This window comes from Cibotium barometz, chromosome 26 (genome assembly GCF_041138505.1).
Source record: "Cibotium barometz isolate CiBa-2024 chromosome 26, ASM4113850v1, whole genome shotgun sequence".
In the NCBI taxonomy this organism is placed as follows: Eukaryota; Viridiplantae; Streptophyta; class Polypodiopsida; order Cyatheales; family Cibotiaceae; genus Cibotium; species Cibotium barometz.
This window is the reverse complement of record NC_141071.1, coordinates 51,670,611-51,799,838: the sequence shown is the minus strand read 5'-3', so window position 1 is coordinate 51,799,838 and position 129,228 is coordinate 51,670,611. Positions and strand designations below refer to the sequence as shown.

At 42.4% G+C, this 129,228-nt stretch overlaps 1 protein-coding gene across 3 annotated transcripts; it reads left to right on the top strand.

Moving 5' to 3' along the window:
* Positions 1 to 7,570: 7,570 nt before the first annotated feature.
* LOC147624070 (U1 small nuclear ribonucleoprotein A-like) lies at positions 7,571 to 69,341 on the top strand. Of its 3 annotated transcripts, XR_015269252.1 has the most exons (12): positions 7,571 to 7,896; positions 60,793 to 60,855; positions 62,327 to 62,411; positions 62,494 to 62,568; positions 62,845 to 62,896; positions 63,149 to 63,200; positions 67,531 to 67,646; positions 67,840 to 67,909; positions 68,454 to 68,536; positions 68,733 to 68,781; positions 68,861 to 68,977; positions 69,101 to 69,341. XR_015269252.1 is itself a non-coding variant. In XM_086820730.1 (11 exons), the coding sequence occupies exons 1-11, from the start codon at positions 7,708 to 7,710 to the stop codon at positions 68,870 to 68,872; spliced, it is 846 nt and encodes a 281-aa protein (XP_086676856.1). In that variant the 5' UTR covers positions 7,571 to 7,707; the 3' UTR covers positions 68,873 to 69,341. The 3 variants fall into 3 exon arrangements, 2 of the variants coding, with proteins under 2 accessions (XP_086676856.1, XP_086676857.1); XM_086820730.1 differs by having other exon boundaries at positions 68,861 to 69,341; XM_086820731.1 differs by lacking the exon at positions 60,793 to 60,855 and having other exon boundaries at positions 68,861 to 69,341.
* Positions 69,342 to 129,228: the final 59,887 nt, after the last annotated feature.

The window sequence follows — 129,228 nt, the reverse complement described above, 5'->3', positions numbered from 1 at the left end:
AGTCAAGGGATAGTGAACCTCATTGTTGTGATGCAAGGATGCATAATGTTAGCTGTAATACCGGTGATGTATTGATGCAAGAGACTCATAGGATTCTTGCAGAAAACGATACCTTTTGTGCACAAAGACAAGTAGCAAAAGAAACTTTGATGTGTTTACCTCAATCTAGCACTAAGAGGTCTCAAATTGCCCTGGGTGGAGATAAAAGGATATCTAACAAGAGTGCTAGAAGTGTTCGCCGTGAAATTGCTAGGAATAGGACTCTTTTGAAAGAAATAACAAGGGAAATGGCAAGTGGAGTTTATTCAAGGATATCACTGGTTGAAAGTTTGAGACTTACAAGAAGGTACCGTCGCTTCATCGCTAGAAATAGGACCTCTTATAATGCAGCTAGAAGAGTAAATGAGGGTAATGCAATTACAATGTGTTCCTTTTTTGCCCATGAAGAGAGAGAAGTACCATTTGCTAATACAATAAGAAGGGAGAGTATCGAAGAAATTCCCTCTTATGTATTTGAAAAAAGAAAGGGAGGGATTTTGTCTATCCTCCATGAACTCCCGCCCGTACAAGGTACACATGCAGCTACTTGGCCTTTGGTATATTCGTGCACTTTAAGTCACTCATTAGGAGGGATGACACATGAGTGTCGGTTTTGTGGAGCACAATTATGGGCAAGTGAAAAGAAGATGAGTTGTGGACAGGTTCTTGGCAAATATTGTTGTAAACATGGGCGTGTGTCTGTTCCTTCACTTGCTGAACCACCTGAGCCATTAAGATCTCTTTTGATTGGTAGTGACACTACAAGTAAAAAATTTCGAGAAAACATCAGGGCTTATAATAGTGTGTTGGCTTTTTCATCATTGGGTGCACAAATAGATGAATCTCTCTTTCACAATAGTAGTGTCTATACTTTTAAGGTGCATGGGACTGTTTATCATCGGATTGGGTCCTTTGTCCCCAATAATATGTACAATCCTAAGCCACAGTTTGCATAGTTGTATGTGTTTGATACTGAGCACGAATTACAAAATCGACTAGGTGTCATGAATGGATTGGAATCCACAACCCTAGAAGCACTTCAATCGGTGATGCACACTTCTAATCCATTTGCACAAGCTTTTAAGTATGTGGGAAGAATGTTGAGTGACAATCCAAGTTTGGATTTGAAAATGACTATATGTGAGACGAAATCCACATCTAGGCAGTACTCAATGCCAACAGCTTTCAAGATTGCTGGTATCATGATTGGTCAAGGTGATGATCATAATGTTGGTCGTCGTGATATTTTATTGCATACTCGAGAAGGCACATGCAAACACATCTCTAATTTGCATAGGTGCTATATGCCTCTTTTGTACGTCATGTTATTTCCAAGAGGGGAGGATGGATGGCACTTGAGAATCCCTTATGCTGATGCACAAGTGAGTGCATTGAGAAATGGTCATTGTGTGACTCAACGACAATACTATGCTTATCGATTGCAAATTCGCCCAGATACAAATGCATGCTTGCTACGTGGTGGAAGGTTGTTGCAACAGTTTATGGTTGATGCCTATTGCAGTGTTGAAGAGTCACGATTATCTTGGCTACGCCATAATCAAAAAAGTTTGCGTTCAGAGGTTTATAGTGGTTTAGCAGACATGCTTCATGTGGAAGGAAGTGGAAGTGGTATTGCAGGAAGGACAGTGGGAAGTAGAATAGTGTTACCTTCCAGTTTTACTGGTGGGCCACGACAAATGTATCAACTTTATCAGGATGCCATGGCAATTGTTCGTTCAAAGGGCAAGCCCGATTTATTCATTACTTTCACCTGTAACCCAAAGTGGCCAGAGGTATTAGATGCTTTACTCCCGGGGCAAAGTGCATGTGACCGGCCTGATTTGACTACTAGAGTATTTCACCAAAAACATTCAGATATGATGAAAAATATCGTGAAGAAGGGCCTCTTTGGTAAGGTGATTGGATATGTGAGTGTCATTGAGTTCCAAAAAAGAGGATTGCCTCATTCACACACGTTATTGATCTTGGATAGTGCCCATAAACCTAAGACTCTCCAAGACTATGACAGATTAGTATGTGTCGAATTGCCTGACAAGCAAATGTTTCCTGCTCTGCATAATGTCGTGTTGCATTGCAATATCCATGAGCCCTGTGGGCCATTCAATCCAAGTGCAATTTGTATGGATAAAGGGAAATGCACAAGGAACTATCCACGAGCTTTTGCACAAGAGACTACTGTGGATGAGAGTGGTCACCTCGTGTATATGCGTCGAAATGATGGAAGAACTGTGGCATTGAAAAAGTGTAATGTTGATAATAGATGGGTTGTGCCATATAACCCTTATCTTTCAATCACATATAATGCTCATGTAAATGTGGAAATATACTCAACAATATCAGCAGTGAAATATCTTTACAAGTACATATACAAGGGGCATGATAGAGCAACAATAAGATTTAGCACTGTACAAGGTGGGGATGTTAATGCTGCTTACGTAGTTGATGAGATTCAGAGGTATTTGGATGCACGTTACGTCTCTGCATCAGAGGCATGTTGGAGACTCTTTGAGTATGATTTACACAATGAGAAGCCTGATGTGCAACAATTGCAGGTACACTTAGATGGGGTCATAATGTTATCTTCAAGGTGGGGATGTTAATGCTGCTTACGTAGTTGATGAGATTCAGAGGTATTTGGATGCACGTTACGTCTCTGCATCAGAGGCATGTTGGAGACTCTTTGAGTATGATTTACACAATGAGAAGCCTGATGTGCAACAATTGCAGGTACACTTAGATGGGGTCATAATGTTATCTTCAGAGATGATGATAATATTGCAGATGTTTTTCAGAGGGAAAATGTAGGCAAGACTACTATGACTGAATGGTTTACCTATAATCAACAACATCCTAAAGCAAACAATACATTGTATAGTGATTTCCCTCAACAATGGGTTTGGAACTCCAGGTTGAAGAAATGGACCAAAAGAAAGATTGGAAACACTATAGGGCGCATGTACTTTGTAGCTCCTTTGGCAGGTGAGGCATACTATGTTCGCCTACTTCTTACAATATGTAAAGGATCTAAGTCATTTAAAGATTTGCGTTTGCTCAATGGTCACATCTATCCTTCTTTCAAGGCAACTTGCATTGCCAGAGGAATACTGGAAGATGATTCTGAATGGGTTGCATGTATGGAGGAAGCATCATCTATGCAAAATGCCTTGCAATTGAGATGTCTTTTTGGTACTATATTGCTATTTTGTGAGCCTTCCTGTCCAGGAATATTGTGGAAGAGATTTCGAGAAGAAATGATAGAAGATTTTCTATACTAGTTATCGAGAAGCAGGGGTCAGTTTATTGGTATTGAACAATTAGCTGAAACTCATGCACTACTACATTTGGAAGAATTCTTCGTGCTCAGAGACGGGGGAACCTTAGAAACGTACCTGCACCGTGTGGAGGTCGAGGCGAACAGCAGGCGTGGAACAGCAGGCGATCGGAATTGATTGGACCCAGCTATTTTCAAATTTTCAAATGCAAGCGTGACGTGACTGGGTATTTTCAAATGCAAGCGTGAACGTCACGCTTGCAAGGAGGAGGCAGTATTTTGAAATAGGCCCCCCTCCTTTGCCCACGTGGAGGGAGGGCCACTCTCCCTTAATCCTGTATAGATGCTTGCTCTGTGCGTTTAAGCTTCCACGTGCATAAGCTTTGTGAAGCTTAACAACGATAAAGCTTTTCAAAAAATGTAAATCTTTCAAAGCTGTGAATTTTTCACGCTGCTGGTTGTGCATAGTAAAGAAAGAAAAGAAAAGAGAGAGAGAAAAGCGACAGTAGCCCACAAAGAGATAGAAGAAGCCGTAGCAAAGAGAGAGAGAGAGAGAGAGAGAGAGAGAGAGAGAGAGAGAGAGAGAGAGAGAGAGAGAAAAGCTAAGAAGAAAAGAAAAACCAGCCGCCGGTGAAAAATTTCCAGCAAAAAAAAGGGGGGAGAAAAAATATGGGCAGCGCGCGCGCAGAGAGAGAGAGAGAGAGAGAGAGAGAGAGAGAGAGAGAGAGAGAGAGAGAGAGAGAGAGAGAGAGAGCATTTTTTTTTTGAAAAGATTTGATGAATAAAAAGGAGCTCTCCTCTACACCGTTCAAATATAAACTTCCTGAATTGTGTAGGTTCTGAAATTATGAGATTAGGAGAATGATCTTCAAGCCTTGCTCATTCCATCCATACGCTTAGATCTTGGAGAGCATGGGAGAATCAAAAAGTGGTTTTGGAAGCTTTAAGATGGGCTTTCAATTACTTGCAATCACTCTTCGATGTAATACCATCTTTATGAGAGGTTGACATCAACCCAAATTAGTGATTGCAACAATATAAACTATCAGAACTAATAGAACAAAGAAATACTCAAGACACAATATTGGGTCCAATTTGTCCCCACACAAGAGTGAGCCCACGCTTCTGCTTGGTGTACTTAATATATATTTCTTGGGATAGCTTTGGGGACTCAAAATAGTGTGCTTTACAAATATGTCGACTTCTTTAAGAATAGCTTGCTTCAAAAGTAGCTTGCTTAAAAAATAGTTTTTTTAAATATAAATTACGCAAGATATTTTTTATTTATTTATAGTGAGAGAATGGACATACGACATGCCATTTAGGCATGCGGGAGGAGGGGGCTGATATTGAACCCAAGCACTCACGGTGTAGGGCAAGAGCAATTACCGCTGGGCTATCCCTCCCACCTCAAAATAGCTTTCTTCAGCATGCAAGCTAAACTTCTTTAAAAGTAGATGTGAGCCTTGAACCATATAAAAGTGTACATATCTTGAAAAATCAAATATGCACATGGGAGCTCTCACATGTCCCAAATAATATATACATTAATAATAAATATGAATGGTGTCCAAGATAAATTAATGGCGCTTATTGTCACAAAATCGAATATTATTCGTCGACATTCAAAATCTATCATCTCAAAATATTCTGACCAACACTAGCTCACCTCCATTATCTAGTCCAATGATCTGCACTTGTATCAACCAAGCCAATCAATTAATAAATTAATTAATTAAAAAAACAACCATACAAAAGCTCATATCATTAAGATGATGCAACCAATACTCCCACGCATGTACGGATTCACCCCACGTACACGTAAAGTAAGCTATGATCACATGGATTTAGAAAGACATCCTAATCTATACCTGTCTTGGAGAATTCATAAAAGTGGAAAACGTGGGAATATATATTCCAGGGATTAGCTCCAATCCATAAATAATAGACAACATGGGAATATATATTCTATGAATTTACTCATCGTAACAGAGAGATGCCGCATATTGGAATTCCACGAGATGACGAGTCTTTTGGGATTGGACCTACATGCAAAAAAATTAGAGAAAGATGCCCAAATTGGAATTGCACAAGACGATGAGTCTTTTTAGCATCATAGCTAGCTAGTTGACCAATACAAAGTGTGACCAAATGGACTTAAACTCGTGATCTCTCACTTAGGAGCCTATCATGGATGTCACTTGACTGAATTGGTCAAAGGTGATTGTCATATGTCGCTTCCAAACTTTACATTTGTTAACTTGTCCACGTGAGCTCCCATACCAAAAAGTAGGTTTTCTTCTAACGTTCTTGAGTGGCCATCTATAACAGTCGTGAATGGTCCAAGGTCAGCCATTTATAAAACAAGATTCCGTGACACCTATGTCCATGGAGACAGGTGTCTTGCTTTTGTTCTTTGTGCATCTCATTGTAAAAATTATAAATCGTTCCACATGAATTCATTAATTTAATTTATAAATTTCATAAAAAATATGTGCTTCTTTCACAATTTTTATGAAAATAACTCCACATGAATCCTAATTAGTTTGTAAATTTGTAAATAACTCCACATGAATCCTAAATTTAAAATTTGGAGGACATAATTATTTGAGGCAATAGTCTAAAAAAATAGGTTTTGGGTGATCAAAGACTTGGGAGTCATAAATCATGTCTTATAAAAATATCCCATTACACACCTTCATGCAGGGAAGGTCAATCCTCCCCCCTTCTTTCCTTTTCTATTTACATAAGGATCTTTTACTTGCATCTTTAGAGATATACTTAAATTCCAATGGGTCAAGATATATACACAATGATAGCCTTCTCCTATATAACACCCATAAATGCAATATCCAAGTCTTCTTCTCATCGTGTGTGTGCCTCTCTTTCTCCTCTATATTGCACCCACAAGTGCTATATCTCAGCCTTCTTCTCATCATGTGTGTGCCTCTCTCTTTCTCTTAGTCTCTCAGATGGCTTCTCGAATATCCTTTTGGAGATGCCCATGAGAAACACATTAAAATGGATGCTGTATATGGTAAACCTTAGGTATTCTTTAAAAAAAAAGGAACAACAATATATATTTATAATAATATCTACAAACTTATACCTTTATACAAAGCACTTCCAACCACATACATATTCCTTCTAGTCCCACTCCCTATTAAGCAGATCACAAATCACATCCCATTTCTCATCTTCTAAGATAAAAGAGGACCTCCCCCAAGAAATATGAAACACCAATTGCATACAGGCAATCAATAGCACTTTAGAAGTAAACCCTTTGGGGGTCTACTCTTCAAAATACTCTCCCTTTGACCAAATCTTCAATCACCTAATCCCTGCCTGCAATGCCTGAACTGCCTCAGCATATATAGAGTTATTCATTTTATTAAGATAGCAAACAGACCAGCAACAATGCACACATTTGAACATCAACTTTGCCATTTAAACCTTAGGTATTACTGGTGAATTCTTGCTATTGGACATAGCGAAAGTATTTTGATGGCCGAAGTATTCACCAGCTAATTAGAATACCTAAGGTTTAAATGATAGAGTTGATGTGAACCTTGATTTATTGAAGTTGGTGAATTATATTATTGGAAGCTTTCAACTTCACTCAAACCTTTGTAAATAATAACAAAATTTTTTGAGGGAAGTGCAAGTGTTCAAAGCCTGATATATATTCAGTCTATTGGACATATCAATTAAAGTGTCCCTTAAGGGGCACTAATTAATTAAACCTTAATAGTACTAAGGGTGCCCCGTTTCTCTCTATGCTACCTTGCACCCTCCCTCCCTCTCTCTGCGTTTCTATCTGCTTTGCCCCACACCCTCCCTCGCTCTCTGCTTAACCCCACACCCTCCCTCGCTCTCTGCTTAGCCCCACACCCTCCCTCGCTCTCTGATTTGCCCCACACCCTCCCTCGCTCTTTGGACACAGCCCCACACCTTGCTTTGCTGCCCCCCTCTATTCTCTCTCTCCCCGTTCGCGCAAGCTGTCTAGTAAACTGAGAAGAACAAAAGAAAAAGAAAATAAAATCATTCGCGCGAATCCTCTAGAAGTGTCCTTTTATCTAAGGTCCCATCAAAATTTTTTAAATCTTTTATCTAAGGTCCCATCACTTTCCTCCTTTGTAACTAATTAATTAATAACAAACCAGCATATTCACTGAGCTAAGCGGCCACTCAACAAAGAATCAAATTTCATTTAAAGGCTCAATCAAAATAGCAATTTCAGACCTTAAAAAATTTCAGCTCTTTCTTGGAAGTTGGTCCCTCCTAGGGCCGTTCCATACACCATCCTGGACCAAATGTAATTCATTACATGTTGCAGGTTCTGTTTTTGAAACCGATTTTAGGCTGCCTTAGTTGAGATGGCAGAGGAGGCCGCTGTTGCTGGGGGCTCGGCCCTGACTTCTCCTTCTGCTGGCGATGAAGAGGTGAGGACCCTTTTCATCTCCGGCCTCCCTAACGACATCAAGGAGCGCGAAATATACAACCTCTTCCGAACGCACCCCGGTTACGAGTCCTGCCAGCTCAAGTACACAGGGCGAGGTTACCAGGTACCTCTCCATTCATCTGCGTGAAGAAGATTATCTATGAAACGCTGCTCCATCAGTGAACTGTTTCATCCAAAAAAATGCTCTCTACATGTGATTTTCTTTTTCTGATTAGGGTTGATCGGCAATAGTAGCTGGCGTCTTTTATTTGTCATTGGGATTCTAGCGTGTATGTCCTACATAAGTAGTGAGATCTCATTAGTATACATAGCGTGGGAGAGAGCGGGCAACCCTGTTTGACCCCAATAGTGCTGCAAATATTGCTGAAGAGCCCCCTTGGTGCCTATACTTTGCCTCATATAAAGCCACCAAGTCCCATATCATGTCTGGTGGTCCCATATATTGTCTGGTGGAAACTGGAGCTCCTTACGTTGCCTCAACAAGCGAGACCGAGGTACAGTGTCAAAGGCCGCAAAGCAAAAATATACATGTTTCTGTGCCCTTGTCTCCTCTATGATGGTCCATAGGGTAAAAATGTGATCAAATGTGGAGCAGATTCTCAAGAAGCTTGTGTGCAGCCTCCCTGTCAAAAAGTAGATCTCAGACTCTAGTACTGCCATATAAATTTTGGCCATTGTATGGCCAATCATGATAGTCTAATTATTCGGATCCATGGAGTACCCCACTTTTTTTATAAAAAACGGGAAAAAGATCCTTCAATTAGTTAAAGAGAAAACAGCCACAAAGGGCTAAGTACAACCACGAAGGGCTAAATACAAACTCGCTTCATAGAAGGGTGGGAAACAAGTGATCATAAGGGGGAGAGATGCTTCTCCTCCGGCTGGCCGCTCTATGAGGAGAAGGCTATCTCATAAAGGGGAAAGGGGGGGGGGGGGAAACAACCACACAGGTGGTCTGTAGTGCCAAATGGGTTCACCGCCTTTATCAGTGAGGAAAGGGCCAGGCCTCCAAAGTGTCAAGAAGGCTTCCCGCTGCTTCCGCATGCCGTCAGAACCTCCCTGCAACTTCCTCCACTGACCGCGGAGGGTGTGAATGATGTCGAGCCATATGCTCCTGATGGTCTCAGCCGGCGGAATGTGGGTACCCTCGATGGCCTTGCTACATCTAGCATGCCAGATGTGCCAGGTTGCTATGCTAACTGCAAATCTTCTAGCGCTGGCATGAGCTTGGATGCCAAACACCTGCAGGTGGAGCTGTGACTGGTACTACGGCAATACGATGGTGGGAGATCTGAAGGGCATGGCCTCCCCCATCCTCCTCGTAAGTCGTGACCACTCTACCCTCAGTGGCCCAAGCGACAGTACCCCAAGTGATAATCCGAGTTGACGCCTTGTCCATAGCAAGGATGCGGAGAATCCGCTGCCAAATCTGCTGAGCCTTCGGGCAATCCCAAAGGCAATGTCGTTGAGACTCTTGGGGGTGGCCACACCTCGGGCAAGTTGCTTGCCGGGCCCCCCTCCCCCTCCCCCTTCCCCTCCCCCTTCTCGCTAGCCAAGTACCCACTGCCAGACTCCTGTGTGCCGTTAACCAGAGGAACAGAGTGATCTTCCTTGGCCGAAAGCTATCCCAAAGCCTCTTCCAGAAATCTGAAAGGAAGTGCTGTGATAGGCCCTGAGACTACCAGTGTGCTGCAGTTGCTGGTGTGCCATCTATCTGTGACATATGGATCCTGCGGTCGAGCCTCGCTGTATATGTAAAGAAAGGGGCATCTAGAGTCTCCACCTGATCTTGGGGATCATGCCACTTCCACTCTCCAAGGTCCCACTGCAACTGCGTGAGAGGTCGGCACTCCCAAATTTATAACCGCAAAAATCTCTCCCTGGCCACCTTGGCCGGTCCTGGATCTATGTGCCATACACGTGCCCGAAAACCAATCACCCTCACCCTCTGCAAGGTGCAGCCTATGAAATCCTCCAAGGGGGGGGGTGTCAGGGAACAATGGTGTTTATGGTCCAGGTGGGGGGAAGCCTTCACAAAGGGCTCTATTAAAGAATTTTGTAAGAATTGGAGTCAATATATGATTTCCATGTGCAAAATGCTCCATACGTAGATCCTCATGATCTTTCGCCTTGCCATGGTGCATCTTTAATAGAGCCCTATTGATTTTGACAATATTGAAGAGGATAGGTGATGTGGAGTGTTATGTACCTGAAACTAAGCACAAGGTTAGCCGACTAGGGGGCTTGGGGATAAGGAAAGCAGATTGATTATAATGGTCAAGGTTTACAATAACTCATAAGTGAGTTATAAGTGAATAATCCCATAAGTAAGCTTTTATTGGCAAAAGCTAGATAAGTAAGGGTTATGAGTGGAGTGGCTTAGCGCTCTCACGGCCGAAGTACTAACCACCATCTTGTTTGGCCACGAAAGTACAAAGAATTTCATGAATGCCTAATTGGTGGTGAAGTTGGTGGTACCCACGCAGCCAAGTGGTCATGTTGATTGGGTGAATTTGGCAGTGGAACATGGACAAGTGTGGGATAAACGAGTGTTCGAGTTACCTATTACGATATAGGGTTATTCCGAGTGTCTAGATTTTTTGCTTATGACTTGAAATTAGGTAAAGAGTGGTTTTATGCCAAGAACCAAGATGTCCATGTGGATAGGAAGGGTCATACCATCTCCTTTTCATATGATGGTGTCCGTTTTTGTCTCAAGGGTGATTTTGCAGATAGACCCTTGAATCTTGTAAATTTAGCATAACTTATTAATATGATTTTATCTTTGGATTATGAAGCGTGCGAGTGTGTTCTTGATTCCCTTTCATTTCATGTGGATTTTTCTTTACATTCTGTAGAGCTAGATCCATGGGAGACACAGGTAATTCTGAAGAAGATAGTATGTCTTTTGTCTCAGATCCCAGTCAGGCCTCTCTCTTGAGCCTTTAGGGGAAGCTATCAGAATGCAAGCCAATCTCCAAGGGACCTAGTAGGTCCCATGCTCAATGCTCCCTAGGATACATGAGGCCGCCCCCTAGCATGTGGCCACTAGGTAAACCGATTAGGGGGTTTCAAATCAAGGGCTGTTGAAGACGCTCCTCGGAGACTTGTAACTTTTTGGTCCTCCGAGCTCTTTTCACATGATGGAACTCATGCTTGGACACTTGGACAGGTTGATGGACACATGGCAACAGGGATCCTTAGGTTGGCATAGGAAAAAGCACTAGTCTTGGTCAAAAAGCAAAAAGTCAAACTATATTGACCAAAAGTTGAGGGCACCATTGGAAAGAGGACATTGAACTGGATCAAAAAGCTAAAAGAAAAAGCAGCACCAGGGCCAAAAAGCAAGGCCTTGAAGATTATAAAAGCACAAATCAAGAACTTTGACTACTATTATTATTTAATAAAACAAAAGCAAAGAGGCAAAGCAAAAGCAAGAAAATAAAACAAAAGCAAGAGGCAAAGCAAAAGCATGGAACCCCATCAAGTATATAAGGAGCTTGTACCCAATTTAAGAGTGCATTTATCCTTGCAGATTTGCATTCATGTAAGACTGTAGTGAATTACAAGTAGAGGAGTCAAAGCATTGGCTTATTGAGTTAGGTATACTTAATGAGAATACCAATCTAATCCATAACGAGTTTCTTGGAAAGAAGATATGTTTATTGCTAGTTGGACCAACCACCGCGAGGGAGCGAGCGCGATAGGTACACCATTGACTAGTAGGAATGAGGTAGTAATTGATGTGAATAAATCCATCTACTATTAGGAATGAGGTAGTAATTAATGTGAATAAAGCCAATTGGAAAGAGAGTCATAATTCTAATTATCTCCATTCAAGAATGGGTTATTTATACCATCCAATCCTTGGTGAGACTTTCATTGTACCATGTATTTGAGGGGGAATAAAAACCTTTCATTGTACAATGAAAGGTGGAGATTTAGGAGGGCTTGAGGAAATTCATCACCAACTTTATCTCCATCCTGATAGAATGTGCAGTGGAAGAAGGGAAAGTGGAAACACAGGAGAGAGAGAGAGAGAGAGAGATGGAGAGGAAACACAGGTGAAGACCTTCTCTCAATATCATCACCAAAAGGAATACATGTCCTGAGCAAGAGGGGAGAACCTCGTAAGTGAGGGACTGCAGATAGAAAGCTAGGCAAGCAATGAATGCAGTGAAATATGAGGGAGGCATGCCGGCTATATACTACTACATGTAGGCAGCCGACCTGGAGCAAAAGACCTCCACGACTGGGAAAAATACCTAGGACTCCATAAAATGGGAAAAAATATGGGAAAATATATGTGAGGGGTGACCTGCCCCTCAGACTAACATGGTCTGTCCTAGAGGCTAAAATAGGACACCAAATAGGAAGCCAGCAGGAAGGGGATGATGTCTAACACCCCCTCTCAGCACCTCAGACTAACATGGTTAGTCTGTTAGAAGTCATCTCCTGTCTATATTTATACACCAGGGCCTCTGTTGTGGGTGTGCCCGCCCTGTATAAGGTGTTTTATCATTTTTCCACACTCCCCGTATTTTTCCCTATTTTTTTCCATTTTTTCTAGTGGTGGGGAGAGTTGCCAGAGGATGCCAGGAGCACTCCAGTGCTGGCCGACTGCATACACATGAGTCGTGGGCTACTGGACTGCTGGCCGACTGCAGTTTCTCAGTCGTGGGTATTTCTCTGCTGGCAGACTGCATTTATGCAGTCGTGGGTACATTTTCAGCAGTCGTGGGCACTTTTTATGCTGGCCGACCCCTCTCCTAGGGGTGTATATATAGGCCCCTTGCCCCCACCACTCATTCATTTAGTTTTCTCGGGATCTTGTGTATAGAGAAGAGTTTACACACCTATCTCTCTGTGTTTCTTGTGCTGTTTATTTTCTGCAGTCTACTTGCTCTTGTCTACCCAAGTTTGGTTATCATTTCCGCTGCATATTCTGACATGGTATCAGAGCCCTAGGCTCGAGATAGATCTTGGGAGTTTTTCTGAGCAAGAGGGGGAGTGTTAGGCTGCTGATTGGTGGACTGTTTTGGGCTGAACGGGAAGAGAAGGTGCAAGAGGAAGGCGGGCTAAGGTGCTGGACAGCCACTTGCAGGTTTTCAGATTTTTTTCCCACCCACCCACCCTCTCAGGTTACTCTCCGCGATGGCAGATTTACTAGAGATGGCTGAGAAGCACGTGAAGATTCCGACTCTCCCCACGTTCCCAGTGGATCGTCAGCTGGATGGGTCCAATTACGGCATCTGGAAGGTCATGATGGAGTCGGTGCTTCATTGCTTGAGTCATATGACCTTGCTGATTTTATCATCATCGGGGTTCCACGGCTGGAAGTTGAGGAAGGGGAGTTATTATCAACGAGGAAGGACCGAGAGGCACGGGCACACATGTGGGATCGTGTCAATGCCAGGGTCCGGTCGTTTATTTTTCTCAATTGCACACCACAAGTGATCAATCATGTGAAGCACATGACGCTGGCGAGAGGCATATGGGAGCACTTGGCTTTTTTGTATAACAGGGTATCCCCCATGAAACGGATCTCCTTGGAAGTGCAGATGCGGGTTATGAACCCTCAAAGTCTTCGACGATGCGGGAACACATCAACAAGCTGCAGGCCCTTCAGCAGGAAGTCCTACAAGCTGGGAAAGAGATATCATCTGAAGATATGGCCATCACTTTGCTTTCCCACTTGCCTGGTCAGTATTCTGCTTTCTATTCCTCGTTGATCACGAGTGGTAGGCTCAGCACCATTACTTGGGAGGAGCTTATGCCAATGGTCTTGGACCAGGAGGAACGTTTCACGAACCCTCCTCACGGCGGAGGTTCGGAGGCCTTAACTGGCCAACGGTCGAAAGGCCGGAATAACAACAAGGGCAAAGGGAAGGCTTCACCTGAGAAGTCTTCTGAAAGGCCGAAAGATCTTGTAATGATTGTGGCGAGAAAGGCCACTATTGGAGGAAGTGCCCTAAGCGGCCAGGGAAGAGTGCTGATTCCTCAGCCTCAGCTGCAAAGACTCCGGCATTTGTGCACTTAGAGATGGTGGACTCCGATGCTTCATCATCTTCGAGCGAGGAGGCAGTTGGCTTCACCGCGAAGGATACTCGGGAATGGATTCTCGACAGTGGTGCTTCCAGGCACATGACTTCATCCCGTGACTTCTTTCTGGATCTGAAACGGCAGTCAGGTCGTATCTTTATTGGCGATAACTCCACTATTCCGATACATAGTGAGGGCCGGATGGAGATTATTCCCGACGGCAAGGGGGGCAAGCATGCTTCCCGTGTTCTTTATGTCCCTGCTCTGGGTTTTCATCTTCTGTCAGTGCATGAGGTATGCAAGACTGGCTTTCGGGTGGAATTTGAGGAGCATTCAGTTGCTCTAAGGGACCGTGAGACTGGCAAAGTTGTTTGGGAAGGCGGTGTGGAGAATGGCATCTACAAGCTCTTTGCACTCTCCTCATTGACAGGTTCTCAGGTCGGAGATTTGTGGCACTTTCGTTTTGGCCACTTAAATGTGGATGCTTTGAGGCGCGCCTTCCAGGACCAAATGGTGGTTGGCTTGCCAGATGTTGGTAGTAGGCAAGGACGTTGCAGTTCTTGCATACGTGGTAAGCAACACATGGAATCCTTTCCGAAGCAGGCTTCCAGGCAGGTTTTAAAACCATTGGAGTTGATTCACACTGACTTGTGTGGACCTCAGCAGATACCATCTTTGGGAGGATCTCTCTATTTCATGCTGCTTGTTGATGATTGTACCAGATTCACGTGGGTCTACTTTCTTTCCCAGAAGGACCAGGCTTTTGCTCGGTTCAAGGATTGGCACGTGATGGTGGAGAAAAAGTCTGGATTTCAGGTCAAGACTCTCAAGGCTGACAAAGGAGGTGAATTCTCCTCGACTGTATTTTTCAGATTTTGTGCAGATCATGGCATCAAAAGGGAATTGGCCAATACTGGATCGCCTTCGGAGAATGGAGTTGTTGAACGCAAGAACAGGACTGTGGTGGAGATGGCGAGGACCATGCTGGAGCATCGTGATCTTCCTCGTCCATTTTGGGGTGAGGCTGTGGCAACGGTTGTCCATACCATTAACCGATCTCCGACAACTTCAGTACCCCATATGACTCCATTTGAGGCATACTTTGGCAGGAAACCCGATGTCTCGCACTTCCGTGTCTTTGGGAGTGATGGGTATGTACATATTCCGAAGAAGCAGAGGGGGAAGCTTGACTCCAAGTCCCGCAAGCTGGTATTTGTGGGGTATAACTCTCTTTCCAAGGGATACAGGTTGTATGATCCAGATAGGAACGAGATTGTTGTCAGCCGGGATGTGGTCTTTGACGAGCATGTTCCAGCATCCACTGTTGAGGAGCCGCCACTTCTTGGAGATCCAGAGGAGTCTGATGATGATTCCCAGTCTATCATTCCATTGATCCACCTCAGTCATCACAGGAGGTTGAGCCCGCAGCTGGAGTAGAGCCCCCGTGACCACAGGAGGCTCCACGATCTGTTCGAGTACCTAGGTGGTTGTTAGACACCCTTCGGGAGTTAGGTGTCACGGAGCTACCCTCCGAGTGGACCACAGAGGACGGTCCTCGAAGATCACATCGAGTCCGAGATAAAAGCAACACAGCGGAGCTTCTTCAGGTGAACTATGCTTTGATGTCTCGTATCATGCGGGATAAAGAGCCCACTTCCGTAAAGGAAGCCCTTTCACAGGATACTTGGAGGAAAGCCATGTAGGTGGAACTTGATGCCATCGAGAAGAACAACACTTGGGAGTTGGTACTGAGGCCGTCGAAGCGGTGAGTCATTGGTGTCAAATGGGTCTTTAAGACCAAATACGCGTCTGATGGGTCGGTGGACAAACACAAAGCCAGGCTTGTGGCTAAAGGTTATGCTCAGCGGCCAGGCATCGACTACGAGGATACCTTTGCACCGACAGCGCGGATGTCCACGATTCGGACCGTTCTTGCCCTTGCTTCTTCTCAGAGGTGGCCCGTGTATCAAATGGATGTAAAATCTGCATTCCTTAATGGTGACCTGCAAGAGGAGGTGTACGTTGATCAGCCTCCAGGCTTTATTGTTCCAGGATCGGAAGGGATGGTTTACAGGTTACGTAAGGCCTTGTATGGTCTTAAGTAGGCTTCCAGGGCTTGGAATCAGAAGATTGATTCTTTCTTTATTCGGATTGGATTTCAGAGATCGGTTGCAGATCCGAACCTGTATCTCTTTCGGGAACGCGGCATGGTCACACTTATCATCCTTTATGTGGATGATCTCATTCTTACCGGCGGTCATGTGGAGCACATTGGAGTGACGAAGGCTGCCTTGTCAAAGGAGTTTGAGATGACCGATTTAGGCTTACTCTACTTCTTTTTGGGATTGGAGATCTGGCAGACCTAGAGGGGGTTTTTCGTCTCTCAGCAGCGGTATGTTCATGAGTTGCTTGAGGCCTTTGGGATGGAGAACTGCAAGCCTATTACTTCGCCGATGGACCCGAACACAAAGTTAACCGTTACAGATCCTTGTGAGCCAGTTGATGCCTCGCAGTACCGGAAGTTGGTTGGTTCATTGATCTGGTTGTTGAACACCAGATTGGACTTGAGCTTCTCCGTGGGGCTGTTGAGCTCTTTTATGCAGACGCCATTGAAGTCTCATTGGGACGCAGGATTGCGGATCTTGCGGTATCTGCAGAGTACGAAGGATCTGGGACTCTTTTACACAGGAGGGAATGGAGTCAAGCTCCAAGGTTGGAGTGACTGAGATTGGGGAGGAGATCCAGACACGAGGAGATCTACTTTAGGATACAGTTTTACCCTCGGCTCAGGAGCAGTTTCTTGGAGCAGCAAGAGGCAACCAACTATTGCCCTTTCTTCGACAGAGGCAGAGTATCGGGCTGCTTGTAGTGCTGCTTGTGAGGTTGTATGGCTGCGGAGGCTGCTAGGCGAGATTGGGTTTCCACAGAGGGAGCCCACAGTCATCCAGTGCGATAACCAGAGTTGTATAGCTATTGCTCGGAACCCGGTTTTCCATGCCCGGACCAAGCATATAGAGATACAGTATCACTTTGTACGTGAGAAGATCTTGGCTGGTGACATCTTGCTACTTTATTGTTCGACGGAGGACAATGCGGCGGACCTCTTCACGAAGTCTCTACCTCAGGCTACGCTCAGGCGGCACTCCAACTCCCTTGGGTTGGTTTCACAGCCAGGAGCTGAGAGGGGGTGTTAGAAATCATCTCCTGTCTATATTTATACACCAGGGCCTCTGTTGTGGGTGTGCCCGCCCTGTATAAGGTGTTTTATCATTTTTCCACACTCCCCGTATTTTTCCCTATTTTTTCCCATTTTTTCTAGTGGTGGGGAGGGTTGCCAGAGGATGCTAGGAGCACTCTAGTGCTGGCTGACTGCATACACATGAGTCGTGGGCTACTGGACTGCTGGCCGACTGCAGTTTCTCAATCGTGCATTTCTCCGCTGGCCGACTGCATTTATGCAGTCGTGGGTACATTTTCAGCAGTCGTGGGCACTTTTTATGCTGGCCGACCCCTCTCCCAGGGGTGTATATATAGGCCCCTTGCCCCCACCACTTCTTGTGTATAGAGAAGAGTTTACACACCTCTCTCTCTGTGTTTCTTGTGCTGTTTATTTTCTGCAGTCTACTTGCTCTTGTCTACCCAAGTTTGGTTATCATTTCCGTTGCATATTCTGACACAGTCCTAGAGACTAAAATAGGACACCAAATAGGAAGCCAGCAGGAAGGGGATGATGTCTAACACCCCCTCAACACCGGATGCTGAGCAAACTCCAAGAAGCCAGAGACGCCGTCCTTGATCAAAGATCAAAGACTGCAGAAATAGGTACCAAGAAAGCTCCGCAAGCAATCTCCTCAGCAACTCAGCTACAAAAGCAACAGAACAAGCTGCTAGGTACACCGCTCCCTTGGAAGAAAACAACCATATAGGCTGCGACGTACTGCGCCAAATAATAGTTCCAAACCCAAGTGTAAGAACACTCCCTGAAGTCGAATGTCGTGTATCCAGCCTGGAGAAGGTATGAAAAACCTCAAAACCAACCAAGATCAGATCTTGTATATAATCAATCCTGGGAGAAGCAAGTTGCTCCTCACTGGAACCCTCAAAAGAAAGAGTCAATCTGCTCCAACTCTGTAACAAGAGTGGCCAAATGTTGTATAAAAGCATCCTCTGAAAAGGTCGGCATCGCAAGATGTAAAGAATCTGTAGAAAATATGGGGTCTATCTACTCAAACTCCATAACATGAGTTGCCCAATGCTGAACATAAGTACACACCACTGAGGTGGGCATCGCAAGATGAAAGGACTCCACATCCCCCTCTGAAAAAAGATATCGTCGGATTGATATAAGCTCAACCTGATTTTGATCCAAATCCAAAAAACTCTGGAAGTACCACTGTGCCCCAGGCACAGTTAGCAACCACAAATCCAAAGCATCCCACCGGGTCCAAAAAAACATCCTCCGGAACAACAAGCTTGCAGAACTGGCAGGGGGAAGGGGCATCCTCAGAAGCATCACAAAGAGATGCAGAGAGAGACTCCTCACAATGAGGAAGGGAAGCAGGAATATAAACTGCAGTAGTAACAAAGTCCTCAAAAGCATCACAGATAGCAGAAGACTGTTCCAAAAGTAGAACCAGATCCCAAGAATCAGCAACAAATAAAGAATCCATGTGAAAGGATCACACCGCAAGGGAAAAAACACCCTCCTTGTTCTGCAAATACTGCAAAGAACACAAGCTCGGACAAAATAAACTCTGCTCAGGATCTCTGAAAAGATCACTGCTCTCCTCCAAAATCTGTAAACTCCTGTCACAGAAGAAAGTCTACACAGATACAAAACAGCTCCCGAAACTGATCCTCAAGTGAAGTAGCTAGAGAAAGGCCCCCTCTGAGTGTAGAAAACTCCTGTGGGAAGCAAAACGCAGCCAAAACACTGCTATCCAGCAAAAAAGCACTCCACCACCAACAAAAGGCAAGGGACATGTAGAAACCGGGAAACCGTGTAGGCCAGGAACAAAACACAGGTATAGATGCTCCAAAATCAGCAAAACGCTGACTGAATTCTGAAATTCAGAATCCTCCTCAAGTACCAATCTGCCTCCAAAGCCACAATCCAATCAAGAAACCCCCTCTGCAAGTGATCTGTGCCACCGAAGAACAAAACGCAGCCAAACAAGGGCTACAAACCTGCACACCTCCTATGAGGAAAAATGCTGAAGAGAAGGTACCTTCGGGTCCAACAGAAGAAGCCCAAGTGTAGGTAGAGCTACCAGGAAGATCGGTTCAGAAAAACCAGCAACCATGGCTGCAAGTCTGAAAACGCAAAGTTATAAGGGGCTGTAGAACGGGCTGAATATGGAAACATTGAAGCCTCGGATCAAGAACTGTTGCAGAGAACAATCGGGGGGGGGGAGGGGGAGGGGGAGGGGGGGAGGGATGGCACAAGATAACCAGAAGGGATAGGCAAAAGGGAGCCCAGAGAGCTCCAAGATTAGGGCTAGGGAAAGCAAGCCCAAACAGGCCAAAAACGCAACCTGTTTGGGACAGCTATGTTGCTGCCTAGACCTGAAAAAAAACGCCTGAGAATCCCTTGAGGGTGCCGCCAAGATGGGCAGGGGAGAACCTCGTAAGTGAGGGAGGCATGCCGGCTATATATACTACTACATGTAGACAGCCGACTGGAGCAAAAGACCTCCACGACTGGGAAAAATACCCAGGACTCCATAAAATGGGGAAAAATATGGGAAAATATATGTGAGGGGTGACCAGCCCCTCAGACTAACATGGTCAGTCCTAGAGGCTAAAATAGGACACCAAATAGGAAGCCAGTAGGAAGGGGATGATGTCTAACACATCCTCGCCAACTTTAGCGCCAGCCTTCACCGGTGCTCCGCCGCTGAGCGCCAATGCTTTGCCGCTCAGTGTCAGTCTCCGCTAGTTTTCTGCCGTCCCTAGAGCGCCGCCAGTTGCGCCGCCTTGCTGTTCCGTCTTGTGCGCCGCCACTGCATGTGCACCACTTCTGCCTGAGCGTTGCCTCTGCCCTGTGTGCTGCCTTTGTGTACTGCTGCCTGCTGTCTCTAGATGCCACTGGTGCTAGCGCTAGACACCAGCGCCAACACCACCTAAGAGCACTGCCGCCGCCAGCTTCTCTAAACCCCCGAAGGAGGGGATTGGAGACACATACTCACCACCTTGGTGTGAGCCTCTTGAGATTGCCTTTGTCCGGATTGAGTGCAGAGAGCCTTGTGGATATTTGGGAACATTAGTTTGATTCAGACATTGGATTTCTATACTAGCCCGGTGTAAGACTCTTGTGAGTCATTCTCGTGGTGAGGTCGACATCAGTTATCTTGTGCCTCGACATCAACTTCAGCCCGACCTTGACATCGGCACTCTTGTTTGATAGTGTATTCATTTGTTGTATTGGTCCTGGCTTGGATAAGCCCGTGGTTGAAATAAAGGGAGTGGGGCCTGTTCCTTGTTCCCCGCTCTATATATATCTCTTGTACACGTGGTTGAATCTGTCACTGTACACTCCGTTGGGCTTACAGGCTACTGGAATTGACTGTTGGAGGGGTGGCCTGAGGTGATCTCAAGCTCGTAGTAGATTGGCTCAAATCTGTCCTCAAAAGCTGGTCTAAAGCCGCGGGCTTGCACCTCCGTTGAAGGCTTTCAGCTGTTAGGGTTAGGGTTTGGAGGTGCTGCTGTCACGATTGTGACGTGTTTATGTATCAGATTCTCTCTTCATTGCTGATTACTGTTGCAGATGCAAAGAGTTACCAGCCAAAGGGAACCCCTACCCTCGACTAGTTGCGACTCTTCGTCAAAGGATGTACCTCTTCATCGAATAGCCACATCTCTTCGACGAATGGTTGTATCCCTTAATGAATGGTTGTGCCTCTACATCGACTAGACACATCCCTTAGCCTAAAAGTTGTACCCTTTCGTCTAAGGTCATGTCCTTTCATCAATGGACATGCCTCTTCAAATGTGTCTCTTCATCTCCTATATAAGAGACCTATTGTACTCAGTTTAATAACAAGAAGTCAATTCAATCTTCTCTCAAGTGTTCTCCTGAAGGTTCTTGTTCTAAGTTAATTACTTAAGTAGTAATTAGTACACAATATGCAGGATTAATAACATAATCCTCACAGTGGTATCAGAGCAAAATTTTTTCCTACCCGTGGGTTGTGAAGCCCTCACCCTCTCCGTGGCACTCCCTCATCCACCTCTCCTCTTGGTGTTGTATGGAAGAAGCAGAGCGATGGTGGACTTGGCGTGAATCCTTGCTCGTAGTAATGTAAACAAGTACACAAGGTCTCACACCCATATACACGTATTGTGTGTATAGCAGAGAGGGATCCCCTGCTGTATTTCCGGAATACCCTCCCTTCCTGCTGACCGGTGGCGTTCGCAACATGGCAGGAACTGCCCCCTTCGCTGCTGAATATGGAGCCCCCCCCTCTCTTCGCCTTGGTTGCTGCCAACGTGCGCTCTTGTTTGCTGAGCGTGGCGGCCAGTTGTGAGCCGCCTTAATATATTCAGCGACCGCTGGTGGCACACTGTTCGAGGCGACTCACAGTCGGCGATTCAGCCCTGTTCGAAGCGATTCAGTTGGCGATTCAGCCCTTCGAAGCGTCACCTTCGCACCTCCAATCGGCGACGGCCTTCGAAGCGTCAACCTTCAAAAAAAAAAAAACAATACACAACATTAATACGTGTACTGCCACGTGGAATTCAAAAAAAAAAAAAGCACTTAACAGGCGTGCGTAACCCGCTGGGCGTGTGCTGGGATTTGCTGGTGTGAACAGCCACCGTGGGCGACTCGGAAACCACCACCCGGCTGTCAGGATGTCGCCTATTTCTTACTCGCCTCCTCCTCTCCAGCGAATAGGCGCCCTTCTTCCTGGCTGTTCGTGGGTTTTCCTGGCTTTGCCCACACCACATACCTTGTGTGCTCTCGCCCTCTACGTGCATGCTTCATGGACAACTTCCCGGAGGAACCCGACATGCACATCTCTTACCTGAGTTACATCGACGAGATCCCCGAGGCTGTTCTTCCCGAACACAGCCCTCCTCGTGCCCTCACTCCGGAATCAGTGCCACTACCCGCCGATGTTGGGTGGATTCCAAGTATTTCGGCCTCTCCTATCCCAGCATCCCCGGCCTCTCAGGTGTACCGCATTCATGTCAGCAGCCCGCATGTGACCGAACCCGACACTTGGGCGATTTGGACTATTTTCCTCACCTGCGAGCCACTGCATCTTACTCATTTCGAGTATTTTCTATCACGGTACCCGCAGTTGGCACACTTTTTTCCAGAGTGCAGTGTGGATGGCTTACGCAATATCTCCTCCACGCGCCCTTCTGTGACATTTTACCGCGAGATCTTCGTCCTCGACTATACTCCATTATCTCCAGTGCCCAGTTCTTTGGAGGAAGCCGATGCAGTAACTTCGGAGGACGATCCCGACGAAGTGGAAGACCCCGACTTCGCGTACGAGGATCCTATTACTGCCTCTCCAGCAGCTGTTCCTTCCATTCTACATTTCGGGTGGACCTTTCCTGCTTCACCACAGTACTCTCTCTGAGTGCTCCAGATGTCGACTTCGCACGACAACGTGCCACCCGCCGATCCTCAGATGGAAGCCTTGCTGATGACTACTCTCCAACAATAGATGGAGGACTTGCAAAAGGCATTTTTCGACGGAATGGCATCAATGAGATCCCAGATGGAAGACATGCAGCAGCGGCACCAACATCAACGCGAGGGATCTAGGAAGTCACAGCGAGCGCATCGTTCGCATTCTCCACATTCATCATCATCATCCTCGGTGGGCCAACAGGACGATCCCTTAACTCCTCCCGATCCGACTGCCGAGGTAGACAATGTTGAACTTAAACTTTTATATAAATTAATGACCACAGCACAAACACGAAAGATGGACATCAAGTTACCTGAGCCCTACAATGGCCGCCGTGATAAGCGGTTAATCGATCATTGGCTCTACAAAATGGAGGTTTATTTCTCGAATACTGAATTGCCCGAGAACAAAAAGGTGGCATTGGCTAGTACCCTCTTGAAGGATACCGCCTTCCTCTGGTGGCGACGCAGGATTGCAGATGGCAAGTCTACTCCAACGTGGGATAAATTCCGGCGTGCTCTTCGCAAGGCTTTTGAGCCTGCAAATGTGAATTTTCATGCCAGGTCTTCTCTCCGCCGCCTGAGTCAAACTGGCTCCGTGGCCGCGTACATGTCAGAGTTTCAAAAATTGGCTCTGGAGATAGAGACACTCAGCCCCTCTGACCAGCTTCACAGCTTCATTGACGGGCTTGAACCCACAATCCAAGACGAAGTCCATAAGTATAATCCTGCCACCCTAGATGAAGCAATCTCGTATGTCGAGCGCATCAGTGATTACCGGCGTCCTCCCAGGAACTTTTCCTCCGGCGCCCGTTCCTTCCCGCGGAATTGATCCAATGGGACTAGCCAACCCCAGCGTCCTAATTCTGGACAACCCAACTCTCGGCGACCATCTTCTGGACAACAGTCCTTCCGGCCGCGCTTTTCCGGGCAAACTTTCGCGTCAAATGCAGGATCCTCTCAGATCGAATCCTCTGGCAGCAGCAGAAACCGAGATCGGTCTCGACAGGACCGTCGCAACAATGATCGGCGCAATTTCAAGCGAGAACCCTCTTCAGGACAACAAACCTCTTCATCAACTGCCCCTTCATCCCAACCTAGTCGCCCAGGCCTCTGCACAATTTGTTCTGGCGATCACCGGTGGTATGAATGCCCTCAGCGTCCTAAACCCTCCAACACTCGGCGCAATTCTCAGGTGGAAAGTTGTCACCATGTTGATCATGACCCGCCTCCTGTGAAAGACAAGAACAAACAGATGGCTTGTTCTGTTCGCGTTTCGGAGTTTGTCAGTACCCTGATGCTTAATGGCCAAAGTACCAACCCTGTTCCTGTGAATCTTTCCAAACAGGTCCTTAGTCTTCTTGGCTTCATTGGCGACCATCCCATCAATGTGCTGGTGGACAGTGGCTGTTCCACTAATTTTGTGGGCACTTCTTTGGTTCATAAGCTTCGCTTATAGACCCGACATTTTGTGGATGCTTTTCAAGTGGAGCTTGCTGATGGTTCCTTCCTTAATTGTAACCAAAAGGTGCAACAGCTCCAGTTCCAGATTCAAGATTACCAGGATCACCTTAATTTTTCAGTGATGCCGTTGTCACATTATGACATGATATTGGGACAATCTTGGCTGTATCGATATGATCCGGTGATCAGCTTTCGTTCCCATTCAATCCAATTATATCATAATGGTCGAGAGCTGGAACTTCATGGCCTTTTCAGTGCCAAACCCATCACCATTGTTTCTGCCCTGCAAGTCAAACGTCTCGTTCGCAAACGTGACAGTGCAACATCCTTGGTCATGTTACGGGAGATTGAAGCAGAAACCAGTGAGCAATCTCAAGCCTCGTCATCAACTACTGCGTACTTGGAGCAACCCTTCTTCAAGCCTTTTCAGGATTTGTTTCCGAATGATCTTCCGACGACATTGCCTCCTCGTCGTCCTGTGGATCACCCGATAGATCTTATCCCAGGTCAACCTTGATGAATGAAATTTTTGGGCCATACTTGGATAAGTTCGTGATCGTTTACCTTGATGATATTCTGGTTTTTAGCCGATCTATGGTCGATCACAAAGAGCATTTACAGATAGTCTTTGAAGTACTACGCAACAATGTGCTGTACATCAACAAAAAGAAGAGCGAATTTTTCAAAAACCATGTGGAATATCTTGGTCACATCATTTCTGCTAATGGGATTGCAGTAGATCCTAAGAAGATTCAGGCGATTGTGGATTGGCCTTTGCCTCTCACCATTTCAGATGTTCGATCTTTCTTGGGACTTGCTAACTTTTATCACAACAAGGTGCATAGATTTTCGGAGATTGCTGCCCCTTTGACAGAACTGACAAAGCTGGACAAACTTCAGTGGTCTTCGGAAGCTGAGCAATCCTTCAATGATCTCAAGCATGCCTTGACGACAACCCCGGTCTTGGCCATTGCAGATCCCACTCAGCCCTTTGATGTAATGACAGATGCCTCAGATCGTGCTTCTGGTGGAGTTTTGATGCAGAATGATCGTGTCATTGCTTTTGACAGCAGAAAGTTTTCAGCCATTCAAAGCAGGTATCCTGTGTATGATAAGGAGTTTTTGGCAATCGTGCATGCTTATCGAACATGGAGACATTATCTTCTTGGAGCAGATTCAGTTGTACGTACAGATCATCAATCTCTGACGTATATTTTCACTCAGTCTGTTATGAACTCTCGACAAGGCAGATGGGTTGAATTCTTGGCTAATTTCCACATGATTATTCAGTATGTTCCTGGTCTTCAGAATGTGGTTGCAGATGCCTTAAGTCGCATGCCTCGAGCCATCAATTTTGCCATCACAGATGTGCAAATGGAAATCCCTGCTTGTTTCAAAAATGAATATTTGACGGATAGAGATTTTGGAGATGCGTTCCGTGCTCTCAAATCTTCTAATCCCAGTCCTGCAGAAATGAACATGTTTGCAGCCTATATTATCATGGATGAGTTGCTGTTCTTCTCTGACCGCATTTGTGTGCCTCACAATACTTCATTGCGGAAGATTCTTATTCAAGAACATCATGAAGTCCCTTATGCTGCTCACCCTGGTATCAACAAGACATATCGACTTTTGTCTGCTACATACTTCTGGCCTCAGATGCAGCAAGATGTTATCAAATTTGTCAAAGCTTGTCATTCATGTCAAACAATGAAAGCCTCTCGACAACTTCCTCAAGGGTTACTTCAACCATTGCCAGTTCCCAATGAGAGGTGGGAAAGTATCAGTATGGATTTTATCACCACCTTGCCTCGTTCATCCAAAGGCAATGCTCAGATTCTTGTGGTGGTTGATCGATTTTCCAAAATGGCACATTTCATTCCTTGCAAGAAAGCTGCTTCAGCCCCAGATGTGGCGTCATTATTTGTGCAACATGTCTTCAAATTGCATGGTTTGCCAAAGACCATCATCTCTGACAGAGATCCAAAGTTCACTGGACATGTTTGGACGTCTTTGTTCAAATCTCTTGGCACGAATTTGTTATTCAGTTCAGCCTATCATTTTCAAACAGATGGACAGACTGAAAGAGTCAATCAGATTTTGGAGGAAATGATTCGACATTACATTCAATTCCGTCTGGCATCATGGGAAGATTATTTACCACTCGTGGAATTTGCTTATAATAATTCCCATCATTCAGCAATTGGATTAACTCCATTTCAAGCAGCATATGGACATACTCCTCTTGTGCCTACAAACTTTGTTTTACAACACAAAGTGGCGTTGGCAGATCAATTGGTTCAGGAGATGCAAGATGTGCTTGTACAAGTTCGAGATAAATTGGTCCATGTGCAACAAAAATATCAAAAACAGGCCAACAAGCATCGTCGACATGCAGAATTTCAAGAAGGAGATTTGGTCTTATTATATGTGGCACCTCACCGCTACAAAACAGTGAAATCAGTTTTTCCAAAGTTACCTCGCTTCTATGGGCCTTTCAAGATTCTTAAGAAAAATTCAGCTGTCAGTTACAAGTTGGAACTTCCACCGTCATGGGGAAAGATTCATCCGACTTTTCACATTTCTTGGCTCAAACAGTATATTCAAGGAGATTCGCCTATTCCAGACTTATCTTCATATGTACCAGAAATTGAAGATGACCATATTATCCTTGTTCCAGAAGTAATACTTGACATAAGACAGAAGGAAACAAGAAGAAAGTTGACTACAGAATTTCTTGTGAAGTGGATGGACTTGGATGAGTCTGATTCCACTTGGCAAACAGATGAAGAAATGCAGCAGTACCCTAACCTTCTTCAGGAGTTCTTCGACAAACGGATGTCTATCATTTGACACATGGGTTTTATTTTAAATGGGAGGGAATGTCACGATTGTGACGTGTTTATGTATCAGATTCTCTCTTCATTGCTGATTACTGTTGCAGATGCAAAGAGTTACCAGCCAAAGGGAACCCCTACCCTCGACTGGTTGCGACTCTTCGTCAAAGGATGTACCTCTTCATCGAATAGCCACATCTCTTCGACGAATGGTTGTATCCCATAATGAATGGTTGTGCCTCTACATCGACTAGACACATCCCTTAGCCTAAAAGTTGTACCCTTTCGTCTAAGGTCATGTCCTTTCATCAAAGGACATGCCTCTTCAAATGTGTCTCTTCATCTCCTATATAAGAGACCTATTGTACTCAGTTTAATAACAAGTCAATTCAATCTTCTCTCAAGTGTTCTCCTGAAGGTTCTTGGTCTAAGTTAATTACTTAAGTAGTAATTAGTACACAATATGCAAGATTAATAACATAATCCTCACAGCTGCAAACACAAGCGTGGAGAAGCAGAGAGAGAACACGACTCTTGTTGTGTATTCAGTTGATAATGTGAAGTACAATAGCCACATAATAAAGTGACCTAAAAAGATGTGTTCACATGTCCAGCCATAAAATGTGCTGGTTGGACCAAAACACTTATAAACTGCTTATAAGTGAAACTAAGCTAAACTGGGGGAAAAAACCTCCACTAACTGAAGTAAAAAGTGCCCCAGTAATCTACTGATGATCACTAGTACTCCTCTGGGTGCATACACAACATAAAACCCAACAAACCCCCCTGGAGTGATATGTGATCACTGTACATCATCCACCAAAAGGAAACAAATTCAAAGCAGTGCGGAATGCTTCGAATTTCGGACGTGGTAATGCCTTGGTGAAGATGTGTGCCACATTCTGATCTGTAGGACAGTAGATCAGACTGATATCACCTGCCTGGAGTCTCTCCCGAACAAAATGATAGTGAATCTCAATGTGTTTCGTGCGAGCATGAAACACAGGATTCCTGGCCACAGCAATGGCACTCTGATTATCAGTATAGATAGGTGTAGGCTCCTCCACTGAAATATCCATATCAGTCATGAGACGACGCAGCCAAACACAGTCAACAGTAGTAGTGTAGGCTGCTCTGTACTCTGCCTCACAAGACGAAGTGGCCACTGTGGTCTGTTTCTTGCTTAGCCAAGAAATGCATGAAGAGCCAAGAAAGAAACAATTTCCACTAGTGGAATGTCTGGTATCAAAATCACCAGCCCAATCTGAATCACTGTAAGCGTATAACTGCATGTCACCCCCCTTAGGATAAAGCAATCCAAGAGACAAGGTACCCTGCAAATACCGGAATACACGCTTCACAGCTTGCCAATGTGACAACCGTGGGCTGTGCATGAATCTGCTCAACTGAGATACGGCATACTGAATATCTGGCCGTGTAGTACACAAGTAAAAAAGGCACCCAACAGCCTGAGCATATGTAGTGGCATCAAAGGAAATACTGTCATCTTGTAGTGACAGTTTCATCCCAGGCTCCATAGGAGTGCTAATAGGTTTGCAATCCTGAAATTTAAACTTCTCCAGAAGTTTAGCAACATACCGAGATTGCAACAACCCAATGCCTCTGTTATCCTGCACAAACTGTATGCCCAAATAGTAGTGTACAAGCCCGAAATCAGACATGTCAAATGTCTGTTGCAGTATCTCTTTAAAAGCTGCAATTTTGTCATCATTAGATCCCCATGAGCAAGAGATCATCTACATAAAGACTGATGACCAGCAGATTTGTCTCTTCTTTCTTTACATACAAGGTGGCTTCTGATGGACTGTTCACAAATCCTTGAGTGAGTAGGAAAGCATCTATCTTTGCATACCAAGCTCGTGGAGCTTGTTTCAAACCATACAATCAGCCTGCATACTTTCCCTTCATGACCATGTTCTGCAAAACCTATGGGCTGATATACATAAACTTCCTCCTCGAGGTCCCCATGTAGGAAAGCAGTCTTTATGTCCGACTGGTGAACAACCCAACCACGATGTGCAGCCAATGCAATAACACACCTAAGTGTCGACATACGGGATGTAGGAGCAAATGTCTCCTCATAATCAATGCCCTTCTTTTGTGCATAGCCCTTTGCAACTAGATGGGCTTTGTACCTGTCAATGGATCCATCTGCATGTCTTTTCAACTTATAGACCCACTTAGTACCAATTGCTTTCTTGCCTTTGGGCAGATCAACCAAATCCCATGTTTGATTCCTTTTAATAGAATCAAGCTCATCCTGCATGGCTTTGTTCCAATGCACATTATCTCGTGCATCCACAAATGAATCAGGCTCATCATCATCCTGTAAACTCGCTGCCATAACGAGATTCAAATCCATGATGTGTGCATGCTCATTGGTCCGTGTCTCCCTACGAGTACGACCAGCAAGAGGACCCTCTAAATGGCTGTCCTGTAATGTCCTCAAAATACCATCTAGGTATGTGTCTAACCTGTGGTGCCTGCTGCCCCATATTTGGTTCAGCTTCTGGCTCAATTTGCTGCTGAATTTCTGCACCACCTTCATCATTTGCTGGCTGTCCTATACCCTCATGAGTTGGATCACCAACTGTGGAATGAAACTCCATAGGTAGTAGACCTTCAAACACATCATTTTCAGCCTGATTTGCATCATAACCAGCCATGGATATTTCTGATTTTTCATCAAAAATCACATCCCGACTAGTGAATATCTTCTTGGATAGTGGGTCATATAACCGGTAGCCCTTGCTCTCATGGCTATACCCAACAAAAATGCATTTTGTGGCTTTATCATCCAACTTCCTCCTCAACTCTTTGGGTATGTGTGCATATGCAAGACACCCAAAGATACGAAAATGTGATACAGAAGGCTTGCGGCCATGCCAAGCCTCAAAAGGAGTAATGGAAACCAATGCCTTTGTGGGACATGGATTCAAAATATGACAAGCACACATGACAGCTTCCACCCAAAAGATATGTGGTAGCCTCTTTGCCTTTAGCATACATCTGGCCATCTCCATGAGTGACCGATTCTTCCTTTATGCATCCCCATTCTGCTGTGGAGTATAAGGAGTAGTATACTGATGTTTTATACCTCTACTCTCAAGAAAGGAATTCAACATGTGTGACATATATCCCCCCCCCCCCCCCCCCCCCCCCCGGTCAGAACGGAGAGTCTTAACCTTGCATCCTGACTCTGTTTCAGCAAGTGCTACAAAGGCCAAAAATGCATCATATACCTGTGATTTCTGTGTCAAAGGATAGACCCAGCATATACGAGAGAAGTCATCAATAAATGTAGCAAAATAGAAGCAACCACCTAATGACTTCGTCTGCATGGGACCACAAAGATCACTGTGTATAAGCTGCAACTTTGCAGTTGCTCGTAGAGCCTGATCACGTGGGAAGGAAAACCTATGCATTTTTCCCAAAATACATCCTTCACAAATGTGATCTGGAGGCTTCTCCATGAGAGGTAGGTCTGTAAACATGTTATGTCGCTGCATAAGCATAAGACTACCAAAATTTACATGCCCCATGCGAGCATGCCATAACTCCGCATCAACCGTAGCTGGAGTAAGAGTGAATGCATTATAAGCAGACTGATCCACTGGCTGAAATGCATCCAACTGATAAAGTCCATGACATAATGTACCAGTAAGCATCAAGGTCAAAGCATTAGCTTTGTCTCTGACCATGCATTTATCATCATCAAAGTGGACTTGCATACCACAATGTGCTAAAGAAGAAATGGACAACAAATTCTTCTTTATCCCTGGTACATATAAGGCATCTGTAAGGCGAAGAATGGAGCCATCAATGGCTGTGAGCTGAATCTCCCCAATGCCATGAACTGGATATGAAGCATTGTTGGCACACTGAACAGTTTTGCCAACAGGGGCAGGGCCTATATGACAAAACAAATCCATGCGAGATGTGATATGCTTTGAGGCACCACTATCAAAATACTAAGTACATGCATGCTCTGTCATACTGAGTGCCTGTGAAGACCAAGAGGCATCATAGCTGCATGTATAGAAACAGTAATCCCTGTCCTCAACAAAAGAAGCAGTCTGTGGAGGAGCTTTAGAGGCATCATTTACAGACATCCCAGATTCCTTTGCCTTTTCTTTGGCAATCCTCTTTCTACACTCTGTGATGTAGTGACCTGGCTTCTTACAGTAATGACATTTGCCCTTCTTCTTGGGCTGTCCATCACCTTTCTTGGTATCCTGAGATGAACCACCATCACCTGAATTCTGATTTGAACTCTTTGGCTGAGATTTGCCTTTCCCCTTTTGACCTGTAGTAAATGCTTGTTCAGCACTCGTGTTCAAATTCATATTCTTCCTCATTTGCTCTTCTTGTAGCAAGAGAGCAACAAGTTCCTGATACTTGAGGGGTTCAGCAGCATTCCTCATGCTGAGGTTCAAAGAGTTATGAAAAGCCAAGTAAGATCTTGGCAAAGAGTGCAAGATGGTGGACACAAGCTGTGTCTCAGGAATAATCTCGTCCACATTGATGAGTTGCTCTCTCAAATCCTGCAGCTTGTTTAAGTGGCTAGACATATCATCTCCTTCATGCATTTTTTGATTTTCCAGCTCTCTTTTCAAAAACGAGATCCGAGCCTCATTACGAGCAGCATACATCTGCTCCAAAGTCACCCATGCATTTTGTGAAGAGCCAGCTGAACGAATATGAGGTATAATAGACCTCTGTACTGACAATGCAATGAGTGACAAGGCTTGTGCATCTCTGGCATCCCATGTCTTCTGAGCATTTGTTCTTTGAACAGGCAATGGCTGACCTGGAGCCTGTACCTGTTGTCCTCGTCCACGAGCACCCCCTTGGGGAGGAGTCTCTGGAGTCAATGGACCTGGACGTGGTTCATCACCACTAACAAAATCCCAAAGACCTTTTGCCACAAGCACATTTTTCAGCATAAAACTCCACAAGGAGTAGTTCGTGGCGTCCAATTTGTCTTCCTTAGACAAATACGTGAATACATCACTCTGCTGTTGATTTGCCATTATGCCAATGCACAATGTTGTACCTGTGTATCAAAAAACCCAATAGCAAGAACCCTGAAAGCAACTGTACTCCACTGAATACAGTTCACCCAAATATGCCTGCACTCTCAATCCTCTGAATGTGCAACTCAATGCACCACTGACTGAGTAGAGCAGCAAAAATGGCTTACACAGTGCCAAAATACCCAAAAATTGCCCAAAGTTACTGCACCCAAAACCTTGCAAGAAACCTGTAGAGTTTTCTTTGCAAGAAAGTCTGCCTGTATCTGCTTGTAGATTTTCACAGAGAAAATAAAAATGCCCAAAATTCAAAACTTGTAATGCTTACCACAGTTGTACTGAGTAGGTTGTGGTAGTTGTAATGAACAAGTACAGTTGAATGTACTGTGCAGGTACAGTCGATTGGTGCTGTACGGAAACAGGTACGGAAGCAGTACGGAAGCTGGGCGAGCAGGTACAGTACGGAAGCAGAAGGCGAAACTGCAGTCGACCTTCCTGGCTCTGAAGATGCGCTCAGCTCTACCTGTCTCCACTCTAAGGCGGTGGGAAGAAACCCGCAGCTGGCCAATCGCAATCCACATGGCATGGGACATGTGAACACTCAAGTAGCCTGGCTGTTGGATGAATCCATCCTCAGTGAGTGTGAGGAAGTGGTCTCTGTAAAAGTGCATCTTCGTGGGGAGCTCCGAGGGTGTGATCCATGTGCAATGTGTGTAGAGGCTAAGAAGATATGACCGGATAACCCGGTTGGTATCCTCGTGAGACAGCTGAAAAAAAGGGGAGTCCAAACTGTACTGAAGGGGGGTAGGCGGTCCACGCAGAGCTTGTATACTGAGAACCAAGTGGAAACCAGTGCATACCATACTCCAGAGTGCCCCTCAAGTGCTAGCTGTCTGGAGGACTCCAAGGCAAGCCTTGGGTACCTGTGGGGATCCATGTGACTGATGCGATGAAGGTACTTGACTGTCTGGAAGAGTGCCTCCACTACCATCGGGGCTGCAGCAAACTCTGCCTAGATAATCTAGTGTGGGACTTATGGTTTGCTGCGGATCATACTGGAGAACATAATGACCTAGGGCCTCTCAACTCGCTGCCAATCCTCATCGGATAAATCTGGCCCCCAGAAAGCTGCTCCATACATCAAGGCTGGTGTGACGAGGGTGTCAAAAAGCCAGCCCTTCGTCCTGGGCTCCTGGAAATGTGCCTAGAAGCACTACCACTCAAGTGAGCTCAAGGCTGCATATCCCCGCGTCACTCTAGCATGTGCTGCGGGAAGCATGGTAAAGCGTGGGCCACTGAAAGTGACCAAGGTAGACATAGGATGAGACAATCTCCACAGGATCCCCTCTATATGTGAAGCTCAATCTGGATGTGACGGGGTGGGAGGTATTGAAGACCATTGCCTTGGTCTTACCAAGGTTAACAGAGAGGTCCCGTTGTGTGCAAAAGTCATGTAAGGCATCCAACTGTCTTTGAAGCCCTTCGGCTGAGTCTGAGAGGAGGACGATGTCATTTGCATAAAGTAGTATGGGGATCAATATGCCTGCCAGTGTGGGGCCAGCCCCGCCTAATCCATCAATGAAGCTCGAGATCTCGTCAATGTAGAGGCCGAAAAGAGTGGGTGATAGAGGGCAGCCCTGTTTCACCCCAATGGTGCTGGAAATCTCCTTTGATGTACCTCCTGGGGCTCTCACTCGTTTGGTGACGGACTCATAGAGGGTGATGATGCTCCAAACCATTGTCAGATGGGACTCTGATCTCCTGTAGACGGTGTAAGAGGCGGGCTCGGGATACAATATCAAAAGCACTTTGCGGAGATCCACAAAGCAGCAGTAAATCCTTTGGTGGCATGCTCTACCCTCCTCGATGATGGCACGGAGGGTGGAGATGTGGTCAAGGGTAGAGTAGCTTATCCGAAAGCCAGCCTGTCGTGAGGCTCTGCATCCGTGGCTCGTTGCAAATGAACTGAGCTTCGCCTCTAGCACTGATCCATAGAGCTTGGCCAATGTGTGGCCAATCATGATCATCGTGTAGTTATTAGGATCAAGTGGATCTCCGGCTTTATGGCATCCTCCTTTGGGGAAGCCCTTGCCTGTATCCCCCGTACTTGCACATGGAGGGCCCTATCCTTCGTGCGTTTCTCCTCCTCGAGAGTCTCATGTATGATGCTCTGCGGGGGTTTGTGCTTCTTCACCACCTTCACCCAATCTTTTTTTGTGGTCTGCAGTTCTTCCCGCAGCTTATCACTCGCAGCTTTCAACTGCTCCAAGTCAGTCCTTAAACCCTCCTGAATATTCAGTTCCCCTTCCTCCACTGTGTGGTCCTTGACCGTAGCCTTTAGGGCTTTCATTTCTGCCCAGAGTTCCCCTATCATTGGGGCAGCTTCTGGCATTCCTGTTTGTTTCAGCTGGGTCTCTTTCAACATCTGAATCACCTCTTCATGGTGGTTCACTTGGGCTGTCAGTTCTTCAATCCTGTTGTTCTTTCCTTGTATCTCCTTGCGGAGGCCTTCCAACTATTTTTCATGTTGGTTCAGGGCCCTGTCTAGCACCTTCTTTTGTCCGCCCTGTAATTTCTTGGTGTTGTCCTCCACTGTATTGATGTATGCCTCCAGCTCCTGTAGGTTCACTGTGTTATTTCCCCTAGTTGCTGCCTTGGGGGCCTGAGCAAGGGCGGGTGGGAGCACGTAGTAAGCGAACAGCGAGAGCAGGTCAGCACAGTAGCGCTGCCAGCACGGGTGCGCAGTGTAAGCAGGGTAGCGGCGAACAGCGCGAGCAGCGAAGGCGGAGCACGCAGTGAGTTGACAGCGCGAGCAGCTCAGCACAGCAGCGCTGCTAGCATGGGTGCACAGTGTAAGCAGGGCAACGGCGAACAGCGCGAGCAGCGAAGGCGGAGCACGCAGTGAGTGGACAGCGCGAGCAGGTCAGCACAGCTGCCGCAGTGTAAGCAGGGCAGCGGCGAACAGTGCACGAGAGCGAGGAGACCACCAGCGCGCAGCGCGAGCAGCAAAGGAGCAAAGGCGTCACGCCATGGACACCAGCACGAGAGAGAGAGAGAGAGAGAGAGAGAGAGAGAGAGAGAGAAAGAAAGAAAGATTTTATTAACGTCTTCCAAAAGACCGAACTCGGCCTATGAGACAAATCGGTGTACGTGTATGGGGTATCCTCTGTCATCCCAACAAAATGGAAAAGTACTGAACTAAAAAGCTGAATCTAGGTGTGCAATAAGTACAATGAGTGGGGGAGGGGATGGAGCTCTACTACTAGGAGAATGCAAAGCTATATGCATGGAGTATACAATCATGATATGCAACCTAGGTAGCTCCATCCTGTACCATACTGGGGGTATAAAATGGTATACATCAATGAAGGGGGTGTCCACAGCTCCCTGAAGAACATGCCTGAGTGTGCTTTGAAGCGAGCCAGTCGCTCCGCACCCTCCCTGTGAAACTGAGCTCTGATCTCTGTCATCTCTCTCTGGTATAGGCGTGGTGTCCGAAAGCCAGGTGTCCTCTGTCTCTTGCGGGCTCTGATTGTCTCTGCTCTCTGGAGAGTAATTCCGTGTAGGGGTTGGGAGTGGGATGGATCTCTGAAAAAATGTAGTAATCTGTGTTTGTTGTCCCCCCTCTGGAGCTGTCTGAGCCTGTAATGATGTCTCTCTGTGGCGCTGTATGTCTAGGATGAATCTCCCCAGTATGCGCTGGTCTGCTGCCTCAAAGATTTGGTGTAGGGAATGTGGCTGTTAGAGATAAAGAATCTTGTAGAGCAGGCAAAAGGATCAAGATGTTTAAAAGAAGGCATGAGAGTGATCCTTTTGATTCACAGGGGACTCAAGATGAGAGGCTTGATAGTGATAGCATGGATATGGTTGAAGAGGAAGAGGATGATCTTCCTGGCAATGTAGAAGATGAAGATGACATCCAGATATATGTGGATCTTGATGATGATTTGGCACATACCAGAGGATGTGCAGGTTTAGAGGGGGCGGATGTCGTGCCACGGCACGTCTATGGTGTGAAACCATGCATGTGAGGCCCTTAAATATAAATCTAGATGTATGGGATTAAGTGCCACGACTTGAGTCATTTTATGATGCCTATGTACATATGTTCATATTGTAAATGAGGTTCAATAAGACGAGCTGAGGCTGAGCCAGGTCTCGAAGCCTCTGTACATAAGTGTGGTGTGAATCATGGAGTTTTTTTTATGCTTATGGTGAACCTTGAGGTAGCACGAATTATCAATGAACCAAAAGCAGCATCACTTTCTTATGGGGCTAACAAGAAAGAGGGATTAGTTGCAGTTTTTGATCTTGATGGAGGCATAAGAAAGACTGAAGGACCAGCAATTGATCACTTCTAGAGAGGGAGTAGATAATATGGTTGAAGATGCATCCATGCAAAATGGCATTATGAACGTTTCTTCTGGGCTACGCTTCACCAATCTCCAATCGGTGTGATGAAACTCTAAGCTGACCAATAGCCACTCGGGAGCCGTGTGGTAAAAAGCCCTCCATGTATCTAGGCCTCTCATAAATCCATCATCAGTGATACTCATGCAGTGATCTCTGTAGTATAGCATCTTCGGTGGAAGAGGCTGTGTAGGCGATATCCATGTCTCTCGTGTATAGAGCTGCCATAGGTCCTGTCTCAATACTCTGTTCCTCTCACTATGAGAGAGATGGATATGTGGTGCATCCCTGTCATACTGGAATGGTGGTAGATGATCCATGTCTAGGCCATGCTGTGAGAACCAATGTGTGACCTGTGCATACCATGATCCTCTGTCTCCTGCCTCAGCTAGCTGTCTCGATGCCTCAAAAGCTCTGTATGACAATCTGTCCTGTGGCATCTCTCTGAATCTGTCTAGCAAGCATATAGTCTGAAATATGGCCTCTACCAGCATAGGAGGCGCAGCAAACTCTGCTCGGATAATGTCATGAGGTACTGACGGTTTGCTGCGTATCATGCGTGCCATCATGAGGGCGTGTGGTCTCTCTATCTGTGTCCACCAATGGGTAGCAAGGCCTGGCGTCCATACCGCTGCTCAATACATCAATGCCGGTGTGACTAATGTGTCAAATAGCCACCCCTTCGTCCGGGGCTCCTGAAAATGCGCTTGGTGGCACTGTCTCTCTAGCATAGCCAATGTTGCATATCCCCGTGTCAATCTAGCTCTGGCTGTTGAACCCATGGTGAAGTGTGTGGCTGCTGCAGAGAAGGTAACCCCTAGGTACACGTATGATGTCACCACCTCCACGTGGCTTCCTGCGAGAGTGAATTTGCTGACTCCTGCCCTGTCTCGATGTATGAAAGACCATAACCTTGGTTTTCCTAAGGTTCACAGTAAGACCCCTCTGTGTGCAGAAATCATCGAGTGCATGTAGATGCTGCTGTAGACCACCTGGAGACTCAGACACTAATACAATATCATCAGCATAAAGCATAATATGTACTGAGGTACCTGCTAGATCAACTCCATCTCCGCCTCCCCATGTAATGAAGTCAACCACCTCATCAATGTACAACCCAAATAGCGTGGGGGAAAGTGGGCATCCTTGCTTCACACCAATGGTGCTAGCAATAGTCTCGGACATACCTCCTGGACATTTGACTCGCCCAAAAACCTGCTCATATAATGCATAGATGCCCCATGTCATATCTGCTGGTATGCCGAGAGACTGCAGGCGCTGAAAGAGCCTCTCTCGTGGTACTGTGTCAAATGCCTTGCAGAAATCCACAAAGCAGCAATAGCGCTTTCTCTTCCTCACTCTGGCCTGATCAATCATGTAACTCAAAGTGAATACATGGTCAGTGGTAGAGAAAGCTCTCATGAAGCCTGCGTGCCTATGATGAGCGTAAACCTGCTTGCTCAGCATAGAAGCTAAGCTCTTGCTCCAACATTGCACCATAGAGTTTGGCCAACATGTGGCCAACCATAACCGTCCTGTAGTTGCTCGGATCGAGCATATCCCCTGTTTTGTGAGTCGGCACAATAGTGTGCATCGTCCACTCCGCAGGCAAACCCTTTGCTAGTGCCCTGTTAAACAGGTGTGCAAGAAAAGGAGCCAAAGAATCTACTGCATATATGAGATGCTCACCCTGCAGGCCCATATCGTCGGCGGCCCGTCCATGCTGTAGGCGGCGGATAGCTTCCTGTACCATCGAGTGGGTAAAGAAGCTAGCTGTGGTAGGTCGAGGCTCCTGTGGCTGAGGTATAGGTGGCTGCTGTGGGGCGTGGTATAGGCCCTCTGCATATGTGTGCCATGTCTGTGGGTCTGCAATAGGTGTCGGTGTCCGGGGCTCTCTGAAGTGCCCCCATGAGACAGGGCTATCTCTACTCATGAACAAATGAAAGATCTCTAGCTCTTGTATCTCTGCGAAGGCCCGCCTTTTGCGGCGAGTAAGTCTCCTCATCTCTCTCCTCGACTCCTGCTCTGTGATGGCTCGCAAGGCGGCTCTCCTGAGTGGACACGTTGTGGGAAGCTCTGTAATGCAGCCGTGTGTAGGAGTGATGCCAGCTGGGCTGTAATGGTATCCATAGGTGCCAGGGGATCCATGAGTAGGAGCCCATCCTCTACTCTGCCAGTGTATATGTCTGCCATGTCATGTGTGAAGTAGATGGTAGTGTGTGGCGTCGGTATGTGGGGGGTTGGTGATACTGGTGATCCGGCTAGTGAAAATGCCAAGTATGTATGATTTGCCCCAATAGGACGAGGTGGAATGGAGAATGAGGTGAGAAGCTGTGATGCCTCCAAAGGCCCCATAATGTAGTCTACCACCGTGCCTCCGGTCCGTGTATGACCCCCATGTGGGAAGCATGTCAGCCCTCTTGATCCCGGCCACTGTAGCATCCCGTTATAAATAACGAGACGATGCCTGGCTCCCAACTCTAGTAAGTGGTCCCCGTAATGTCCTCTGTCTGGTCCAGTGTCCTCTGATGCCTGACTAGCCGCTATCTCCTCTGGATCCACTGGGTGGAGGATCTCCATGTCATCATAGTCACACCTGGCACTGTCTGCTCTGTGTGTGGGCATTGAAGTCGCCCGTAAGAAATACTTCCCCTAGTGTAGAATAATGCATAATCTCCTCTGACAGACAAGTGTATGGCGAGGCTCTTGTCTCCTCCTCCTGTGGCATGTCCTCTGTAATCTGGAGGAATGGCCCCGAGTCTCCAAGAGAAGCTCGAGGCCCTCGAGACGGCAATGAAGGCACTAATCAAGGAGAACAAGAAGACATCCGATTCCAACCTCAATGAGGTGGAGAACAAACTACACCGGCACATCATGGCTCTCGAAGCACGGGTCACGAACCTCGAACAAGAGAACACGGCACTCAGGGAGGAGGTGAGTGCATTGAAAGTAGAAATGGTAGCCATCAAGAATACTGAGAAGGAAGAAGGGGAGATCAATGACCACACTCTCACGGCCATCAAAGAAGAGATCTCCAAGGAGATCACAAAGGACATGGAGGGAAAACTCGAAGCCAAGCAGTCAGGATGGGTTGAGGTGGTGGTGAAGAACATCCGTAAAGAAGTGAGGGAGGAGACTCAAAGGGAAGAAAACCAAATCATTCACACCACCATTGAGGAGAAGATGAGGCATGTCCGCCGCCTCAACATTCGAGTCAAAGGTATAGCCGAGACACCCGATTCCACTCCCGAGAAAGATGGATAGCTTCTATGCATGAAGCTCGGCTACAGGGAAGAGCACCCTCTGCCCTTCACCAAAGCATGGAGAGCTGGGAAAGACTCAACACGCAAGCGAGCCCTCATCCTACAATTTGCAAGAGAGATGGAGAGGGTCACCTTCATGAGGAAGAGGGTAATACTACGAGGTTTAGAGGGAGCTCCTATTTTCTTGGATGATGATCTCACGAGGATGCAGCTTGAGCATAGGAGAGCTTGCATGCCACGAGTCTTACACGCGAGGAGAGAAGGCAAGAAGGCCTTCTATCGAGATGGTCGGGTCATCCTTGATGGCCGGCCCATGGATTAGCGGTTTGGGGCCTATGGGACATAGACCAGGCCACTGACAGAGATACACATGGCAGTATGGAACTGTAATGGTTCACTATGGGTGCAGCCTGGACGAATGGAGCATGTTATGGTGGGGAGAGACATCATACTTTTGACAGAGACACATCAAAGCCCAGAGAGGGCTACCTCGAGTAGAGGGAATCCAGTGGGAGTCGGCATACAGGAGGACCACACGCCAGGGTACCTTGAGAGGGTCGGGGGGAGTAGCAGTTCTATTCAGACGGGAGCTACAGGGGAGACTGAGAGTGGTAGCACAGGATCAAAAGGCCAGATACATGTGGATCAACTTACAGCTCTCACAAGACAGGGTTATATACATAGCTCTATGCTACTTTTCTCCATCAGGACCTCCTATGCCATTACAGAGGACATGCCACAGGAGGAGGAGACAAGAGTCTCGCCATACACTTGTCTGTCAGAGGAGATTATGCATTATTCTACACTAGGGGAAGTATTTCTTATGGGCGACTTCAATGCCCACACACAGAGCAGACAGTGCGAGGTGTATGACTATGATGACATGGAGATCCTCCACCCTGTGGATCCAGAGGAGATAGGGGCTAGTCGGGCATCAGAGGACACTGGACCAGACAGAGGACATTATGGGGACCACTTACTAGAATTGGGAGGCAGGCATCGTCTCGTTATTTATAACGGGATGCTACAGTGGCCGGGATCAGGAGGGCTGACATGCTTCCCACATGGGGGTCATACACGGACCGGAGGCACGGTGGTAGACTACATTATGGGGCCTTTGGAGGCATCACAGCTTGTCACCTCATTCTCCATTCCACCTCATCCTATTGGGGCAGAGCATACTCACTTGGCATTTTCACTAGCCGGATCACCAGTATCACCAGCCTCCCACATTTTCACTAGCGGTATGGGCGCGAGGCCTTGCTACCCATTGGTGGACACAGATAGAGAGACCACACGCCCTCATGATGGCACGCATGATACGCAGCAAACCGTCAGTACCTCATGACATTATCCGAGCAGAGTTTGCTGCGCCTCCTATGCTGGTAGAGGCCATATTTCAGACTATATGCTTGCTAGACAGATTCAGAGAGATGCCACAGGACAGATTGTCATACAGAGCTTTTGAGGCATCGAGACAGCTGGCTGAGGCAGGAGACAGAGGATCATGGTATGCACAGGTCACACATTGGTTTTCATAGCATGGCCTAGACATGGACCATCTACCACCATTCGAGTATGACAGGGATGCACCACATATCCGTCTCTCTCATAGTGAGAGGAACAGAGTATTGAGACAGGACCTATGGCAGCTCTATACACGAGAGACATGGATATCGCCTACACAGCCTCTTCCACCGAAGATGCTATACTACAGAGATCACTTCATGAGTATCACTGATGATGGATTTTAGAGAGGCCTAGATACATGGAGGGCTTTTTACCACACGGCTCCCGAGTGGCTATTGGTCAGCTTAGAGTTTCATCACACCGATTGGAGATCAAGACTGGCAGAGCAACACGGATCCCCCGAGAGGAGAGGGTATGCAGATTGTGCAAAGAGGAGGTGGAGAGTGAGGAGCATTATGTATGCAGATGCAGAGCATATACAGCCATCAGAGAGAGAGATCCCACTTTATTCAGAGAGCCACATTCCCTACGCCAGATCTTTGAGGCAGGAGACCAGCGCATACTGGGGAGATTCATTCTAGACATACAGCGCCACAGAGAGACATCATTACAGGCTGAGACAGCTCCAGAGGGGGGACGACAGACAGATTACTACATTTTTTCAGAGATCCATCTCACTCCCAGTCCCTACATGGCACGGAATTACTCTGCAGAGAGCAGAGACACTCAGAGCCCGCAGGAGACACAGGACACCTGGCTTTCGGACACCACACCTATACCAGAGAGAGATGACAGAGACAGGGAGAGTGCGGAGCGACTGGCTCGCTTCAGAGCACACCCAGGCATGTTCTTCAGGGAGCTGTGGACACCCCCTTCATTGATGTATACCATTTTATACCCCTAGTATGGTACAGGATGGAGCTAGCTAGGTTGCATATCATGATTGTATACTCCATGCATATAGCTTTGCATTCTCCTAGTAGTAGAGCTCCATCCCCTCCCCCACTCATTGTACTTATTGCACACCCAGATTCAGCTTTTTAGTTCAGTACTTTTTCATTTTGTGGGGATGACAGAGGATACCCCATACACGTACACCGATTTGTCTCATAGGCCGAGTTCGATCTTTTGGAAGACGTTAATAAAATCTTTCTTTCTTTCTTTCTTTCTCTCTCTCGTGCTGGTGTCCATGGCGTGATGTCTTTGCTCCTTTGCTGCTTGCGCTGCGCGCTGGTGGTCTCCTCGCTCTCGTGCACTGTTCGCCGCTGCCCTGCTTACACTGCGCACCTGTGTTGGCAGCGCTGCTGTGCTGACCTGCTCGCACTGTCCACTCACTGCGTGCTCCGCCTTCGCTGCTCACGCTGTTCGTTGCTGCCCTGCTTACACTGCGCACCCGTGCTGGCAGCGCTGCTGTGCTGAGCTGCTCGCGCTGTCCACTCATTGCGTGCTCCGCCTTCACTACTCGCGCTGTTCGCCGTTGCCCTGTTGGCACTGCGCACCCGTGCTGGCAGCGCTACTGTGCTGACCTGCTTGCGCTGTCCACTCACTGCGTGCTCCCACCCGGCGCCCTTGCTTAGGCCCCCAAGGTAGCAAATAGGGGATCAGAGTATTGAGACAGGACCTATGGCAGCTCTATACACGAGAGACATGGATATCGCCTACACAGCCTCTTCCACCGAAGATGCTATACTACAGAGATCACTTCATGAGTATCACTGATGATGGATTTATGAGAGGCCTAGATACATGGAGGGCTTTTTACCACACGGCTCCCGAGTGGCTATTGGTCAGCTTAGAGTTTCATCACACCGATTGGAGATCGAGACTGGCAGAGCAGCACGGATCCCCCGAGAGGAGAGGGTATGCACATGTGCAGAGAGGAGGTGGAGAGTGAGGAGCATTATGTATGCAGATGCAGAGCATATACAACCATCAGAGAGAGATATCCCATTTTATTCAGAGAGCCACATTCCCTACGCCAGATCTTTGAGGCAGCAGACCATCGCATACTGGGGAGATTCATTCTAGACATATAGCGCCACAGAGACCACAGAGAGACATCATTACAGGCTGAGACAGCTCCAGAGGGGGGACGACAGACACAGATTACTACATTTTTTTCAGAGATCCATCCCACTCCCACACGGCAGGGAATTATTCTCCAGAGAGCAGAGACACTCAGAGCCCGCAAGAGACAGAGGACACCTGGCTTTCAGACACCACGCCTATACCAGAGAGAGATGACAGAGATCAGAGCTCAGTTTCACGGAGAGGGTGCGGAGCGACTGGCTCGCTTCAGAGCACACCCAGGCATGTTCTTCAGGGAGCTGTGGACACCCCCTTCATTGATGTATACCATTTTATAGCTTGGCATTCTCCTAGTAGTAGAGCTCCATCCCCTCCCCCACTCATTGTACTTATTGCACACCCAGATTCAGCTTGTTAGTTCAGTACTTTTTCATTTTGTTGGGATGACAGAGGATACTCCATACAGGTACACCGATTTGTCTCATAGGCCGAGTTCGGTCTTTTGGAAGACGTTAATAAAATCTTTCTTTCTTTCTTTCTTTCTCTCCTGTGTTTCCACTTTCCATCTTCCGTTGTGCATTCTATCATGGTATTAGAGCGCCGGTGACTAGCAGTGTTGGATGCTCCCTCCTCTCCCTCTTGCATTTTTTTCTTCTCAGATCTGCTGCTGGTCGGCTAGCTTCTTTGGGCGCTTCTCCACTGCAGTTTCAGGTCATCCATCACCGGTTTTGACCATTGAGCCCCCTGTTCACCTGTCGGCTGCTCTGTTTCAGGGCAGCAGCACTTTGTGTGCTGCGTTTTTTCTTTTGAAACTGTTTTGCAGTAGTTTGTTTGCTGATCTGAGGCTTGGTGGCACCTTTTCTCTTCTGCGTTTTCAGAATCTGCCCTATCTACTGCCCCTTTTACCTCTGCGTTATCAGATTTCCAGCCCTGTTGTGCTGCGTTTTCTGGACTGATCTTGCTGGTAGCTCTACCTTCACTTGGGCTTGTTTAACTGGACCGAAGGTACCTTCTCTTTTGCATTTTTCCTCATATGAGGTGTGGAAACTGGTTGGCCTAAATTTTCACGGCATATTATCAACCATATGATGCTTTTGCAAAAGCATGAAACTTCAAAAATTTACATGCCCAAAACGAGCATGCCATAGCTATGCATCATGCAAAGCAGGAGTGTGGGCAGCCACTATATTTGCATCATAAGTACGCTTGTTATAGCTGTCCAGCTTATACAAACCTTTGTATCGTGTTCCGGAAGTGACTATTTCATAACCGTTTGATGGGTCTTTTACCAAACACTTCCCATCTTCAAATTCAACCTTTAAAACCTTGGTCGTTAATGGTTGAGACGGAGAGCAGATTTTTCTTTATCCTTGGAACATACAACACATTTGTCTTACATATATTGGCACCATTGGTTGCATCAACTATGACATTGCCAATTCCCTTTACTTGATAGGTGGTATGATCTGCACATGTTACAGTACGGCCATTTGAAGCATAAACCAAGTGGTGAAATACATCTTTGCATGAAGTGATGTGGCTCGAAGCACCACTATCAAATTACCATGATACATCCTGTTTGTCAAATGCAATGCAAGACATATCATTGTCTGAAGCACTTGGTGTGTCACTAGTGCATGTGACCAAAAAAGTGTACTCTTCTTGAATTACATTAGCCGATTGCTGTGCTTTGTCATTAGAAGAGTATGCTACTGCATTGCTTGCATCTTTCTTTTTCTCTTTTGCAATCCGCTTTCTACATTCATTGATGTAGTGGCCAGGCTTATGGCAGTAGTGACATTTGCCCTTCTTTTTAGGCTTATTTGCATCCCCTTTGTTAGACTTTTCATCACCAGAAGAGGGTTGTCCATGACCAGCCTTACTAGACTCTTGTCCCCCATGCTTAAAGATCTTTGCTTTACCCTTATCCTTGGCTGTAAATGCCTTGTCTTTACCACGGTTGCTAGATAGGTTTGCTCTTGTTTGCTCTTCAAAAGTGACGGGATCACCACCTCCTCTCATAGAAAGGTTGAGAGAGGTGTGAAAGCCCAAGTAGGAAGATGGTAAAGAATGAAGAGTGTTGGTGACCAGCTGTTTGTCTGGGATAACCTCATCAATGTTGAACAATTGTTCCTGCAAATCTTTCACTTTGGTGAGATGATTTGACATGGAGTCGCCCTCATCCATAGAAAGAAGATCCAATTGCCTCTTCAAGTAGGCAACTCTTGCCTCGTTGCATACTTGATACATTGCTTCCAATGTTGGTGTTGGACTCACACACTCACACACACACATAAACCTTTACGTTAGGGTTAGGTGCAAGAAGAAGAAGCTCACACAGAAATGAGAGAGAGAGAGAGAGAGAGAGAGAGAGAGAGAGAGAGAGAGAGAGCCAAAAGTGTGGTAGCCACAAAATGCAAGTCCCTTGCATGTGTGTCACATTTATATAATATAGAAATACAAAATATTATATGGATAGAGTGTCCTTTAACACTTGATATCCAAGGGGAAAAACCACATGGAAAAAAGTGCCCTTGGTTAAGCCCTGTTCACATATAGCACTACCATAAGTGAGCATATGCCTACAAAAACCCCCTGTAGTGAAAGTGTGAACCTGTACAAGGCAGTAGATCTTTCTCTGTATGAGAGTAAGCCCAAAGCTTTGCGGAAAGCTTCAAACTTTTCTCGAGGTAAAGCCTTTGTGAGTAGATTTGCAACATTATCCTGTGTAGGGCAATAAGATAAATTGATCTCCGTTGCATGTAACCTGTCTCTGACATAGTGATAATGAATCTCAATGTGCTTGGTACGTGCATGAAATACGGGATTTCGTACCACGGCCATAGCACTTTGGCTATCAGTGAGAATGGTGGTGTGTGTCTGCTGACACTCACGAAGATCAGCCAATAATCTCCTCAACCATACACAATCTACTGTAGCTGTGAAGATTGCCCTGTACTCAGCCTCGCAAGTAGATGTGGCAACAGTAGGTTGCTTTTTGCTCAACCAAGATATGCATGAACTGCTAAGAAAAAAACAATTCCCACTGGTGGATTGCCTGGTATCATAATCACCAGCCCAATCTGAATCACTGTATGCATAAAGCTGCAAGCTGCCCCCCCTGGGATAGAACAAACCAAGATCCAGGGTACCCTGAAGATAACGAAAAATGCGTTTGACTGCTTGCCAATGCTTTGTGCTTGGGATGTGCATGAATTTGCTCAACAAGGAGACCCCAAAAGATATGTCAGGCCTCGTGTTACACAAGTAATCGAGGCATCCCACTGCTTGACTGTAAATTGGAACCCTGTTGGGTACATAGCTTCTGCTGATGGGGTGGGTGTAGAGCAAGCGATGGGTGGACTTCTTTGATCTGGGCACCCAGGCTGTGGACTGGGCGACGCCTTGGTCATGCACTGCTGAGGGGTAGATGCAGACTGGGCTGGTGATTGTGGACGATGAGATGTTCTATACGACTGAAGTGGTTGTCGCGAGCTACTGCTGGAGGAGACGTCGTTGTGAGTTGCTGCTATGGAAGCCGGTGTGACTGGGATGGAGCGAAGGCGGGGGACGAACGGATTTGGCAGCGTCGACGAGGAGTGGGCGGATCTGCACTCTGGCCGCCTCGCGTGTCGGGAGCGCCGCCGTCGGGTTGGGTGGCGGTGGACTCTCCCCACTAGCTCCGTCCCTTTGGGAGGTTGAATCGGGCAGTAGGAGCGCTGACAGGTGGCGAAACATCGACGGAGATGCTGCCAGATGGATTGCGTCGACCTGAAGGCATTGTGCCAGATGGACTGCTCCGATGAATTGCATTGATGGGAAGACTGTTGGACGGACTATAGCGCCGGAAATCCACAGTGGCGACAGAAAAACGCAGGATTTTTGAAGGAACCCGGCACCTGAAACTGCATGGGCAGAGGGTTGTAGCCCAGCTCTGATACCACTTTCTTGGAGGACTTACACGCTCACACAACAATGCTTCCTAGAGATTAGGGTTGAGAGAGAGAGAGAGAGAGAGAGAGAGAGAGAGAGAGAGAGAGAGAGAGAGAGATTTTATTAACGTCTTCCAAAAGACCGAACTCGGCCTATGAGACAAATCGGAGTACCTATATGGGGTATCCTCTGTCATCCCAACAAAATGAAAAAGTACTGAACAAAAAAGCTGAATCTGGGTGTGCGGGGATGGAGCTCTACTACTAGGAGAATGCAAAGCTATATGCATGGAGTATACAATCATGATATGCAACCTAGGTAGCTCCATCCTGTACCATACTGGGGGTATAAAATGGTATACATCAATGAAGGGGGTGTCCACAGCTCCCTGAAGAACATGCCTGAGTGTGCTTTGAAGCGAGCCAGTCGCTCCGCACCCTCCCTGTGAAACTGAGCTCTGATCTCTGTCATCTCTCTCTGGTATAGGCGTGGTGTCCGAAAGCCAGGTGTCCTCTGTCTCTTGCGGGCTCTGATTGTCTCTGCTCTCTGGAGAGTAATTCCGTGTAGGGGTTGGGAGTGGGATGGATCTCTAAAAAAATGTAGTAATCTGTGTTTGTCGTCTCCCCTCTGGAGCTGTCTGAGCCTGTAATGATGTCTCTCTGTGGCGCTGTATGTCTAGGATGAATCTCCCCAGTATGCGCTGGTCTGCTGCCTCAAAGATCTGGTGTAGGGAATGTGGCTGTTAGAGATAAAGAATCTTGTAGAGCAGGCAAAAGGATCAAGATGTTTAAAAGAAGGCATGAGAGTGATCCTTTTGATTCACAGGGGACTCAAGATGAGAGGCTTGATAGTGATAGCATGGATATGGTTGAAGAGGAAGAGGATGGAGCTCTACTACTAGGAGAATGCAAAGCTATATGCATGGAGTATACAATCATGATATGCAACCTAGCTAGCTCCATCCTGTACCATACTGGGGGTATAAAATGGTATACATCAGTGAAGGGGGTGTCCACAACTCCCTGAAGAACATGCCTAGGTGTGCTCTGAAGCGAGCTAGTCGCTCCGCACCTTCTCTGTGAAACTGAGCTCTGATCTCTGGCATCTCTCTCTGGTATAGCGTGGTGTCCGAAAGGCAGGTGTCCTCTGTCTCCTGCGGGCTCTAAGTGTCTCTGCTCTCTGGAGAGTAATTCCGTGCCGTGTAGGGGCTGGGAGGGGGATGGATCTCTGAAAAAATGTAGTAATCTGTGTCTGTCGCCCCCCCCCTCTGGAGCCGTCTGAGCCTGTAATAATGTCTCTCTGTGGTGCTGTATGTCTAGAATGAATCTCCCCAGTATGCGCTGGTCTGCTGCCTCAAAGATCTGGCGTAGGGAATGTGGCTCTCTGAATAAAATGGGATATCTCTCTCTGATGGCTGTATATGCTCTGCATCTGCATACATAATGCTCCTCACTCTCCACCTCCTCTCTGCACAATCTGCATACCCTCTCCTCTCGGGGGATCCGTGCTGCTCTGCCAATCTCAATCTGCAATCGGTGTGATGAAACTCTAAGCTGACCAATAGCCACTCGGGAGCCGTGTGGTAAAAAGCCCTCCATGTATCTAGGCCTCTCTATAAATCCATCATCAGTGATACTCATGAAGTGATCTCTGTAGTATAGCATCTTCGGTGGAAGAGGTTGTGTAGGCGATATCCATGTCTCTCGTGTATAGAGCTGCCATAGATCCTGTCTCAATACTCTGTTCCTCTCACTATGAGAGAGACGGATATGTGGTGCATTCTTGTCATACTGGAATGGTGGTAGATGATCCATGTCTAGGCCATGCTGTGAGAACCAATGTGTGACCTGTGCATACCATGATCCTCTGTCTCCTGCCTCAGCCAGCTGTCTAGATGCCTCAAAAGCTCTGTATGACAATCTGTCCTGTGGCATCTCTCTGAATCTGTCTAGCAGGCATATAGTCTGAAATATGGCCTCTACCAGCATAGGAGGCGCAGCAAACTCTGCTCGGATAATGTCATGAGGTAGTGACGGTTTGCTGCGTATCATGCGTGCCATCATGAGGGCGTGTGGTCTCTCTATCTGTGTCCACCAATGGGTAGCAAGGCCTGGCGCCCATACCGCTGCTCCATACATCAATGCCGGTGTGACTAATGTGTCAAATAGCCACCCCTTCGTCCGGGGCTCTTGAAAATGTGCTTGGTGGCACTGTCTCTCTAGCATAGCCAATGCTGCATATCCCCGTGTCAATCTAGCTCTGGCTGTTGAACCCATGGTGAAGCGTGTGGCTGCTGTAGAGAAGGTAACCCCTAGGTACATGTATGACGTCACCACCTCCACCTGGCATCCTGCGAGAGTGAATGTCAGTTGACTCCTGCCCTGCCTCGATGTATGAAAGACCATAACCTTGGTTTTCCCAAGGTTCACAGTAAGACCCCTCTGTGTGCAGAAATCATCGAGTGCATGTAGATGCTGCTGTAGACCACCTGGAGACTCAGACACTAATACAATATCATCAGCATAGAGCATAATATGTACTGAGGTACCTGCTAAATCAACTCCATCTCCGCCTCCCCATGTAATGAAGTCAGCCACCTCATCAATGTATAACCCAAATAGCGTGGGGGAAATTGGGCATCCTTGCTTCACACCAATGGTGCTAGCAATAGTCTCGGACATACCTCCTGGACATCTGACTCGCCCAAAAACCTGCTCATATAATGCATAGATGCCCCATGTCATATCTGCTGGTATGCCAAGAGACTGCAGGCGCTGAAAGAGCCTCTCTCGTGGTACTGTGTCAAATGCCTTGCGGAAATCCACAAAGCAGCAATAGAGCTTTCTCTTCCTCACTTTGGCCTGATCAATCATACATCTCAAAGTGAATACATGGTCAGTGGTAGAGAAAGCTCTCCTGAAGCCTGCCTACCCTGATGAGCGTAAACCTGTTCGCTCCGCATATAAGCTAAGCTCTTACTCCAGCATTGCACCATAGAGTTTGGCCAGCACGTGGCCAACCATAACCGTCCTGTAGTTGCTCGGATCGAGCATATCCCCTGTTTTGTGAATCGGCACAATGGTGTGCATCGTCCACTCCGCAGACACAAAATGTGCGGTGATCACAAAATGCAAGTCAACCCTTGCATGTGAGTCACATCCATATAATATAGAAGTACAAAAGTTATATGGATAGAGTGTCCTTTCACACTTGATATCCAAGGGGAAAAACCACATGGGAGAAAGTGCCCTTGGTTAAGCCATGTTCACACGTAGCACTACCATAAGTTAGCATATGCCTACATAGATGATGAAATGACGGGTCTCTTAACATAAAAATGCCACATGTTAATGTTGACAGGCACAAGGAAAGATCACACCTAATGACCGCTTACAGAGATTGAATGTTGCCAAGATGGAATTGCAGGTGGCCTCATAGAGAAGAGACCATTATGATGATCGATGATGATTGGCAGGTATCTTCTTCTTGTGTGTGAGGATGAAAATGGCATACAGGGGCTGCGTGTGCTTTGTATTTTTCTTGCTTTGCTGACAGGCTGCGGGCTGGTCGGTATGTAGACGCCACTACGTTGGGGTTTTTTTTTTTTTTGACATATGCTGGTTTGCCTACCTAAGTGGCTATTAGCCGGGAGGTAGGCCACGTGCGTGAAAGGCTTAAATGTAAGCCTTAAATTATAAGGCTAATAACTTAGTTGTTTTTTTGGTTTTTCTTTTTCTTTTGTGAAACGCCACGTTAAAAAAAATGTGAGCAGTCTTGCTTGTGAACCCGAAAGGTGGCGCCCCCCTTTGATGATGACGATTCAGCCTAGAAGGATGTGATCTGGATCTCCAGGGAAATATGGAGCAGTCCGCTAGCACATGGATGCAACCTTGGTGTGAGTCTTTGCTCCCATCGTTTGTTTTTTTTTTTTTTGGTTGTAGAAAAATTGGGGGAAATGACTAAGCAGGTAGAATTGGGCAAAGGGGCCAAAATTGGATGGGGCATTCTCTCTTGCTCTTCCATACAACTCTTGCTATACCTAATTCTAAGGTAATTTGCTGATTTAGGGTTTCTGATTTTAGGGTTAGGGGTTGGAGCTTGTTTTCTTTGATACGAGTGTGAGGACTTCCTAATCTATTAATACTCTAAGAGCCATGACTAAGATTGAATACAAGAGCTAAAGACAATTAGGGAGCGAAAAGCTGTGTTGTTTACATTGAGACACAAGGCCTTGTTAAATAGGGCCTGAAGAGGTACAAATGAAGAGACACATCCTGACGAAAGGGTGTGACTCTTGAATGAATAGTTATGTCCTTTGGACGTAGAGCTGTGTCCTTTAATCAATAGATGTGTCCCTTTGAAGAGACGTGTCCTTTGATGATGACCCATGTGATAGGGTGTGACCCTTCACTGGTGTCTTTTCAATGATTAAGAGTAATAAGGGATAATTAAGGGTAATTAAGAGAGATTAAGTCACAATCGTGACAGAAGAGGAATAGGTTGTCTACTATTCAGTTGGAGCGGTTGGTATATTGCCATTGCAATCTCCACTTAAAAGAGCAGTCGAGTAATCCGATAGAGCCTTGCCAGGTCAATGTCGATAAAATCGACATTGAGAAGGCGAAAGATGTCCTTGAGATTCCTTAGGAGGAGCGTGACATATATGCCATGTTGTATGAGGAATTGATGGCACCTCCTTGTGCCATATGAGCAACAAGCATTATCAACACGGGCTAGTACCAGTGTAGCAACTGAGACGAGTGCGGCAGCTGAGGCAGCATCATTCTTTTTCTGAGAGTGACACTAAGTCAATTGAGGAGGCTATTGATGAAGACATCAGGGATGTTGAGGATTGAGTGCCCAGACTCCTGATTGAGGCCTCTAATCTTTGGGGCTATGGGGCTCCTCTAGTTTGTCATGCATCTATCAGAATGCTTTACCTTTGATACAGGTGGCCTAACAAATGCTGTGGAGTCAATTGCCACAAGACGTCCCGCCCTCCTTGCTGTAAAGAGAGACGCTTGTGCTGCAGTCCGCTCTAAGAGCTCTGCCTCTTCTCTTGGCTTACATTTGGGCAAAACTGCACCTCATGCCCAGTCTCATGGAGAAGGTGAGCTCTCACCTTGTTTGCCCCACTTGTTCGTGTTTATGGGCATAACTTGTAGCGCCATTGACGTGAACCTCCCTCGCTTCTTGGTCTTTGGGCATTCACCTCTTCCCACCAAGACCAATTTGAACCCTTGCCCCCAACACGGGCTGTTGGTGCTCGTGAGGAAGAGGCCATTGTGATTGAACTTTGAGCTTTGAGGGCTGGAATTGATGGCACTGGGGCCTTAGGTGCTTTTTTATCTGCCCGTAGGTGATGATGCCGAGGAAGCACCTTGTGGGGTTTTGTACCACCTCACCCTAGACAAACACCTTTACTGTCATGACCCTATGAAAGTGGCACAGCATGAGTGTGAGCATGGTGGTTGGTGAGCAAGATAAATTTTTAAAGATGCATACTTGGGTGTCCGGACAAAAGTAATATGTGTGGACAACCCCAAGTGTGAAGGGGGGACCAAGGTATTAAATTTTATAAGGTTTATAAACCTTGGGTGGCCCTTAGTTTTTAAAAACTTTAAGGGAGGGCCACTAGGATAATATTGGAGGGGGCTACTCTACTTTTAGAGTACACGACTCCCTCTCCATTTTCTCTCTCTTGCTTTTTGGAGAAAAGAGACTAGTCGGCTAGTTGTGTGGGGAGAACACGTATAGTCTGGCTGCGTGGAGAGGAAGCTGGAGCAAGACGCCGGAAGGAGAACTGTACGGTACAGGTGCTGCAGGCGGGTACTGTACGGACAGATCAGTCTAGTTGTTGCAGGCTTTCTGACGCAGGTGGGTGCAGGTCATCTGACGTAGAGAGGTATAGGTTGGTACGGCTGCTGCAGGCTTTCTGACGCAGGTGGCTGCAGGTCATCTGACGTAGACAGGTACAGGCTCGTACGGCTGCTGCAAGCTTTCTGACGCAGGCGGCTGCAGGTCCGCTGACGCAGACAGGTACAGGTGGGTACTGTACGGACACTCCTGTCCAGCAGATACAGGCGGGTACAGTTCAGTCCTGTACAGCTGGTACAGGCGGCGCATCACAAGGACAGCTGCAAGTGCATATGGGTATAGACAGGTTCAGTCCGGTTGCTTCTGACTGGCTGACGTAGGCAGCTGCAGGTACAGTTTTGAGGCAGCTACAGGGATAATAGTACAGACAGGTACACACGTGTCCTGCAAGTACAAACCTGTACGGACAGGTGCACACGTGTGTTGCAGAGTCGCTGACACAGGCGGTTGCAAGTACAGACTGGTACGGTCAATCCCTCCGGTGCAGTACTGCGCATAACAGTTGGTAAACTCTGAACATATCTTTCTCTCTTTCTTTCCACTAGCTTATGTCTGCTACAGAGTTGTTTCTTCTGGCCCTTTGTGAGAGGAGGGGTATGGCAGTTTGAGGGGTGGAAACAAAGTTGGACAATGGATTTGTACTTGGGCTGAGTTTGAAGCCATGAACATGGAACAGCCAGATGCGTGCTCAAGGCTGCCCTGTTGTATTGTCTTGGTTGATTAGAGGAGACTACAGTGTGTTGCTTTTGTGGGACACAGATCTGTATGTGAATCCTCTATGCTAAGAGGTCTTGAGGGCTGCCTGATTGGACATGCAGGTTTACTTTCCTTGACTGGCTTTGTTGTACTCAGTTAAACTTTCCATTGAATTTGAATAAAGAAATACTAAAAGGGGCGCCAGGCTTGGGGCCAACAGGTGTCGTTTTCCTTTTTGTTCTAGAGCATTCTAGCTCCTGTTCATTTGTTATTTGTCTGGACTACAATTGGATAGCTGACTGCTAGTCTACCGCACTTTGGTTTCTACCAGAGGCCGGTTCCAAGGTTCCGTTGCCGGGACCCATCATCAACTTTCTTAAGGGGGTGAGCTCGTGGTTGTCCCGAGGAAAGTCATTGCTGAAAAATTCAGCAACATGTCAGACACAGAAGATGAATATTTTTATGATGAAGAGGAAGAGCAAGAGGCCTCTCTTGAGAGAAATGAATCTGAGGATATTCTTGCAGGAGAACAGGTTGCAGAAGATGCACAATATGAGGATGTAACACAACCAGAAGATATGCCTAGTAAAGAGGAAGATGATGCTCAATTTAAAAATCATTTGGTAGGGGTAATGGATGTGTTTATGCAGCTCACTCAAAGTGAGAAGTTTGCTGAATTTATGAGATCCCGTTCTGAGCCTGAAAAGAAGAAGAAGAAAGTGCGTTCTAAGAACCCACCTCAGGGCAATAGTGGTGCCTTTCCGTAGGATCCTTCTTTTGGACAGTTTCCGAACATGCAACACACTTTTGGTGCAAACTTAGAGAGTTCCTTTTTTGGACAGCCATCTATTCCGCAGCAGTCTATGCATCCAAGCTATTTTGGTGGTGGCTCTGTGTTCCAATCCATGACTGGGGGTTATCCTCAGGGAGGCATGGGTATGCCAGGGAATTTTGGAGCTAGTTTTCAGCCTGGTATGCAAGGGAATATGTATGGTGGTATGCAGTCCGGAATGCAAGGAAACATGTTTGGGGGCATGCAGCCCGGAATGCAAGGACACATGTATGGGGGCATGCAGCCCGGTATGCATAGTGGTATGTTTGGAAACATGGCTGGAATGTATGGAATGCCAGGTGTGGGAACTGGCAATGTTGACCCTATGATGGGCATGAATGCCGGGGGTAGCAATCTTGTGAAGCCACTTCCTTACGATAATGTAACGCCTATGGGGAAGGTGAAGGATTATAAGGAAGGGGGAGCTGCAGTGAAATTTGACACGTTCAGTGGAGCCAAAGATAAGCTAAAGGCACTTACCTTTTTACAGCTGTTTGATGGTGCTTTTTCTGGTGGAAATTACACGGAATCCTCTTAAGGTGAGAAAAGCTGTGACTTTTCTCAAGGGCAATGCATTGCAGTGGTGGTCCACTCTTCTTTTACAGGGAATAGCACCATCTACTTGGATACAGTTTAAACAGGTGTTCTCTTCCGTATGGCTCACATCTACTTTTGAGGTGGATGTAATGACAACATGGCACAAGTTGGATGCATCAAAGTGTGAAAATCTTGAGGATTATAATAAGAAGTTTTGGGAAGCTTTACTCCTAGTTACTTCCTATCGTGCAGTGCCTTTGTCTGAGCAGGTGGAGAAGTATTGTTGTGGGCTGCCCAAGGAAGTGCGTGACTATTGCATAAAGATGCGAGTATCAAACATGTCGCAGATGATAGAGAATGCTATGACGGCAAATGCGTTACTCACTGGAGTCTCATCTGGATTTAAAGAAAGTAAAAGCTCAAGCAAGAAATCTGAAAAGTCAGGGCATGCTTCGCGTGATGCAAAAATGTCTACAGAGAAGCGGTATAAGAAGTTACCAATGCCCAAGAGAACTCCTGAGGAGAGACAGGCTTTGATGGATGCTCGGAAATGTTTTTACTGTACAGAGGAGGGACATATGTCTTTTAACTGTCCCAAGCGTAAGTCCCAAAAGGACTCTGACACTAAAGGGGAGCCCAAGTCTAAGAAATCAAAACCTTCTGCAGGGTTAGTTCTTGATCTTGTTGGGGAACAGCCAGGTGGTGAAGAGACTGAGTTGTGCAGGGCATGGGGCAAAGTGAGAGATCAAAATGCCTTGGTTTCATAGGTGCTAGAGCCAACTTTATTTCACCGGATTTGGCTGGCCGATTGGGGATCCGCGCAGAGGAGATGGGACCTTTGTATGAGGCTAATATGGCTTGTCCTGGGTATGCAGAACCCATTACTCCTATTATTGGGAAGCTCAGGTTTCATGTGCAGGGTTATGTGGACGGTGAGGAGTTCTTCATCATGCCACTTGATGGATGTGATGTTTTGTTGGGTATGCTATGGTGCCATAGAGTACATGCGGTGGTGGATACACACAACAGGAAGATTACTTTGACTCATAGAAGTATATTTTGGATGTAAAGCTTAAAGGGAAATCAATTCCTATTGTATCAGCTTCGGCAATTTCATCAGTAATGAAAAAGCATCTTTCTGCGTACTTGATTTTTGTAAAGGATGCAAAAGATGATGAGTCTAAATCTAATTTGTCTATGTTAGATAAAGACAGGACACGTGAGTTCCAAGATTGTTTTTCCGAGTCATTGCCTGGAGAACTTCCTTCAGAAAGGCCACAAGATCATGCTATTGATCTAATTCCGGGGAGGAGTACACCAAATAGACCGCCGTACCGCATTAGTGCAGCCCAACAAGAAGAGATTATGAGTCAGGTACATGAGTTGTTGAATAAAGGGTTGATCTAGCCTAGCTCGTCACCCTCTTGCTCACCTATACTCTTTAGTGCAAAAGAAAGATGGTTCTTGGCGCATGTGTATTGATTACAGGGCGTTAAATAAGAATACCATCAAGAATCGATTCCCTATTCCGAGGATGGGTGACATATTGGACCACTTACAGGGCTCAACAGTCTTTAGTCGGATAGACTTGAAAAGCGGGTATCATCAGATACGCATTAGACCCGAGGATGTGCACAGGACAGCATTTCGGACCACTTTTGGGCTATATGAGTTCTTAGTTATGTCCTTTGGTTTGACAAATGCTCTTGCCACATTTAACAGGATGATGGACAAGATTTTCCGGCCTCATAGAGCGTTTGTGGACACATTCTTTGATGATATGATTGTGCATTCACACACAGAGGAGGAGCTTAGGAAGCAGTTGGCCATTGTGTTTGAAGAACTCTGGAAGCATAGGCTGGTCATTAATGGCAAGAAGAGTGAGTTCTTGTTGGAAGAGATACAATTCTTGGGGCATACTGTGTCTAAGCATGGAGTCCGTATGGATCCTTCGAAAGTGGAAGCGATTCTCAATTGGCCAGATTTGAGGACCGTGCATGATGTACGCAGCTTTTTGGGATTGTGTTCCTATTACAGGCGGTACATACGGTATTTTGCTGAGATTGCTTCGCCCCTTCATGCCTTAACAAAGAAGGCAACTCCGTTTAGATGGGCTGATCAGGAAATTACAGCCTTTAAAAAGCTTAAAGAAAAGCTTACTTCGGATCCCGTATTGGTATTACCGGATCTCCGAAAGGCTTTTGTTGTCTAGTGTGATGCATGTGGAAACAGCATTGGGGCAGTTCTCATGCAGGAAGGACATGTGATAGTCTATGAGAGTCGTATATTGCAGAATGCCGAGAAGCATTTGCAGGTTTATGAGAAAGAGATGTTGGCTGTAATTCATGATCTTTCTACATGGAAACACTATTTGCTTAGGGCTGATTTCACTGTGCAGACATATCATCAGACCTTGCGTTATTTCCTCACGCAAACTAAACTTTCTGAGAAGCATATGCGATGGGCAAACTTTTTGTCTATGTTCCACTTCCAGATTGTGCATGTGGAAGGCAAAAAGAATGTTGTGGCAAATGCTTTGTCACGCAAGCCATGGGTCTCAGCAGTTTCACTTGCTTATCATCTTGAGCTTGATGAGATGAAAGAGCAGTATGCCCATGATGAGGATTTTGGAAGGCTCTATGATCAGATGTCGGAGGGTCAGCGGCATGATCGTTATACTCTTAGGGATGGTTTTTTGTTGATGCATGGTAGATTGTGTGTTACCAAGCAATTACGACTCAAGGTTATGATTGAAAGTCATGCTCCACCGTATGCAGGTCATAGAGGTATTGACGCCATGGTAAAAGCAGTTGAGACTTTTTTTTCCCCTTTTTTGGCCGACCTTGAGAAGAGATGTTGATGCTTTTGTTAGGCAATGCATCGTATGTCAGAAGGTGAAGTTTGACCGTCAAAAGACACGAGTGTTACTTCAGCCTTTACCTATTCCAGATAGACCATGGGAGAGCATTGCCATGGATTTTATATTTGATCTTCCACGGACACAAATGGGGAATGATGGCATTTGGACTATCATATGGAGGTTCAGTAAGCAGGCTCATTTCATTCCCGTGCGTAAGATGATCAAAGTTGATCATATGGTGAAGTTGTTCATGGCGAACATCTTCAAGTATCATGGCTTGCCTTCGTCCAGTGACCGTGATCCACGGATGACGAGTTTATTCTGGAGAGGGTTGTTTGACAACATGGGTACAACTCTCAAGTTTTCATCTTCGTTTCATCCACAAACAGATGGTCAATCGGAAGAGGCTAATTCTACAGTGTTAAATCTTCTTAAGTGTTATGTGTCAGAGCACGAGCAACAATGGGAAAAGTATCTTCCTTTGGTGGAGTTTGCTTATAACAACACCGTCCATACCTCGACGGGCAAGGTGCCTTTTGAGATTGTGGAAGGAGGGAAGAAGGTACCAACTATTTTTCACACAAAGGATAAGATCTTTGAGGCTGATCGGTATGTGGAGAACATGGATGAAGCTTATCGGAGAGTTAAGTTGGCACTCTAGAAAACTCAGCAAAAGCAAAAGAAAGCAGTAGACCGTCACAGACGTGCATTAGAGTTTGCATTGGGTGATTGGGTTCTATTGCGATTCGAAAAAGCTAGGCTCAAGAAAATGAAGCGTAAGGAGCGCTTATTCCCTAAGTTGAGCATGCGCTATTATGGACCTTTTCAGGTATTGGAAAAGATTGGTGAGGTGGTCTATCGCTTGAAGCTACCAGATCACTGGAGGATTCACAATGCATTTCATGTGAATCTACTTAGACCTTTCCATGGGGATGTGCCTGAGGATGTATCAGATGAGGCTCAGCCGGAAGTTGAGGAACTTGATGAGGTTCTTATTCGAGAGCAAATACTGGCACATAAGGGAAGAAAGGTACGAGGTAAAGTTTCCCGACGCTATCTTGTGAAGTTCAAGAACTATTCACCGATGGATGCGAAGTGGATGGAGGAAGGTGACTTAGCATATTCACCTTAGGTTTTGCAGCTTTATCTCGATGCCTTTGAGTTGGAGCCGACTCCACGAGTCTGGAGCACTGCCTGATGCTCAAGAGGGGGTAGCACCTCCACTGCCTTGATACGGACAGGCTCAGATGACATCTAGAGGTCGCTTGGTGTTGTTTTTGTCTCACCCGAAGGTACTGATGGCTGATAGTACATCTGTTTATGGGACTTCTCTGATATATGTGTACTAGTCACATTGGATGTTGTGGTTGTGTATGGTTCACAGTGGTATACAACTTGGACTACTACTACACCATTGGTTTGCAGTGAATGTTGTTACATATGCATGGCTTAGAGAGATTGGGACGCTGATCTTGCCATATTGTACTTTTCACTTTGGGTATTTTGCTATATCACCAGATTGCAATTGAGGACGCTTGCCATTTTTCAAGAGGGGGGTAGGTATGTCATGACCCTGTGAAAGTGGAACAGCATAAGTGTGAGCATGGTGGTTGGTGAGCAAGATAAATTTTTAAAGATGCATACTTGGGTGTTCGGACAAAAGTAAAATGTTTGGACAACCCCAAGTGTGAAGGGGGGACCAAGGTATTAAATTTCATAAGGTTTCTCAACCTTGGGTGGCCCTTAGTTTTTAAAAACTTTAAGGGAGGGCCACTAGGATAATATTGGAGGGGGCTACTCTACTTTTAGAGTACACGCCTCCCTCTCCATTTTCTCTCTCTTGCTTTTTGGAGAAAAGAGACTAGTCGGCTGACTGTGTGGGGAGAACACGTATGGTCTGGTTGCGTGGAGAGGAAGCTGGAGCGGGATGCCGGAAGGAGAACTGTGCGGTACAGGTGCTGCAGGCGGGTACTGTACGGACAGATCAGTCCAGTTGCTGCAGGCTTTCTGACGCAGGTGGCTGCAGGTCATTTGACGCAGACAGGTACAGGCTGGTACGCTTGCTGCAGGCTTTCTGATGCAGGCGGTTGCAGGTCTGCTGACGCAGACAGGTATAGGCGGGTACAGTTCAGTCCTGTATAGTTGGTACAGGCGGCGCATCACAAGGACTGCTGCAAGTGCATACGGGTATAGACACGTTCAGTCCGGTTGCTGCTGACTGGTTGACGTAGGCAGCTGTAGCTACAGTTCTGAGGCGGTTGCAGGGAGAATAGTACAGACAAGTACACACGTGTGCTGCAAGTACAAACCTGTACGGACAGGTGCACACGTGTGCTGCAGTCGCTGACACGGGGGGTTGCAAGTACAGACTAGTACGGTCAATCCATCTGGTGCAGAACTGTGCATAACAGTTGGTAAACTCTGAACATATCTTTCTCTCTTTCTTTCCACTAGCTTATGTCTGCTACAGAGTTGTTTTTTCTAGCCCTTTGTGAGAGGAGGGGTATGGCAGTTTGAGGGGTGGAAACAAAGTTGGACAATGGATTTGTACTTGGGCTAAGTTTGAAGCCATGAACATGGAACAGCCAGATGCGTGCTCAAGGCTGCCCTGTTGTATTGTCTTGGTTGAGTAGAGGAGACTACAGTGTGTTGCTTTTGTGGGACACAGATCTGTATGTGAATCCTCTATGCTAAGAGGTCTTGAGGGCTGCCAGATTGGACATGCGGGTTTACTTTCCTTGACTGGCTTTGTTGTACTCAGTTAAACTTTCCATTGAATTTGAATAAAGAAATACCGAAAGGCGCGCTAGGCTTTGGGGCCAACAGGTGTCGTTTTCCTTTTTGTTCTGGAGCATTCTAGCTCCTGTTCATTTGTTATTTGTCTGGACTACAATTGGATAGGTGACTGCTAGTCTACCGCACTTTGGTTTCTACCAGAGGCCGGTTTCATTTACCGCTTGAGCTATTACCTCATTGGCTTCTTCTCTGTTTCGTAGGCCACCTTAGATGATATCAGTAATTTAACTTGGGTGTGTTCATATTTGTCTTGCAGATAGTGGCCTTCGCTGTATTCACTGATCAAGCAGCAGCTTTGGCAGCAAAGGAAGCTCTTAATGTAAGCTTGCGAGACCTCCATCCCAGCAGCATGTTTTGATATGCCTCTAAAGTATGAATAATGCTTGGATATAGATTAGAAACAAGTATTGTTTTGAATGTATATGGCTCTTTCTGTGATGAGGCTCGTTTTTGCAATGATTGCTTTTTGTACATTCAAATGGGTGCTTGTATGAGCATTTTAGTGAATGAATGCTGCATGTGGATATTTTTTGTTGCCCAATACACAATGCTTACATGATGCCAGATGCATTGATGCTAATCAAGTGATTGAGCATGTCCCATTGTAGTGCAGCTTATTTGGCCATTTTCTATTCTGAGGACATCTTAGAGTTGAACCTAGCAAACATGAGTGCCTAGAACCTTTGTTGGATCATCATAGGAAGGATAAGTCATTGGAACAAGAAATCATGCTATTTTTTGGATTAAAAATCTCATCTTGATACATTAACAGACTGCAGGGGTTTACTTTGGAATGAGCCAAGCTTAAGGAGATTGTTGATTGGCATGTTCCTTTGAACGCATGGGAGCTCCAACATTGCATATTGGCATTTCGTCAGGATGCTTTCATAGGGTTGATTGAGGATAACACATGTGGACAAGTTTTTAGATATTGCAGCCCCTCTTTTTAAGTTGGGAAGAAGTGTCTGAAGATTTTCTTCAAGATTTTTGTTCCTTTACATAGGTGAACGTGAGGGTGGAGTTACCAAATAGTTGGACCATGCATAATTGTTTGCATGTGTTTTTCATCTGGAAGCACCTTAGACCTCCACCAAACAGCCCGGTCTGGCGGACAATGAAGGAGTCGTGTGTGTAAGCAGATTGTTTTGCATAGGTTCAAGCATGGGTAAAGGAAATGGGCTAACAATATCTGTCTTGGCATGCTGACCATAGTTGCATTCCGAACCCGCACTCATCCGATGTGTACCTTCAGTACTTTCCGTAACACTCCATACATACCGTACCTGGTACGGATAAGGTCTTTACCAAATATGAGTTTCAATGTACAACACTTATTTGGCCCGTTTTTTAATTATTTTAGTCAGTGGTCATTGCTCCGTTGTTAATAGATTAGTTTTCATTTTAGTATTACACGCACTCACTCATCACTCACTCATCACTCACTCACTCACTCATCACTCACTCACTCACTCTCATTCACTTAGAGAGAGAGAGAGAGAGAGAGAGAGAGAGAGAGAGAGAGACGTGAACGTACTTAAAGTACTTATCTTGATGCGCACTTTACGTACTCGTACTGCACCGTACCTAAAGTACTCAACCACTATGATGCTGACTGCAAATGCGGAAGGGGTAGTGCTAAATTGACATGTGTTGCAAACCGAAGAGTCCACATTGTTTAATGATTCAATGCAGTGTTCGAAGGTGTCAACTCCTTTGCATTTGGAAACCAGCCAATGCATCCAAATGCTTCAGCTATGTCTGTAAATAATCTTTTTTTTTTTTGAAAACAGGGCCACAAGCTTGACCCCGAGCTTGGTTCAACTCTGCACATTGAGCTTGCAAGAGCAAACTCTAGAGGGAAGAGACCCCATTCAGGTACTACAAGATAGTGTGTTGTTATCCAGATTATCCATAGTCCAATGAATTGTATTGACAGTTGAAGTTGTGATATTTGCAGATGAGAGGGGCCCAAGTGTTATGGAGAAGAAATTCAGAGGCCCTATGGGAGTCCCTAGTGTATATCCTGATGCAGGTGTGAACTTATGTATTTGTTTCTGAAGCTTACAGTAATGGTGTTGGATGAATGGCTGCCTTCTATGACGCAGTAAAAGTTCTTACAATTTGCTTCCATGTTACATGGTATCTGCTTTCAATCTTGTACTAACAGATCACTCTTTTTATGGAACTCTTGTATGGAAGAGTTTGCTTGACCATTCATCTTTGCACTTTGTGTGAACTGCTTAATGTTGAATGCACATGCTTCACGCAAGCACACTCACAGAAGTTAACCACACTGTTCACATGCCAGGAATGGTGCACTCCGTTTACAACGACCTGCATGGGTATCCACCTTCACAAAGGTCAAAACACACACTTCTTCGCCATCACGTTTTAATACTTAGATACTCAAAGCAAAGGCTCTCATACATACATGGATAACGTGGTATAATTGTGAAATTTAAAAGATGGCATGCTTTGCATTTTGGTGGGTTTTTTTAAAGATGGTAAGCAGGACATAGAGCTTTTGCTTCATGCAATAGATCTTTTTTAGAAGGAATGGTTTTGTACTCTGTATTTTCACAAAATTGGGGTGTGGATGTTTCAAAAACCAGTGCTCTGGTAGGAGGGTACGTGATGCAGGACGGAGTATCAGGCCTTATGATGGTAAGTTGAATATTATGTAATTGGTGCTAAGCCTACTACTTGCTTTTGCAAGGCAATGTGCTAGTAATTTTTGTAGTCACCTCCCCCTTCTAAGTTAACATTTATTGCATCCTGTCTAGTTGGATAGTTGAATTTTAAATTACATGTTGGTATGGTGGATATCTATAGATTTCGCATTAGGCTGTTATGATGTGCTCGTGATGCAGCAAAGACTAGTGTAAGGTGTCTCGATTGCACAGTAATCTTGTTAGATTTGATAACTAAGCTATGAAGATTGATCAAAACATCCTCAAGGTGGATCAAAGATTGTACAAGACATCATGAATATGAGGGACAAAAATTGGTATATGCAGAAAATTGATATGAGATTAACACAAGAAGATACTAATTGTAATTAGACATGAACCAAACTTACATAATCACTTGATCACGACTTGTACCTTATTTAGAGACTCCTCTACCCTATTTTTAGTTGCCTGAGTTGCATGAACAACATGCACCAACCATTTGTAGGCTTTACACACCAACCACTGACCATAGTCTATCAACCACATATTAATTTGGACTAAGGAGTTGGGATTACATTTATCCAACAATCCCTCCTTAAGACCAACTTCTTACAAAACATGAATCAAGTCTAACAAACTTCCTTGACACAATGAGTAAGAGTCCCCCCTGAACAACAACATAGGGTAGTGTACTCTCCTCTACAACTCGTCAAGTTAGAATAACATAAGTCTTGACTCAACCACATACATGACATAATCTAAAAAGCATACTCCTCATCTACATCTTTTATACTGAGACTAGAACAAATATTTGTTTCTTCTTGTTGGTTGACTTCTTCAATCACATGTGCCTTTGCTTGCTTTTGATCTTTTTGGTAGCACTTTGAGGATGGATGATTCGTCTTTCCACAATACTCACAAGGATGTTTAGAGAAACAATCCTTCGTAAGATGATTTGTACGACCACAAATAGTACACTTCTTCTTTGCCGATGTCGTAGTAACAGTATATGCATAAGGATCTATCACATCCTTTGTAATCTTCTTGTCTTCTTCCTGCAAAGAATTTATGATACTTTCCAAAGAAGGGACTGGCTCCTTCTCTTTAAGTACCGTCACAATTTGTCTAAAGCTTGAAGGTAAGCTTTTGAGCAGGATAGCAATAGCATCTTCTTCAGGAACATGAGATTTAACATAAACCAACTGTGTCATTAAGCTCTTCAACATGTTAATCAAAGCTGCTAAATTTTCATTACTCTCCATGGTTAGATCAAAGAGTTGCATCTTCAAATTGATCTTGGAATGCTTTGCCTTTGCACCAAAAGTACGTTCTAATAATTCCCAAGCTTCCATAGCTGACTCAACATCATCAATATAATGAATAAAATCATCTTCTAAAGCAGTAATGATAATACCAAGTGCTTGCTCATCTTTTGCTTGAAGTGCAGCCGTTGTAGCTCTTGTAACTGCAGCAGAAATACCAGCTTCATCTTCAGTAAATGGCTTGACCATACTCCACAGATTTTTCTTCATGAGGTAGCCCTTCACCTTGATTTGCCAGGTATGGAACCCGGTTCCGTTGAATTTGTCGGGGAACTTTGAACCCATGATGAAGAAATATGATCCTTGATGTTGAAAAATTGCTCACATAGATGATTTAGACCCAAATAATAAGAATATCATCAATAAAGATCAAAATAATCATCACCATGTTGAGGGAGCAGAAAAACCAAAAAATAGGCGTCTGCAAAAACAGCCCGTACAGCAGCATGCGTGGACGAAATTCTTCAAGATTTGATATGCTGAACCCTCATATGATGGACTAACACCACCTAAAAGGAATTAGGTCAATTCCTCAAGACACACCCGATTTTGCCCAATTAGCAGGTCGCTTGCAGATTTCATGGCGATGACAAATTCGCGTAGAAGAGAGCGATGCCGGCTGTGAGTCGCGTTTTGGTGAGAGCGTGGGAGCTAGGCAACATGGCTATGTGATTGGATTGAAGTATGATGGCTTAGAATGATTGCATGAAGCCAATCTTTGGCATGCTGTCCAAACAGAGAAAAACTGGCTATGGTGGGATTAAGGTTTTTTGCTAATAATCTAATTCTAAATTGATCATGCTCTGATACCAAATGTTAGATTTGATAACTAAGCTATGAAGATTGATCAAAACATCCTCAAGGTGGATCAAAGATTGTACAAGACATCATGAATATGAGGGATAAAAATTGGTATATGCAGAAAATTGATATGAGATTAACACAAGAAGACACTAATTGTAATTAGACATGAACCAAACTTACATAATCACTTGATCACGACTTGTACCTTATTTAGAGACTCCTCTACCCTATTTTTAGTTGCATGAGTTGCATGAACAACATGCACCAACCATTTGTAGGCTTTACACACCAACCACTGACCACTAGCCTATCAACCACATATTAATTTGGACTAAGGAGTTGGGATTACATTTATCCAACAAATCCTAGGTACACAAAGATCTCAAGTACACAAATCCAACCGAGCTCCATGTCCAAGTAAACAAAGCAATACAGTTATGGTTTAGACCTCAGCACACTCGCATTTATTGTCCTGGTATCAAAGGAAAACTAGCTGCATTAAGGTGGTTGGTGCATTGGAATATGTTTCTGCAGTTTTAGCGGACTTGCAGAAATCTTGTGCAAATTATGGCCAGCTGGTTTATAGTAATTCTTTCTATTCAAAGAAGTGCAATTGCCCATCTAGCTGCTATGTGTGCGTGTGCATGTTCTCTTTATTGCTAGCCTTCATCATGGACTAAGTCTTCCCTTTACTTTTGGAGAAGTGTGAGAAACCGAGTTCGATGGTTTATCTGTCTACTACGGTGACATTTCTTTATGCATGAACCTGCACCTAGTCTTGGGTGCTGATGACATGAATGGGTATGTCATAGTACAAAGTATGTGCTATGCATGTTGGAGTTGATGATTTGAAACTTTGTGAATAGGCTCTCATGGAGTCCAGATTTTTGTTAAGTTTGGGAAGTAACCTGAAATTTGCATTGGTATATATGGTGTGCAACAAAGTCAACCATCTTACACCAAGGAGTGCATGTCAAAATTCTTGCTCCAAAGAAATGGATGCAATATCTATATGGTGCAAGTTTTGGTTGATACTCAAGCATCAATTTCTTCAGAAGATGTCTAGATGGTATGAGCTGCTATAAGACCTGAGAATGACTCCATTAGCTGAATGGCTAATAAGTTGAGCCAAGTTTTATAAAAATTCACGTGTAAAGGGTAGATCTAAGCCTTAGCCTCCATTGCGAGGTTTGGAGGCCAGTTGTGAAGAGGGGTTGTAGATGAGGCTTGATAATGGATGCTAAACTTGTTGAAGTTAGCCAATGGGCAGGTAGCCCTGCGGTGTGGGCTTGTGACTTGAGGAGGGGAGGTCCTGAGTTCAAATCCTTGCAGGCCCCTGTTGGTATTGTGGTTGCTTTGTGGCCACAAGTTGTAACGCCTTCAGGTGGGAAGACCAAGCCGCCTTCGGGTGGGTATGGAATTGTGACTGCAGAAGGATCTACTCAAGGAATAAAAAAACTTGTCGATTAAGAACTTGAAACACTATCGAAATATTCTAGGACTACTTAGGATGCAGAAGGAACATGGCTTTTTGTGGAGATTAGTTGATTGGTTGAAAAAAATGCCTTAATTCCTTTCAACAAGAAAAAATGTAAATTGATTCTAGCTAGCTCAACTATTTGTAGAGAAGTTTTTTGGTCCCGGGTGCCCATTTAGACCCCACAATAAACCCACCTACCATATACATTCATCATGGGGATATTGGTGCATACAAGCATGTAGTCTATTTGGCAGTGTGCAAAACCTTCTGAAACTGTTTGCAAACCATTTGGACTTAATAGGCCACCACCAGGTGTTCATATTTGGGTGTCGTGGCTACCTATCGTAATGGGGGCCTTACATACATGAGCTGGGAGCATTGACATCCAACAATTAGAATGATTTACATATTTGGGAGCCTTACGTTTTGAATGTTGAACTCCAAACTGATGGTGGCATCTATTGCTTATAGGTTGCATTATTGAGACAATGTGGTAGTCTAATTTTTATCTTGCATGCCACAATATGCAAACCATAGCTGCATGACCACCTCTCTCACCCTCTTCCAATTGTCCTAGTTTTTGGACAATGCCATGATTTTACACACATCTCTTCTAACTTATTGCTGCATATTAATATATATTGGGCTAGTATAGTAGCTGATATGATTTTGTTGGCGTTTGACTAAGCATAAAATGGGGGCTATCTTTGATTTAGGGTTCATCAATGCCACCGCCCCCCGCCCGTGGAAGCAATGCACCTTGCTCAACTCTCTTTGTTGCCAACCTTGGGTCGGGTTGCACAGAAGCTGAACTTACACAGGTCCTTTCAAGGTACTCCTGTCCAGCTAGGTGCTGTTGTGAAACACTGTCTTTTAGATCAATGTAATTACATGTGGCAAGATAATACTTTGAGGTTAAGAGAAGTTGTGAAGGGATGAGCCTTGCTATCAGATAGTGTGTGATAACAAGCTTTTTGGTGTCTGCTTGAACCTTGTGATTAATACATGCCCTTGGTGGCCTTCAGCTTTCCAGGATTCCGAAAGGTTAAGATGCAAAGTAGAGGCGGCTTGCCTGTTGCTTTTGTGGAGTTTCAGGTGAGAGGAAGTTTTAACTTTTTGACCTTTTTCTAAGCTTGCAGGTGATCGACAGGAAGGTAGACACAGGCACACACGTACTTTTAGACGCAGGCAGGCATGTTCCACAATTATGTGGTCAGGCACTGCGTGCGCGCGCACATGCACACACACATGCATGCAGGTAAGCACCCATGCAGGCGTAGGTGCATTTTGTGTGTTGCTTAATTGCATGCACACACCATGCACATACATTGGAGTGCAGCAGCACACATCCACATTGGACTACCACATTGTCTCAATAATGCAACCTATTGCAAGTGCAGGAACATTCCAGGCATGCAGTTGCAGGCATAGAAATGCATGCACAAATGCACGGATTGTACATGCACATGCACAAGAGTATGAGAGTGTTGGCTCTGCCTCATTTTCCCTGTCACTTAAACCTGTAAAATGACATGGTGTTGATCATGGCACTCCGATGGCTTCTCAGTAGAGAGATTTCTGAAGTTTGTTTTTCTTGCTTTGACTTCTCAATGTTGGTTTCAATTGTGACTGGTCGTAGGATGCAGGATGTTCAACCCAAGCTCTGAACCAGTTGCAGAACATCATGCTTCCGTCTTCAGTGCAAGGGGGCATACGGTTGGAGTATCCATACAAAGTGCTTTCAAGTTCTTGAAATTTCTCAATGATTCAGTGAAAGTGCTGTAGGTCTGAAGGTCTCGTGTCATTGATCTGATCTTAAATGGTTTACACCCTCTCATTATACGAGCTGTGTGAAAGCTAAGCAAGGGAGCCAAGATGGTTTATAGATCTCATTATATTCTCCTTGACACGAGAGCAGATATGCCAAATCAAAGATGGGGCAACCTGGAAGAGAGAGACTGCAGCAGGTATAAGCTGTTGGTCGATTCAAAAGTTTTTCTGGCTATGATGGATTATCATGACATTTCAACTGTGTTTTTGATGTAGGCTTTTGGATAACTGCATATGGTGAGGTTGTGCTATTATAGATCATCCCGAGTCTGTGCCCTGTACACATGAACGTACAATGAGGCTTTAGAGGCAGTGCCTGTTCGGGACTTAATGGTGAGAATGCTCCTATATTTCATTGGAAGTTATTTGGTTGGTTGACGCGTTTGTAGAGGCAAAACCATTGGGATGTGAAGATGGCCTTTGATGCAATATCTGCTGGACTTTGATGCATTATAGTGGGTGGATGATGAGATGTACTGCTGCTGCGGACGAATGGTTTTATGGCTTTGCTCTTTACTTGGAATATTGTCTGATTAGGAGAGCAAGATCAGTCTTAAATTACTGACTGATCCTGCTTGGTCAATGGAGCCCACTTGGTTTGAAGAAGTGTTTTGTTGGATGCGTGCTGCATATTTGGACGGAGAGGGTCAGTCATGCATTGAGGATCCACTTAATTTAAAAGCTGCCATTTTGGGTTCATTTCTGCAGTTATGGCTCTTGTATTCATGGAAACTATTGGGTCCAAGCTGAGTGTACACCACAAGCTTACATGTGTGTGTGTGGTGTGATTTAATATGGTCATTGAGCCGGCATAATGTGGGTGCATCAAGAAGTAGATTGGTATTATCAAACTTTGAGTTGGGTTTAAAGATCACGTAAAGATCATATGGCATAATGATGCTACATGCACTTGTGGAAGATTGTGAGTTTAAGGTGTTAATCTGATTACTTAAGTGTACAGAGAGAGGAGCACGCTGGACATTGAATTGGGTCCCAAAACCCATCTAAGGGCCCCCGCTTTGTAGTGTATTTTCTTGATTAATGGATATGAAATGAATTGAGTGTGGGATCAGAATAATCATGCAACTGTGGACTGACCGTAGGCCGAATGGTGTGTTCACTGATTTCGGGGCTAGACGGGAGGTGGGACTGCTCACCGAGCGGTGTTTGTACACCGGCTGGGTTGGCTGATATTTCCCAAGTCTGTCATGAGCAATCTCAACATGAGGATTCCAATCAAGAGCTAGTACTTCAACTGGATAAAACTGTGATCAAAAGCCAATACTTCAACAGAAGGTGCTTAGAGGTTCTGCCGAGAATTTTGTTTACAAATTCTTGTGGTAAGGCAAGGACAAAAAGTTGGCCACTGAAGTGGAAACAAAGTGGTCTCCCAAATCTCAGGCCAGACAATTCCTTGGGTGTGACTTCACTGAAATTTCTCAATGTATGGCACTCATAGGATCCCATACATGCAGCAATTGGATGGGTTGTAGCAGCACAAGTGACACAGTAGTTAACGGGCTGTGTAGCCAGCATTGGATAGATGACACACATGTTAGGTGGATAAAATTACACAGCCCAACAGCCATGCATCCACGTGTATGCAAGGGCAACACTACTTAGAGAGTTATTACAAAGGTGGTTTTCAAGCTTCTCAGTTAGTCGACCAGCCTAACTCAGCAATGTAAAAGTGAAAGCCCTAGAATTTAGAACAAGGCACCTAGCTCAAGTGGGGCTAGGAGGATATGAAGCGTCGCCAAACTGTAGGAGAGGTCTCTACAATCATGGGATGAAGGTTAGGAATGAGTAATCTACCATTAGGTAGTAATGCCTTGATCTTAACGCATGTATTCAGGCCTATCTAATCAATAGAGATCCTCTTTTTTGCTGACCTCTTCGTGTTCACACTGCTTTTTGGGAGTTGAATGGTTAACCATACGATCTTGAAAGAAAATCAAATTATCTCTAAGCGTGTGCCAGTATCATCATCTTGTCCTCATCATGTTAGTGTAGTCACTTCACGTTAGTGTTGCTCACAATGCCTAGTGTGCTTTTTGTGCATAGCATCATGTCTTAGCACCTCGTCTATCCTAAGCATCATGTCTAAGCAGCACTTCTGTCCACACTAAGCTATCCAAGCATCATACTCGACAATTGGTATTAGAGCTACTTTGATCCTAACAAATCAGCCGAGATCTCTGCCTTTGAGCCATTCTACTTCAAACCAATCAAAGGGCTGATAAATCGTCATCGGAACATCTCTCTATTCAATGCAAATTGCTTGGAGAGAAATCATGATTTCGGCGCCTGTGCTTGGATGGAGTAAAACCCTCATAGCGCTCTGAAATTGGGTTTATTAAGAGAAGTAGAAAAAGGTGAGGTCTCCAACACAGTAGATGAGGTTAAACATTGTCCATGAAGATTGGGCTTTCTAAAGCGTCAAGTTCATGTGGCCATCCCTAATCCTTACCTCGCGTAAAACATCACGCAAAGTTAAGTGATGAAAATATATGTAATAGAGTAGGTTAAATCCATTACTAGACGCATGGATAATAGTGGAGGGAAAGTTTGCTTGAAATATCGAGCATTAACCATCCGTTGGGGACCTTGAAGGACCATCGTACTGGTGAGTTTCTTTGGCCTCTTGTTGTCCCTCACAGTCCTCTATTTGATGTGGTAGATCTTCAAGAGCTAGCTCGTAAGCCTGTTGGTACTTTCATGCGGAGTGGGGGATGGGGAGAGTCATACGTTGTGCTCCTACCATGCAATTTCCCATAAAATAGGAGCTGAATTAGCTTTATGCTTTCTAAGAAGCGTAGGAGGAGAACCACCCATAAAGTCTAGAAAATCTCAAAAATCATAAAAAACCAAGCCAAAGTAGTGCTTGGATAGGGGGCATGAGCTTTCAGCCTTGTGTAAAAAGACTTGAGTTTGGACACGTGAGCTTGCAAATGTAAGGGCTTGGACATGTGAGTCGTGGGCTTAGAGACATGAGCCGTAAGCCTCGACATGTGCACTGTGAATCTAGACACGTGAGCATGCAAATGTAAGCTTGGAGACAGGAGTCTAGAGGTGTACCTAACATTATATGGACCAATTATTACCACCATAAAGAATTGTACGGACATAATCTTATCCTTGGAAGATTTTCATGTCATACAATCTGTATCAGCTAAAAATTTGAAGAAAAATTATTGTCCTTCACAATTATTGAAAAATTATAAATATTACCTAGTAAGTGCACACCAACTTTGTCATAGGTTGAGTTCTTGGATTTTTGTGACCCACGTAGGCTTGTTTCTTGAAAGGGAAGTACGCGAGCCAAGTTTATATAAAAAACACACGACTCCACAAATGCAAGTCTAGAGGCATAAGCGCATACACGTGACTCTAGATGGTGCGAACTTGCACACGTGAGCCTATAGACACGAGTCTAGAGGCTTGAACTTGATCTTGGACACTTGAGTTTAGCAACAACAAAAAACAAAAAATGAAAAAAAAGGAAAATTGTGTAAAACAAATTGTATATATGATCTAGGAAAATCAGGAATTGTATAAAACCATTTTTATATATGATCTAGGTATAAAATTGTATAAAACAATTTTTATACATGATATAGGAATATTAGGAACCTTCAATGTGAACCCAATTTGCAGTAATTGTTGGAAACCATAATACAATCAATTATAGCGCATCAAACCACACTTCCTCAAATCCCCCAAGCCTTTGATCCGAGCAAAGGACCAACACTTAGCAGAGTGCTCTCTTGTAAAGAAGGTTAGACTCCTTAATATCCACCTTGAGCAAAGAGCTTTGGGAAGAAATAAGCCAATAAAACATAGACGTGACTTGAAGAGCAACAGAGCTCTTGGAAATAGGAGCCACTACAGTTCTCAACAGCTCTAGTAAAAGAGTGGGAGGAGCGAGACCATGAACCTCAAGGTGCGCTTCCACCATAGGAAACAGTCAAATGTTGGTGCCTCATGGTTCGCTTCCACACGTGCCACAATGTTTCAAGCATTTGGTGTTACAAGAGGACCATGACTAAGAGGCAACCTAACAATTGTAGTTAACAGCAAATGGGACATGCCTTTTTTGATGTACCAGCACGGATAAGTGTTCCACAATACACCCAATAGCAAGCGTGCACATCATAAGCTAGAGTATCGCTCTCCAAAGGAGCCCATAAGGGAAGAAACTTTACCATGGAAACCACGTTCCATTTCTACTCTGTTTAAATGAGAAACAGGGAATCCGAGCAGGGAAAGGGAGCCGTAAAGTCTTAAAACCACAACGGCGGATGACAAAAACGCACAACCCAATCCCCACAGGGTAAGAGATCTTGCACCATGAAATAGAGGGTTTTACGCTATGACCTCATGTTTTATCACCACTTGAATACGTAGAAGACATGCTTGAGGATGATATTTGAAATGGGAAGAGGGTTTGCAACTAACGTAGCACCTAGAGGCTTAGAGGTGGGCATAACCAAGACAATCCACATCTCAAGGAATTATGACCAAATTTGATGGAAATGGAGATCCCATTCAGAACTTAGAGGAGTTCGATCAAATTTGCTAGGCCGTGGGAAGGATTGATAATCCAACCAAGATCTCTTCATTTGAACTTTTCCTTGAAGGCAAAGTAGGCCAGTGGTTTAGGTCTCAAAAGCCACTGGAAAAGGCTACCTATGAGGTCTTGGATTCTTGCCTCATCGTACAGATTTATGGCCTCAAGCAAGAGGAGGGAGAAAAAATGGGGGACTATATTACTAGAACCAAGTATCTCCATATGAGATGTAGTTACTATAAGAGACTAGATGACTACAAGTCTAGACACTACATCTTCGATGAGTATTGCCCCATGAGGCAATATACGTGGTAGATAATCTCCAAGACAACGATGTAGAAGTCGTGCATTCAAACCACGAGATAGAGGATACATAATCCAAAGCGTCATTGGCCAAGGGTGCCCCAATCAGCACGAGCTAGATTCCCGGTTAAGAACATATGCATGAACAAGTTGGCAAAAAATATGCTAAAACGTTTAGGCTAGTAGTGGCAGGGACAATCCCTAGGGTAACCTCAGGGTAGCCCTAGCCTGCACATCAAGTATTTCCATGAAGAGATATGGTTTGGTATGCAATTTGTTATCCCAAAACCATACAAGCACGAAGTGTTTGATGTTGAGGCCTAGACAACAACAGTTTTGTGCTCATTTTGTCAACACCATGGGAACCACAAGACAACCCACCGTTGTTGGTACTAGGAAAGCTTGGCACCTTAACCTATGCTCTTAGTGCCAAAGCAACCACTAGCCCTATTGCCGATACCAAATGCTTCTCAATCGGCGCATAATCCAATACCCATTTATTGGAACCCTATACCAAGGGACCCCACCACTGCCATACTCACCTTCAGTGTTACCACCCCAACCAGTTCCTCATGGAACCACACCATCACAACAATGATCGGTGAGATTTCTAGCGGACTCAGAGAGTCTAGAACAAGAGAGCTATGAGCCATATGAGCAACATGATTCATCTGAGTCATATGAGCAATATGATTCATATGGACCTGCCAATGTGCATGGAATATACACTGATCCTTTCCAAGTAGGCGATGCCTTTAATGGGATCAAAATAAAGCCATCACCTATCACATCAATGAAAATATTGTGGTGACTATGATGATCTAAAATTTCACTCCCCTAATGAGTCCTCGTGCACGACATCAAACAATGCGTAATCTAGTCGGGTTGGTTCCACTCTCTCTCTCTCTCTCTTTCTCATCCCACTCTCGTGGCTTGTCAAGACTTTTTAATGGTTTCGATCAAAGCCTTTACAACAGACTAAGGCTCCCTTAATGGTTCTATGATTAGCTCTAGAATGGATTCAAGAAATCGCTAAGGTGAGGTCAGTGGTCCGTACTCGACCACTTGCTCAAGTACTGGCTCTAGCTCAGCTTGCACCTTCTCTACAAGCTTTTGGGCTTGTTTCATTCGCTCTTTTGTCAACATGGGGTTGGGGTACTCTTTGGGTTTCTTTGGAGGAAGGTTTGTGTAGTCAATGTATTTCTTCTCTTTAGAAAGAGCTAGTTTGAAAGAAACATCAGTCTTCGCGAGAGGCAACTTTGGAGCTATCGTCTAGACCACTTTCAATGGTTATGACGTCGTTGCCCTTGATAACCGATCATGTGTTGCACATCCAAAAGTTCCAATGAACAAGCTGGGATACTACTTTAAAAGCGACAAAATGAACACCTTGCTTGTCGATTATAAAGGAACGACAGTATCTACAATCTTGGATGGTGGTTCTCGAGGTAGCATAATCACCAAGGATTCCTAGGAGGCCTAGGAAAGCTTATCACTTTTAGACAGACACAAGCCTTGTGGTCAAGCTTGCTGACATGAACATAGTCAAACCTTTGGGCATCCTTCAGGATGCAAAGATTAAAACTTCGGAATAAGCTTCCACCATACATTCAAGGTGATGAATTTTTAAAGAAGAGGGTCATACACCATGATCTTGACAAGGCCTTACATGAGACGCAAGGCTAGTTCACGATTGGGAACCAAGGTCACATTTATATACGCAAGGTAACAGTCCTTAAAAATATGCTTGCAAAAACGGAAGACTTATCCCATGGGACAAGGCATTTTTGAAAACATGGAAGACTCATGACTCATCCCATGGGCCAAGGAATTCTCGCCAATAAGTCGAACACAAGGAAAGTTCAAAGAAAGTTCCAAGGAACCAATCTAAGCAAATATGAGTAGTACCAAAGGCGCCAAGGAATCTAACTTATGTGGCTACCAAACAACCAAATCCCATTAATAAAAAAGATAAAACAAATGTGGATTCCAAAATGTTGATGAGAGTGGACGAGAAGATGATATGGATTCCTAAGCAGGGAAGAAGTCGGGAGTGATCCACTTAAAGGTCACTAATAGCCCTCGGATATTGTCAAGGAAGAAGCCAAATCTAGGTACAAAGGATTCAACTTGCACAAAACATCAACCCTCGTAAAGCACCCTTCTAGAGAGACAAAAGAAAGATTAACAAAACCATCATCATGCTGAAGGACCATGCATCAACAAAGTCACACTAAAGCATGTGTGGGTGGGTGCCCAAAAGTCAAGACAAGGGGAAACCTAAGATAGACCACACATGGAATGTGGAAGAGCAGGAATAGCTCCAGAAGAAAATCTAAAAACTATCCTCTTCTTCAGATTTACAAGAAATCCCAACATCCCTAATTGTAAAAACCTTTGATGTAAGCATAGTGCAAGGACTACTCTAGCACAAGAAGGACCAAGGACCATCAAAGCCTCATTCCTAACCCGGGCAAAAGACAAGCTCATCAAGATGATGCAAACACCATTAACTCAAATAACAAAGCTAAAGACACCATTGGTTTGAAAGACTAGCAATAGGGGAATGTCACTAGTTAAGCTAAGTCAAGTCACCGTCGGAGGCCAAAATGTGCCAATGATGGCATAAGAGCCAAAAGTCAAGTTGCCAATGGTAAAAACATGCTTGTGGTATAAGAGTCAAGAGTTAGGTTGTAAAAGGTCAAAACGAGCCTGAGCATAATTCCTTAGGGAGTCATCACTTGTATATTATTGCACAATTCCATTTTTCACATATTGAGTGGCTTGTGCTAAAGAGACAAGCATAAGGGTTCAGTGAGTCACCTACGCAAGATGTAGTAGCATGAAGGTTAATTCCAAATCAATTAGGAGGAATGATGGAGCTACACCTTTAAACTACACAAAAGCCTCACCATCAAAAGCCCATGGATCCCCATTGAATGTACTTGCAAAACATATTTCATGCATTCAAATCATACCAAGTGTTGGGACCCATGCACTGATGAGAGAGGAAGGCTTAAAAAAAACAATCGTCAAGTGAAAGCTCTAATCAGACGATCCAACTCCCCACTAATCGATCGATTCTCCTCTTAAATCGTCGATTCGACAACTTCAATTACCCGATTTTGCTGTCTCCAATTGTAAGCATAGTCCAGTTCGTCGATCTGTTGACCAGTTCAATTGTCAAAACTTCAATTAGCCGACATCGTCATCTCTAATTGCCTGGAGTCCGCCGATTGTCTGATCAAATTTGCAATCATCAGATCTCGCCAATCTAATCATCAAGAGATCCGACTCCAGTGTCCAATCTATCGACTGTCTTCCAATCGTCCGATCGCACCATCCCTTATGCCAAGACTTGAATCTCTGATTGCACAATTATTTTTGCAATTGGATGGTGTAGGTGAAGCGCTTCCATCGTCGACTACCTCTATCCTTCTTCAGCTTCACCTTTGTGAAATGCAATGCGGGTCTTTTCCTATTATGTATGCATCAAATCGACTTAAACCAGTGATAGAGGTCATGTCAGGCAGACTGTGGCCAACCAGTGTCGAGCATGCAGGCACAGACAGTAGTCATTTACAAGTATAGACTTAGCTCGTCCACCTGCAGGCTTTGGATACACAGAGAGGTTAGCAATGGGGGGTTAGTATCTTTAGATTGCAATTCTGGGATCCCCTCCCCCATTTCAACCACGCTTGTAGTGTGCCCACACTAGAGTGTAGAAGGCTAGCACTAGACAGCCAATAGACAAGGTAAGCCTTGTATAAGATTGGGATGCCTGCCCATCTTGGAGCTGCCACCTTAGAGCATGGACCTCAAAAGATGAAGATGCTGTGAGGCTGTTGCCATTTACAATCAAAAGATAGAATGCGTAGCCAGATGGCTTAACTCCAACAAAGGAACCTAAGCCCCAACAAACCCCCATAGGTGAACATGAGCCTAGTTAGAAAAGAGAACATGAAGATACACAAGATTCAGAAAGGCCAAAGAAAGTCCAAAAGAAGAAAGTTATTTGTCATTGTCAATGATGATGGAACAATAAAGCTTAGAGATAGATACTCGCATAGAAGAGGTAAGGAAGGATAAGAAGGGGGAGGTGTAAGATTCCTCCCCAGCCTCTCAAAATATCCAGTATCTTCCCCTGTAATCAATCCCCTTTTTAGAAATATAAAAGATCTTGTCTCTACCTATTTTGTCATAGAGAGAGAAAATATTCTAGAGAGAGAATATTCAGATTTTGAATATTTTTAGATAGAAAAATTTTTCATAGTATTAAAATGAATTCCCCTGAAACAAAAATTCAAAAAGAACTTTCCAATGTGCAATTGGAATTAATTGAAAATGGGTATAAAGGACCTTAGCCTAAGGGTCTAGATTTTCAAAAAATTTTGGATTATGGTCCAATTAAGGTTCTTATGGGCCAATAAGATCAATCCATGTGTGGGGAGGAGATAAATCCAATTTTGTAAAAGAAGATATCCAAAAATGAGTAAATGCTCACATAAGATGAAGAGTTGACTATGTAAAAGATTTATTAGTAAGAAACTATGAGTAATATAAAAAATATGAGATATTTTGGATATAATGATTCCATTTTGACACATATGTAAGGAAGGGGAGTCCCTTCAATGCTCACATAAGATGAAGAGTTGAATATGTACAAGGTTTATTAGTAAGAAACTATGAGCAATATTAAAAATATGAGATATTTTAGGTATAATGATTCTATTTTGACACATATGTAAGGAAGGGGAGGCCCTTCAATGAGGCACCTACTTCACATGCTTGAATGAGTTTTAAACTCATAAATAATGTGATATTTTATCTCTCCTCTCTCCTCATTCAAGTCTAGTTCCAAAAAGTTAGCTTAACTGACCTAAAAATGGTCAAAAATTGACCAAACTGATTTGAAAAATTCTAGAATCAGTTTGTTTGGTTAGGAGCTCAATTTTTCCTATAAATAGAAGCCTCCTCCTTTGTTGAAAAATAATAGTGTTTAATGCATTGTTACTCTACTCCACCCAAGCCAAAAACTATGAATTTATTAATAATTCACTAGTTTTTTGACATTTTCCTCTTCCAAAGATTGGTTGGCCACTCTTGTTCAAACAAGAGTTGAACCCTCAAACCATCAAGCCAAAGGAAAGCTTTCAAAGTCATTAGTAAGTTGGTGATTCTTCTTTTCACTTATTTTATGGTTTTTATGGCTTTAAATGGTTTTTATGCTATATGTCTTCCCTAAAAATGTTATACCTCATTACAAAAAGACATTTCCTTCTCTTTTCTAACAAAACCAACCATTCTCTATCCTAGGTGAATGATTAATTGATTAATGTCAAGTTTTTATAATGATTATTTTATTATAAAAGTGTTACTTTTAGCATAATTGAATTTCATGCATAGAGGTATGCATAAAAGATGATTATTTTATTATAAAAGTGTTACTTTTAGCATAATTGAATTTCATGCATAGAGGTATGCATAAAAGATGATTATTTTATTATAAAAGTGTTACTTTTAGCATAATTGAATTTCATGCATAGAGGTATGCATAAAAGATGATTATTTTATTGTAAAGATGTTTAAAAAATGATTATTTTATTGTAAAAGTGTTACTTTTATCATATTGAATTTCATGCATAGAGGTATGAAAAAAAATAATTATTTTATTATAAAATTGTTAAAAAAATAATTATTTTATTATAAAAGTATTACTTTTATCAGATTGAATGTCATGCATAGAGGTATGAAAAAAAAATAATTATTTTATTATAAAAATATTTTTTTAAAATAATTATTTTATTATAAAAGTGTTACTTTTATCACATTTAAATTTCATGCATAAAGGTATGCATAAAGATGATTATTTTATTATAAAAGTGTTACTTTTATCATATTGAAATTCATGCATAGAGATATGCATAAAAGATAATTATTTTATTGTAAAAATGTTCTTTTATCATATTTGGATTTCATGCATAGAGGTATGCATAAAAGATATTTTTATACTAAAAGTGTGATTTTCATCCTAAATGAATTTTATGCATAAAGAGATACGTAAAGAAATCTTATATCAAATATAAGAATTCTCTTGTATTCTATAAATAGATATTGAGATGTGATAAGATGTGATAAGATGCGTATGGGAAGTGAAAGGATGTGATAAGAGGTGTATGAGATGTGATAGGATGTGATAAGATATGTATGGAAAGTGATAGGATGTGATAAGAGATATATGAGATGTGATAAGATGTGATAAGATACGTATGGGAAGTGATAGGATGTGATAAGAGGTGTATGAGATGTGATAGGATGTGATAAGATGTGTATGAGATGTGATAAGATATGATAAGAGGTGTATGAGATGTGATAAGATGTGATAATAGGTGTATGGAAAGTGATAGGATATCATAAGAGGTGTATGAGATATGATAAGATGTGATAAGATGCGTATGGGAAGTGATAGGATGTGATAAGAGGTGTATGAGATGTGATAATATGTGATAAGATACGTATGAAAAGTGATAGGATGTGATAAGAGGTGTATGAGATGTGATAAGATGTGATAGGATACGTATGAGAAGTGATAGGATGTGATAAGAGGTGTATGAGATGTGATAAGATACGTATGAGAAGTGATAGGATGTGATAAGAGGTGTATGAGATGTGATAGGATGTGTATGAGATGTGATAAGATATGATAAGAGGTGTATGAGATGTGATAGGATGTGCTAAGATGAGTTAGGATGTGATAGGATGTGATAAGATGTGTATGAGATGTGATAAGATATGATAAGAGGTGTATGAGATGTGATAGGATGTGCTAAGATGAGTTAGGATGTGATAAGATGTGTATGGGATGAGGTAAAAAGTGTATCTGATGGGATAAGATGTATATGGGTTGTGATAGGGCGAGAATGGATGTGATGTGGATGTATGTATGTAGATGTGGATGTATGGATGTGAATGTGAATGTGAATGTGAAGTGGATGTATGGATGTAGATACGGAGGTGGATGTATGTATGTGAATGTGGATGTATGAATGAGAACGTGAAAATGGATGTATGCATGTAGATGTGGATATATGGATGTGAATGTGGATGTGGATGTGGATGTGGATGTATATATCTGGATATGGATGTGTATGTATGAATGTGGATATGGGATTGGACGTATGATGTGGATGTACGAACATGGATGTGTATGTAGAATAATGAATGTGAATGTGTATGTGAAATAATGTGTTGTCGATATGAGTGAATGGATGAGAATGAGTACACATATGAATGGAATGTGGAATAAGTAATGTGGAATGAGGAGGGATAATGTGGAAAGACGAGAGTTCGATATAGAAACTGTATTTTGTGACCTGTTTGTAAATGACTGTTTTATGTCAAGAATGCTGGGGAAGCATTTTGACCGTCTTGTGGATTAAGGTCATGGAGACCTAACTGATAAAGTTGCAATTGCTGACGGAGAGTCAATGGAGGACGTCTCGCGTAGCAAGGTCGACCGAGGTCTTGACCAGCCTCGGTTCGATTCAAAAAGTGAGCTTCCGGTACGGTGGATGAGGGACCAAGGAAGCGGCCTATGAGTGAAGCGCTAGGTCACCTGCGAAGGATCCTAGAGGGTGCTGACCATACGGTGCTCGGGCTCTGGGTCGCCGAAGATACCCACACGTGTGTCGTGGAAGATATTGGAACAAGGAGTAAGAGTTTTATTTTGAAACTGGGCATGGATCTGGTTGATTGACCTTGCTGGTCCTCAACGGATGAGTCCATGGCTCTCTTATGGATCTGTTGATTGATCTTGCTGATCTTCAACGAGGATTCCATCTTGAGTTTATATGTGAAAATATTGTCGTGGGTACTATGAGCTAGGAACTATTGAAAAGACCCCTGAGTGAACAGGTGGTGAGCGTTCTGGTTGCCAATGATGCCATAAGTGCACCGATGAATGTATGATTGGAAATATGGATTCAACCTGAGATTTTGAGGATTGTCATCAGTGACATAATGGAGGCCCCGAGTGTGGGACCCTGGCCTGCGCAGATGTGCTACTTCCGCTGCTAGCATCCCGAATCCATTGCGCGGTGGGAACTGGGATCTCACAGGAGGACACCAAAGAAGAGGAAATTCCATTTCAACCCATAGATACTATACAAGAGGCCAAGGAGCAGAACCAATAAGCAACCAAGAAGGGAAAAATTTAGGATCCCAGTCCAATGGTCTAACTAGTTCAAGAGGCTTTCAAAAGAGGCTAAATAGGTCTTAATAGAGGAAGCATCCCCCTCCATTGCAGATCCAAAGGTGGCAGAGGCCTATGGTGAGTCAATTATCTATAGCACTCTCAAATTGCTGTAAGCTCATAATTTTAAAATAAAGTAGTATGAAGCATAGCTTTAGGAATCCCAAACAACCATAGGCAAGTTGGAAAGAGAAAATCAACACATTCAGGGCTCAAAAGCATTGCTTTTTGCAAGGTCATAATTCTAAAACAAAGTAATATGAAGCACAACTTTAGGAATCCCAAACAACCATAGGCAAGTTGGAAAGAGAAAAACAACACATTCAGGGCCCAAAAGCATTGCTAGAGGCCAAGCATGAGGAGCTTATGCATTCTTATACCTAACAACAAACCTTGCTTTTTGCAAAAACACAAGAGGTTCAGGACAAGGCGAATGCCTATTTAAAACAAAAGGAGAACACTGCGGCTACCTACACGGCGGTGTCTGCATGGTGCCTGGTGACTTGATCGACTCCTCTTCTCTGTCGGGCGCGAGTTGCACAATGATCTGCTTTCTTCACCCGTGCCCGCCTTCTTTCTCTTCTCAACTGTGTGCTCTTGCTGCGCACTCCAGAGGAAGTCGTCTATTAGAGCTGCTCACTGTTTTCTTTGGTGCATTTCTTTTCTCTTTTGCAAGAATGGTGCTACTTGTTAGAGGAAGTGCGGCTGCTCTTATACGCCTTTGAGTTCCCCAAATTGATGCTGCCTTCGTTCTCTCATTCTTGCTTGACTTTCAAAGCTGCTAACTTTGATAAAGCTATGGATCCTTTAGTTATTACTTGATTGCCTCATTCCATAGGGTCAAGCAATGCACAAGCTTCCTCCTTTTTGCTGAGTAGAAGAAGAGTGAGGGAAGAAGAATGAGGAGTTTCTCAAATCTGGAGCTTACTTTTAATACTAATCACTCTCTAATCACACAAGATAATCACTTGCTAGAAAACTACAACTAAGCTAATCTAGGAGAGCTAGACCTAGGCTTTGATACCATGTTAACAATCATGGATCCAGCTCTCCTAAAGACAAAACATCTACCTAGTGATAAATTAATCTTACACTAATCTAAGGTGGATAAAAATGAAGAAAACTCATAATGATACTAATGAAGATGCACTCAAGTACAATTAGAAACCAAGATGAATTAGCTTGGATACATAAAGAGACTTGAGATAAGTACAGGTGATATGTTTTATTGCTTTCTTGGCTGCTTGTTCTCACTCCCTGCCTCTTCCTTTTGCTCTTTGGCACCACATTTCTCAACAAGCTTATGCACTAAAGACACCGCCCAACAAGGTACTTAAAATTAGTTAGACTTCATGGCCTTATATCATAATATATCACTGGAAGTGTCTCGCCTCTACTCAGATTAGAGATCATAAATAAACAAGTGCCTATGCTGATGGAAACATACATTACCATGCTGATCTTTCAAGGGTCCATATTGCTGCAAGAGCCCATGGACATCTAGACTGTGACCAACACCCCATTATAACCAATTTCATAGCTTGGTTCTGCCTATTCGACAATGCTACCCCAGAAAAGCCACACCAGGAACAGAAGATACCACTAGAAGTAGAGCTGTATATGCATAGAGAACCCTTTCACGCTAAGTAGTGCTCTAAAGACATAGAATCACTAGAAGACGGGGACAATAGGCTTGCTAATATAGGGGTATAAAAAGCTTAGTATGCTTAGGTACCCAGCATACCCTCCAGAGTTGTTTTTGGTGCTGTGTATAAGAAGTTGCGAACAAATGGAGAAGTAAAGAGAAGATAATGCCTACTTATTTTATTATAGATTTAATTTATTTTTTGTATAGCTTTGAAGGCAAGATTTTATAGATTTAAGAAGGAATGAACTTGGAACTCTGCCACATTAAAATCAGGATTCTTAAAATGTTTTTTCAGTTCCTTAATGAGCTCAAGAGATAATTTTTATCAGAAAAATTGGCACAATAAAATGTTGGACTAGATGTTATGGTGGCCAGTACCTCCATTTTTTATTTTATGAGCTACTTCGACCAAAGGTCTTGAGTAAGTGAGAAGAATATAGTTAGTCGTTTTACAATACTTGGTTGTGTGGCAAATGGCATGGATGAATGTTTTGCTAGGAGGTAATTCTAGCTTTTTCCATTAAAAGTGATATTCTAACCTTTATAAGCTTCCTTTATCACGGTCTATATTTAAAAGAGACTTCTAACTTCTAATGATATTTTAGTTGGTTAAAACCTTGACTTACCTCATACTAAATCAAAATAAGTGGCACTAGATGTTTACTTTTTTCTCAAGTAGGTTTGTTCATTTGAAGTTTGCTAATAAAGGATTTGACTTCATCTTTCCTTAAGGATATCTATAAAACAACGATTGAATATTTTGAACCTTTTAAAACCTCTTTATTTAATGACATTAAGTTTGGATGGTCTTATATTAATAATCTTAAAATTGTTTTCTATAAACCTCAAGAAGTATTTTTAAATTTTGAGACATTTAATGACAAATGCTTATTACAAAAAAGGTTTTACTTTGGAGAGATAAAACACTTTCAAAAATCTTTACTCATACTATCTGGAAAATTTCCTTCTGTTAAAAACACAAGCATATCACCATACCAATCTAGAGCGACAATAATCTAGAACAGATATGCATGTGGTAAACTGATCAAATACACCTTCTAGAGCTTCTCCAATGTCTATCTGGGATATTAAATTGGCGACTGCAGTTGATTGCTCGGTTTAATGATGACGCGAACACTAAATTTAAATTCTTGCAATATCAGCATCCACCTTGCTAATTTTCACGATAAATTCTTGCAATATCAGCATCCACCTTGCTAATTTTCACGATAAATTAGGCTTATTGACCTAAAATACCAAAGCTATGATCTGCATGAAAAGTAAAATTTATTGCCCAAAAGATAATGCTGGTATTTCTTCACTGAATAAATCATTCTAGCTCTTGACAACATCCGATTGGCATAATAAACTGGTCGGAGCCATCCATCCTTAGATTCTTGCGTAAATACACTTCCAATTGCTACATTAGAGGCATCAACAAATACATGGAATGGTCTAGACCAATCTGGTAGTTCAACAATTGGTGTGAATGCCAACGTTAGTTGTGTAAGATACCTCCCATACCCTTCCATTGTTTGTGGTAGGGAGGAATCTCAACAATTGGTGTGAATGCCAACGTCTGTTGTGTAAGATACCTCCCATACCCTTCCATTGTTTGTGGTAGGGAGGAATCTCATTGGTAAGTAACACCCCACGATTGTTTTTATGAAGATCGCCTAATCGAGAGACAATTCTTGACTATCTGATATATGAATACATTCATGGTCTTGGCAGTCTTTCCTAATATTTATCCATACTTTTCTTCTTTAGAAAGTACTCAACTAATTGGGTACACACCCTACCACCCACTTTCCAAATTTGGGGATACAATCAACTAGGAGGTTTTTTAATTACTAAGAACATTTGTCGGTACGGATACATCACATAACAGAGTTCCTTAATTTAATTCCCTTCACGAGTTCCTTAATTTAATTCCCTTCACGAGTTCCTTTATCCCTTAATACCAACAAATCATTTTACATATATAATCATAAAACTGAATTACAGCACAATCTAGAAAAAAATATCCCTTGGCACACCGAGTTACATACAATCTAGGCTTTGTAACCGTCGTGGGGTGATAAGTTATCACATATTAGTAAGGTGAAATGTCTCCTCACTCACCTACTCTGACATGAAACCTATCAAGGTTGGGTCTACAATCTTGGAATGAACCCTCGCCCTGCTTTGTGGTGGGTTAACCACCATCACAAGCAAATTGCCCCCACTCTGTAATACTCAAGAGTTGGTTGCCCTGTGTGGGGGAATACCCAGTTGCCCCAAACCAATAATTTTGGAATGGTTATTCCTAATAGAACATGTCCCTTGATTTAATTTTACAACAATTTTAGAATATGTTACCAGTCTTGTTGAAATCTTGCATCCACATTTCACGTAGTAATCATGTAACAAACATAGTCACATGAGAGAGAGAACCTTTTTCTATTTTCATAAAGAAAAACTCCCTAGTTAAATGCATTAGACAATTTTCTTTTCTTAATTAAAAACCTCTAGGGTTGTTCCGCTTACACGGTGAGGTGGAGATCCAATATTCGCGATTACGGGAAGGTGGGCTAGTCCTCCACTTGGGAACATTTATAGCTACCGCCATTTGAGGTTCAGTGGCATCCTCATCACGATCAATTACCCTAGGATGCTCACTTCCTCCGTGTTATGCACATCCTCCATGACACATTATTCTTTTTCATGGTTGAACCTTTTCTTGTTTCCGAGAAGTAACTCACATGGCTTGGGAGTCAAATGGAAATCCTCTCTTAGGTAGAATATATTGAGAACCTTTTTGGAGATAAAACCTCCAACCTCTCAGTTTCCATAAGGCTTTATTAATAATCAAGTGGTAGTTATTTTCTTTATCCTAGTAGTGAAAAATGGAAGAAACGGAGAAAGACCTTGAATGACTAAGAGAGAGATATGGGTGTGGGAGAGCAAGAGAGGTGGAATTATTTGAAGAATAGTTTGGGAGAGTGAGTGAGTGAGAAAGACGAGGAATGAATGGAATGATGATGTTGCTATATTGCAAGGGTTTAAAGAAGGAAGGTGGATGAGGGAGTGGGTGAAGTGTCGATGCTACTAGAGGATAGACGGAAAGGTGAGTGAGAAAGACGAGGAATGAATGGAATGATGATGTTGCTATATTGCAAGGGTTTAAAGAAGGAAGGTGGATGAGGGAGTGGGTGAAGTGTCGATGCTACTAGAGGATAGACGGAAAGGTGAGTGAGTGAGAGAGAATGCGAGAACTTGCACCTAAGGGGGGGATTTTCCAGAAGTGATGGGAGAGGCTACACGAGCTGAGGAATGAGGAGTGGTGAGGAGCTATAGGGTAGGGGGTATGCTTAAGCGCAATAGGAGTATGTCTAGAGGCCGCTGCTCGAATAAAGGGAGAGGGGGGATTTTTAGGGCATTAGGGCTGAGCGTGTAGGAGAAACGTCAACATCACAGCACAAGAGATGATGATGCCAAATAGGTTGGCTGATGGTGAGGAACCGATGGAAAGAAGGCAACAAGATTATGCGAGTCGTCCAATAAGCCGAAAGATAAACAAATAATATATTGAAGTCCACCATAGGAACAGTCCAACGGGGGAGAGAGATAGGAATCGATGGAGTTAGATGAAGGGGGGGGGGGGGTCGCGTTGAGAAGAAAAAAACAGAGGGGGGTCTATGATGCCGAGAAGAATTTAAAGAAATGGAGGGGGGGTGGTCGGTGTTGATCACCACCTCCTTTATTTAAAAAAAGTTCTAAAAATAAAAACCATGTAAATTTTTGTAGAATTTTACAAGTTTTAAATACCAAAAAGATTGCTAACAAGCCTTCGTCTACATATACAAAGCATCTTTCTTGTGAGAAGATACATTGGATAAGCCACATCCGCAAGATACTGCAAGAATCTGTTATGCCATTTAATCTGACCCAAAAATTTTTGTAATTATTTGTTATTGTGGGGTGCCAATAAAGCTTTTATTACTTCCATCGTCTTAGAATCTACCACAATAATCCAAGCTCCGATGACATTACATGACCTAACAAGATTCCACTTGTCAGAATGCAAAAGCACATTTAGTCAGATTGAGACTCAAACGGGCGATCCGACACCTTTCCAGACAGAGTGTCAAAAACAGGAGATGCTTCACCATTTTGCTGAAGACACTTAAATCATCCAAGAATACTTTATATATGTTGTAAGGTTTCTCCTCATCCCTAAAAGATGTATAATCTCTCCTCTTAGTCCCCTGTAATCATCCCCTATTTCAGAATGCAAGAAAACATTGTTCTCCCTTGTTTTTGGCCTAGAGAGAGAAAATGTTCTAGAGAGAGATAATTCAATTTTGAGATATTTTTGGATACAAAGTTTCTCCTTATATTTAAGATTAATTCCCCTGAAATCGAAGTTCAAAAATAATTTTCCAATGTGCATTAGAAATTAATTGAATATGTGTATTAGAGACCTTAGCCTAAGGGTCCACATTTTCAAAAAAAATTGATTAAGGTCCAAAGAGTGTTCTAAAGGACCAATAGAATTAATCCAAGTGTTGGAATAAGAAAAATACAAAGAATAAAAGAAAATCCCCCCAAAAATGAGTAAATTCTCACATAAGATGAAGAGTTGACTAGTAATGAGATTTATTAGTATAAAAAATAGGATTTATTAGTTAAAAAATAGATTTTTGACACCTCAGGAAGGGGGGAGGGGGCTCATGAAAGAGGTGCCTAAATCATATCATTACTCCATATTTTTAATTAAAAAAAATGAGATATTTCATCTCTCTTGTCTCCTCCTTCAAAACTGGATCAATAAAGTGAGCCAAATTGGTCCAAAACTTGTCCAAATGGATCAAACTGAAGCTAGAAGTCTCTAGATCCCAGTTTGGACTTGGTTAGTGGCCTCCCTCTCCTGTAAATAGAGCCCCATTCCTTTATATCTTTGTGTATTTACATGTGAGTATAATCTTCAATTTAGTGTAATTTTATCATCCCTCTATTTTGCCTCTCCTTTGGGAAGCTTTGGAGCTTCACTAATCTTCATCCTCTCTTGGAGATTACCCTCTTCATCTTGGTGGCCAAGATTTCTCTTGGGGGCTTCACTTCTTCTTAAAGAATCAAGCTAAAAACCAAGGGTAAGCCTTAAATCAATGGTGTTTTTCTTTTTTTTTTTCCAATGGTAATCTTCTTCCCAACCTCTCTAATGCTTGGGAAGCATTTTAATCAATGGTTTTTTTTTAAAAACCAAGCTTTTAGTGATTCATAATGTTTAAATGGATTAATGCTAATCTTTTATGCTTAAATATAATATTTTGATTAGTAAATATCTCTTTTTGTAAGAATAACTCACCTTTATGGATTAATCCTTCTTATTAGAAGGATAGATCTTAGTGTCCTAATCTCATTTTCTTAACCAAAACTCTAGGCCTAACAAGATAGAGATAGAGATTAAGTATTTTTATGATTTTTAATCTTATGAAAATGAGGATCAATTCATTCAAGCTGGTTTTATGATTAGAAAATTCATATTTATTCATTCTAAAGTAAAAGAGAGCTTGTGCTAACATTCTCATTACTATTTTCATATGGAAGTCATCTTGGGTAATTTTTCTTAAATAAATAAGAGGTTTAAAAGTAATTATGCTTATAATTATTCTTAGGTATGTATAATGAATTTTTGATTAAAAGAGGAAGTCCCACCATATTTCATAATTATGTGTAATTATTCAATGCCCCATGACCTTAATTACTTCTTGTACTCTTTCTATTGTGGAAGGGCTTCCCATAAATGGCACGGTTATGCTGGGGAATAGCCCCAGCATAACCGCATAGCCACAGTGCATCTTGAATGCTTGTGTGTGGTTCATTTTTGTGAAATTTTTATTTTTTGTCAAGAAAGAAACATAAGGAAAATTTCAAAAACTTATCTATTTTGCTACATTATTCACGTTTTTGTTTGCATTTTATTATTATAATTGCAAATCTGTGTTTATTTTTGGTTTATTTCTCCAAAAATGTGTTTTTCAATTCTACATTTCATGTTTTGGGTTGATTTTTGCATTTTAGGGGTTTTTTTGCATATTTTTAATTTTAAAAATAAAAAACAGTAATTTGGGCATCAAATTGAATAAATCTAGGTAAATAGATCTTAAAATCAGGTTTTGGACTTAGAGTTTATCCCGATTTAGACTCCTTACATGGAACATGGAGAAATTGGGATAGAAATAGAAATTTGAGGAGGATTTGCAGGTGGATTAAATTCTGTGTTTTGCAAGTTTTTATATATTTTTGCATTAGTGTAATTAATGTCAATTAATTATGCTTAATCCTCTCTAATTTGGGGTATCTTGATTGGTTGGCCACATTTAATGCATGCAGGCTTTTAGGCCAGTAGCCCAAAAAAGTCCAAAAGTCTATTTTGAGTGGTTGGGCGCATTTAATGCGAGCAAGTTCCAAGTTAAAGATTCTAGGAAAACCCCTTTTTGGTCAAACCGAAAACTAAAATCGTAAATAGTAAACCAAAAACATAAAAACTAAAATAAATAAATAAATAAATAAAAGTGAAAAGGAAAAGGCGGAAGGTAAAAGGTGCGAGGGTAAAAGAAAAAGAAAAAGTACATAATTTTTTCAAAAAGTGCACGCACAAACTTACGTAATATATGTTTTAGGCTATTGTGATTGTGTTGACGCAACTTATGTGACATCCAAAAAATTTACAATTTTACATAGTTAAGGAGATTCCTTAACTATGGGAGCCAGTGCCCATAGCGCTTGATTGACGTGCAAAAATGCACTATTTCTGGTGCTAGATAGGTTTAGAAACAAAAAAGATGTGTTTTGGAAAAACTTTGGACAATTCAATTTTTTTTAAAAATAATAAATAAAAAAAAACAAAAAATTTTAAAAATTCCAAAACTTGTCCGGGGCATTTGTAGGACCTTTTAACACCCCATATTCACATGCACCTACGATCTGGGCATGTAATAGAGGCCGATATAGATGATAGTGCATCTATTAAGCTAGATGCATATAACAACATACATTGGGCTCAGGACCTTCGGAACCCAGTTTAGCATTGTATAAAGACTTGTATTAGGGGCCTGTGATACTTCCTCGAATTTTGAGTCAATGGAAGGATCCCCAGTCCCAAGAAAAGAGAAACCTAACGAGGTCTCACTAGTCAAGCCAACCGAGGTGGGTAGTATAATCTAAATTTAGAGGAATATTAAACCTTACATATTAAAGACTCTAAGTACAGATAGCTTTAGTACCAGTCTTTTTGACCGCGTAGCTAGCTACCTCAGAGGTTCGACCTCAACCACCACTATCTCTGAACTAAACCTTACTATATATAGACCATATGATGAAGGAGTTGAGGTACACTCCAGAGAGACACTTGGTGTACTCTCATTGCTACAAGCAGGGAGTGTTCACATTGATGTCCATACAACTCCTGTTGCACTTGCTGCAATTGTGACCATGGAACCACCCCCTACACAAGTGCTTGTTCCCAATGGTAGGACATTAGAAGAAGTGCACAAAGTAGAGGCACTAATCCAGTCTTTTTGATTGCGTAGCTAGCTACCTCAGAGGTTTGACCTCAACCACCACTATCTCTGAACTAAACCTTACTATATATAGACCATATGATGAAGGAGTTGAGGTACACTCCAAAGAGACACTTGGTGTACTCTCATTGCTATAAGCAAGGAGTGTTCACATTGATATCCCTGTCCATACAACTCCTGTTGCACTTGCTGCAACTGTGACCATGGAACCACCCCCTACACAAGTGTTTGTTCCCAATGGTAGGACATTAGAAGAAGTGCACAAAGTAGAGGCACTAATCCAGGTTGCCAAAGCAAAGGAAGAAGAGACTTTGCAAGTGGCATAACAACGATTAGCAACCCAAATAGCCGAGTACACCCAAAACAAGTCCCAAGACAGGACTACGTAAGTAATGCCACGTCGACAATCTCAACACAAGAAATAACATTGTGTCTACCTTGGGAAAAGATCTAGACTTGCAATTCATGGATCAAAGCCTTCTTACAAATGATTTGGAGTATGACGCATCAACAGAGACTCTTGTGGATTTTGCCATAGGCCAAGCTTATGGTGTTAGTTGGAAGGGGATTGTCTAATAAATATCTGGGGCCACAACAAAGGAGAAACGATTGAAGGGTATTTGAAATTGCATATATATCATGCAATTTGGAACATCCAAAGCAAGAATGCCCACAATGAGAAAAATGGTAACACCTCATGTGAGCCCAGCAGATCCTACTTTTGTAGTATCACCCAGCTATACCATGGACCACAACCGACATTTTCTAACCCACAAGGCCATGCTTCAGGGACTCAAGAGTATACTGGCATGAGCTTCACCTTCTTAGATCCTAGAGCTGTCCCCATCCAAGACAATACTAGTACACTTCCTCATCTCTAGTGGCAAGTACCCACACCACAAACTATGGCACCTATGATGACTGATGTAGAATTATCTTTGAGCCACATGTCCACGGTTACCATAGTAGCCAACACCACGTTACACATAGAGCCCCCTGAACCTGGCATACCTAGTATTACCATTCCTAGAGGGGTCACATCTCATTCTAGTGTACCCATGAAACATCCCTTCCCTATAGTGAGTGTGCTACCAACTCCTACCCTGTGAGACCAGCTCTGCAGCTAATGCCCACATGACTAAAGCACCTAATTCCCATATGACTAAAGCCCCTATTGGGATGCCAATAGGACACATACCTTATGTAGCACATCTACCCCCACTAGGGTTTTGACAAATGCATCCTCATGTAGTGCCACATGTTATATCTCCACCTACTCCTATCATTGATCCTATTATGCCAGCATTAGATCTACCCACCACAAACCCAGTTGCTTTTGCACAAGCCCTGGGAAGAGAGGTAGTGGAAAGCATAGCACTTGTTGTTGTGAGAGATGGTGGTCAACAGAGCCATGGAAAGGCTGCCCAGATAGCCAAGCTAACTCATAAATTCACTGGAGATGGTGATCCTAGGAGACATTTGGAAGTATTTGATCAAGTATCTGAGGCCCTAGGAGAACAAAATGAGGTTTCCAAGACCAATGCCTTTAGTCTAACATTTGACACAGTAAGGTTGGGGATTGGTATAGATCTCTCAAGGTTGAGGAACGCTTAATCTTCATTGTTCAGGAGATTGTTCTTGAAGAAATTTGTGCGTGAAGGAGTCTTTTGGGGTGTATCTTCACAGCTACACAAAGCTAAGAGGGAAGGAGAGGAGTCGATTACAGATTTCATTAGTCATCTTAGGCATTTGAACACTCGCTTCCTTCCGCACATGAATGCTACAATCAATTGCTAGATAGATTCATCATTGGGCTTAACCATGACGTGATCTATAATGGCTTAGTCATTATATTAGAGGGATCACAAAATAGCATGATGTGACCACAAATGCCATCCAACTATAAGATAATTTGATGGTCAAAGGAGCTAAAGCATCAGAATCTAAATCTATTGCTTTGGTAGTCACAGGACATAGCACTTCTGTAGTTAAACCCCTTGTTAAAGGCACCACTTTAGCGGAGATGAATTTCATAGATTTTATGAAAGCACTACAAGAGGGAATGAAGGCCCCAAAAAATGTACTTATGTACTCAAGGAGAGAGCTTCAATAGTGCTCAATCCGTCATGATCAATCCGTCGACAAGGACATTCAACCAGTGAGTGTCCAGTCCTAAGGGCATGCTATAATGGTAATTATACTTTTTGTGGACGTGATAGTCATGACGCTTCATAGTGCCGCACGTGTTTGAAAACCCTTGCTAATGCTTCTAGGCCTCAACGTTGGCTTTACAAACCCCATCACAACCACAAGAAGCCATAATGCCTACAGCAACATCTCAACCGAATGCTGATCAAATGACACAACCTATTGCAAGGGTGATTTACAATGCACAAAATGTGTCGTTTCCTCCACCAGTTTTGGGATCTTAACCTCCACCCACCACGAGGATCACACCTTTGAATCAAATAGGTTTAGAGGAACCTTTTGAGTGTCCAAAATATGAGGTTAACTTGGAGAGTGCCTCACATGTCGCTCATGACTCCACAAAGCTTTATCTGGACTGCTATGTAGTCGATGCAAGAGACAGAGTCAAACTAGTATACCAGCTAGCCGCTAGTAGTAGGAAGAGGTCAAGACCTCAACTCTACTCTAAAGAGAATGCCTCTTCAATCAATGCTATTATTATCAAGGACGAAATAGAATCTCTGGAGTGTCCCATTAAAAACCAACCAATCACCCAAGTTACATCTTCCGACATGCCACTTATAACCTATAATCATTGTGGCATATATCATTGAATCAAAGATTTCCCAATGAAAATGGTGGTTGTAAATCAAAAGAGTGGTCCAAATAAGTAGAGTGGTCCTACCATCACACCTCTCAACATGATTGGAGTGGGTGGGAAAACTCAGAGATCAATTTTGAGAAATCCTAACCTATCTGTGAATGTAATAACAAGCAAAACACACCTGTTGTGGGGAAAAGAAAGTAGAAAACCAAGCTATTTCAGTTAGCGGGATCCAAAAAGAAGAGGGGTCATAGAAGAAAGGAATCTATAAAAGGGGAGAAAATGTAGAAAAAACAACGAGTGAACTTGGGGACACTTGATGAACTAGTCAACATGAATGATATTGATGAGGATTTCGATTCAGTGGACACACATGCTAGTTCTGAGAAAACTAGAGAAACTCAAACAAAAACTAAGGAGACCAAAAAGGAAGGGATTCAAGGCCCCAATAAACTGAACAAGGAGAAACTTGGTTCATATCCCGACTCTGTAAAAGAATTGGAACAACTTCATGAGCTTAGGGATATGGTCACACATAATCACAGGAGGAGTTATAATCAAGACCAAAATAAGTAAACATCTCATACATTGTGCATCCAAATAACCTAAAGTTGATATCGTAACCCATAAACCCTTGGATATACCTAGTGTCATCCTTGAGGTCAGTGAGAACTCACTTGTCCCAAGCATGGATTCTCAACTCTTTAGGAGAATGTTTGAGTATGAGAACCTTGAACCCATTTAAGAGGTGGAAATTCCAATATCACTAGCACTCTCATATGGTAGAGAGGTGATGGTGGGTACTCCCTTGAACATCCCTAAATTGTTGGAGTTCATGGCTTCTTTTGAAACAAAGACCATGATGACTATGTTCTTGTGTGGATATCCCAAACTCTTCAAAGCATTGAAAGCTCTTTTAAATTGAGAACTCAACATAGGACTACCACCATTTGTAGAAACCCTCGAGACTTAATCCTACTATGGAATTTCACCGACTCAAGTCATAGAAGATCCAGGAACCCAACTAGAGGATGAGTACACCAAATTAATGGTGGTCAAAATTCCATTGAATAAAATAGGACAACTACTGCCCAATGTCTCCAGTACCTGGTGGGTGAAGTAGACTTACATTGAAAGTTTGTAGATGTTTGGGGAGAGGAGTTACAAAAGGTCAAGTATTATAGGCCACCCCTGATTGATATAGCTAAGGTGAAAGTCTCTGATGAACCAAAATCAAGTTGCTAAGCTAGGAGGAAACAAAATTATAAACTCGCACAGAAGAAACGAGAGGCTAAGACTGCACCGATGAAGGAAATGAATATGAGCCTGATCTATGCCCATCACCTAGGTATTACAAGTCATACATCATAGGGGAACGCAAGTTAGTGTTCGATAATTCAAAACGTAACCCCACAAGTGAGAGTGGAGGAGTCTATGAGACGGGCCTGCAGAGGTCAATGAAGTAGACTTGGCTAAACCAAGAAGAGTAGACTTGGCCACAACCAAGAGGAGGCTGAACTTGTAGCTCTCCTCAAGGAGTATAGGGATTTCTTTGCGTGGACTTATCATGACATGAAGGAAGTTCTTGCTAGTGTTATACAACACACCATCCCAATGGTAGCAAACCAATCCAGCAAAATGACCCCATCTAGTGAATCCTAAATATGCCACAAATATGAAGGAAGAAATTGATAAGCTTATTGAGTGTGGATTCATTTATGATATTGAACACTTAGAGTGGGTTTCACCTATTGTGGTTGTACCCAAGAAAAATGAAAAACTTAGAGTGTATGTTGATCTTAAGAAGGTGAATGCTGCCACTGACCCCGCAAGGATCACTACCACTTGCCTCTTATTTTGAACATGTGCTAAAGCAAGTTATATAGGCAAGGAAGCTTATAGCTTTTGAGATGGATACTCAAGATATAATAAAATTTCCATTGCACTTGAGAACCAAGCTAAAACAACATTTACTATAGAAGGTAGGGTGTATGCTTATCATGTTTTTAACTACTCTAGTTAACATTACCTTTAGCATGGCTACACTTATTGTAATCCATCTTTTGTAACCGCACAAAGTGCTTAACGTAAAAGAGACATGGTATGACCAAGCTTACGGCCTGTGTAATGCAATCATTGACCATTTCGTATTTTTATCATTCTATTTTAAACTTAATTTAATCCCAATTAGATGTATAGGACTCTAATCTACACAATTTTTAATTTCCAAGAGAATAAACAAAAAGAAAAGTTTAATTAATCTTTTTTTTTAATCATTCTAGGATAAAGAAAGGCTGGAATGTAAAGAAGAGAAGGGGGTGGTCTTTTTATCAAGGCATAGCATTAGAATTTACTTTAATCAACCAAGAAAATCAAGAAAACCATAGATTTAAAATTAAAAAGTAAGAAAAATTTAGCTTACATGGAGTTGTAAGATTTCCTTTGGCTTGAGGGATTGAGGGTTCTACTCTTGTGTTCCAGTATCTTCCCCTATAATCAATCCCCTCTTCAGAAATATAAAAGATCTTGTTTCTGCCTGTCTTGGCCTAGAGAGAGAAAATGTTCTAGAGCAATCCCATTTTAGGATTGTTAACATGGTATCAGAGCTTGGGTTGGTTCTTGGTCATGGTGAACATTTATGTATAGATTTCTTGGTTATGTGTTCATTTGATTAAGCATTATTTTTAGTTCATTATATGAAAAAAATTAGCACACTCACTGTCATTAGTATTGCATTTGGAGAGAGATTATGCCCATGGAGATTTGGAGTTTATGGTGTTGCCCAAAGAAGCTGAAAATGGAGATTTCAGCAAGTATGAAGGCTATGGAGTCTTCGATGTCAACAAGGAAGCTGCCAAGGAGATTTATGAAGGTATTTTAGTGATTTTGCCTCTTTTTTTGGTTATTGAGCATGTGAGAATGCTCTTGTGGAGGTGCATGCTTATTAAATGGTGGCAAGCAAAAGGTGAACTTGAAGGGAAGTTCATATGTGTGCATCAACAAGAAGATGCACGTGACATGCTCATAGATGGTGGTGGGCATGATTGGTGAAAGACATTGGAGCTTTCATGTGGTTGGCACGTAAGATTTCTTGGAAGAAATCCATGAAGAAAGCATCCTTGTTGAATGTGCATGCATGGTTGGAGCATGTACATCATGATTGGTGAAAGACATTGGAGCTTTCATGTGGTTGGCACGTAAGATTTCTTGGAAGAAATCCATGAAGAAAGCATCCTTGTTGAATGTGCATGCATGGTTGGAGCATGTACATCATGGAGCTCAATTTTGGAGCTCATATTGGCCATGTCAATGGCTATGTGGTGAAGAACCTCATGCAAGAGGTTAAGGAGGCAAAGTTTAATGTGGCTAGGAGAGCTGCAATTTGGAGCTCAAGAATGGCCATATTGATGGCTACTATGGCACCTTGGTTTGGAGACGTTGAATCAGCATGTGCAGCAACAAAGAAGTTTTGCGAAAGAAAAAGATTGTAGGAAAAAGAGCCGACAGATGGAGTTTCATCAAAACATGTAAAAGAAGCTCTTGAACATGAAGGAAGTGGAGCAGCAGCACCTTAGAGAAGATGGTGATTTGGAAATGCAAAGATTAGCAATATGATGGCTGTAAGGCAAATTGTAGCAGCATTGTAGGAAGGCAGCATCAGTATGGCATGGTAGAGGAAGAATCCTTGTGAGCTAGCAGCAAGGACGTTCAAGGTCCCAAACAACGGCCATGGAAGCTGCAGTAAGAAGAAGGAAGAAAAAAAGAAGAAGAAGGATAAAAGCCACCATAAAAGCTTCAAAGCTTTGGCTATGTGAATTGGACACACGACAGTTTTTTGCTAGCCCAAGAACATGCACTAATTTGCAGACCCATGCGTATTGGAGAAGAAATAGTGAGCTGTGTAGCCGAGTTGTAGACCCACGTGTATGGGATCATTTTGTCAACTGTAGTGGCAAAAGAAAATGTGTAGGCATGGAAGCCACATGAGTTGAGGCAGAAGCTATCAACGTAGACCTGCCATAGTGAGAACGGTGTAGATGGCCTTGGAGCTGTTGGGGAGGAGCTTGCATTCAAGGTCGCCATGGGAGCTGTGACAATAGGTAGTGTAAGAAGTGTAAGAAGCTCGTGAAGAAGGACAGAGAGGCCTGCAGGTCCCATCATAAAGCAAAGGATGTCATTCATTGTATGAAAGCTAACAATCTGGGCAGATGGCAACAGGTGGAAGGGTGGCACCTTTAATGCACAATTTGGGAGCATCTGGCATGTAGGAGAGGAAGTGGTGAAGCGGTGTAGTTAAGGCTTGGCACCCGGTAGAGACTTTTAATAGCGCATTTAAGACGCGCAGTTTTTTCACAAATTATTATTGATAAAGGTTATTAAAAAAAAACTTAGAATTAAGGGTCCATTCACGCATAGACTCTAAGGTTGTTCAAGTTGTAATTTTCTTCAAAGATGTTCACACACGGATCCCCTGCTCCAGTTGTGGCCACAAGCAAAATTGTAATTACCACACAAAATTTGTATCGTCCTGAAATAGCGGGCAAATATTGGCTTGTAAAAATAAAGCTGTGGACATTGTTTTGACAACTTTAATTTTGTGGGTACCCTACCCTTACTTGCATGCATAAAAAGGATTGTATTTTCTCTCACCCAAAATTATGAGGTCCCCTGCTCGAGCCCATGGGTGCTCGAAACGGTTTGTAATGTGGGGTGCGTTGAGTTGTACATGCATTGGCGATGCACTTGATGGGCTGGTTCCCACCCGAACTTCTATGTTCAAATTGGACTCAGTGGTTCCGCTTTGAGCGAGTTAGCTCAAAATGGACTTCGTGTCTAGGATGATAGACACACGCACACACACTTGTTAAACACTCCATGGGGAGTGTTGACATTGGCAATGCCAAATTGATGGGGTGAGAAGTGAGTTGGTCAAATTGATTGGAAAGATTGTATGCACACACCCAAGTTTACATTGAGGAGGGGTGTTGAAATGTGCAATGTAGAATGAATGGGTTATTTGGTTGAGTGTGTGAAAGCACCCTAGAGGTGCAAGATATTGTGGCAAGATAAGAATGCCACATGCAATATTGAATGGTGTGTGAGTGTTGACCAAAAGAGTGGAAAAGGAGTTACCACATGGATGATGATGTGTAAAGTGGGATAATGCTAGAAAGCCTATATCATTGTATGGTTCACTTGAGATATGCAATAGAATTGAGTGTTGAGTGTGCAATCTCTCTCTCTCTTATGGAGTTATTAGTGTGGTTTAATCCACCTTAATTATGTTGCTTAATCTATGTCTATCACCATGATCAATCCCATTTTAGGATTGTTAACAATAATGTTAACCACTCTGGTTAACATTACTTTTAGTGTGGCTACACTTATTGTAATCCATCTTTTGTAACATTGCAAAGCGCTTAATATAAAAGTGACATAGGATGACCGAGCTTACGTCTTGTGTAATTCCGATCATGAGGAATAGTTGTACATAGAGCTAGAAAGACTAGGAAGACTAGTTTTGGCCCCCCAAATGTAAATGGGAAGCTGGCCATTGTAAACTATGAGCTCTTGTATATAAGTCATTTTATGGAATATGAAAATGGAAAATCCCACTAGTCTCATTTAAGCTTTGTCTCTTCTCCCTCTCTCTCATTTAAGCTTGTGGATGTATGCCAGCTTGTGTTTGCTTGCTTGCATGTTTGATTCTTGGTGTGTGCTTGTAGGGATGGTGCTACTCTAACCTCTTTCCTTCTCTCCCCTCTCTTTGCTCTCTCCTTCTCTCCCCTCTCTTTGCTCTCTACCAAGTCCCTTTTGCATGCATGTGGCATGAAGTGAAGGTTGAGATTTTGTGAGATCCTTGTTTCCACCGCGCAACGGATTCGGGGTGCTAGCAGCGGAAGTAGCCTTTCTTGCGCGGGCCAGGGTCCCACACTCGGGGCCTCGTCCACCACCACGGATATCCGGACAAAAGACTAATCCGTCGATTTTTCCAAAACCGAACCCGGAAAAACTTCCTTTATCCGGAAAGCACGGGCGATTCCACCAGGATAACTTTTTACTCTAACGTAGTCAAGACCATTACTGATCAAACTGATCCGACTGCACCTTTAAAGGTACTTGGTCAATCAAAGACGAAACTTGCACTTGGATCATTGGGATCAACGCTTTTTTCCCCACCATCAAGAGGCACAGTCGTTGATTCCTATCCATAGAACAATTACTATCCGGGATTTACTTCATCTATCGTAATAACAGAAATTGAGTCTTGATTTACGGATCCATCAGTCCAGCCTAACCCCATCCAGTCCCATGGGTTAGCCAACCTCCCAACCACTGTAGTGATGGGATCCAATTAGGAATTTGGTTAGGTTTTGTCCCGGGTACCAGGGAAAAGAGTTCCTAGGCCCCCTAGCCAGAAGTTCATATAAACATAAAACTAGTCACACCACTTACACACCCAATATGAAATTGCCTTTTTTTCAGCATCAATTAACTTTCAAACAATCCTTTAATGAAACCATTATGTCACTGATGACAATCCTCAAAGTCTCTGGTTGAATCCTTATTTCCCGTCATTCATTCATCGGTGTACTTATGGCATCATTGGCAACAACCAGAACGCTCACCACCTGTTCACTCAGGGGCCTTTTCCATAGTTCCTAGCTCATAGTAACCGGCAATATATTCATATAATAGAATGGAATCTCCGTGGAAGATCAGCAAGATCAACCCACAGATCCATATAAAAGAGCCATGGACTCATCCGTTGAGGATCAGCAAGGTCAATCAACTAGATCCCTGCCCGGTTTCAAAAAAAACAACTCTTACTCCTTGTTCCAATATCTTCCACGACGCACGTGTGGGTATCTTCGGTGACCCAGAGCCCGAGCACCGTATGGTCAGCACCCTCTAGGATCCTTCGCAGGTGACCTAGCACTTCACTCATAGGCCGCTTCCTTGGTCCCTCATCCACCGTACCGGAAGCTCACCATTTAAATCGAACCGAGGCTGGTCAAGACCTCGATCGACCTTGCTACGCGAGACGTCCTCCATTGACTCTCCGTCAGCAGTTGCAACTTTATCAGTTCGGTCTTCATGACCTTAATCCTCAAGACGGTCAAAATGCTTTCCCAGCATTCTTGACATAAAACAGTCATTTACAAACAGTCTCACAAAATACAGTTTCTATAACGAACTCTCGTCTTTCCACATTATCCACTCTCGGACCACATTACTTATTCCCTATTCCATTCAATGTGTACTCATTCTCATCCATTCACTCATATAGACTACACATTATTTCACATACACATTCACATTCATTATTCTACATACATATCCATGTTCGTACGTCCACATCATACATCCAATTTCACATTCATACATACGCATCTACATGCATACATCTATTTTCACATCCTCATTCATACATCCACATTATACATACATCCAATTTCACATTCATACATACGCATCTACATGCATACATCTATTTTCACATCCTCTTTCATACATCCACATCCACATACATACATCTACATCGGAATCTACATCCATACATCCATACTACATCCATTCTCGCCCTAACACATCCCATATACATCTTTGGCATAGGTGAGGTGCCCATTTTCGGTCCACTTGGCAAGGTTGGGAGGGGAGCTGGTGGCAGTAGGGAGGTGGGTTCCCATCAGATACACTCTCTACCTCGTCCCATACACATCTTAACACATCCTAACTCATCTTAACACATTCTATCACATCTCATACACCTCTTATCATATCCTATCACATCTCATACACATCTTATCACATCTTTTCACATCTCATACACCTCTTATCATATCCTATCACATCTCATACACATCTTATCATATCCTATCACATCTCATACACATCTTATCACATCTTTTCACATCTCATACACCTCTTATCACATCCTATCACTTCCCATACGCATCTTATCACATCTTATCACATCTCATACACCTCTTCTCACATCCTATCACTTCCCATACGCATCTTATCACATATTATCACATCTCATTTAAAAATCAATCTTTTATGCATCTTCCTATGCATAAATTCATTTTAAATGAAAATGACACTTTTGAATTAAAATTCCATCTCTTATGCATCTCCCTATGCATAAACTCAATTTAGATGAGAATTGACACTTTTGAATTAAAAATCCATCTTTTATGCATCTTCCTATGCATAAATTCAATTTGGATGAGAATAACACCTTTGAATTGAAATTCCATTCTTTTATGCATCTTCCTATGCATAAATTCAATTTAGATGAGAATGACACTTTGAATTTAAAAATCAATCTTTTATGCATCTTCTTATGCATAAATTCAATTTGGTAGGAATTACACTTTTAGAATAAAGGAATTTCTCTTATGCATCTAAGTTATGCATAAAATCCATTTATGATGAAAATCACACTTTTAGTATAAAAAGAATATCTTTTATGCATACCTCTATACATGAAATCCAATATGATAAAAGTAACTCTTTTACAATAAAATAATCAACTTTTATGCATACCTCTATGCATGAAATCCAATATGATAAAAGTAACTCTTTTACAATAAAATAATCAACTTTTATGCATACCTCTATGCATGAAATCCAAATACGATAAAAGTCACACTTTTATAATAAAATAATCAACTTTTATGCATACCTCTATGCATGAAATCCAAATACGATAAAAGTCACACTTTTATAATAAAATAATCAACTTTTATGCATACCTCTGCATGAAATCCAAATACGATAAAAGTCACACTTTTATAATAAAATAATCAACTTTTATGCATACCTCTGCATGAAATCCAAATACGATAAAAGTCACACTTTTATGATAAAATAATCAACTTTTATGCATACCTCTATGCATGAAATCCAAATACGATAAAAGTCACACTTTTATGATAAAATAATCAACTTTTATGCATACCTCTATGCATGAAATCCAAATACGATAAAAGTCACACTTTTATGATAAAATAATCAACTTTCATGCATACCTCTATGCATGAAATCCAAATACGATAAAAGTCACACTTTTATGATAAAATAATCAACTTTCATGCATACCTCTATGCATGAAATCCAAATACGATAAAAGTCACACTTTTATGATAAAATAATCAATTTTCATGCATACCTCTATGCATGAAATTCAAATATGATAAAAGTCACACTTTTATGATAAACTAATCAATTTTTATGCATACCTCTATGCATGAAATCTAAATATGATAAAAGAAACACTTTTATATTAAAATAATAATTCTTTTATGCATACGTCTATGCATGAAATCTAATTATGATAAAAGTAACACTTTTATAATAAAATAATCAATTTTTATGCATACCTCTATGCATGAAATCCAAATATGATACAAGTTAACACTTTTATAATAAAATAATCAACTTTTATGCATACCTCTATGCATGAAATTTAAATATGATAAAAGAAACACTTTTATATTAAAATAATAATTCTTTTATGCATACCTCTATGCATGGAGTCCAAATATGATAAAAGTAACACTTTTATAATAAAATAATCATCAATTATGCATAACATAAAAATCAATTTCTCCATGATTACAATAAAATTCTTTTAATTTATCTAGGATGATAATTCCTAGAATATGGTAGGAAGTTCTCTTTTCATGCTTTGAATAAAATTATTTTATGTGTAATTTTTATAAAATTTTTGCCATAGCTCCGCTACTATGACTGATAAATCTCAATTTATTTTGAAGGATAAAGCTTATCATTAAGGAAATGATTAGAATGATCCCTAATTGGATCATTAACCCAATAATGGATTGAATCATCAATATTCATGAAATACATAAACTAAAAGCATAGAAAAAAGCCATTAATTTGACCTCAAGCATAGATTAATCTTGGATTAAGGAAAAGCTTTATGAAAAGCTTCATTTGGATTGAGAATGGGTCATGAGTATGACCATTTCTTGAGTGAGAGAGAGAAATTACATAAAAACCATTAGAATTAAGCATAAATGGAAATTTATGTAATTCTTAACTATCATTAATCAATTAACTTCAATAGCATTCATCAAATTATGTAACTCTTCACTACCATTCATCAATTAACTTCAATAGCATTCAAAAACCATTCCAATTAAGCTTCTCAAGCTTGAGAGGGGTTGAGAAGAGAGAAACATTGAGAAATTATAGAAAATGATCAAAATTCACTAATTACCTTACAAATTGCTTGATTCTTTGTTCACGGTAGAGGCCCCCAGCCAATCAATTGGTTAAGTATGTTGATGGAGCCACCAATGGGGATTGAAGAAAGAGGGAAGCTCCAATTTCTTCAATTTGGAGAGAATTTTAGAGAATAGTAGAAATTAGCATTATTTCAGCATAACTCTAGTATAGTAAAATTCTTCTATTTTTTTCAAAGGACTCATGTTCTATTTATAGGAGAGGGAAGCTCTAACCAAAGCTAACTGAATTCTAGAATTTTCTAAATTCAGTTTGGTTGAATTTGGACTAGATTTGGATCTAGTTTGGTTCCTTTTTGATTCGGTTTGGTTCCATTTTGATTTGGTTTGATTCAAGAGAGAGGAGAGATAAAAATATCACATTAATTTTGAGTTTAAAACTCATTCAAGCATGTAAAATATGCACCTCCTTTAATGGACTCCCCTTCCTTACATATGTGTCAAAATGGAATTATTATACCCAAAATATCTCATATTTTTAATATTGCTCATAGTTTTTTACTAATAAACCTTGTACATTTTCAACTCTTCATCTTATGTGAGCATTTACTCAGTTTTGGATACCCAAAATATCTCATATTTTTTATATTACTCATAGTTTCTTACTAATAAACCTTGTACATAGTCAACTCTTCATCTTATGTGAGCATTTACTCATTTTTGGGTATCTTCTTTTACAAATTGGATTTATCTCCTCCCTACACATGGATTGATGCTATTGGCCCAAAGGAACCTTAATTGGACCATAATCTAAAATTTCTAAAAATCTAGACCCCTAGGCTAAGGTCCTTTATACCCATTTCCAATTAATTCCAATTGCACATTGGAAAATTCTTTCTAAATTTCTGTTTCAGGGGAACTCATTTTAATAAGATGAGATATTTTTCTATCCAAAAATATTCAAAATCTGAATATTCTCTCTCTAGAATATTTTCTCTCTCTATGCCAAAACAGGCAGAGACAAGATCTCTTATATTTCTGAAGAGGGAATTGATTACAGGAGAATATGCTGGACATTTTGAGAGGCTGGGGAGGAATCTTACAGATTTCCATAGCTCCCTCTTTCTTGCTCTTTACCTAGCATTGAATCTCTTCTTGGGTGACATAAGAAGAGGTGGAGTGAGCCCCTAGTGGTTTCACATTAAGGAGTGGTTGACTAAGTGTAACTCTCCGGACTTGACCCTTGCATGTTGTCTCTCTTGTTTTCTCTTTCTCTCTTGTGTGCAAGGTGATATGTTAGGTTTAACATCTTTGGAGTTGTTGCTGTAGAATGTATTTAGCTTAGGGTCCTCCACTTTGTTCATTTGATAGTGTCCTTGTTTAGCCCAGTTGGAGTGTAAATCCACCGGTTGGTTGCTTGATTTTGTGTTTGTGTTTGTTTTTGATGCTGATTCCACATTGAAGGTTGATCGAGCATCGGAGCATCGAGATATTTATTGAGCATGGGAGAAGCAAGTAAGTGCTCAACATTTCCCTTGACATTCATGCAACTCTTTGATTTTTTGTTTCTTTTTTTAAATCAAGTTTGCACTTTAGTTTAATCCATAAATTAATCTTAATTAGTTAGTTTTCATTAAGCATTATAGGCACCAATAGATAGCTTAAGACTAGCTCTCTATTGAATCAAAAACACAAAAAATTGGTGAGAAGATACCGAAATCTGAGGAAAAACCAGACAAAAATTGCATTCTGTTTGGCTATTTTGAGAAGTGAACGGCCGTTTGCTTTATAGGCCATGGTCCTGGCACATATGCCATGCCTGTTCCCTTCTCAATTGGCCAAATCTGGTAAGATCTTTAGCCTTGAATGTGGCAGTTGCATTAAAAATAGAATATCTACATTAAAGTGGGCCTAAAAAACATCCAATTGCATTCAACCAAGTGAGTGTAACTGAATTTGTCAGGGAATATAAATGGTGGTTGTTAGACCTACAACCATAAATTCTCTAAAAAATATTAAAAATCTATGAATCTAACTCTACCACGGTGATTCTAGATTTGCCATGGACATTCCTTCCAGAAGGGTACATCCGTTCCTGTGCATTCATTTTTGTGATTGCCACCACGGCCGTGTAAGTTTTGCCATGCCCATGCCATTCTCTTCTGCACCAAATTCAGAGAGCGTACGACCATTCCACTTGTGTCGTGCCCATACCACTTGTCCATTCCAAATCGAATGCTTGTACCAGTTATCTCTTGAGAACCATACGCCCGTTCCCTTCTTGGCTCCAGCTTAGTACACCCATTTCAACAACTGTCATGCCCGTACCTTCTCCATTTCAAAGCGCACGCTCGTTTCTTTGTGAAGCCATGCTCGTGTCTTTCAGAAAGCAAACGTCTGTGCCATCTACTCCTCCCTGAGAAGTGTATACTCGTTCCCTTCAACTTTAGAAAGCATACGGTCCTTCCCTTTAGCCTTAGAAAGCGTACGGCAGTACCATTCCCACCAAAAAAAAGGGAAAAAACTTTCACAGGGGGGTTCTGCATAGTAGTTCCACATTTCCATGCACCTCTACGATTGGGTAGATTGGTCCGAAATAGCCCTCTTTTTGACGAAGTGAACTTGTAAGATTCCTCCCGAGCCCCTCAAGATGTCCAGTATCTTCCCTTGTAATCAATCTCCTCTTCAGATTAATAAAAGATCTTGTTTCTACCTATTTTGGCTTAGAGAGAGAAAATATTCTAGAGAGAGGTTATTCAGATTTTAGATATTTTTGGATGAAAAAATATCTCTTCTTATTAAAATAAATTTCCCCGAAACAAAAGTTCAAAAAGATTTTCAGAAGGTGCATTGGAAGTAAATTATAATCTGTTCAAAAGGCCTTATCCAAAGGGTCCAGATTTTTTTTGAAAATTTTAAATTAAGATTTTGAGGGGCCAATTAGATTCATCCAAATGTATGGAGGAGATAAATTGAAGAAATAAAGAAAATCCCCCCCAAAAATGAGTAAATACTCACATAAGATGAAGAGTGGACTAACGACCAAAGGAAATACTAAAAAAATGAATTTTTGACACCTCAGAGTGGGGATTCCCCCTCATGAAGGAGGCGCCTATTTCACATGTGTGGTGGAGTTTTAAATTCTCAAATATTGAGATATTTCATCTCTCCTCTTTCCTAATTCAAGTCTTGTTCCAAAAAGTAAGCTAAACTGACCAAAAATAGTAAAAAATTGACCAAGCTGATCTGGAAAATTATAGAATCAATTTGCTTGGTTAGAAGCTCACTTTTTCCTATAAATAGAAGCCTCCCCCTTTGTAGAAGCTTAATAGTGTTTTATGCACTGTTACTCTACTCCTCCCTAGAGCCAAAAACAGTGAATTTTTTGATAATTCATTAGTTTTTGACCTTTCCCTCTTCAAAAGAATTAGTGGCCACTCTTGTTGCAAACAAGAGTAGATCCCTCAAACCATCAAGCTAAAGGAAAGCTCACAAAAATTCAAGTAAGCTAGAAATCCTACTTTTTCTTTATTCCTTTTAATGATTTTTTAATTTTTATTTTATTTAAAATAAAAAAATGATGTTATGCCTTGTTGGAAAGGCTTTCCCCCTCTCTTCATTCTTAAATTCAGCCTTTCTTTATCCTAGATAAGTAATCAAATTGTTAGAATTAAACATTTCATATTGTTTCTCTTTTAAAAGTGGAATTTGATAAGTTTAGAATGCTTTAAACCATTTGGGATAATTTTTAAGTAACTCGAGGATAGAAAAAAATTAAAAAATGGTCAGCCATACAAAGGAGGTTATGGCAAAATTTTCTTAAATTTTGTGAAATAAGTTTTATCTTTTACTATTCAAAAAGAGTAATCCCCACCACTTGTGTATTCTAAAAGTGTTATTTTCATTCTAGGCATAGAAAAATGCATAGTAGAAATATTTTTATCATAAAAGTGTTATTTCCATTAAAATTTAAATTCTATGCATAGAAACATGCATATTGGTTATTTTTTTAATTATAAAAGAGTGATTTTCATTAGATTTAAATTTCTATGCATAGAAAGATGCATATTGGTTATTTTTATTATTATAAAAGAGTGATTTTCATTAGATTTAAATTCTATGCATAGAAAGATGCATATTGGTTATTTTTTTAAATTATAAAAGAGTGATTTTCATTAGATTTAAATTCTATGCATAGAAAGATGCATATTGGTTATTTTTTTTATTATAAAAGAGTGATTTTCATTAGATTTAAATTCTATGCATAGAAAGATGCATATTGGTTATTTTTTTAAATTATAAAAGAGTGATTTTCATTAGATTTAAATTCTATGCATAGAAAGATGCATATTGGAAATAAATTTTTTATTATAAAAGTGTTACTTTCATCAATATTGATTTTTATGCATAAAAGAAATTTTTTTATTATAAAAGTGTTACTTTCACCAATATTGATTTTTATGCATAAAATGATGCATAAAAGAAAATTTTTTATTATAAAAGTGTTACTTTCACCAATATTGATTTTTATGCATAAAATGATGCATAAAAGAATTTTTTTATTATAAAAGTGTTACTTTCACCAATTTTGATTTTTATGCATAAATAGATGCATAAAAGAATTTTTTTAATTATAAAAGTGTTACTTTCATCAAAATTAATTTTTATGCATAAATAGATGCATAAAAAGATTTTCTTTGATATAAAAGTGTTATTTCCATAGAAGTTGGATTTTATGCATAGATAGATCCATACAGAATTTTTATATCAAAATAAGAGTTTTCTTTAATCCTATGTTTAAATCCCATGAATATTGGTAAATGAATAAGTAAATACTCTGTGAGAGAAAATTCTACCGTTTCATATTCTCTAGGATGGTAATGAGAAAATTCAGAAAAACTATCGAAGTCGAAATTTTAGATAAATGATTAATTTATTCCTCATAGGAATTCATGATTAGTTTTAAATTCAGTTAAGCAAAATACTCAATGATTGAAATTCAGTAAAGTAGTAATTGAAATATTACCTTTCAAGAAAGTTAGTTCAGGGAGAGAACCTTTCCAGACTCAAACCCCTGAATCAGACTATGACCAAGACTTAATCTCCTTTGTCAGTTTCAAGAAAAGACGATGTGACCAGTTTAGGAAAATTTCACTCAAACCACCCACCACCACCGAATCTGAAATCAAGTTAAGACCTTTGATTCTGATCTGAGGATCAAGGTTACAAAATTCAAGAAATTCTGTTGGAATTCAGACCTGCGATCTAGAAGTATTGGGATACGGATTTAAGATATACCTATTGTATTCAAAAGAAAATCAAAACTGAAAACTTGCATAGAAATCCTGTTTTCTTAAAGGATTGTCTTACGCTAGAATGCTGAATGAAGCATTTGGTATATGTGTTTTTCTAAGGGAAGTTCGGTTTTGCAACACCTGGCGGGGAGTGTTCAAAGGACGGCTCACGCGACAAAAACCTACCCAGGTCTTGATCAGCCTGGGTATGGTAAAAAATGGTGTGCTTCTGGTACGATGGGCGAGGGCCGACGAAGCGGTCCCTGAGTGAAGTGCCAGAACACCTAAGGAGGATCCTGGAGGGTTCTGACTAGGCGATGCACAGGCTCGCGGTGCTTAGGACACCCATGCGTATGTCGTGGAAGATATATATATGTATGATGATGACGAGAAAATTATTGTATTCTGTTATTGGATCTCATTGCTTTGTGAGAAACAAGGATTGAATGGAAATTTTGAGTTATGACATCTGTAACCAATAATTGTTTATCAATGGATTGTTTTAAAAGTTAAAGTTTAAAGAGGAGTGTGTGTGTATCTGTATTCTAAAGTAAAAGTTAAGAAAGGCATTCAATTATGGGTGGGTGAGTACTTGTTTGGTTCTACCAATTCCAGTGGTTGGGCGGTGGCTAACCCATGGGTTGGAATCAGTAGAGTTTTAATAATAACGTTTAGAACTCGAGTAGCTAAATAAAAGCCTGAAGACTTCTCTAATGAATATATCAACGACTGTGCCTGATTCAATTAGGAAAAAAGCGTTGATCCCTTCAAGTTAAGTCTGTAATAGTTTCTCTTCTATCTGGTTTATTCAGATGAAGGTTAGTTGAGTATCTTGACTTCGTTAGAAAAATTTGTAAAAAAAAAACAAATTGGTGGAATCGTCCCTGTTTTTCGGGCATGGGAAATTTTCCCAGTTTCGGTTTTCATAATGATCACCAGCCTAGTCTCATGCCCAGACATTCGAGGGCGAGGCCCTGAGTGGGAAACCCTACCCCGCGCATGAGGGAGCTGCTTCCGTTGCCAGCCGGCGGGAATCCGGTGTGCGGAGGGGGCAATGGGATCCTACAGTTGGTATCAGAGTACTGTTGTAAATTTACGTAATAGAGCAACAGAAATTGCTTAAAATTTTAAAGTAAATTTTGGAAATAATGTTTTCACTTGTTAATATTATGTTAATATTATGTTGAATGAACTTCAAAAATTGAAAACTCATAAATTGAATTGGAAATTTATAGATAGATACCCCGAATCTATCTGGCATTCCTGAACTTTCCCAGAGTCAGGATATAATAGCCTTTGCATTCGAGCACCTCATCAACTCATCTACGACCCGAGTAAGCAGAGTGAGACTCGCACGTCATTTTGAGAGTCTTTACTTTTTTGATCCTATTGAGCGACGTCGGTATATGTGGTTTTTTGGAGGATGATGTATTAATGTTAGTACCAATCAGCGTCAAAGGCTCAGGCAAAATATTTTCTTAGCCATGATTATGATAAGGCTAGGGCTTGTTCAGCATGTACAACTTTTTGATCATTCACCTAGGAACTTTAGAATTTCATGCCGAGTTTTTAGGCTTCTTAGCCGCTTTATCCCTAGAAGCAGAATTACAGCACCTCTTTCTGTAATGAATCGTGTGTACCATGGTATTTCTCCTTCACAGTTTTGCTTCTTTATACGTACGCGATTGAGGCAGTGATTTTGGGAGCCGTGATGCTCTATGTATATATCGAAAACTTTTGATAAATAAATGAGGTTACCAAATTGCTTTCATGATTGTGAATATGGTTAATAAAATTATCAGAGTAAATCTTGTTTCATGAAGTATGATGAAATAATTATCTGTTTAAAGAATAAATCACAAAAATTAAATAATCATAAATCTGTTGTCAAAGTTAAGTTGACGAAAATCTCGTTTTGTCAGAATCATGAGGCGCGCGACCCGTGCAAGGCAACTAGATCCTCTAACCGATGACGAAGAGTTAGATCCGGATGTTCGAAAAGACCTGCACAGATCCCAACCTGGTCCCTTTAAGGGTGAAGGGGAGCAGTTAGGTGAAGTAGTGGAGAAGTGGATTGAGGCTACGGAAGAATACTTTGATGTAACTGGCTACAATGAGAGAAGCAAGATGGCTCTCACCAGGTTAAAGATTGTGGAAACGGCCAAGGACGTCAGTCCGAAGGTGGCTATTGATTCTTCTTGAATTCAATTTCACTGTAGTTGTGAGGCCTGGTAAAAAACATGATATGGTGGATCATCTATCACGCGTACCTAATGGTGAAGCACCAATCGGAGTTAATGACAAGTTACTAGATGCTACACTATTCAAGGTTGAGGCTATTCCAAAGTAGAGTGAGAAACTCGTTAACTTCTTAGCAAATGGTTTTCTTATAGTCATGAGAGTGGTAAGAGATCGGGGTGCTTGTAGTGTGGATGAATGAGGATATAGAGTTAAGGGTGATTGTTGACGAGACGAGGCTTGATTGTCAGTGTTGGATGGTGTCGACAATCTCTCTTGAATGACTGGATTTGGTGAGGCACGAGGTGTGGAAAACATGGGAGATTCCCGGTGATGACGATGGCACTTGAATGTGTAGGGAAGTTAAGGGTGAGGTTGTGTGTATGATTTCCTTTTCTGGGCATAAGAGGACTGTGGCGTTTTTTCCGTTGACCTCCATGGTGGTCGTTTCTTCTTGCCAATTGATTTGGTAGTGAGTAGCATCAATCCACTCTTTTCTAATTATAATCTGGCCTTGGAGTGCTCGTGCATCTATGACATGAAATCTACACCCCAACTTGTTATTTCCACTGGATCTTTTAGGAATGAAATACCCAACACTCTATAGATGCATTTTATGTGAGGTTTGAATGTAAGTGCTTTTAGGTGTGAGTGTGGGTTTTCCAAGAGTTTGATTTTTTTTGAGAAAGTTATGACCGTATGCTTACATAGGTATGTCCGTACGTCGTGCAATTTTGAATTTAGGGTGAATGGAGATTTGAATTTTGAGTGGGGGGGACAACTAAGATTCCCTCTTAATGACAACTAAGTGGGGGGGACAACTAAGATTCCCTCTTAAAATGACAAGTAAGTGGGAAGAGGATAAAGTTAGCGAGCAACTCTATATTAGTGGTTTTCAACTAATCTAAAGACTCTCTAACTTAACTAAAAATTAATCTACCCAAATCTCTACTTTTTTAGCTTAATAACTTTATAATACTACAAGTAACCATAAGATATTCAAAAAATCAAAACAAAAACAAACAAAATAATTAACCAAAAAAATTCAAACAACCTAAAACTATAATGAAGCGATGGATATAAGTTGTATATATGAGGCCAAGGGCCAAGCATAACTTTTATTGGGCCAAAGGCGTCAAGTATAAGTGGGGACATAGGCTTATGGGACAAATGCCAAGTAGGGTGGACATTAATAAGTGTGTGAAAAGGGGGCCATGGTATATAGGCCAATGTGAATAGATAATCACAATTAACACATACTAATCAAATTTACAAGCTAATCAGCTTTCATGGCAATCTTGCCCTTCTCGCTACCCATGGATGGTGCTCCTACACCCATGGTGTCACTCCAAGCTTTGAGTGGCCATAGCTAGTTCTTTGCAGTGGTATCAAAGCTTTCTATTGATCCTATTTTCCCTAAATTTCACCGTCTTGCTGTAGAATTTTCAGCCCCTTTTGTGCTCCAAGAAAACCCTAGAATCCCATGGATTTCATCAACATTCTTGCTCATACTTCAAGTACATGTAGTCAAGCACCTAAACAAGATTTCGTATAGATTCTTAGACACATTAGGCATGAGATTTGAGCTTTAGCTCACCATAAGTGGACGGTGATTTTTAGCCCTGGAGGGTGCCGTTTTCGTGATAAATCTACCAAAGAAGTTTCAATAAGTAGTCTAAATGCTCTCTAATGCTTAGCAATGGAGTTATCAAGGGATATCTACCTTATGGAAGGCCTATTTCTTGAGATATGAAGCTATGGAACTCTCCAAAAGCTACAAAATAGAGGACCACATTTTTCTTCATGGGCAAGGATATTCTTCACCATACAATCATAAGCAAGGCTTTGAGGTAATATTTGAGCAATTGCTAAGCTTCTCCTTGCATTTCTTGCTTGAATCTTGGAGTTGTGGAATCCTTCCTTGAGATTTAGGGCTTTCTTCCAAGAAACCCTAATTTCTTGACATTTTCCATTTCAACTTGCCATTAGCCTTATCTAATCATCATTAATTAGACTAATGATCAATGCCATTACACAAGCTAATGCTTGAAATAGACCAATGATCAAGCCATTTGTCTCAAGTTTGGGGTTTTTTTAAAATCAAATCGATACACCATTGGATGCCATTGGAACATTTAATGCTTCTTCAATCATTGTTGTGATATTCAAGCCATCTCTGTGCTTGGAATGTCAAGATACATGCCGATCCATATGCCTTTTACTTTATCTTGTTTGTTGCATTGGCATTGAATTGTTTTCACACATGAAGCCATGGGGATTGAAGACATCAAGCTCAATTGTATTCCCAAATAACCTCTTCTACGACATTAGCTTATTATGTTGGATGATCATGGCATACAACTATAAGTGCCAATTGTAAGTGGATTCACATATATCTTCAAGTTCATGTTTCACACCTCACATCACATTGCACTCACATCTCAATTCTTGGTATTTATGTGATGTGTGAGGGTAACTCAAAAATTGGTTGGAGGAGAAGCCGAGGGGAGCATGTCTTGAATCTTCCTTGCCATAAGGAAGAGAATTAGGTACTCGGAGTGAAGAAATGGCCCCAACTCTTGTCATCGGACTCTAAACTTTGGTAAGAGGGTGGGAAGGCTTGGCTAGGAGATTAGCAAAAGCAACGCTCTCCATCAACAATTAATCTTCATTGGCTCAAAGAGATCACATGTATTATGCAGTTGGTCAATGCATTATGCAATGAAGATATGCCTTGATGCTATGCCAATTGCCAGGAGAACATTGGTTGTGTTTTGAATACATCAGAAATTTGAGAATTTGTCTCACTAATACAAAAAGGAGACCATGCCAAATTGTTTTAAAATTTATATGCATGGTTGGGATTGAAGGCAATTGTGGATGATTATATAGGCTCTTATTACTCCCTTATACCTTCCCAACAAGCCTTAAACCTCTCCGTTTCTGACATCATTTGGATCCCCAACTTGCCATTTTTCATTGGAGGTCATACTTGTGCCCAGTCAAAAATAGCGAGCTATTTGGGACAAATGACATCATAGGATGGATGTACATCATTAGGGCTTCCTAAAAATCCATAGTACACCTGAATTCGATATCATTTGGGGGTCAAACCTATATGGTTGACTTTGACCAAAAAGTCAAAATAGAGGATATCTAAACTTTGACTTTGGTCAAACCCTCTTAGGCATAGTTAATACTTGTCATCACAAGCCCACGTATCAAATTTTATTCAAATCTAATGACTTTTGAGTACTCTATAGCCTAATTTTGATTTGCAGAACATTGTTGTAAAAAACCTAAAACAGAGAATATTAGGGCTATTCAAAAATTTTATATTCTTGGATATTTGCATTCTATACTTCAAGAGATTTCAATAGAGCCCTATGTCATTCAATTTTGACATCATTCAGGCCTTCTACTACCCATTTCCCATTTTTAGCCATTATGCCAAGGGGACGTCCGTCTAAGTAAGCAATGGAGCTTTATGAGATAAGAGAAGATAGGGAAATGGTGAATGAGGATCGTGTAGAAGAGATTGGTGATGAGGGTGTGAATCTACAAGATGACAACATTGCAAATGCGGCACACATATGGTCAATCATGTGCAAATTGGGCCAAGTTTTGCAAATGTGGTCAATGCATCAAATCATTTGGGGGGAGCAAATGCACAAGCAATGCCTGCAATGACAAATAATATGTCACAAATGATGATGATGATGAGAAGCATGATGCAACCTGTTATGGAAAGAATGATGCAACCACTTATGCAAGAGATAAGTGGGCATGCATGATGAGATGAAGAGCAAGGATGCAGACAAGGGTGGACCGTCTCACAAGGTTCGATAAGCTCATGTTGTCAATGCATCAAATCATTTGGGGGGAGCAAATGCACAAGCAATGCCCGCAATGACAAATAATATGTCACAAATGATGATGATGATGAGAAGCATGATGCAACCCGTTATGGAAAGAATGATGCAACCACTTATGCAAGAGATAAGGGGCATGCATGATGAGATGAAGACCAGAGATGAAGCCAAGGGTGGACCGTCTCACAAGGTTCGATAAGCTCATGTTGAGGACCAGGAGAACTATCACCCAAATTTTCATTCTACTCATGGTGCTATGTGCAAACCAATGTTTACACACTCACCCAATGATGCCAAAGGCAAAGTTCATGCATCTCTAAATATGAAGGTTCAAGAGTCCCAAGGAGTGATGGTCACGTTCCATTCAAAGGGAATACTCATCAAGACGGTGCTTCAAGACCTCATGTTGAGGAAGATTTATTTGGTAAGTTTCAAGACTAAAACATTATGTGGATGGGCCTATGCATAGGCGTGGTGGCTGTCATAGAAATGGAGATGAATTCAAGGGTGTGAAGGATAAGATCTTCCTCTCAAAGTTTAGTGGTGAAGGCACTAATAATGATGTCTTTGAGAAGTGGGTCAACAAATTGGATCTCTATTTTGAGACGAACCCTCAAAGTGAAAAAGCTATGGTTTACTTTGCCACTTTACACTTGGAAGGGTATGCTCATGCATGGTGGAGGCATCTCCAATCACAAGGTTATGAGAAGGAGGATGGCACTTGAATGTGGAGGGAAGTTGAGGGTGAGATTGTGTGTATGATTTCCTCTTCTGGGCATAAGAGGATTGTGGCGTTTTTGCCATTGACCTCCATGGTGGTCGTTTCTTCTTGCCAATTGATTTGGTAGTGAGTGGCATCAATCCACTCTTTTCTAATTATAATCTGTCCTTGGAGTGCTCCTGCATCTATGACATGAAATCTACACTCCAACGCGTTATTTCCAATGGATCTTTTAGGAATGAAATACCCAACACTCTATAGCTGCATTTTATGTGAGATTTGAATGTAAGTGCTTTTAGGTGTGAGTGGGTTTTCCAAGAGTTTGATTTTTTTTGGAGAAATTTATGACTGTATGCTTACATAGGTATGTCCGTACGTCGTGCAATTTTGAATTTAGGGTGAATGGAGATTTGAATTTTGAGTGCGGGGGACAACTAAGATTAATCTAGAGACTCTCTAACTTAACTAAAAATTAATCCACCCTAAACTCATTTTAATCACCTTTTAATCCTCTTTCTTTGCTCTCTAATTACTCCTTAGAGGTAAGGAGTTTTGAGATGGAGATGGCACTTGAATGTGGAGGGAAGTTGAGGGTGAGGTTGTGTGTATGATTTCAAAGAAGATATGAGGGACACATTTACTTCCAAGATGCACAAGGACAAAATGGTTTGTGAATGGGATGATCTACAACAAAGATACATGAGTGTGAAGGAGTATACATATAAGTTTCTCAAACTTATGCTTCATGTTGAAGGTTTTAGTGAGGAATTCAAAATAGTCAAGTACATCAAGGACTTAAAGAATGCAATTGGGAAGGATTTGAAGGCACAAAGACCAAAGACTCTCAAGGATACAATTTCTTGGCTGAAGTATATGAAGAAAAGTATGCAAGTACTTGGGTGAACTGTCAGCCGGATTATGGGTCAAATGCTTTCACAAAGCCATCTCCTACCACTCCAAATGTACCCAAATTTCCTACCATCTATGGTAGTGGTGGAAAACCCTACAATTCATGCTTTCAAAGGTGGAAATACTTCTTAAAATCCTTCACAAAGCGGGTGCAAAGCCAACTAATGATGGGGTCACCAGACCAAATTTGTGAAGGAAGACCGCATTAATGAGATGAGGGACAAATACCTATGCTACAAATATGGTGGGAAGTATAGGAAGGAGTGCAAAGCCCACAATGTCAAGATTAATATGGTTTACTCGGAGGTGGTAGATGACACTAATGACAAAGAATTGGAGCCATTTGAAGAGCCATGTGAGTTTGTGGATGCCGACTATTCTTTAGATTCGGATGGGGAGTTTCCTTTTGACCTCGAGGCTCTCTTGGTGATCTTCATGATTATGATGATGGCTTACCTTATACTTTGGGTGCTACAAATGCATATGAACACAATATTTCTCTTTGTTCCATATCCAATGAATCTTATGCCGGTTGCAAAGGGGCACATACATTGAGATTCAAGGCTAAGGTCAAGGGAAGAGATGCATTTGTGTTGGTGGACAACGGTAGAACACAGTCTAAGTCATTGGGAAATCTGAAATTATACCCAGATGCATTGGCAATGAAAAGAAAAGCTGAATTAGCAAACAGGGATAGCATGGATTTGACAATGATTTTCAGAAATGTGGAATTGATGCTCTCAAAAGAGTACACTTGTTGCAGAGCTGAATTGTTAGTGCTTGATATGGGGCCCATTGATATGGTTTTGGGGTGTGATTGGCTATCACCTCTTAGAACCTTTTCCATGAATTTGAAGCAAGAATTTTTAAGGTTTATGCATGGGAAGGAGACCATTATATTGTATGGTTTTGGCACCTCAAAGTTAACCTTGATCAATAGCACACAAATCAAGAGGGAATTGAAGAAGAGTGACTATATGTATGTTTTATAGCTTTGTAAGGATGAAGACAATGAAAAAGAGAGGATGACTATATGTATGTTTTATAGCTTTGTAAGGATGAAGACAATGAAAAAGAGAGCAAAGTTACACAAGAGGGCATGAAGAAGTTACTTAAATAGTATGAAGATGTGCTTCATATGCCTAAGTGCTTGCCACCAAATGAGGGAGGTTAATCATGCAATTGGGTTGTAGTAGCCAAATGCAAGGCCGGTCAACAAACCTCCATATAGGTTGTCAAAAGTGGAAAAAGATGAAGTGGCAAAGCAAGTTAAAGATCTCATTGATATTGGTTGGGTTGGAACTGAGTCAATCGCCATTTGCATCGCCCATTTTATTGGTGAAGAAGAAGGATGGGAGTTCTAGAATGTGCATTGATTATCGGGATGTTAACAAAATCACAATCCCAAGAATTCATGATCTTTTGGATGAATTGAAGGGTGCCAAGTTCTTCACCAAGATTGACTTACGGTCTGGCTACCACCAAATAAGAATGAAAAGTGGGAATGAGCACAAGATGACATTTCGTACCAAAAGAGGCCTCTATCATTTCATGGTGATGTTGTTTGGTTTATGTAATGCACTGGCCACTTTTCAAGCATTGATGAACAAAGTGCTACAGCCATTCCTCTTCACAAGTTTGTATTGGTGTTTTTCGATGATATCTTGGTGTATAGCAAGAGTGAAGAGGAGAACTTGGTTCATGTGAAGGAGGTATTTGATGCATTGAGAACCAACCACTTGTATGCCAAAGAAACCAAGTGTATATTCATGGCAAAAGACGTGGAATACCTTGGTCACATTGTGAGCATTGATGGCATAAAGGTGGACCCCAAGAAGGTGGAATGTGTGCAGAATTGGCCTACTCCCACCAATCTCACTCAAGTGAGGGGATTCTTAGATTTGTCATCATTCTATCCTCGGTTCATTGAGAGGAATGCACATATAGCGGCTCCTTTGACAGATAAGTTGAAGAAAGAGGCATTCTTTTGGGATGCAATGACACAAAAGAGTTTTGATGAGTTGAAAAGAATGCTTACTTCAGCACCTATCTTGGTATGTCCGGATTTCTCCAAGCCATGTACTATCAGAGAAGATGCATGTGGAAGAGGCATTGGTGCGGTGTTGTATCAAGATCATGGAGTCATTGCTTATAAAAGGTGCAAACTTGATGATAAAGAGATGGAGATCCATGTGTATGATCAAGAGATGATTGCCGTTTTGCACGCAATCAAGAAGTGGCACCACTATCTTTATGGAAGAAAATTCTATGTGCGGTGAAAAGTCCACACAAGCAGCGGGGGCAACAAAGAAAGTGACAAGAGGCCACATGATGCTACACAGAATACAAAGAGATCAACCAAGTGGAGGCATTGGATTTCCAAAGAAGCAGAAAAGAGGATTGGTAGTGCCGAGGCCATGACAGCGACAGTCCTTAATGAGAGTGCAATGCAGCCGTCCCCCTGCTCTATTTTTCATTTGGCATGTGAGAGTGGGGAGGACTATTTTATACACATCAAGGTACAACCTTGGTGTACATGTCCTAATTTCATGCAAAGAGAATCTAGAGGAAAGTCTTACGTTGCATGTAAGCATATCTATTTTGTCTTCTTGCGAGTTTTGGGATTACATAAGAATGAGGATATGGTAATGCATCAACCGACACTATCACACCAGAGGAAGTGGACAATATACTATCACGTCCTCGAAGTAAGGATGTTTGTGCCTATACTTAAGCTTTAATCAAGCCTGTTTGTGCCTATACTTAAGCTCAAATGGGCTGGCATATTATAGTGGGTATTAATCACTAGATTGATACCCACTATAATAGCTTGGAAGCATTGCAAATGGGTTTCAACCAGTTTCAAACAGGCTCGCATATGTCAAGTGCTTAAAGGTGTTATTAAAAAATGCCTAGTAGTGCTAATCAAATAAAACGAGTTAAAGAGTATAGGTTGCTACCTTTCTTTTCAAGCATGGCATGACCAAGTGGTTTCCTTGCCACGATTGTTTTTGCTTCTTCAGGTATGGCCTAGTTATAACCAACTCCAATGCACTTTCCTTTGACACATTCATAAGAGTAGAAAAGAGCATGGTACGCATTCTTGCAAGGTAATATAAGCAAACCAAGAATAGATTGGTCCGTCTTGACGTCACACCCTGCGCAACTTTCCGTCACAATCAGCATACTATTCTCATGTAGAAGAAAGAATCTTTGGCAATTATGGAATGATTATCGTGTTAGAGTTCTCTAACTTCACACCCATCATGAAATCTCTACTAGCACCTACTTTCTCCACAACCTCATTCTTGTGGTCTAAATCGGCCTATAAAGATAGACAAAGAGGTAATGAACATGGCATGGACTTTCTTCATATGTAGAAAACACATATATATACCTTTGCTTTTTCTAGAGGTTCTCTAGTGATGCAAAGTTTATCTTGAAGCTGCTGCTCTGCTTGTTCTTGTGCATCAGGGGGGCATGTTATTTGATGGACGCATCATGGTGTGGTATTTAATTTCACCTTAATTGCGATGCAAGATGATGCACTTTACCTCCTCTACTTTTGTTGTCCTTATACGAAGAGCCAACAATGCAGCTTCTTTGCTACACTCGGTATTCAGTAGAATGTCATCCACCAATGTCTGCACCTTACCTAAGACCTCCACCTCTACCTCATATAGGCTACCTTGTGCCAACAGATTGCATGCTTCCTAAGATAGTGTTACACCACATCTCATAGATGACATCTACTGTACACCTGCCTCGCACATCCACTGAGTTCCTTTTTTTGTGCAATTACCATTGATAGTTGTCTTCTCAACAACCTGCTTAGCAAAGATGGCCCACTTCAGAGGACCGATGCAAACCTCATAGACATAGCCTCGAGCAAATCGAAGGCCACAGAATAGTTTGATGTTGTAGTTTGGTAAACTTGTTTATATAATGTATACAAGGGTAGGTAGTGCTCATGCTTTGTAACATCACCTTCTTGTCTTTCTCGGGGAGCTCTAAAAACTCTCTTAGCCAATGTTTTGGTGGCACCTCATTGGGGGTCAGACACCTTGCATCCCCCTCAAGATTGAGACCATACACTGGAAAAATCCTCTGAAGTCCTAGAAAATCCTTTCAATGGCTCTATCTCTAACTTTGGGTGGAAAAACTTGGTGGGTTTCCGCTTTTGGCATGTAGAAAACATTGGTTAGAGAAGAAAACACACTCTCCTTGTCTCTCATATATTGAGCTCAAGACCACCAACATCTATGGAGCTCTGTTAATAATAGGTTGATGAGAGAGAGAGAGAGAGAGAGAGAGAGAGAGAGAGAGAGAGAGGCCACCTTTGTATCTTCATTGTTGCCCTTTGCGTTAGCCATTGTTGCCGAAGATACATACATTTTCTCAACCAGCTATCAGTGGGGGAGAGAAAGTGAGAAGAGATCTACTAACTTTGAGTTTTTCAAATGAGATAGTGCACATAGAGAATGCAAACAAAATAATAATAATTACCCCACCACTTTTAGTTATCCCCCACTATCTTTTTAGTTATATACATTTTCTTTTCTTACTAGAAGCGAGAGAGAGAGAGAGAGAGAGAGAGAGAGAGAGAGAGAGAGAGAGAGAGAAAAGGAAATAGAGAGAGAGCTTGTGGACAAGATCACCTTTTATAATAGCAAGAATCTTTACAAAATGACAATAGCCAGCTGTAGTGTTGAGCAAAGTGTAGGGATTGGATGCTACAAGTGAATATGAAGAGCTGCCTTATATAGTGGAGATGTGACCCAATCGACTACCTTTAGAAATAGGTCGACTTGCTCATGACTAACTACACAAGAGAAAAATGAACAAAATACCCAATAAATAGGGTATGCAAAAATTATAACACCCCCTCTGTAGCTCATAGTGTGCAAGAGTCTGAAGAAGATAAGTTGATGAAGATGTAACCATGGACACTTTAATACAACAGATACCGGAATCACCTTGGAGAGAGCATCCTCCAACCTATTTCTTGGAAACAAAATGCCACCACAAACAGAAAGGAACTTTTCTTGGCTCCAAATTCCCACACAAGTGTGCAGTGAACTCCAATAATAAGATGATGAGCTACTGTGGACACACCACGCCCATAATCCCCAACAATGGATGGTGAACACATCACATCCCAAAAGCCTCAAAAAATGAACTTGGAATAGATCCAGATCATAATCTTTTCTACAGTAAAGATGACCATGTATTGCTAGATGTATAATGCTTAGAACTCTGACTCACGGTTCCCATCATGCACCAGAAAATAGAGCTGTAATCAGCCCCCTCCCACCCAAAAGCCTCCTCTGGCTAGAATTCTAGCACATGGGGAGAATTGCATACACACTAGAGAACTATACCATCTTGGTCCTCCTAAGCCAGAAGTGCCCTGGGAGTCCTAGATGTCATACTAGAAGTATCTATATCATTGCCATGTGTCGTGTCTTTACCCTTCTTCTGAGATGGACTTGCCCTTGGTCTTGTCCTTCTTCTTGGACAAACAATCCGTGGACAGATGTCCTCTCTTCCCACATGAGAAGAAATGACTCCGCCCTTTGTTTTGAACTCAAGTAAGTGCTTGATTATAACTATTGAGAGGAAGCTTCATCTTAACCTAAGAAACGAGGATGGACTCTTCTTCTAAGAGAAGGGAGATAAGGTCATCAAAATCCAACTGAGTGGTTGTGATCTAGCACTACAAAGCTCGAGAAACCACATCATACTCCAAGGAGGGAAGCTTGGTGAGGATAAGTGCAGCCAACTGAGAAGAGGACAAAGCAGCACACCCATTGCCAATAAAGTGGTTATGGATAACCTTGGCCTTCATGAGGAATGACTGCAATAGAACTGCCAACAGGAAATAACAAACCATAGAGTTTCCCTTGCAAAGCATCTTCCCTCATCGATGAATCTTGAGTAAAGAGATCCTCTAATTTGAACCATACACCTGATGAGCACTGGTGGTAAGAGTTTGCACGGTCGATGAGACCTCCTTTATGTTGGTCCACAAAAGCACTAAATGCGCCTTAGAATCACACTTCTCCCATCTTGTAATTCCGCAAGGAATTTCTCCTCTTGATCCTATGTCCACCTCCTAGAGTCTTGAGGATGCTTGGGCTCCTCAGTGCCCTGAAAAATCTCCGCAAATCCTTGTGGATGAACCAGATCCGCATATTCAACTTCCAATGGGCATAGTTGGTTTCGTCTTGCTTGTCATCCTTGTTCATACATGGAGGAGCCATATCCACAACAACAAAGTACACAAATATAAGCACTCCAAGAATCCTCTTGAGTGCTTTCCAATGAAGCGAGGCACTAGGACCAATCAGCCCCTCTCAATTATAAGAGAGAAAGAGGCTAGATAGCAACAAAATAGTCCTAAAACTAATGGGTCCTATCGGAAGGGTAGGGACTCTTGGAGGAAGAAGGGGATCTAGTGCCACTTGTCTAGCAACACCACCTGCAAAAACTCACCAAAATACTGATGCCAGAGTAGAAGTTGCAGCCACAACTCCAGAACTTACCTCTATAAGAAATAATGCAGCCTAAAAAGGGCTCGTGGAATAGCAAGAGGGTGGATGGACCAGAAAACACAACAAGGTAGGGACTGATTTGAAGCCTAGAGAAGCTATGGAAGTAAAAATTGATGGCAAAGAAGAAAGCGACAGTGGCAAAATGCAGATTTTTGGAGAAGCCTCATCCTAAGCACCTGATACCATGCTAGAGTATGCACAGGCAGAAGTGTACACAAAACGAGAGAGAGAGAGAGAGAGAGAGAGAGAGAGAGAGAGAGAGAGAGAGAGAGAGAGAGAGAGAGAGAGAGAGAGAGAGAGAGAGAGAGAGCAAAGGAGATAGATAGAGAGCTTGTGGGACAAGACCACCTTTTATAATATCAAAAAGATTTACAATGGCAACAGGGAGCAAGTAGTGTTGAACAAATTGTAGGGATTGGATGCTCAAAGTGAGTTTGAGGAGATGCCTTATATAGTGGAGAATCAAGATGTGACCTGGCCATCGACTGCCTTTAGAAACAAGCCGACTTGCTCATGACTTACTACACAAGAGAAAAATGGACAAAATAACCCAATAAATAGGGTAACCTTATAACACCAAGATACACAAATTCTAACACGGAGTACCCCCCATAGGGGTAGGATTAACTGTGGAAGGAATTGAGGGTGGAGAAAAAATGTTCCATGCATTCTCTCTACCATATCGATGCAACAGTCTTGTGGGGGCGGGGCCAACTATGAGAGTCACTCCATATCTAGATCATCAACAATGAACACTGAACAAAGGGCCATTGGGCTTCTCAAGTCTGGATCCTCCCCCAACATGTCTACATTATAAAACGAGGCTATCATGTGCATAGAACAAAGAGTACTTAAAAACATATCTATTATATGTATACCTTATGCATTCATAGAGCTTTAAGCATAAACTTATGCATAAAGCTTTATGCATAATATTTAAGCTTAAAGCTTTATGCATGCATAAGCTCTATGCATTATTTATATGCTCTATGCATGAAGCTTTATGCATATGCTCTAAGATTTTTGCATGCATTATCTCTATGCTTTATGCATAAGCTTAGGCATGCATAAATATGCATGCCTATGGCTAAAGCTTAGGCATACATAAAGCTTTAGGCATACATTTCTCTATGTATATGCATAAAGATTTAGACATGCATTAGCTCTATGTATATTCTTAAAGCTTTATGCATGCTTTTACATGAAGCTTAGGCATAATCTTCATACACTAAGATTAGGCATAAGGTTAATGCATGTAAAAATTAAAACCCCAGCACCCAAGCGTGCAATCCAAATAAATGAAAAGAGTAAGAGCATTGGAGTTTACCTCAAGACATGGAATGATGCTTGGGATACTCAAGTCACCATATGTAGATAGGCATATGTAGATAGGACATAGATCTTTTTTACCTAAAGAAGACAAGAATGCTTAAAGCTTAAATAACATATAGCTCTATTCTCTATGCTCTATGCATAAAGCCTTATGCATAAGTCATGCATAAGGCTTATGGATAATTTATGCATAAGTCATGCATAAGGCATGCAGAAACTTAATGCATAACTCTTATGCCTAAAGCTTGCATGAGCTCTATGTATAAAGCCTTAATCTCTATGCATAAGCCTTATGCATAAAGCTTGCATAAGATCTATGCATAAGCCTTACGCATACGTTCTAATGAATAAAGCTTGCATGAGATCTAATATTTATACAATATTCTAAACCCTAAACCCAACACCCAAGGGTGTAATAAACATGATCTTGTATAAGCTCTAATCTTTGTACACTATTCTAAACCCTAAACCCGACACCCAAGGGTGCAATAAACATAAGCTTGCATTAACTATTACATGAATAAGAGAGCTTACCTCAAAAATATTAAATTGAAGGAGGGGAAAACAATACAAGACCTACAATAAATAACATGGAAAAAAGTGATTAGTAACACATTTATGAGAAACAAAGAGCGCACCTCTTCTATTCTTAAAGCTTTATGCATAATATAAGCTCTATGCATAAGGCTTAATGCATAAGCTTTAAGCATACATAGAGCTTTATGCATAAGGCTTTATGCACATTCTTAAAGCTTAATGCATTAAGTATGCATTAATCTCTATGTATAAATCTTTATGCATAGATCTTAAAGCATGCATAGAGCACTATGCGTAAGACTATATGCATAAGCTTTAATCTCTATGCATAAAGCTTTATACATAATATTTAATTATGAATTAAGAACTGTGCATAAATCTTAATGCACTAAGTTAATATTAACCTAACACCCAAGGGTGAAATAAACATATAAGGAGAATTAGGGGAGAGGGAGAGCTTGAGTTCCTTGCAAGCAAACACACACACACACAAGATAGGGAAGGACACACGGGAGAGATGGATGGCTGAATTTTCTTTGATCTTCTCTATAACCATATAGCTAAAATATAAGAGTATATGGATAAAGAGAAACTCCTCTCCTATAATAACATACAATGGTTTGGTCCATAGTGTGAACCCAACTATATAAGCTGGCGCTATAACTATGCCATAAATCTAGTATGCCAAAGTGGCTGTCACATAACCTATCATCCACTGGCAGCATATCAACCCCACCATATGATCTTAGGCATTTTATTTGCATGCCTTTTTCCTTCTCGACCATGGCTTTAAATCTCTAAAAGTGAGAAAACACCTCACTTTTCTCCTTCATGTAGTAAACCCACACTTTCCTAGTGTGGTCCATCAATGAATGTAACATAATACCTGCCAACCGACCAACCACTGTAGTGAGAAGATCCATTTAGAAATTTGGTTATGATTTTTCTCGGATACCAGGAAAAAGAGTTCCCAGGCCTCCTAGCCGGCACTTCAAGCAAACTTCAAGATAGTCACACCACTTACACACCCAATATGAAATTGCCCGTTTTCACAGATTCAGCTGTCTTTAAAAAAATCTTTTAATGAAACCATAGTATCAGTGATCATAATCCTCCAAAATATCTGGTTGAATTCTAATTTCCAATCATTCCTTCATCGGTGTACCTATGGCATCATGGCAACCAGAACGCTCACCATCTATCCACTTAGGGGCCTTTTCAATAGTTCCTAGCCCATAGTACCCAGAAATATATTCGCTTATAAAAATCCAGATGGACTCTCTGTTGAAGATCAGCAAGATCAACCAACAGATCCATATAAAAGAGTCATGGACTCATCCGTTGAAGACCAGCAAGGATAATAAACTAGATCCATACCCGAGTTCAGAAAACAACTCTAACTCCTTGTTCCATTTTCTTCCTCGACGAACGCATGGGTATCTTTGGCGACCCAGAGCCCGAGCACCGTATGGTCAGCACTCTCTAGGCTCCTTTGTAGGTCACCTAGCGCTTCACACATAGGTCGCTTCCTTGGTTCCTCATCCACCGTACCGGAAGCTCACCATTTAAATTGAACCGAGGTTGGTCAAGACCTCGATCGACCTTGCTACGTGAGACGTCCTCCGTTGACTCTCCGTCAGAGCTGTTGCACCGTTTCTTGTATCCAAGATGAGCATCTTTCAGCCCATGCAAACCGCAGAACACCACCTCCAAGCCTTGGCGTCCCTATGTCCTCGATCTCTACACACAAGCTGCCTCATGGCCAACAGTAAAATCTCCACGGCATGCTCACTTCTACCCAGACTGTAGCCTGAAGTACCGTCATCCTCACACTGATTCTCTTCTTTATGCTTCCTGATAGCAGCAGATACAGCACACAGAAAAAGCACACTTACCTCTTTCCCTTGTTCCTGAGCTTGCTACTGACCAGGGACCCTCTTTTTTAGGTTGCCCTGCTTCCTACTGCACGAGTATGCAAAAATCAATCTCCTACCTGACAAAATTCAGGTCGCCCTGCTGATTTGCTCTTCTTGGTTCTGTTTCAGCTCTGTTTTCCGAGTTCTCTGCCTCTCTCTTGCTTTTTCTCACTTCTGGCACCTGTTTTCAGCAAAATCTCACTTCTCACCTCTCCTGACACCCAAGGGCGGCAAATTACAGCAACTTCCCGTGATGGAATTGCTCTACCTTGCTATCTACGGCCTACCTGGTGCTAGTCCAGCTCTCCCAGCTCGAAAACTGCACATCTGGCTCACCCGCAAGCTACTCTGGCTCTGGTTCTTGCTCCCTCTAGCCTCCTCTCAGCAAATTCAGCAACCTCCGCTCGCCATCTGCTCTCCGGGCATCCATAGCAGCTCCATAGTCGATCTCCTCTACATTCACAGCTTACAGCACCTCCAAACTCAAAAAGAACAGGCACCTACTTCATTGCCACGCTCCCCAAAACTCTCAAATCGACTCTCGCAGGCTCCAAAACCCGACGAGTTCTCTAGGAGGCTTCCTGAGCTGACACTTGGCATTGGCCTGCATGCTTGCCACCTATTCCAAATCAAATTCCTACTGACACACAGGTGTCCATCCATGTCATAGGGTACCTCAATTCCTCTTCAAAAACCTTGGAAATTGTGCCAGAACCTTTTTATTTTTTCTTCACTTCCTCTCTTTTGTACATTAAATTTATCTCAACCAAAACTCAAAACTGACTCAAACTGATTACATATTCCTGAAGCTCTTAGTATTCTACATAGTATATACACATCATCAGTCTCTGTTTTTGTCCACACATATTTAGCAACCCCTTATTTCTGCTGAGACATTCATGTCCAGCAGCTGTACAAACAGAGATGTGATATTCAGATCTTCCTTTGTACTCTCCACAACCTCCTGACATGCATCATAAGCTTCCCGATCTTTTTCTTTCAAGGCTAACATCAACCGAGCAAAATATTTCTTTAATCGCAGACCATTCACTCTTCTTTTATGCTTCTTTCCATTTAAATCAGTAAGCTGATAGCTTCCATTACCAAACTTTTTCTCAACCTTGTATGGACTTCCCACTTTGTCTGAAATGTAGTATGAAATGTACTATCCAGCTTGCTATTATACCTGAGAACCAGATCACCTTCTTCGATTTCTTTTTGCTTCACCTCCTTATTCTCTTTTTCTTGTCTTTTCAATTGCATAGTGGCATAGTGATAAAAGCTAGCTCTCTGTCTAATTGGACTGTTTGCAAAGCCAACAATCTCTCTCTGTAACAATTGATAGGTTCATATCCTTCTTCAACCAGAAACTTCAAAGCTGGAATTTCTACATCAATAGGCATGAGTGCTTCTTTCCCATAAACTAAATGAAATGGTGAGAATTGTGTGTGCCAGATTTCACTGTAACTCTGTATGCCCATAATACATGATTCATCTCTACATCCCAATTTTTGACATGACTTTCTGTCATTTTAGTCATCATCAACTTAAATTCACCATTGAATTTTTCATTCAAACCATTGCATTGAGGGTGATAAGGAGTGACATATTTGTGGTTGATGTTTAGTCTTCTGCATAAGTGGTCAACTACCTCTCCTCAAAATTCAGGACCGTTGTCTGACAATAACTCCAGAGGAATACCAAATCTGCAGCATATATGTTCATACACAAAATCAGCCACTTCCTTACTATCTACTCTCTTCACTGCCTTTACTTCTGTCCATTTTGATAGGTAATCCACCGCAATAAGCATATAACACCTCCCTCTGGCCGTCCTGGGAAATGGTCCAATTGCATCCACCC

What these genes read in the sequence shown, in the direction of transcription:
- LOC147624070 (XM_086820730.1), top strand. Translation starts at nt 7,708, where the DNA reads ATGGCAGAGGAGGCCGCTGTTGCTGGGGGCTCGGCCCTGACTTCTCCT. An exon ending in CAGCAAAGGAAGCTCTTAAT is followed by an intron (nt 60,856 to 62,326) that starts GTAAGCTTGCGA and finishes TTTTGAAAACAG; the next exon opens with GGCCACAAGCTTGACCCCGA. An exon ending in GAGTATCAGGCCTTATGATG is followed by an intron (nt 63,201 to 67,530) that starts GTAAGTTGAATA and finishes TCTTTGATTTAG; the next exon opens with GGTTCATCAATGCCACCGCC.